This window comes from Ambystoma mexicanum, chromosome 4p, assembly GCF_040938575.1.
Source record: "Ambystoma mexicanum isolate Mex_15411 chromosome 4p, UKY_AmexF1_1, whole genome shotgun sequence".
Lineage (NCBI taxonomy): Eukaryota > Metazoa > Chordata > Amphibia > Caudata > Ambystomatidae > Ambystoma > Ambystoma mexicanum.
In genome coordinates, this window is record NC_090927.1 from 27,579,013 (window position 1) to 27,723,191 (window position 144,179).

Consider the following 144,179-nt stretch of genomic DNA (forward strand, 5'->3'; position numbering starts at 1 on the left):
CTTACTAATGATTTTGATTAGGAATGTTTTGCCAGAACCAGCTTCACCACTGACGTACAGTAGTATAGGTTTATAATTATGGCAGGAACATTTTTTATTTTCATGTTTTACACCATGTGCAATTTGTTTTGTTACTTCTTGAAAAATGCTACTTTGCTCATTGTTTAGTTTTGATTGTAGTATAGTTAAGTCTTCCTTATCTTCATACTGACACATGGTGTTTTCTACTTCTATCATAGCTAATTCTGCCTCATTTGTTATTAGTGGTTCTCCCAGTGGTTCTTGGCTTCCTGTTACAGAAGGTTGACTACTGTCAGGAGTATCCTTATCTAGTTGGGCTTGGAGTTCTTCATGTTGTTGTTCATTGTGCAACATTGTTTTGTACTGTGTAAAGTTTACATCAGTTATAGTGCTTTCATTTGCTTTGAAAACATCCTCATATGAGTCATAGTTATCTAGTAATTGTTCTTCTTTTCTCCATGGTTTAAAGAGTTGTAGCAGAGACATGTAATATACTTCTTTATGTTGAGGAGTCTTCAATGACAATTTGATATGATTAATTAAATTTGGTTTAGTGAGTTTAACTAAGCTGCCTTCACAGTCTGTCACTCTATATTTACCTTTTTTTTATTGGGTTTCATATTATTTTTGTATGTGTAGTTTTGGGCTATTTGGTATAGACACATGTTTTCCAAAGTATTACTTCTGTTTGGGTAGTATGTGTCCAATAAATTGTTTTTTAAAATGTCTTGGCTGTTGGGATCATGTTTGGCTATTGTTTCTATATCTTCATATGATTTTAGAACTCTTTTTCTAGATTTAGCTGGACCAAGACTTAGCCATACTATATTTTCAGATTTACCATACAATGAAGTTCCAGTTAAATCATCAGCTGCTTCATAAGATCCACATTCCCTATGGGTGAGCATTTTTATGCCCAAGCTGTATAATTTCTGAGATACTGTTTTATCTGATGACAGGTCATTCCGGAGGTCTTGGAGCTCTGTCTTTTTTGCTTTAGTTAAGTATGCTGTGACATATCGTGCAACTGCAGTAGAATTGTCTGCAATGTACTGCACATCTATGTTTGCATTCCATAAGTGGGCAATGATTGCATTATAATCATTGATATATTTTTCTTCTTCTTTTCTTTTTATGTAATATGTATTTTTAGGTGACTTACCTTTAACACTATGTCTAACTGAAGACATGAGGTTGTTTACTTGACCTGTATTTGTAACTGGTCTAGGGAAACCAAATCGGCATTTGGTGTAGTATTTGCCTTTGTTTTTGTATTTGCGACGACAATATTTTCCACATTTGTGTCTTTGAAATTGTAAAATGTGTGCACGAAAATCACTATTTGTGGCTTCTGATGGAATTTCACAAGTGACATATTTTTCAATAAACTGTAAAACAGTGGCATCACTGTCTTGACCAAATTTAGGAGCATCTTTAATCCATAAAAGCATGTGGATATGTGGTGCTCCTCTGGCTTGGTATTCTTTTCTTCTCCAAGGGGAGGAACAGTTTTATTACAAATAAAATGTAGCATAGCAATGAAGCGATGGTGAAAATATCTTGAAACATTAACAGGATCCAAAGAACAAAGTTCTCCAGGTGTTAGAATATCTATGTTTGTTTTGTTTTTATTTGATATGTGTAGGAAATCATGTAAATCTTCCCATCCATATTCTGCACAACTTAATGTAACAAACCAAGTGGGTGGGCCAAGGTTTCTGATCATACAACGTACATCTCCATGACGTCGAAACCAGTACTCTTTAGTACCACGCATATTTGCTAATAGATTTGTAATATTTGATTGTAAAACCTCATCGTTTTGTTGCACTTTCTCTAATAATTGTGTAGCTGTCATATTTTGAAAGTGTGATCCTGATTTTAATATGTGTGCAACTCCGTAACATAAAGTTGCTAGTTCACTTTCAAAGAGTAGGTGGAATATGTATTCCACATTTTGTCTAAATCTGGGATCTTCAGAATACATCCGTAATGAGCGGTATTCTGAAGCTAATATTTGAATAGGTCTATCATCATACCTTCCTCCTTTGCCAGTAGGAAAGAGTAGAGGAAAAGCATGTGCTTCTATACTTTTTTCCCATATACTGATTGGCGATCCTTTTGTTTGACGCATTCGGTAAGTTTCTAGTACATCTTGTACGGTGTCATTACAGTGCAAAGGATGAATTGTATAATGGTCTAAAGTATTTGATATTGTAGCAGGATCTAGTAGCTCAAATTGACCAGCTTCTTGTGTTTCTTGAATTATTTCAGTTGTATCTTTCAAGTTTTCTTCAATATTAATTTCTTTGTAATATTCATTATTCTCTTTAAGATATTGGAAGGCTTGTCTAACTTTATATAAATCTACCAGCTGTTGCCATATGTTTTTGTCTTTTGTAGGTACTCCATTTACTAATGTAATTAAAGATTGCTGCATTGGACGTTGCACTCCTAGAGTATGCACATTTTCTTTTAGATTTTATGGTAAATAAACTACTTTTCCACGAATGCCTTTTACCAATTCAGAGGGAGGTAATTTTGCTGTTTTTGGTTGAAGGCGTATTATTGCTTGAAATGGGTGTACTGTTTGAATTATGATGCTCTCATATAAATTAAGTTGTTGTAGAGGTTCTGGTACTGGGTATAATTCCAAATTATTTGTGATAGAACGTGAAGGAGTTTGGTTGTTGTCAAGTTTTGTAGTGCAATAACTGAAAAGTATTAAGGGCTCAGTTATTTCATATTTGTTTTCTGCTAGAAGGTAGAGAGCTAATTCAAACCATTTAGAATCTTCATTGTCTTCTATTTTGTATGATAGGTCCACAGTTTTTGTGTTACCTTTATAAACAAATCTACGGCAACATACACATACATGGTTTGGTACTTCAGCTGATGTACTTTTAAATTTTAGTATTTCTTTTTTGTATGTGTTTAGCAAAAGGTTGCCATGTGTAGAATTGTTGCTTAATTGGTTTAAAGCTATTTCATTCTGTAAATGGCTTTCACTTCCAAAATATTTTTTCTGGATATAGTGAATTTCTTCAAGTAGGTCTTTTGCTGTACCATGTAAAAGGATGTTATTTAACTTTGCTAGTGCTAAAGCAGGACTTTTAGCATAGTACCGTTTATAGACTAGATTTCTTATAGTTGAATGATGTGTTGATATCCTTTTGATATCATGGAAAGTGGTTTTACAAGTAGGTCCTGTAATGCAGGCCAATGAATGTCCTTGTAGTCCTGTGTACTTTCGCACTGGACAGGTATCTATATTTTGCAGTAATTTAATTTTGATTTTGTCTTTGCTTTTTACATATTTATTGAGGAATTGGTGTAAAGATGTAAAAACATTGTTTGGGAATGTTACACATTGACGTGCATGGCCATTTGTACACTAGACGTTATGATTCAGTTGAATGGAGGGGTAATTCTAAGTTTTCAGGGCATATTTTTGTAAGGAGTACTTCTTGTTCCATTATGGTATTATTCACTTTTTCATAACCTCGACCACTGCTATTTATGGCAATTGTATTTGTTTGCTTTTGTTTGTACGCTTCTTCATTAAGACTTCTCAATAAGCGAAATGTCAACAGAAAGAACTTCTTAAGTATCTGCGGAGGTGAATGGAATCACACTACGAGCACATATATATATATATTCAGTGAAAAAACTTTGTTAAAGGGACGTTATGGTTAAGTTGCGCTACTAAAAACCTATGAAATTCAGTGAAAAAACTTTGTTAAAGGGACGTTATGGTTCCAAGTAAAACCGAAAAACCCCTGAAATTCGCTAGTTATGGTAAGCTAAGCACCCATAACTCGTGCCACCACCCTGCACGGCTAAGACTAACACCCAGGACATCAAAAAAGACATCACAAATGTCATTGATGACATCACTGATGACATCACATGTCTGGCTCCCCCTTTTTTCCTTTCCTGACATATCTAGGCCACATGATTTTCTTCAGTAACAGTCAGGAACTAAAAATTGTAAATGTACTATATTTGTAGATTTATCCTTCAAGTATGTTCTTAGAATAATTCCTTTATGGTCCAGTCATATCATATGAAACATATACATAGGAGAAGTCACAACCTTGAAAGACATCAATCCTTTTTGTGCATTAAAATTATCAGTAGATTTATCAGCACTTTCTGATACTTTTGATGTTTTTTTTATTACTGTACTTTCCCTGTATATGCTCATATTTTTATATGTTGTACTCACACTATTTTCCTTAGGGTCCAGACACATCATGTGATATATATAGATAGGGTAAGCTTTGAAACAGAGCAATCATTTCTCTGCATAAAGGTAATCAGTTAGGTTATGAACACTTTCTGCTACTATTGCTGTTTCTTTTTCCTACTTCAATTCCCTTCTATATATTCATATTTGTATGTGGTGTTGTCTCTTTGTGATTTGTGTATAATAATGCAATTATGTAGTAAGTGGGTTTTATTACTTACTTATCACAGGTTTCACTGTACGCAAAACTCTAATATGAAAACAGTTATCATTTCACTATTCAACATGGCAAGCTTATGAATATTGCACCTCCATCATGTATGCTGCACACAATGCCTATGTTTCTACATGAGTACCTTAGTATACTGGATTGAAGTTAATAATAGAATGCTATTTATATCACTGCATAGCTTAATGCACTGATTAGCACTTGATATTTATTCCAATAATCTTTGACACTTTTTTTATTAACAGTACACTAAGAATCCCTTGTACAGACTTTTCATGAAAGGTAAATACACATGTGATGTCATCAGTGATGTCATCAATGACATTTGTGATGTCATCTTTGATGTCCTGGGTGTTAGGCTTAGCAGTGCACGGTGGTGGCGCGAGTTATGGTTGCTTAGCTTACCATAACTGGCGAATTTCAAGGGTTTTTCGGTTTTACTTGGAACCATAACGTTCCTTTAACAAAGTTTTTTCACTGAATTTCATAGGTTTTTAGTAGCGCAACTTAACCATAACGTCCCTTTAACAGCGTTTTTTCACTGAATTTCATAGGTTTTTAATAGCGCAACTTAACCATAACGTCCCTTTAACAAAGTTTTTTCACTGAATTTCATTGGTTTCTATTAGTGCAACTTTGCCATAACGTCCCTTTAACAAAGTTTTTTCATTGATTTTCATAGGTTTTTATTAGTGCAACTTAACTATAACGTCCCTTTAACAAAGTTTTTTCATTGAATTTAATAGTTTTTTATTAGTGCAATTTAACCATAACGTCCCTTTAACACATTTATTTAATTGAATGTCATAGTTTTTTATTAGTGCAACGTAACCATAACGTCCTTTTCAATGGATGAAGTGGGAACCCTGGGTGGTAAAAAAAAGATTTTTCTTCCTAAACCGGAACGTCCCGGTGTAGGAAGGAAAATCTTTTACCAAGATGGACACCATTTAAAGGGAAGGCGGGGTGTATAAAGAGAACACAACAGGGCATGGGTAGGGGGGACCAGGAGGGAGACATGGGGCATGAGAGGGGGATGGGGTGTAACAGGAGAGAGACACGGGGCATGAGCGGGGGGTGGGGGGTAACAGGAGGGAGTCACGGGGCATGAGCGGGGGGCAACAGCAGGGAGACACGGGGCATGTGCCGGGGGTGGGGGGCAACAGCAGGGAGACACGCGTCATTAGCGGGGGTGGGGGGTAACAGGAGAGAGACACGGGGCATGAGCGGGGGGTGGGGGGGCAACAGCAGGGAGATACGGGGCATGAGCGGGGGGTGGGGGGAACACGAGGTAGACACAGGGCATGAGAGGGGGTGGGGGGTAACAGAAGAGAGACACGGGGCATGAGCGGGAGGTGGGGGGCAACAGGAGGGAGACACGGGGCATGACCAGGGGGTGGGGGGAACAGGAGGGAGACACGGGGCATGACCGGGGGGTGGGGGGCAACAGGAGAGAGACACGGGGCATGACCAGGGGGTGGGGGGAACAGGAGGGAGACACGGGGCATGACCGGGGGGTGGGGGGCAACAGGAGAGAGACGGGGCATGAGACGGGGGTGGGGGGTAACAGGAGAGAGACACAGTGTATTAGCTGGGGGTGGGGGGCAACATGAGAGAGACACGGAGCATGAGCAGGGGGTGGGGGGGCAACAGCAGGGAGACACGAGGCATGAGCGGGGGGTGGGGGGAACACGAGGGAGACACGGGGCATGAGAGGGGGGTGGGGGGTAACAGGAGAGAGACACGGGGCATGAGCGGGGGGTGGGGGCAAACATCAGGGAGACACGGGGCATGACCAGGGGGTGGGGGGCAACAGGAGAGAGACATGGGGCATGATCGGGGGGTGGGGGGCAACAGGAGAGAGACAGGGGGCATGAGAGGGGGTGGGGGTAACAGGAGAGAGACACGGGGCATGAGCTGGGGGTTGGGGGAAACATGAGAGAGACATGGGGCATGACCGGGGGGTGGGGAGCAACAGGAGAGAGACACGGGGCATGAGAGGGGGGTAGGGGTAAAAAGAGAGAGACACGGGGCATGAGAGGGGGGTGGGGGGTAACAGGAGAGAGACACAGGGCATGACCGGGGGGTGGGGGGCAACATGAGAGAGACACGGGCCATGAGAGGGGGTGGGGGGTAACAGGAGAGAGACACGGGGCATGAGCGGGGGGTAACAGGAGAGAGACACGGGGCATGAGCGGGGGGTAGGGGGCAATAGCAGGGAGACACGGTGCATGAGCGGGGGTTGGGGGCAACAGCAGGGAGACATGGGGCATGAGCGGGGGGTGGGGGGAACACGAGGGAGACATGGGACATGAGAGGGGGTTGGGGGGTAACAGAAGAGAGACACGGGGCATGAGCAGGGGGTGGGGGGCAACAGGAGGGAGACACAGGGCATGACCAGGGGGTGGGGGGCAACAGGAGGGAGACACGGGGCATGACCGGGGGTTGGGGGGCAACAGGAGAGAGACACGGGACATGACCGGGGTGGGGGGCAACAGGAGAGAGACACGCGGCATGAGAGGGAGGTGGGGCGTAACAGGAGAGAGACACGGGGCATGAGCGGGGGGTGGGGGGCAACAGCAGGGAGACACGGGGCATGAGCGGGGGGTGGGGGGAACACGAGGGAGACACGGGGCATGAGAGGGGGGTGGGGGGTAACAGGAGAGAGACAGGGGGCATGAGCAGGGGGGTGGGGGGCAACAGCAGGGAGACACGGGGCATGACCGGGGGTGGGGGCAACAGAAGGGAGACACGGGGCATGACCGGGGAGTGGGGGGGAACAGGAGAGAGACACAGGGCATGAGAGGGGGTGGGGGGTAACAGGAGAGAGACACGGGGCATGAGCGGGGGGTGGGGGGTAACAGGAGAGAGACACGGGGCATGAGCGGGGGTTGGGGGGCAACAGCAGGGAGACAGGGGCATGAGCGGGGTTTGGGGGCAACAGCAGGGAGACATGGGGCATGAGCGGGGGGTGGGGGGAGCACGAGGGAGACACGGGGCATGGGAGGGGGGTGGGGGGTAACAGGAGAGAGACACGGGGCATGAGCAGGGGGTGGGGGGCAACAGGAGGGAGACACAGGGCATGAGAGGGGGTTGGGGGGTAACAGAAGAGAGACACAGGGCATGAGCAGGGGGTGGGGGGCAACAGGAGAGAGACACGGGGCATGACCGGGGGGTGGGGCGTAACAGGAGAGAGACACGGGGCATGAGCGGGTGGTGGGGGGCAACAGCAGGGAGACATGGGGCATGAGCGGGGGTGGGGGGCAAAAGCAGGGAGACACGGGGCATGAGCGGGGGGTGGGGGGAACATGAGGGAGACATGGGACATGACCGGGGGGTGGGGGGCAACAGGAGAGAGACACAGGGCATGAGATGGGGGTGGGGGGCAACAGCAGGGAGACACAGGGCATGAGCGGGGGGTGGGGGGTAACAGGAGAGAGACACAGGGCATGAGCGGGGGGTGGGGGGCAACAGCAGGGAGACACGGGGCATGAGCGGAGGGTGGGGGGCAACATCAGGGAGACACAGGGCATGAGAGGGGGTGGGGGAACATGAGGGAGACATGGGGCATGAGCAGCAGGTGGTGGGCAACAAGAGGGAGACACGGGGCATGAGCGGCGGGTGGGGGTAACAGGAGAGGGACACGGGGCATGAGTGGGGGGTGGGGGGTAACAGGAGAGAGACACAGGGCATGAGCGGGGGGTGGGGGGAAACAGGTGGGAGACACGGGGCATGAGAGGGGGGTGGGGGGTAACAGGAGAGAGACACGGTGCATGAGCGGGGGTGGGGGACAACAGCAGGGAGACACGGGGCATGACCGGGGGGTGGGGGGCAACAGCAGGGAGACACGGAGCATGAGCGGTGGGTGGGGGGTAACAGGAGAGAGACATGGGGCATGAGCGGGGGGTGGGGGCAAGAGCAGGGAAACATGGGACATGACCGGGGGGTGGGGGGCAACAGGAGAGAGACACAGGGCATGAGATGGGGGTGGGGGGCAACAGGAGGGAGACACAGGGCATGACCAGGGGGTGGGGGGCAACAGGAGGGAGACACGGGGCATGACCGGGGGGTGGGGGGCAACAGGAGAGAGACACGGGACATGACCGGGGTGGGGGACAACAGGAGAGAGACACGCGGCATGAGAGGGAGGTGGGGCGTAACAGGAGAGAGACACGGGGCATGAGCGGGGGGTGGGGGGCAACAGCAGGGAGACACGGGGCATGAGCGGGGGGTGGGGGGAACACGAGGGAGACACGGGGCATGAGAGGGGGGTGGGGGGTAACAGGAGAGAGACAGGGGGCATGAGCAGGGGGGTGGGGGGCAACAGCAGGGAGACACGGGGCATGACCGGGGGTGGGGGCAACAGAAGGGAGACACGGGGCATGACCGGGGAGTGGGGGGGAACAGGAGAGAGACACGGGGCATGAGAGGGGGTGGGGGGTAACAGGAGAGAGACACGGGGCATGAGCGGGGGGTGGGGGGTAACAGGAGAGAGACACGGGGCATGAGCGGGGGTTGGGGGGCAACAGCAGGGAGACAGGGGGCATGAGCGGGGTTTGGGGGCAACAGCAGGGAGACATGGGGCATGAGCGGGGGGTGGGGGGAGCACGAGGGAGACACGGGGCATGGGAGGGGGGTGGGGGGTAACAGGAGAGAGACACGGGGCATGAGCAGGGGGTGGGGGGCAACAGGAGGGAGACACGGGGCATGAGAGGGGGTTGGGGGTAACAGAAGAGAGACACAGGGCATGAGCAGGGGGTGGGGGGCAACAGGAGAGAGACACGGGGCATGACCGGGGGGTGGGGCGTAACAGGAGAGAGACACGGGGCATGAGCGGGTGGTGGGGGGCAACAGCAGGGAGACACGGGGCATGAGCGGGGGGTGGGGGGAACACGAGGGAGACACGGGGCATGGGAGGGGGGTGGGGGGTAACAGGAGAGAGACACGGGGCATGTGTGGGGGGGTGGGGGGCAACAGCAGGGAGACACGGGGCATGACTGGGGGGTGGGGGGCAACAGAAGGGAGACACGGGGCATGACCGGGGGGTGGGGGGCAACAGGAGAGACACGGGGCATGAGAGGGGGGGTGGGGGGTAACAGGAGAAAGACACGGGGCATGAGAGGGGGGTGGGGGGTAACAGGAGAGAGACATGGGGCATGAGCGGGGGGTGGGGAGAAACAGCAGGGAGACACGGGGCATGATCAGGGTGGGGGGCAACAGGAGAGAGACGGTGTAACAGGAGAGAGACACGGGGCATGAGAGGGGGGTGGGGGGTAACAGGAGAGAGACACGGGGCATGAGCGGGGCTGGGGGGCAACAGCAGGGAGACACAGGGCATGAGTGGGGGTGGGGGGCAACAGCAGGGAGACACGGGGCATGAGCGGGGGGTGGGGGGAACAGGAGGAAGACACGGGGCATGAGAGGGGGGTGGGGGGTAACAGGAGAGAGACACGGGGCATGAGCGTGGGGGTGGGGGGCAACAGCAGGGAGACACGGGGCATGACCGGGGGTGGGGGCAACAGAAGGGAGACACGGGGCATGACCGGGGGTGGGGGGGAACAGGAGAGAGACACGGGGCATGAGAGGGGGTGGGGGTAACAGGAGAGAGACACGGGGCATGAGCGGGGGGTGGGGGGTAACAGGAGAGAGACACGGGGCATGAGCGGGGGTTGGGGCAACAGCAGGGAGACACGGGGCATGAGCGGGGTTTGGGGGCAACAGCAGGGAGACATGGGGCATGAGCAGGGGGTGGGGGGAACACGAGGGAGACACGGGGCATGTGAGGGGGTTGGGGGTAACAGAAGAGAGACACGGGGCATGAGCAGGGGGTGGGGGGCAACAGGAGGGAGACACGGGACATGAGAGGGGGTTGGGGGGTAACAGAAGAGAGACACGGGGCATGAGCAGGGGGTGGGGGGCAACAGGAGAGAGACACGGGGCATGACCGGGGGTGGGGCGTAACAGGAGAGAGACACGGGGCATGAGCGGGGGGTGGGGGGCAACAGGAGAGACACGGGGCATGAGAGGGGGGGTGGGGGGTAACAGGAGAGAGACACGGGGCATGAGAGGGGGTGGGGGGTAACAGGAGAGAGACACGGGGCATGAGCGGGGCTGGGGGGCAACAGCAGGGAGACACGGGGCATGAATGGGGGTGGGGGGCAACAGCAGGGAGACACGGGGCATGAGCGGGGTGGGGGGCAAAAGCAGGGAGACACGGGGCATGAGCGGGGGGTGGGGGGAACATGAGGGAGACATGGGACATGACCGGGGGGTGGGGGGCAACAGGAGAGAGACACAGGGCATGAGATGGGGGTGGGGGGCAACAGCAGGGAGACACAGGGCATGAGCGGGGGGTGGGGGGTAACAGGAGAGAGACACAGGGCATGAGCGGGGGGTGGGGGGCAACAGCAGGGAGACACGGGGCATGAGCGGAGGGTGGGGGGCAACATCAGGGAGACACAGGGCATGAGAGGGGGTGGGGGAACATGAGGGAGACATGGGGCATGAGCAGCAGGTGGTGGGCAACAAGAGGGAGACACGGGGCATGAGCGGCGGGTGGGGGGCAACAGCAGGGAGACACAGGGCATGAGCGGGGGGTGGGGGGAACATGAGGGAGACACGGGGCATGAGCGGGGGGTGGGGGTAACAGGAGAGGGACACGGGGCATGAGCGGGGGGTGGGGGGTAACAGGAGAGAGACACAGGGCATGAGCGGGGGGTGGAGGGAAACAGGTGGGAGACACGGGGCATGAGAGGGGGGTGGGGGGTAACAGGAGAGAGACACGGTGCATGAGCGGGGGTGGGGGACAACAGCAGGGAGACACGGGGCATGACCGGGGGGTGGGGGGCAACAGCAGGGAGACACGGAGCATGAGCGGTGGGTGGGGGGTAACAGGAGAGAGACATGGGGCATGAGCGGGGGGTGGGGGCAAGAGCAGGGAAACATGGGACATGACCGGGGGGTGGGGGGCAACAGGAGAGAGACACAGGGCATGAGATGGGGGTGGGGGGCAACAGCAGGGAGACACATGGCATGAGCGGGGATTGGGGGGTAACAGGAGAGAGACACAGGGCATGAGCGGGGGGTGGGGGGCAACAGCAGGGAGACACGGGGCATGGGAGGGGGTGGGGGGTAACAGGAGAGAGACACGGGGCATGAGCAGGGGGTGGGGGGCAACAGGAGGGAGACACAGGGCATGAGAGGGGGTTGGGGGGTAACAGAAGAGAGACATAGGGCACGAGCAGGGGGTGGGGGGCAACAGGAGAGAGACACTGGGCATGACCGGGGGGTGGGGCGTAACAGGAGAGAGACACGGGGCATGAGCGGGGGGTGGGGGGAACACGAGGGAGACACGGGGCATGGGAGGGGGGTGGGGGGTAACAGGAGAGAGACACGGGGCATGTGTGGGGGGGTGGGGGGCAACAGCAGGGAGACACTGGGCATGACTGGGGGGTGGGGGGCAACAGAAGGGAGACACGGGGCATGACCGGGGGGTGGGGGGCAACAGGAGAGACACGGGGCATGAGAGGGGGGTGGGGGTAACAGGAGAGAGACACGGGGCATGAGAGGGGGGTGGGGGGTAACAGGAGAGAGACATGGGGCATGAGCGGGGGGTGGGGAGAAACAGCAGGGAGACACGGGGCATGATCGGGGTGGGGGGCAACAGGAGAGAGACGGTGTAACAGGAGAGAGACACGGGGCATGAGAGGGGGGTGGGGGGTAACAGGAGAGAGACACGGGGCATGAGCGGGGCTGGGGGGCAACAGCAGGGAGACACAGGGCATGAGTGGGGGTGGGGGGCAACAGCAGGGAGACACGGGGCATGAGCGGGGGGTGGGGGGAACAGGAGGAAGACACGGGGCATGAGAGGGGGGTGGGGGGTAACAGGAGAGAGACACGGGGCATGAGCGTGGGGGTGGGGGGCAACAGCAGGGAGACACAGGGCATGACCGGGGGTGGGGGCAACAGAAGGGAGACACGGGGAATGACCGGGGGGTGGGGGGGAACAGGAGAGAGACACGGGGCATGAGAGGGGGTGGGGGGTAACAGGAGAGAGACACGGGGCATGAGCGGGGGGTGGGGGGTAACAGGAGAGAGACACGGGGCATGAGCGGGGGTTGGGGGCAACAGCAGGGAGACACGGGGCATGAGCGGGGTTTGGGGGCAACAGCAGGGAGACATGGGGCATGAGCGGGGGGTGGGGGGAACACGAGGGAGACACGGGGCATGTGAGGGGGTTGGGGGTAACAGAAGAGAGACACGGGGCATGAGCAGGGGGTGGGGGGCAACAGGAGGGAGACACGGGACATGAGAGGGGGTTGGGGGGTAACAGAAGAGAGACACGGGGCATGAGCAGGGGGTGGGGGGCAACAGGAGAGAGACACGGGGCATGGCCGGGGGGTGGGGTGTAACAGGAGAGAGACACGGGGCATGAGCGGGGGGTGGAGGGCAACAGGAGAGACACGGGGCATGAGAGGGGGGGTGGGGGGTAACAGGAGAGAGACACGGGGCATGAGAGGGGGTGGGGGGTAACAGGAGAGAGACACGGGGCATGAGCGGGGCTGGGGGGCAACAGCAGCGAGACACGGGGCATGAGCGGGGGTGGGGGGCAAAAGCAGGGAGACACGGGGCATGAGCGGGGGGTGGGGGGAACATGAGGGAGACATGGGACATGACCGGGGGGTGGGGGGCAACAGGAGAGAGACACAGGGCATGAGATGGGGGTGGGGGGCAACAGCAGGGAGACACAGGGCATGAGCGGGGGGTGGGGGGTAACAGGAGAGAGACACAGGGCATGAGCGGGGGGTGGGGGGCAACAGCAGGGAGACACGGGGCATGAGCGGAGGGTGGGGGGCAACATCAGGGAGACACAGGGCATGAGAGGGGGTGGGGGAACATGAGGGAGACATGGGGCATGAGCAGCAGGTGGTGGGCAACAAGAGGGAGACACGGGGCATGAGCGGCGGGTGGGGGGCAACAGCAGGGAGACACAGGGCATGAGCGGGGGGCGGGGGGAACATGAGGGAGACACGGGGCATGAGCGGGGGGTGGGGGTAACAGGAGAGGGACACGGGGCATGAGCGGGGGGTGGGGGGTAACAGGAGAGAGACACAGGGCATGAGCGGGGGGTGGGGGGAAACAGGTGGGAGACACGGGGCATGAGAGGGGGGTGGGGGGTAACAGGAGAGAGACACGGTGCATGAGCGGGGGTGGGGGACAACAGCAGGGAGACACGGGGCATGACCGGGGGGTGGGGGGCAACAGCAGGGAGACACGGAGCATGAGCGGTGGGTGGGGGGTAACAGGAGAGAGACATGGGGCATGAGCGGGGGGTGGGGGCAAGAGCAGGGAAACATGGGACATGACCGGGGGGTGGGGGGCAACAGGAGAGAGACACAGGGCATGAGATGGGGGTGGGGGGCAACAGCAGGGAGACACAGGGCATGAGCGGGGAGTGGGGGGTAACAGGAGAGAGACACAGGGCATGAGCGGGCGGTGGGGGGCAACAGCAGGGAGACACGGGGCATGAGCGGAGGGTGGGGGGCAACATCAGGGAGACACAGGGCATGAGAGGGGGGTGGGGAAACACGAGGGAGACATGGGGCATGAGCAGCAGGTGGGGGGCAACAAGAGGGAGTCACGGGGCATGAGCGGCGGGTGGGGGCAACAGCAGGGAGACACAGGGCATGAGCGGGGGGTGGGGGGAACATGAGGGAGACATGGGGCATGAGCGGGGGGTGGGGGGTAACAGGAGAGGGACACGGGGCATGAGCGGGGGGTGGGGGGTAACAGGAGAGAGACACAGGGCATGAGTGGGGGGTGGGGGCAACAGGTGGGAGACACGGGGCATGAGAGGGGGGTGGGGGGCAACAGCAGGGAGACACAGGGCATAAGTGGGGGTGGGGGGAACACGAGGGAGACACGGGGCATGAGCAGGGGATGGGGGCAACAGCAGAGCGACACAGGGCATGAACGGGGGGTGGGGGCAAAAGCAGAGAGACACAGGCCATTAGCAGGGGGTGGGGGGAACACGAGGGAGACACGGGGCATGAGCGGGGGTAGGGGGCAACAGCAGGTAGACACGGGGCATGACGGGGGTGGGGGAAACAGCAGGGAGACATGGGGCATAAGCGGGGGGTGGGGGGAACATGAGGGAGACACGGGGCATGAGAGGGGGTGGGGGGTAACAGGAGAGAGACACGGGGCATGAGAGGGGGGTGGGGGCAACAGCAGGGAGACTCGGGGCATGACCGGGGGGTGGGGGGCAACAGAAGGGAGACACGGGGCATGACCGGGTGTAAGGGGCAACAGGAGAGAGACACGGGGCATGAGAGGGGGGGTGGTGGGTAACAGGAGAGAGACACGGGGCATGAGAGGGGTGGGGGGTAACAGGAGAGAGACACGGGGCATGCCCGGGGGTGGGGGCAACAGGAGAGAGACACGGGGCATGAGAGGCGGGTGGGGGGTAACAGGAGGAGACACGGGGCATGAGCGGGGGTGGGGGGCAACAGCAGGGAGACACGGGGCATGAGAGGGGGGTGGGGGAACACGAGGGAGACATGGGGCATGAGCGGCGGGTGGGGGGCAACAAGAGGGAGACACGGGGCATGAGTGGGGGGTGGGGGGAACATGAGGGAGACACGGGGCATGAGCGGGGGGTGGGGGGCAACAGGAGAGAGACACGGGGCATGAGCGGGGGATGGGGGGCAACAGCAGGGAGACACGGGGCATGAGCGGGGGATGGGGGGTAACAGGAGAGAGACACAGGGCATGAGCGGGGGGTGGGGGGCAACAGGAGGGAGACACGGGCATGAGAGGGGGGTGGGTGGCAACAGCAGGGAGACACGGGGCATAAGCGGGGGTGGGGGGAACACAAGGGAGACACGGGGCATGAGCGTGGGGTGGGGAGTAACAGGAGAGAGACACGAGGCATGAGCGGGGGTGGGGGCAACAGCAGAGAGACACAGGGCATGAACGGGGGGTGGGGGGCAAAAGCAGAGAGACACAGGACATTAGCAGGGGGTGGGGGGAACACGAGGGAGACACGGGGAATGAGCGGGGGGTAGGGGGCAACAGCAGGTAGACACGGGGCATGACCGGGGGGTGGGGGGTAACAGCAGGGAGACATGGGGCATGAGCGGGGGTGGGGGGAACATGAGGGAGACACGGGGCATGAGAGGGGCGTGGGGGGTAACAGGAGAGAGACACGGGGCATGAGAGGGGGGTGGGGGCAACAGCAGGGAGACTCGGGGCATGACCGGGGGGTGGGGGGCAACAGGAGAGAGACACGGGGCATGAGAGGGGGGTGGTGGGTAACAGGAGAGAGACACGGGGCATGAGAGGGGGGTGGGGGCAACAGCAGGGAGACACGGGGCATGACCGGGTGTAAGGGGCAACAGGAGAGAGACACGGGGCATGAGAGGGGGGTGGTGGGTAACAGGAGAGAGACACGGGGCATGAGAGGGGGTGGGGGGTAACAGGAGAGAGACACGGGGCATGACCGGGGGGTGGGGGGCAACAGGAGAGAGACACGGGGCATGAGAGGTGGGTGAGGGGTAACAGGAGAGAGACACAGGGCATGAGCGGGGGGTGGGGGTAACAGGAGAGAGACACGGTGCATGAGCGGGGGGTGGGGGCAACAGGAGAGAGACACGGGGCATGAGAGGGGGTGGGGGGTAACAGGAGAGAGACACAGGGCATGAGAGGGGGTGCGGGATAACAGGAGAGAGACACAGGGCATGAGCAGGGGTGGGGGCAACAGCAGGGAGACACGGGGCATGGCCGGGGGGTGGGGGGAACAAGAGGGAGACACGGGCATGAGCGGGGGGTGGGGGGACCACGAGGGAGACACGGGGCATGAGCGGGGGGTGGGGGTAACAGGAGAGAGACACAGGGCATGAGCAGGGGGTGGGGGGCAACAGGAGGGAGACACGGGGCATGAGCGGGGGGTGGGGGGAACACGAGGGAGACACGGGGCATGAGCGGGGGGCGGGGGGAACACGAGGGAGACACGGGGCATGAGCAGGGGGTGGGGGTAACAGGAGAGAGACACGGGGCATGAGCAGGGGGTGGGGGGCAACAGAAGGGAGACACGGGGCATGACCGGGTGTAAGGGGCAACAGGAGAGAGACACGGGGTATGAGAGGGGGGGTGGTGGGTAACAGGAGAGAGACACGGGGCATGAGAGGGGGTGGGGGGTAACAGGAGAGAGACACGGGGCATGCCCGGGGGTGGGGGCAACAGGAGGGAGACACGGGGCATGAGAGGCGGGTGGGGGGTAACAGGAGGAGACACGGGGCATGAGCGGGGTGGGGGCAACAGCAGGGAGACACGGGGCATGAGAGGGGGGTGGGGGAACACGAGGGAGACATGGGGCATGAGCGGCGGGTGGGGGGCAACAAGAGGGAGACACGGGGCATGAGTGGGGGGTGGGGGGAACATGAGGGAGACACGGGGCATGAGCGGGGGGTGGGGGGCAACAGGAGAGAGACACGGGGCATGAGCGGGGGATGGGGGCAACAGCAGGGAGACACGGGGCATGAGCGGGGGATGGGGGGTAACAGGAGAGAGACACAGGGCATGAGCGGGGGGTGGGGGGCAACAGGAGGGAGACACGGGCATGAGAGGGGGGTGGGTGGCAACAGCAGGGAGACACGGGGCATAAGCGGGGGTGGGGGGAACACAAGGGAGACACGGGGCATGAGCGTGGGGTGGGGAGTAACAGGAGAGAGACACGAGGCATGAGCGGGGGTGGGGGGCAACAGCAGAGAGACACAGGGCATGAACGGGGGGTGGGGGGCAAAAGCAGAGAGACACAGGACATTAGCAGGGGGTGGGGGGAACACGAGGGAGACACGGGGAATGAGCGGGGGGTAGGGGGCAACAGCAGGTAGACACGGGGCATGACCGGGGGGTGGGGGGCAACAGCAGGGAGACATGGGGCATGAGCGGGGGTGGGGGGAACATGAGGGAGACACGGGGCATGAGAGGGGCGTGGGGGGTAACAGGAGAGAGACACGGGGCATGAGAGGGGGGTGGGGGCAACAGCAGGGAGACTCTGGGCATGACCGGGGGGTGGGGGGCAACAGAAGGGAGACACGGGGCATGACCGGGTGTAAGGGGCAACAGGAGAGAGACACGGGGCATGAGAGGGGGGGTGGTGGGTAACAGGAGAGAGACACGGGGCATGAGAGGGGGTGGGGGGTAACAGGAGAGAGACACGGGGCATGACCGGGGGGTGGGGGGCAACAGGAGAGAGACACGGGGCATGAGAGGTGGGTGAGGGGTAACAGGAGAGAGACACAGGGCATGAGCGGGGGTTGGGGGTAACAGGAGAGAGACACGGTGCATGAGCGGGGGGTGGGGGCAACAGGAGAGAGACACGGGGCATGAGAGGGGGTGGGGGGTAACAGGAGAGAGACACAGGGCATGAGAGGGGGTGCGGGATAACAGGAGAGAGACACGGGGCATGAGCGGGGGTGGGGGGCAACAGCAGGGAGACACGGGGCATGGCCGGGGGGTGGGGGGAACAAGAGGGAGACACGGGCATGAGCGGGGGGTGGGGGGACCACGAGGGAGACACGGGGCATGAGCGGGGGGTGGGGGTAACAGGAGAGAGACACAGGGCATGAGCGGGGGTGGGGGGGCAACAGGAGGGAGACACGGGGCATGAGCGGGGGGTGGGGGGAACACGAGGGAGACACGGGGCATGAGCGGGGGGCAGGGGGAACACGAGGGAGACACGGGGCATGAGCAGGGGGTGGGGGGTAACAGGAGAGAGACATGGGGCATGAGCAGGGGGTGGGGGCAACAGGAGGGAGACACGGGGCATGATCGGGGGGTGGGGGGCAACAGCAGGGAGACACGGGGCCTGAGCGGGTGGTGGGGGGAACACGAGGGAGACACGGGGCATGAGAGGGGGGTGGGGAGTAACAGGAGAGAGACACGGGGCATGAGCAGGGGGAGGGGGCCAACAGCAGGGAGACACGGGGCATGACCGGGGGGTGGAGGGCAACAGCAGGGAGATGCGGGGCATGACCAGGGGGTGGGGGGCAACAGGAGAGAGACACGGGGCATGAGCGGGGGGTGGGGGGCAACAGCAGGGAGACACGGGGCATGAGCGGGGGGTGGGGGAAACACGAGGGAGACACAGGGCATGAGCGGGGATGGGGGGCAACAAGAGGGAGACACGGGGCATGAGCGGGGGGTGGGGGAACAGGAGGCAGACACGGGGCTGAGTGGGGTTTGGGGGGCAACAAGAGGGAGACACGGGGCATGAGCGGGGGTGGGGGGGTAACAGGAGAGAAACACGGGGCATGAGCGGGGGGTGGGGGGCAAAAGGACAGAGACACGGGGCATGAGCGGGGGTTGGGGGGAAACAAGAGGGAGACACGGGGCATGAGCGGGGGGTAGGGGGCAACAAGAGGGAGACACGGGGAATGAGCGGGGGTGGGGGGTAACAGGAGAGGGACACGGTGCATGAGCAGGGGGTGGGGGGCAACAGGAGGGAGACACGGGGCATGAGCGGGGGGTGGGGGGATGTTAAGCGGAATCCTGTGCAGTTCTCTCTGGGACCACTGCAAAAGATTTAGGCCTACAGGTGTTTGGCAGTAAACCCGCTTGGTAGCAGTCTGTACCACACAGATTCACTTGGTAGCTGTGGCTGAGCAGTCAGACTTCCCTCAAGAAGAGTTAGGCAGTATGTGGAGTATACAAAATAGGGCAATTTACACAGTATAATAAGCAGACACAGAACAGAGCTTGGGTGTAAAGATATTTATTTATAAAAACACATCTATGAAAAACACACTGGCACTAATACGGCAAACAACATCAATTACAATTACTATAAGTATCTCACTCCTCTAACAATATGTCGACACGTCTAGGTTCATCAGCACCACTTATTTGCAGACAGAGGTGAATGCTTTAACCTAGATGGCACTCTAGTATTCGTTAGAACGGGAGAGAAAAGGCAGGGTATGAAACCAACTCGGTACCAACACTTTTACGAAACAATGCAAGGCAAGTAAGGCAGGATCTACCGTAGATCACAAAGTTCAGAGGCCAGGCCCACTCGGAGAGAGGCAAGGCGCTATGTCCCAAAAGTATCACAGTGGAAATGCAATTCGAGTCCTTGTTGCAAATTGTCACAGAAAGATTGGACCAGTTCAGAACAGAAAGTTAAGAAGGCTTGGAGGCGACCCAATGGAGATGCAAGGATTAAGACACCTCACGCTAACCGTCACAAGGGAAGCTAGGCGGACACGGTACCTTGTATGTGGAGAGACAGCTCCGGCGGGGGCAGTTGTTCCTGGTGGTGGATGCAGGTCGGGGCTTTGCCAAGAGATGAGATGCTCTCGTCGTCGAAGGAAAGTTGAAGATTGTTGCACCACCAGGGAAGAGACCAGCCGCGGAGTGCTCCGTCACAAGGCACCACCTTTTGGTCACGGTACGGGCTAGTGGCTATCTGGTTGCCGGGGTGCTCAGCACGGGCAATTCGACCACTATGCCCTGGAAGCGAAGAAAAAGCAAAGGGGACTGGTTGTGCCCACCAGTCAGGGGAAGAAGGCTCTCTGGCGGGGAGATCTCCTCTGTCATTGGGAAGTGGTGAGTCGGATCAGCAGGGCTCAACCGGGGGTGTTGTCGTTGCAGGTCGGCTCAGCTTTACCCTCGTCGGATTCTTAGGTCCTGTGGCGACTTCTGAAGATCCAGTCCCAAAAGCCCTGCTTTTATGCAGGAAACCCCCATTCGTTCAGCCTAGCTGTCAATCAAAACACGCTAAGTGGTGAGCGGGGTGGCTCACCACTTGAGCCAATCACACCAGAGTGCGACTTGAGTTGGCAAGGCAACTCAGTACAGGGTGCCTAAACCCCTCCCACACCCCCTGTTGTACCCAGACAGAATGGCGCCACTTTGGAGGGATTCTGTGTAGAAGCCCGCCAAAAGTGGAACAAAGGGCTCAACCTTTGGTTCGGAGTTACAGAGACGAACACAGACGCCATTTTAAATTCCGAGTTCTGGCAGAAAATACCAACCGATAGATTTATTTAAGACAAATAAACCAGTGGTATGGTAGAGACTAACAGGAAAAAGTATTAGCCTCCAACAATGGGAAGAATCCCATAGAATTATATTCGGGGTCGAATATAATAAGTAGTTTCCACTGCCACCAGCCAAAACTCGACGAGGGGGGACGGGACAGTGCCCCCTCGAATAACAGACCCAGGGGCAATCAAATTACCCCTACTAGTACGTCCACATTAAGATGGTTTGTACTAGTTCTGTTAGTAAATTTAGGTTTAGTAAAGCCAATGGTGACTTTACATGCCCTGGGAGACAGTAGTCAGTCCCAGGGTATGGAGTCTATGGTGGGGATCCTCTAGGATGCCCCAGTGTTACGTAACGGAGGGTGCGGTGTAACACACATAGTAAAACATATGAGACCCTATGGAGTAAAAGACCCCATAGCCCATAGAACACATTGACATTCAAAGGAATTAACCACATTCATGTCCAAGAGTGGGAGAAAAAGAGTCTCTTGGCAGGATGGAAAAAAACAAACTCCAGAAATCCAGCAAAGCTGCTGGGGGACTCACTAGGTTAGGAAATTCAGCCTAAACAGAGAATTCTCCCTAACACTCGCCCCCCCCCCAGACTAAGGGACAGGAGGATTTAATCCACTCCTGGATGAATCTCATACCTCTAGTCAATGACATACATCCTAGAGAGACCATCAGCATTTTGGTGGTGACACCCTGACCTGTGCTCAATGGTGAAATCAAACCCTTGCAGGCAGATCGACCATCTCAGTAGTTCTGGGTTTTCCCCTTTCATTTGCATTAACCATCTCAAGGGTTGGTGGTCAGTCTGAATGACAAAAGTAGAACCATACAAGTATGGCCTAAACTTCTTCAGAGCCCACACGATAGCAAAGCATTCTCTTTCGATTGTTGCCCACCTTGTTTCAGGATCCTTCAGCTTGCGGCTGATGAAGCAAATGGGGTGCTCCCTACCTTTCCCATCCAGTTGACGGAGTACGGCACCTATTCCTACATTAGAAGCACCTGTCTGCACAATGAAAGTTTGGTGGTAATCAGGAGCTCTGAGTACTGGGGCTTGGCAAAGAGCCTTTTTCAGGTTTTCAAAAGCCTGATTGCACTCCTCGTTCCATCTAACCTTTTTAGGAAATTTGGGAGAGGAGAAGACATTCAGAGGAGAAGCTATGGTCCCATAGTTCTCAATGAAATTCCTGTAATATCCAGTGAGACCTAAGAAGGCTCTCACTTGGGTCTGAGTAGTAGGTTTTGTCCAATTTTGCACAGCTTCAATCTTACTGAGCAAAGGCCTTATTTCTCCACCTCGTACCTCATGTCCAAGATAGACTACCTTGCTCTGTCCAATTTGGCATTTACTCGCCTTTATGGTCAGATTGGCTCGTCCAAGAGTCTGCAAAACATCTCTTAGGTGGGTTACATGTTCTTCCCAGGAATTGCTGAACACTGCTATGTCATCCAAGTATGCCATGCAGAAGTCCTCCATTCCATTCAGAACCTGGTTTACCATCCGTTGAAATGTAGCAGGTGCATTTTTCAATCCGAAAGGCATTACCTTAAACTGGTATAAGCCAACGGGGGTAGAAAATGCAGTTTTCTCCTTGGCATGGTCTGTCAGGGCTATTTGCCAATAGCCTGACGTCAAGTCAAATGTGCTGAGGGACTTGGCTGAACCAAGTTTATCCACCAACTCATCTGTTCTTGGCAAAGGGTGGGCATCAGTCTTGGTGACTGCATTAAGAGCTCTATAATCCACGTAGAATCTAAGTTCTTTAGATCCGGCCTTTGGTACTAACACAACTGGGCTAGACCATGGACTAGTAGAGGGCTCAATTACCCCGAGATCAAGCATCTTGCTGACCTCACCTTTGATGTGGGTTCGTACGTTTTCTGACATTCGGTATCCTCTGCTTTTGACTGGCAGACAGTCACCAGTGAGTATGTCATGCTGGCCCCAAGGGGTCAAGCCTGGTGAAAGTGAGAACAGAGAGGCAAACTGATTTAACATAGATTTGCACTCTTCTTGTTGCTCAGGTGTCAGATTTGAAGAGAGATTGACTCCTTCAATTTTTTCGTCTAAAGGTAAGCCTCGGAGGAGATCAGGAAGAGCTTCACTCTCTTCTTCTTCCTCTGATGATGCTAGAAGCAGCGCTCCTACATCAGGTCTCGAGACATACGCTTTGAGTCGGTTGGTGTGGAAGACTGTCGGAGCCTCCTTGGGATTGCCCAAGTACACCAGATAGTTGACCTCTCCAAGTTTACTCACAACTCTGAAGGGTCCCATCCATTTGTCTTGCAAGGCCCTCTGCCTTGTTGGGATCATAACGAGAACTAGCTGGTCTTGAGTGAACTCAACCATGTTAGCCTTTTGATCATGCCAGTGCTTGACCAATGCTTGTCCAGCTTTCAAGTTATCACTTGCATCTGTCATCATGTGCGACATTCTCCTCCGGAGACCTATCACGTAGTCAGTCACTCTGACTGGCTTGGGGGAAGGAGCACTCTCCAACCCCTCCTTAATCAGGGCCAATGGACCTCTGACGGGATGACCATAGAGAAGCTCAAAGGGAGAATAACCTACTCCCTCCTGAGGGACTTCTCTATAAGCAAAGAGAAGGCATGGCAGTAGAAGGTTCCACTTTCATTTAAGGGGGTCTTCTAAAGCACCTATCATGCTCTTCATGGTTCGGTTGAACCTTTCTACCAACTCATTGGTTTGTGGGTGGTAAGCTGTTGAGAACTTGTAAGTAACTCCACAGGTTTTCCACATGGCTTTCATGTAGTGGGACATAAAGTTTGACCCCCTGTCAGAGATTACTTCCTTAGGAAACCCGACCCTGGTAAAAATACCAAGGAGGGCCTTAGCCACAGCCGTAGCTGTAACAGTCCTCATAGGAATTGCCTCAGGATACCTGGCAGCATGGTCTACTACAACAAGTATAAACCTGTTGCCTGAGGAAGTTGGAGGATCAAGGGGACCAACAATGTCAATCCCTACTCTCTCAAATGGGACTCCCACAACTGGGAGAGGCACTAAAGGTGCCACATTCTTGGAGCCCACCTTACCAGAGGTCTGGCAGGTGTGGCAGCTCCTGCAGTGTTTTTCTACTTCGGCCCCCATCTTCGGCCAATAAAAGTAGAGAGAGAGCCTTTCCTTAGTCTTCTTGAAACTCAAGTGACCAGCCAAAGGAATCTCGTGGGCTAACTGCAAGAACTGTGGTCTGTTCTCTTGGGGTACTACAAGTCGTTTGTAGTCTCCAGGTGCAGACTCGATCGGTTCACTGTAGAAGAGGCCATCTTCCCAGTGCAACCTGTATTTCCCAGGCTCTTGCCCTTCAGCCTGAGCTTCTGCCTGGTGGCGAAGACCTTCCAGAGTTGGACATTCTCTCTGTCCCTTACTGAAGTCTGCCCTGCTGGGTCCACTTTCTGCCAGTAAAGACTGCAGCTCAGGATGGTCAACAGGATCCAGATCTCCAATGAGTTCATGGCCTTCCATTAGCTCTTCTTCAGAGTCTAATTCTACCACACAGGGTTGTACCTCCCTCTCAGCCTCAGCTGGGGGGGGAGTTACGGTGTAACTTTGGACAACCGCGGGGAAGTCCTTGTTGGCTGCACTGAAATGCTGGCTGCTGGTTTCGGAATAGAAGTCTTAGGTTTCCCTTTCGCTTCTGATTTCTTTGAGACAGCAGCTGACAATTCCAGTGGAGCAGGAGTGATATCTTTCTTCATCATCTCCTGGAGAGTACCTCTCATGGTTCTCTCCCTTGCAGGTCTGGTTAGATCCTGTAACCGTTTACTAGGAGGTCTGGGGGTGTGCGACACAACTCTGAGAGTTTTCAAATCGTTACCCAACAGAACACGTCCTGGTACCTCACTCTGTATGCTGACAGGTATCTTCACAGTCATGTCGTTACACTGGATGAGAACTGGTAATTGGGGGAAGCATCTGCACAGGCCCTCCAGCTAACTTAGTGAGGTGTTTGGGTGCCTTAGCAACATCCTCAGCCTGAAAAAAAGATTAATCCACCACAGTTATGCTGGCCCCAGTGTCCCTAATGGCAGAAGTCTCCTGACCATTCACCTGGACACTGTCCTTATAATACTCTTTAGTATTATCGGGGAAGGAGTTATAGACATCTAAATTCTGTTGTTCCCACAAACCCAGAGACACTAAAGAAACACTGGCTGAGACTCCAATGGGTTCATCAGCCAGTATTAGAAAGTTTCCACTTGCCATTTGGACTTCCTCCTCTGCAAGGCTAAGGAGACAAGCTGGACCCCTGAAGGTTTACCCTTACATCTGGGATCTCCTTTCACATGGTCAGTCGAGCCACAAACAAAGCATTTACCAAATGCTTTCTGGAATGGTGGCTTGTTCTGACCCCCTTCCGGTTTGGCACCAGAAGGTACACTATTCTGCTGCGGTTTTCCTTGTGGCTTACCCTTCTGGTTTTGTTTGGGGCCCTCTTTGGAATTTGGGTTATTAGAATTCTCTTTTGAGTCTTGTTTAGGCTGTTTTCCCTCATCCTTTTTCTGAGTTGCCCCAGAATCCTTATGAGTAGCCCTGTTGGCAACCCACAAGTCAGCAGCCTTAGCTAGCCTCCTAGAATCCAATTCCTTCGAATCAGCCAAGTGCTGTCTGAGCTCCGGAGAACAGGCATCATAAATAGACTCCAACATAAAAAGATTCTTCATACCCTCATAAGTATTCACCTTGTAACCCTCAATCCATCCCTCTAAGTTTTTCAACCCTTCACTCACCCAGGTAGCCCAAGGGGTACCATCATGCTTTTTGAGGGTTCTAAACCTCTTCAGATACTGGGCAGGGGTCTTCCCGAATCTAGCTATCAAAGCTAGTTTCACACTTTCGTAATCCTTCTTATCCACCTCCCCCAACTCCATTACCACATCAGTCGCAACAGGGGGAAGCCTAGAGAACAACCAGGGAAGTAACTCATTCCCTGTGATGTCCTGGAGCCCATGATTATATTCAAACAGTTTTAACCAATCCAACACATCCAATCTCGGTTCATACATACCCACTAATTCCTTAGGCATCCGGGGTCTTTTGGGACTGGAACTTCTAGAGGAACCAGAGGAGAGAGAAGCATTTTCCACAAATAACCTTTTCATTTCTAACTCATGATTAAGTTCTATTTCTCTTAGCCTTAATTCAGCTTGCTTCTGCTCAGCCTGGGCATTCATCCGTCTGAACTCTAGCTCTTGGTTTCTTTCAGATTGGGCTAAAAACGCTTGTATTCTAATTCGAGCTTCATTTTTTCAAGTTCAAAATAAGCAGGGTTACATGTGGGACCTGGTATGGGCCCCGTAGGTACAGTAGGTAAGGCAGACAGAGGCTCAGAGTGGCTAACTTCATTAGGTTCACTTTCCCCTTCTGACTCATTATCAAGACTTTGATTCAGATCAATACCATCACTGTTTTCTACATTCGCTGGAGAAGTTGGTTCCTCTGAACCAGTACCCAGACTTTGGTTTTTCAGCAATCTCACTATCAGTTCTACTTTCTTGCCTCTTACAGAAAGATTCTCTTGTCTACAGAGAGCTCTCAAACTCTCAGTATTTTCACCTGACAAGTATTCCTGACTGTAAACTGCCATAGTATACATGTTTTTGAAAGTTGCTTTTTAGTGCTAAGCTTTGTGGTTAGTTATCCTAAAGTGTTGAAAAGCACTCTAAACTGTATACTCAATACAAATCCCACCGCTGTACACCAGTGTTAAGCGGAAACCTGTGCAGTTCCCTCTGGGACCACTGCAAAAGATTTAGGCCTACAGGTGTTTGGCAGCAAACCCACTTGGTAGCAGTCTGTACCACACAGATTCACTTGGTAGCTGTGGCTGAGCAGTCAGACTTCCCTCATGAAGAGTTAGGCAGTATGTGGAGTATACAAATTAGGGCAATTTACACAGTAGAACAAGCAGACATGGAACAGAGCTTGGTTGTAAAGATATATATTTATTTATAAAAACACATCTATGAAAAACACACTGGCGCTAATACGGCAAACAACTTCAATTACAATTACTATAAGTATCTCACTCCTCTAACAATATGTTGACAAGTCTAGGTTCATCAGCACCACTTATTTGCAGACAGAGGTGAATGCTTTAACCTAGATGGCACTCTAGTATTCGTTAGAACGGGAGAGAAAAGGCAGGGTATGAAACCAACTCGGTACCAACACTTTTACGAAACAATGCAAGGCAAGTAAGGCAGGATCTACCGTAGATCACAAAGTTCAGAGGCCAGGCCCACTCGGAGAGAGGCAAGGCGCTATGTCCCAAAAGTATCACAGCGGAAATGCAATTCGAGTCTTTGTTGCAAATTGTCACAGAAAGATTGGACCAGTTCAGAACAGAAAGTTAAGAAGGCTTGAAGGCGACCCAATGGAGATGCAAGGATTAAGACACCTCACGCTAACCGTCACAAGGGAAGCCAGGCGGACACGGTACCTTGTATGTGGAGAGACAGCTCCGGCGGGGGCAGTTGTTCCTGGTGGTGGATGCAGGTCGGGGCTTTGCCAAGAGATGAGATGCTCTCGTCGTCGAAGGGAAGTTGAAGATCGTTGCACCACCAGGGAAGAGACCAGCCGCGGAGTGCTCCGTCACAAGGCACCACCTTTTGGTCGCAGTACGGGCTAGTGGCTATCTGGTTGCCGGGGTGCTCAGCATGGGCAATTCGACCACTACGCCCTGGAAGCGAAGAAAAAGCAAAGGGGACTGGTTGTGCCCACCAGTCAGGGGAAGAAGACTCTCTGGCGGGGAGAGATCTCCTCTGTCGTTGGGAAGTGGTGAGTTGGTTCAGCAGGGCTCCACGGAGGTGTCGTCGTTGCAGGTCAGCTCAGCTTTACCCTTTTAAACAACAATGAGAAGAATCCCATAGAATTGTATTCGGGGTCGAATATAATAAGTAGTTTCCACTGCCACCAGCCAAAACTCGACGAGGGGGGACGGGACAGTGCCCCCTCGAATAACAGACCCAGGGGCAATCGAATTACCCCTACTAGTACGTTCATAATTGGATGGTTTGTACTAGTTCTGTTAGTAAATTTAGGTCTAGTAAAGCCAATGGTGACTTTACATGCCCTGGGAGACAGTAGTCAGTCCCAGGGTATGGAGTCTATGGTGGGGATCCTCTAGGACGCCCCAGTGTAACGGCATGGAGGGTGCGGTGTAACACACATAGTAAAACATATGAGATCCTATGGAGTAAAAGACCCCATAGCCCATAGAACGCATTGACATTCAAAGGAATTAACCACATTCATGTCCAAGAGTGGGAGAAAAAGAGTCTCACTCTTGGCAGGATGGAAAAAAACAAACTCCAGAAATCCAGCAAAGCTGCTGGGGGACTCACTAGGTTAGGAAATTCAGCCTAAACAGAGAATTCTCCCTAACAGGGGAACAGGAGGGAGACACGGGGCATGAGCGGGGGGTGGGGGGAACAGGAGGAAGACACGGGGCATGAGCGAGGGGTGGGGGGGAACAAGGGAACACAGGGGCATGAGCGGGGGTGGGGCGGAACACGAGGGAGACACGGGGCATGAGCGGGGGGTGGGGGGAACAGGGGAGACACAGGGCATGAGCGGGGGATGGGGGAGAACACGAGGGAGACATGGGGCATGAGCGGGGGTTGGGGGAACAGAGGAGACACGTAGCATGAGCGGGGGTGGCTGGAAACAAGAGAGAGACACGGGCATGAGCGGGGGGTGGAGGGTACAGGAGGGAGACATGGGTAATGAGTGGGGGGTGGGGGGTTACAGGAGGGAGACACCGGTAACAAGCGAGGGTGGGGGGAACGGGATATCCGCTCCTCGGTCCTCCGCAGGCCACCGTGTATCGATGGAGTGTCTCCTGCAAGTCTGCAGCAGCCTGGGATGTTCAGGAAGTGTAATCCACATGAACCTCACACAGCCCCATTGGAGGCCCCGCTGTCCTCTGATCTTATCGCACCGCTTGTTGCATTGTGATAATCACTTGTGAAGTCTGAAGTCACTGCAGAGCTTGCCACAGATGCCAATATACGAACAATAAACTAAGATGGCGGGCGTCTCTGAAAATAAGACGCACTGCACGCTTTACTGCAGCCAATGGGAGAGCACGTCAGATGTCCGCGGACATCACTCAAGTCGCTTGCCCAATCCCTGTCCTGTCCGTGGAGTGAACAGGGAAGTGTGTCTGCGAAGTGGACACAGATATCACTAATTTTTTTCACTTACATTTTTGTCTTTTTTAAAAAAAAACTACTGGACGGATTTACACCAAATAAAAAAAAGCATGCTTTTGGGACCAAGCTGCCGCTCCTGCTGCAAATTTGGTGTAAATCCGTCTAGCGGTTTGGGCTGTAGGCGTGAGCAAAATTTATTCTGATTATGTCTGGGGAAAAAAAAGTTTTGGGACCCCCCCTATAACTTTGTCCCCCCTTGAACAAATCTCACCAAACTTTGCAGAAGAATTCAGAGTGGGCCATATCCTTTTTTTGCAAAGTTTGGTGAGGATTCGTCCAGGGGGAGCGAAGTTTTAAGCCACCCAAAAAGTGCTCTTCCTATGAAAACAGCAACTTAACCATAACTACATGGCCACTAACGTGGCCATGTAATATATGCTTCACCTAGTACAGTGTGCGGCGTACCTCTGAAGCAACATGTTTGTGCATATTGCGCAAGCGTGGTAATCTAGGCCGGCCCAGAGTGTGGCGTTGACCTGTGATTTGTTGCTGAGATGGGGGGCCCTCAGCATGACATCCAGGGGGCTCCAAAATGTTGTTACGCCACTGCCCCTCAGCATGCCTTGAGCTAACCCATCCTCCTTGTACCTTCCTATTCTTTCTAGATGGGGTTTTCCCTCTATTTTCTTCTCAACTGTTAGTTCTTGCCATATCTTCACATCCTTCTCACTTGTTACCACCTCATTTGCTGGCATCACCAACTACCCTCCTGTTGTTGCAATCTCCTCTACTATTACAACCGCTGCTTCCTGTGTTGTTAGCACCTCCTCTTCTGTTGGTACCAGTTCCTCCTCTGTGGCTACTACCACTCTCTCCTCTGTTGTTACCCCCGTCACCTCTGATGCCTACCTCTGATACCACCTCATTCTTCTCAGTGGCCACCAATTCCTTCTCTCTGGCTAACAGCTCCTCCACTGTCTTCTCTGCCTCTCACACTAGCACTGTCTTGTTGCTCCTCATATCACACTCCAACACCCTTCCACCACCTGCCACATCCCTCTGAAACGACACACCCAAAGATCTGGGGCTGGAATCTTCCCATTCAGTGTGGGACATTAGTGGGTGTCTGCACCTGTGTCTTGTAAGTGGTAAACTGCTGTGATTGCTTTGCGTACCTGGGTGCACCTGGGGCTGCTTTGTGCTTGGGGGGCTGGACCAAATCTATTATTGGCCTATCTGCCACATTGAAAGTTAGTTTTCCCTCACTGACCCTCCCTGGTGCTAGATGTGCTGGAAAGAGGCCTCGTGTGCTTCCATGCACACCAGGCAAGCTCTGTAAATGCAGTTTCTGTTCATTTCACATTGTGGTACCAGTCAAATTGAAACATGTTATGCCCAGAATGAAAATTGCTTGATGGGGAACAATGATTCTGTAACTTGATTTCCCATTGTTCTGGAAATTGTATACTTGCAACATTGCTTATGAGTTCCCTGAGGGTCCCTCAAACCTTGTGAAATAACCTCATTGATGTATTATGTGGTCAAGTGAAAGGAAATGATATCCGGTACGTTGAAAGGTTTCTTATTTCATACTGGAGGAGCAATGGGACTGTTTGACAATTCTACAGTCTCTCCATCGGGGGAGGGGGGTACATTATTATTGGCCTCGATTGTGGTTCTGCGATTGCCCCCAGCCATGCAAACCAATGCTGGGTGACCAGGGGCTCATTTTAGTTCCTAGAGCCAGGTAGTGGACCTTGCCACATGCATCTCCTGGAAACCCCACCAACACCACATTGAACTCCTTTAAACCTGGGATCTCGAGGGACTTAGTTAAACATACCCAAAGCTTGGAGGACACAGTTGACAAAAACTAAAAGTGACCCGGCTATCCCGGAGAACTTGGCCTATCACAGATCTCCCTTCTGTTCTTGTGGAGTACCTCAGGACTCGGTCAATACCCCTGGGCTCTGTAATGTGTATGACACTCCTCTGGACTGAATTCTTCGCTGCTGAATCTCAGATTATATTCAATTTTCTCTTGATCAGCATGAACGCTGATGTAACTGAGGTCTTCTGCTTTGGAATCTGCACCCCTTGCATGTCCCATTTCAATACCCATCCTCCATGGACAATCCTCATCACCTGCCTGACTTTTGGGGTATGCTTGGTGTCCCCAAACCATGACGGCAAATCAACCTTAAAACCCAGAAGATCCACTTCTACCTCCATGCCCTAAAACAATAACACCTCTACCTGGTGATAGCGCAGACAATCAAACTGACACAGGAACTAGTCATGCCAAGACCAGACTATTGTTATGGGATTTACATGTGTCTACACAAGGACCACACTCACCAGCTGTTACATGGCAAAATACAAGACATCCAGATTGGTTTTCTCTATGAAATCACAGCCTACACTCTCCAGTGGCTCCCAATTTAACAATGCATTCTCTTCACATCTCTGTGAACACTTGACAAGAGCCTACACCCCTCGCGCCCATCCTATATCAAATCAAGATTTATCAAGCACTCCTCGATAAACTTCTACAATTGCTATTCTATACCTGCTGACATTGGAGGTCTTTGAATAGGAAAAATGAAAGGCCCTACCCTTGGATTAAAGGAATGGTTTGGTCAAAAATGTCTATTGTCCCTACGGGTCGTCCATGTGTTTTTAAACCTAAGTCGCTCAATTTTATAAAAATTTCCTATGGACCTTACCCGAGTTTTCGTCCATTAAACACACGCGAAAACAGGCAGTAGGGCGCCGCCATTTTGTGATAATCCTATAATTTCCCCCATCGCCCTGGCTGACCTGCTTTTGCGGCACTAAATCATATCCCCCGCCCCTGAGCCTGTCATCAGCAGATGCGTACCGCCCATTTCACAACGCCAAAGCACGTCTCGTGTCAACATTCGCTGCGCTTCAGCTAATTACGTGTCGCCATGGAAATGGCAGGACGCCTCTTTCCTCAATAAGTATAAACAGACCGTTTCACAACACACAGCAGCAGATTTTCGATTCCATTCCTCTCTCTGTGTTACTTTGAGTATTCTGTGACTCGTTTCTGTGTTCTTTACACACAATGGCTACAATAATGCCCTACATGTACGAGCCCAAGTATACCGAGGAGGAACTACTGGAAAGGGAAACACGCGAAAACGATGGGTCTTCGGACGGCAGTTGGGAGGATGATTCAACAGCTGAAGAGCCTGGACCTAGTCGCATGGACGGTGTTTCCACCTCGTGCACATTCAACCGGTGGGAGCTAATGCCAACCGAGGACGAGAACTGCTGCTGCTGTGAAAACTCGGGATGCGTGGCCTACATTTCGGAAGGCGAGCCACGGCCGCAATGCATCACCGAGCTGCCAGACTTCAGGGCAGCCTGCCTCACACGGTCCGTGTTGAGGATAATGATGATGCTTATGCACGAACTTCGCGCAACTGTTCGTCCTCGTAATCCGAGTAACGAGTAAGTATACTCTGCTTGTCATGCCACTCCTATTTCATGGTCTTCTACTATATCCAAAATTACATATACATATCATTGTAACGCACGAAAGTCGTTCAATAGTGTGCAGTGTCTAGATAGCATTTGTCCGAGCAGAATGCCATTAGTTACAAGAATTGTCATTGACAACAAACATTTATTAAACTTATCTTGGTCATTTAAAAACAGTTTGTTTCATTCCTTTTCACAGGTGGTACAGGTATCGTTCCTTTACATGGTGGCTTCACGGGAAGCTTGGACACCGTGTTCGAAGAGTGATACCCGCCTGTGCTGTTCGTGCCATAAGAGAAACGTTCCCGAGTGACAGCGGTCAGTACAGGGGATTTTCTCTCGCTGTGCTGCAACCTGAACTGTACAATGTGTAAAGTCTTGTATTTTTGTGTCATCAAAGTAAGATACAAAATAAAACACCACATATATTTTAACAACGGTTGTTTCGATTTTTTAAATGAATCAAGTGTGTCTCCATTCAAGGATGGACGTCAGACATCTGTGCTCGGAATGGGTGAAGGTCTGGCCGCTGTGAAGCAGGGTGGTCATTATCTAAGCTAACATAATATATTATCAATAATGAATGCACTAAATAACACTTGTTCAAAGTCTTTCAGTCGGTTATGTCTCTATAAAAGTCACACATATATCTATACTATCAATTAACATTGGATTATACAGGCCTTAGGTTGAGGGTCTTGACCACTATAATACACTGTTTGAAGTGTGGGTCTGTGCTCACAAGAATCTCCGGTATGTGGCATTTGTTATTGATAGGCAACGATATACTGCAGTAGGGGTCTAATGTTAGTTGGGGATCTGCTAGGTGGGCATCATGGCATGGTCAGTGGTCTGGCACATGAAGAGAATACCTTGCAGGGACCCAGGGTCAGAATGGCAGTAAGTATCCACTGGCGAGGGTGCGTGTGCAAGGATACGTTTGTGGAGATGAACAAGCTATGTGCTTAGTTCAGGCTGGTTCACATGCAGGACAGTGATCTCAGAGGAAGAGTGATGTGTTACATTTATTAGCTGTTGCAAATACCTCTGGAGTTTTCCAGTCAGAGTGGGAACGAGGGTGGGGGCCATGTGCTCTGCGCAGTGAGGCCTGGTCACCAAGATGGAGTGGAAAGGGGGTACAAAAATGGATGCCCCGTGTCCTGCTCAGTGGTCCCATCTACATGTATGTCAACCAAAGTTAACATCACATAAGGGCAAGGGGAGAACCCACTACTGGAGGCACTTGGTCCGAGTTTCTACTAAGAAGTAAAGGATGAGAGGGGCCTGATGGCCCCTCGCTCCCACACACTTGCCTGCACGCCCACCGGCCCATCCATCCCACCCCCCTCTATCAAAGGCGGTTCGCACCAGGGGGATGAGCGCTGGCATGGGGGGCTGTCACGGGCGCAAACAGCCAAGGTGCCAAACAGCATGTACACTTCAAAAGGTATCCCACGCCCAGGGGCCATCGCTCACATGGCCTCCTCAGACCCCGTGTCTCCAGGCAGGCCTGCCTCAGCCTGAAGCAGGCCGCCCCCCTGCAATCCACATAAGTGTGTCTCCATTTAGCAGTCTTCCTGTGCCTTATCTGCACGCCCCAGGCCCATCCATCCCACACCCCTCTATCAAAGGCGGTTTGCACCCGGGGATGAGCGCTGGCATGGGGGGTTGTCACGTGCGCAAACGGCCAAGGTGCCAAACAGCATGTACACTTCAAAAGGTATCCCACGCCCAGGGGCCATCGCTCACATGGCCTCCTCAGACCCTGTGTCTCCAGGCAGGCCTCCCCTGAGGCAGGCCGCCCCCCTGCAATCCACATAAGTGTGTCTCCATTCAGCAGTCTTCCTGTGCCTTATCTGCATGCCCCAGGCCCATCCATCTCACCCCCCTCTATCAAAGGCGGTTTGCACCCGGGGATGAGCGCTGGAATGGGGGGTCTGTCACATGCGCAAACGGCCAAGGTGCTAAACAGCATGTACACTTCAAAAGGTATCCCACGCCCAGGGGCCATCGCTCACATGGCCTCCTCAGACCCCATGTCTCCAGGCAGGCCTGCCTCAGCCTGAGGCAGGCCGCCCCCCTGCAATCCACATAAGTGTGTCTCCATTCAGCAGTCTTCCTGTGCCTTATCTGCACGCCCCAGGCCCATCCATCCCACCCCCCTCTATCAAAGGCGGGTCGCACCCGGGGATGAGCGCTGGCATGGGGGGCTGTCACAGGCGCAAACAGCCAAGGTGTCAAACAGCATGTACACTTCAAAAGGTATCCCACGCCCAGGGGCCATCGCTCACATGGCCTCCTCAGACCCCATGTCTCCAGGCAGGCCTGCCTCAGCCTGAGGCAGGCCGCCCCCCTGCAAACCACATAATACCACGACATACACACGTCATTCATTCACAAACACACCCCTGTTTCTAATACTTTATAAACCACTTGATATGTCTCATGAGAACATCTTTGTGCTTTGCAAGTCAACTCCTGAACCTTCGACCTGAGAAGCACTGAGATCGATGCTAATCTGCTCGTCGTCGTGCTATCTGTGACCGCTTCGAGCAAACTCGTCAGTGTGCTACCTGTGGCCATCTACCTGTTCTCCTGCAACATACTGCTCGGCCTGCTGAATCCATCTGTTTGTTGGTCAAGGTAAGGCCATGTATCCTAGTCATATTTCGGTCATTTTTAAATTTCTATCTATTTGCGATTAGAGTACCCAATAGTGCTATGGTCATTGGTCTCATTGCTATTGACTTGAGTTTCAATTGTTATGCTATCAATAGATCTATTTATTTTCATCTGTGTCAATTGTCATCGAATTGCATCCTTTGAGGGTCCAGTCTATAATGTAAGCATGTTTCCTTCTCATGCAAGACAGAACATCCAAGGGACGAGTCACATGTTCAGAGTTTAGTCACATCATTTACAAATTTTTGTAATTCATGCAAATACTAAGCCGCACATGATGAACTGGTATAGTTCCGGCGAGTAAAACAAACTTTGCATTGAACATTGTATGGTTCATTTACTTTTTATATCACATTTTTATTCATCAAGATTGTTTAATAATGTCGATATTTACTTTTCAGAATTTTCAACAATGCCTGCCTGTTCGATTAGCCGTTGCCCTTCGAAGACCCATGCTAAATCTGAAGGCACGACAATGCATGTATTTCTGAAAACTGTTGATCGAATAAGAGAATGGGTCAGACATTGCAGATATCCACTGGATGAGCTTGAAATTAGAGTTCAAGAAGTCTTAGAGGACAAGAGACACGAAAATTGCTCGCAAACGCTATTCCCACTCTATTCGTCCACAATCCGCCACTGGTGAGTCAAGTGTCAGTTTTTAGCTTTAGGCCTTGCGGTAGTATGTAGGTAGCCGAATGGATTAATTGATATTTTAGGTGTTGTTTCCAATTTGTAATACTTTCGACATTGATATAAGTGTATAGCTTTTTGAATAATAACATTTATCAATATATACTTTTTAGATTTCATAACCCACAAACAAAATCTATATATGGTCACAGGTAGCTGTGCTATATTGCCCATTTTCAATAGCATTACTCTCAAGTATTCTGTCTCCTTACATGGCAATTTTAAATATTGGCATTTCATTAACAAACAATAATTTACCTTTACAACTTCTTGACTATCCCTTGAATCTGAAGCAAGAACATTCTATTTCCGTGACATGTTTGCAGTTATCTTCCACTTCTAGCGCGTATCAGGTAATCATACTTGGCTATTCCGCTACAGACTTGTTTTATGCATGTCAAGTAATAGTTTTTGTGTATCGTGTGATTATTTTACCAATTGTTTGATGAGTGCTTTCCAATTGATAAACACCTTAGTTGTCGTCCCCTGGTGTTTGTTTTCAGTTATAATTAGTGTTATCCATACTAATGCAAGTACTGTCTTTCAGGGAGATGCTGAAGCGTCCACCACATTGACAACAGCCCTAGATGTTCTTCAGCAGCACGAGGTATGGATACTGACAGCTCCACCGACCGTAATCATCAGGACTGGAACACGTGTCGTTTGATTGTTCTACACCATGTTTCATTCGTGGTTAGCCATTGATATGTACCTGTGCGGTCGACCCCAAGTGTGTGTTGTGTTTTCAATATTGTAATCCTTACTAATGCAAGTACTATGTTTCAGGCAGTTGATGGAGCGTCAACCCCTGCACTTGATGTGGAGCCTGACATTCAAGTAATTCCTGGGGAAGTGGAAGCGGGACCTTGCGGATACGAATCGGCGCAACAGCTTTCGGAAGTGCGCACTACATTTGCAACATCCATAGATATTCTTCAGCAGCACGAGGCATGGATACTGACAGCTCCATCGAGCGTGATCATATAACGTGATTCCATTTGCTATACTTTCTTCCCTATTAACGCAAGTGCTGTGTTTCAGGGAGACGACGGAGCTTCCACTACAATCACAAGATCCCATTTAGATGATGCAGATGTAAAGAAATCGGAAAAATAAGTCGATTAAATCTGATCATATTTAAATATTCCTTGATTCTTTTAGACAATGCATCATTTGTGGTTATCTCTTTATATGTACCTTTGCCGTCGACCCCAAGTGTGTGTTATGTTTACAATATTGAAAACCATACTAACGCAAGTACTGTGTTTCAGGGAGTTGCTGATGCCTCCTCTCCAATACAATCATTCATGGCAGTCCATGCAGAGCCAGAGGTATGGATACTGACAGTTCCATGGAACTAGGTCATCAGAGCTCGAATACTTGTCGTTTGATTGTTCTACACAATGTTTAATTCGTGTTGAGCTATTGAGATGTACCTGTGTGTTCGTCCTCACATGTGTTTTATGTTATCAATATTGTGATACATAGTAATGAAAGTACTATGTTTCAGGGAGTCGATGGAGCCTCATTCCGTGCTGCCTATGCGGATACAGAAAATATAGTCGTTGCAGCGCAAGAGGAAGGGAAGAGATGCGGAAATGAATCGGAGCTACAGTGTGCAGATGTTGAAGGTCGAGTCAAGAAAGTTGCAAAGAAAAGAAACAAAAATAAGGTTAGTTACAAACAGTTCATAACTTTAGACTTTCTTTGTGCTGGGGACTATTTTATGTTTTTTCCAGTCAATTGTACTATACTTTATCTTGTGTTTAAACTGAACATCCCTTTTCCAATCTGTCCTCTAGTTACCCGTGGGTGTATGAACTATACATACACAGACAGTGAAGCGAATGAGAGATGTTGCTTGCCAGACCATTTACACTATGGAGGAACTATTAATTCAGACGCCGCGTGTTGAGACTAGAGATGCTCATATCCAATGGCCAGAACATGAATTAAATGTGTCCTCTGAATCCAGTAAAGTTGTAATGGACCATTGGCTACAGTGTGACTGCAACACCACAAGAAGATGATACTGAATGTATTGAGGATAGCTCAAAAGTAGTCGCAGATCAATTCACACAATCAACACCCGCCAAAAAATTGCCACCAAAAAAGCTGTCGACATTGTTGTGTTCCCCATCAATGTTGAAGTAACAGATGTTGAAATGACAGAGAATGAACCAGCAGCAGCACCCAACGACGCATCAGAACCTGATATCGGCGATATTTCTTTCAATGCTGCTGATATGTCCTCAACGATGCAGTCCGAAACAAGTGTGATGCCGGATGACAGTCTAATGAAAGAGGGCAAATACATAGTATTCGACAGTTGTTTGATGGATTTTATAAGTATGCTGAAATGTGGGCATTCCGTCAGAGGGAAAGTATGTGGGAAGCCATTGATTCATGTGACTAGTCAAAAACAAGGCAGTAACGTCACAATACATGCCGCCTGTAGATTAAATCATACGTTCTCATGGTCTGCACAACCGATGCTGGGGAAACTTCCAGCAGGCAATCTACTGTGTGCAGCTGCATCACTTTTTAGTGGCTCCAGTTTTAGAAAGTTAGAGTCTTTCTTTCAGTTTGAGGGACTTCATTTCATTTCTAAAACGCAGTACTAAAAAATACCAACATGATTATCTGTTTCTGGCCATTAGTGATGCTTGGAAAATTGAACAATTGTCTCTAGCAAGTACATTCGAAGGGAAACGATTCAGGCTAGCCGGCGATGGACAGTGCGACAGCCCTGGATTTTCTGCCAAGTACTGCACCTACGACTTTCAGGACATGGAAAGTAAGAAAATTGTGAGTTTGGTGGTCGTGCAGGTAACACAATGTACATCCTCAGTGGCCATGGAGAAACTAGGATTTATAAAATCAGTGGAATATCTACAATCGAGGGGAATGCACATCGGCCTCATAGCCACGGACAGACATGTTTCACTTGCCAAGACAATGATAGAGCAGTTCCCACATATTAAACATCAATTTGACGTATGGCATCTTGCTAAATCAATCAATAAGAAAATCTCGGCTGCAGGGAAAAACAAGTTTTGGAAAGTATTTCACAGTGGTCCCAGTCTATCAGCAACCATCTTTGGTGGAGCTCCAAAACTTGTGAAGGGTCAGTGGAAATACTACTTGAAAAATGGCGGTCACTGATGCACCACTGTACCAACGTTCACCGCTGGACAGATAACCAACATTTCCACCAATGTGAACATGGCCCTTTGTTTGGAGGTGTTCCACAATATGTGCCTAAAGTACAGGCCAAAGCGCTTGCATTTCAGCATACAGGGCATGAAACATAGGACTCTACTTGCGGTCTTGGCCCGTAACGAGAATGTGTGCCGTGAACAATCTAGGACTACGGGTAATGTAAGGATGCCTCGCTACAATAAGGTGTTTTCTAAAAGAAGTAAGCAATGGGTCATCAAACCAGTCTATGAGGAAATGGAGTTCGACTTTGTAAAAAGCGTTATTGTTGCTGGACTCGAGAAGCACAGATATGGAATTTTGAACGTTTCTGTGCAGAGCACTGATGCATTGCCACCAAACATTGCCACTGTGCCATGTCCACCCAAAGCAGAGCTGGTTGTGAAGTACAAATCCTGGTTTAAATAATTGTAATATGATTGTCTTTTTGGAAATAAATGTTATTGTACAGTGTACATACAAAGTATGCTAACCCTAACCCCTCCCTTCACCATCCTGGGTGGCGAACAACCTGGGTGTCATCTTTGACTTCTCTCTCTATTCACCTCATATCGCTGACCTTTGTTGCTGTAACTAAGTTTTGCAATCTCATGTAAATGCGGCGCACTGTTAACCGAGGGGATGCTTGCGTATTGCAAATAATAAAACAAACAAACAATACATCTCACTTTCAACTCAACTCCTCGGGTACGTTATACTTTCCCTGACCTTCCCCCAAAAAGTCAATGTCTCCATAGTTATGGTTCTCTAGGGCTGCAAAGCTCGCGGACAACGAGGACAAAATTGAGGGCCTCAGAACGCGCCAAGCGAGCCGTTGCAGATGGGAGAGAAGCCAGTTCGCATTTGCACATTGAGGCCTAGTACATAGATGGATTCGAAAATTCAAGTTCTCAAAGATGGCTTTACACGGGATGTTTTAAAGTAAGAATGTATGCTTATTTAGAGTGAAGGTCAGCGGCTTTGATTTTCAGCTGGCGTCCTAAAGAGGCCCACAACTCGCACTGGCAGTATAAGGTTCTATTGTTTTTTGACCTTGAGAGACAGGGACCATGCCGAAAGGACTTCATTTGAAGGAGGGGTGTAATAACGTAAAAGACGATAAGGCAGAAAATTCTGAAACTATACCGAGTTTCATGTTAGTTCAGTATATGAAAAATCGTTGTCAAGAGCACAGTGGGATTTACGGACTGCATTACGCAGAGACACAATGGAAATTGCAAATATAATGTAAGTAACTCTTTAGACGCTTTTATACCGGAATGAAGAATTAATGAATGGATGAATGAATGAATGAATGAATGAAGAGCAAGATAAACGTTTGTGGGATTGTCTTTGTACCAGGCACATGGGCATGCAGGTCCACATTCCACACGCATGTAGACAAACAGTCGTTTCTCATTGTGTGTTAACCTCGATTTATTTCGTTAGTTTTCGCATTGATTTTAGAGCCGAACATACTCCATTGCACTATCCTTGAAAGCAAATAGTTTCAGATCGGCCGTAATAAAAAAAAAGATTAATATTAATAAAGATCGGCTCGCGAGACTAATTATAATTTTTATGTTTTCAAAACAGGTATATCCTACCCTACTGCTACTGCCACCAGTTTCAGACCCCGGCATATGGTTTTTACAACCGCCAGCTGCAGCTTATCGTAAACAACTGCACCACTTTGGCGATCTTATGGGACGATCGCCAAGGGCCCATATGCCCTTACGCGGTACTAGCGGCTAGAAGCAACATATCAACCTTTACGCTGGCCTAGTGCCTAGTTGATGGAACAGCCTTGCGGTTCACCGTGCAACCAAAGTGCTTCTTTTAACGAAAAACCAACACCCTGTGTACCATAAAGGAACAGCGCATGACTCACGATAAAACGGAACATGATTTGCGGATAGAGAGAAAAGAAATAAAATCACATTCCGATTTAATATGCCAATTGCTGAATATTCTATAAACATTTAAAGTTAAATAAATGTACTTTACCAAATGTACCGTGTTGCTGTTTGATTTCAAAGTACAGTTTCATATTCCGAATTGTGGCGCGCTGTGTTGTGAGTTGATCTGTGTTGGTTTCCGGGTTCTGTGTGCAGTCGCGTAGAAGGCGACTGGGCGCGTTTGCCTACGCAGCACAGTAACGTCACGGAGAGAGGTGGGGAATATGAATGTTTTGATAATGACAGGCTCAGGGGCGGGGGATATGATTTAGTGCCGCAAAAGCAGGGCAGCCAGGGTGATGCGGCAAGTGATAGGATTATCACAAAATGGCAGCGCCCTACTGCCTGTTTTCGCGTGTGTTTAATGGACGAAAACTCGGGTACGGTCAATAGGAAATTTTTCTAAAATCGAGCGACTTAGGCTTAAAAACACATGGCCGACCCGTAGGGACAGTAACATTTTTTGACCAAACCATTCCTTTAACACTGGAACCTTCCATCTCCAGATTCAAAACAACCACAAAACAAGGCTTTTTACAAAGGCCTTTGCTGTATAATGTTTGTTGCACCTGACCTTTGGGCTATCCCCTACTCTGCTGGAAGCCCTCTTTCTAAGCTTTATGAGTCTGTTCCTACTCACCTGGTTATTAACAGATTCATACATGAATATGTATATCCTGGTAACTTGGAGTATGCATGGCTTGGGTTGCTCATGTTCTACTTGAATATGTTGTTTGGTTTCTCATTTTTTGCGGAAGGAGTAAAGCGAGGGGTGTGATCTGAGTGAGAATGGTAAGGCATTTCATTGTTTGGCAGCCACTACAGGGAATCTGCGGTCCCCTGCTTTACCTCATTTGAATTTGGGGGTGGTGAGGAGGTGGGAGGTAATGGCTTGGGTAGGTCTGTCGGAGTGAGGTTTATTCATTTTGTTGGTAAGATATTAAGGGGCTGTGTTTGTGATGCACTTATGTGTGAGAGAATCAGTTTTGAATTTGACGGAGTCTACGACAGGTAGTCAGTGGGCGGTGTGTCTAGCGGCAGAGATAGGTTCTTTTTTAGAGATGTTCAGTGCTGCCTTAGGGCGTTATTCTGTATGACTTGGCGTTTTTTGTTGTTGCTAATAGAGGATTCTGCGAATAGGGCTTTACAATAATCTAAATTGGACAGTATTAGGGTTCTGGCTAGTGTGATACAGTTGTCGGACTGAGTTTGGCTGTGTAGGCAGCTGCCGAGGCTGTTGTGTTGACTTGTCTGGTTAGGGAGAACTAGGAGTTTAGATAGACCCCCTAGAGTTTTGACTTCCTTCAAGGCGGTGTTGGAGTTCCCATCCATGGTAAAGTAATTACAGTTCAGTTTGTTTATTCGGGATTGGGTTTCAACTACTAGGAGTTCTGTTTTATCATCATTAAGACAGAATTCATGTTGAGCCATCCAGGCTTGGATGATTTGATAGATTTTGTTAAGGGCGTCAGCATCCTTGATATGGTTACCAGTGACAGGCACAAGATTCTGCGTGTCGTCTGCATAGTTGGTATAGGAGACGCCTTGTTTGTCATAATGTCGGCGAAACACATGATCCTTGGGGCACACCGCAAAGGACTGGGGCTGGTGTAGCTGCCCCTAGATTGGAGAAGACCCTCATTTTGCGATTGGAGGGAAGGATTCAAACAAGGCTTTAGTTTGGGGAGAGAAATGGGCTGCAGAGGAGAGGTGTTGGCAGAGGATTTGGTGACTTACTAGGTCAAACGTCATGGATAGGTCAAGTAGGAGCAGGATGGCTAGGTACCTATTGTCTATTGTCTGGTCCATTTGGATTTTGAGATCAAGTAGTGCTGTCTCAGTGCCATGTCTTGGGCGGAAGCCACGTTGGTGAAGACCAAGGATGTTATTTGACTCCAGGTGTTCCTGTATATGTGGGTAAGCTGCTCTATCTAGAATTTTGAGGAGGAACGGGATGGTGGTGATGGGTCAGTAGTTGCTAGTGATGTTAGGGTCTAGGGAGGGTCTTTCAGGAGTGGGAGAACCCATGAATCTTTCAAGTTATTTGGGACGATCCCTTGGGTGAAGAAATTGTTGATGAGAGAGGTGATGAAAGATGCTAGTTCTGCAACATATTTTTTGATAAAGGGTGCAGAGCAGATGTCACCTTGGTATCTCGAGGATTTGAGTTCAGTGATCATTTTGGTGACCTATTGTATCATAGCAGGTCTGAATTCAAATTGTTTGTTGGGATTGGGCAGGGGGTTGATGTCCACCGGTGTGTCTGGCAGGGATAACTTGTTTTTTTTGTCAGCAATGTTATTTTGTAGTTGGGCAATTTTGTCAAGAAGTGCCTTCTGTACACCAAGTGAAATCCTTGAGGCAATTGTTTGGTGGAGCGACAGGAGATTCAAGTTCACGCAGGATGGAGAAAAGTTATTTTGTGTCTGTGTTAGCTTTGTCTATGCTCTCATTATAGGTGAGGCTCTTTGCTTGGATGATGGCCTGTTTGTACATGTTCGCTGCCTTGAGGAACTGGGCTTTATTTCCTTTTGTGGCTGTGGTTTTCCAGGTGGCCTCTACATTTCGTTTGGTGGCTCGTAAGATTTTGAAGTCTGGTGTGTACTAGGAATTCAGGTGCGCTACAGTTTGTGGTTTGCAGGTGCTTAGATGGGCAACTTTGACTAAGGGTAGAAGGAGAGTTTGATTGTATATCTCAACCATTAGGTTAGGGTCGCAGTCTGAATGCTGATAATTGGTGCTGGGCCAAAGCATTGGCAGCATATTCTCTGGAGTGATATTGTGTGTATTTCTAGATTGCGAGGCAGGAGCAAGTTGCAGTTCTGCTTTAGGGGTGGTGTATTTTGCGATAGAGAAAGTGATGACAGGGACAGGGCAGGTTGGACATAATACTAGTGTTGCCGTTAATATCTGCCAACGAGTCTAGAGTTCTCTCATCATTATAGCTAGGCAGGGTGATGCGTTTGTATGAATCCTAGTGCTTCAATTGTGTTGGTCATAGTTTTCACATTAGCATCTGTGGGGTCGTTGAGGCCTAGATTGAAGTCTCACAAAATGGAGTAAGGTTTGGTGTTGTTGGACAATAACTGGGTGATGTTCTCTTCGAGGGATATTTGTCTAGGTGTTCTGTATATGATATGGAGGGTTAGTGAGGCAATATTAGCAAGAGAGAGCTTTAAAGATAGTGACTCTCCTGAGTGGAAGGTTAGGTTAGCAATTATTTTAATGTGAAGATCTTTTTTGCAATGAGTGCTACACCTCCTCCTTTGGCTAGTGGTCTGTCCTTTTGGTAGATAGTGTATCCTTCAGGGATAGCTAGTGAGAGGGCTGGGCCGGCAGCTGCATACAGCCAGGTTTCCATGATGGCTAGTAGGTCCAGTAGGTTAGAGGTGATGAGATCTGAGAGGTCGAGGACATGGGCTAAGAGCGATATAGCATCGATTAGTCCTCCATGGATGTTGTTTTGGGTGGTAGACCTGTTGTTTGCAGTCTGAGGGTAGGGGGACATAGGGTTGTGAGCTAGGGCTATTAGCTTGGGTTCGGGGAGTGGTTCTGGCTGAGGGATGCAGGGTATTCTTGCTGGGTGCATGAAATTGGCTGTGGGGTTAGCTGTGTCTGGCTCCCATGTAGTATCTGTGGCAGAATTCCCTAGGCATTGTAGTAACATTAGGATTTGCTGGGCGAGGTACACGTATTGTATCTACTGTGAAATTCCCTGGGAATAACATTGTAGTAACATTGGGGTTAACTTAGCATTGCTCACACCTTGTAGTAACATTATGGTTCACTGGGCTTGGTACAGGTATGGTTTCTACTGTCAAATCCCCTGGGCATTGCTCACATGTTGTAGTAACATTGGGGGTCGCAAGGCTGGGTAAACATGTGGTTTCTACTGTAGGATTCATCAAGCATGGTTTACAAGTGTTGTCTAGGGTACATTTCATCAAACAAAGCTCATGCAATGTAGCATCAGTAGGCTCTCGTAGGGAAGTCATATGTCAGTTGATGGAAATGGAGGTGTGGGTGTACTCGTGCAATGTGCTTTGTGCTTGGGCATTAGCAGTAAGTGTGCGGTTCCTCCTTGGGTCGGCAAGATTGCTTCAGCTAGTCTCGGTAAGGAATGGGGGGTCGGGGAACAGTATGTACCGGTTGAGGCAAGCAGGGGAGCGATATGCTGGCGTGATGGAGTTCTGTGTACCTTCCGTTGCTCAGCTATGTGAGCCCTCGCCTTGCGCGTGGTCGCCCTGAGGTCATTACTGTGGACTCCCTGTAGTGATAGGGGTACATCGCAGGGTATTGTGTTGTAGCTGTCTGTGCAGCCAGGCAGAGGTTGCGTTCCTAGAGTGTATGTCAGTTGAGTGGTGCAGCAATAGCCGCGACCGCATTACGTAGGGCTTCTCTCTGTAAGGCAATGGCATCTGGGAGAAAGTTAGAAGGCAGTGTTGGGATTTGGATATGAGGGAGGGTGGTCATGCGTAGAATTCGGATGAGAATTCGATTACCCGGCTGTTTGTTGTCTTGATACTGCATGGTCTCGGCCCTGCAGCCTTCTGTGGCCTGACAGGGCCAGACAGGAAGGAGCCTTAGTAGCGGGTCTCCGGAGGGGGCCGGCTTTGCCTACCGGCGCTCCCTCATTGGTGCGTAAGTACAATGTTGGGGCCAATCCTATATGATAAAGGAAGGGCTGGTGGCCTCACACAAGTATGCCATTACAGTGGCAGCCATCTTAGACTACCCTCCGCTCTCCCAGGCCAGGTATCAGTCATCTGCAGTGCGGGCCCACAGGGGCAGTTCGAGAGTCATCTGGACCATCTGGGTTGGTTGATGAGGAGTCACATGGAGTCTTACCTCCTGTTCCCATCTTTAGTGTGGATGTAGCATGGCAGGATGACATCTGCATCAGAGGGCAGTGCCTGATGTTGTGGTGGCCGACAGAATGCCTTGGCTTCATAGAAACCTAGCAAGTAAAATAAAATAAAATAAATAGATGATTTTGATTGGAATCGGCATGTAAATTCCAAGATGTCATTTGTACTGTGAATATTTAATAGGAAATGGTCTTATTGTAAAAGTTCTTCAAAGACACAATCACCTTCTTGTTCCTCAGTGTGTATATGAGAGGGTTGAAAGCTGGAACCACCTGGCCATAGAATAAAGCCAACGCTTTGTGCTTCTCTGACGAAACACGTGACTTGGGCCTTACATAAATCACCATGGCTGTCCCATAGAAGAGAGTCACAAGCACCAGGTGAGACCCACAGGTAGAGAATGTCCGGTGCCTGCTCTCCGTCATCGGCATTCTCAAGATGGTGGTGATGATCCGGACGTAGGTGAAGAGAATCAAGAGCAGGGGCATCAGAAGACTGAGAAGAGCCAAAGCAGGAGATGAAATGTAAGAGTAATGGACGTCCATGCAGGTCAATCGTGAAAGAGCTTCTGCTTCACAGACAATGTGGTCAATGATGTTATGTCCACAGAAATGTACCACTGGAAGTACAACCACTGACGACAGTGCCATGAGAAATCCTCCGGCCCAGGTAAGAATCGCAAGCTTGATACAGGCTCTGGTAGTCATAATCTGCTGGTAGTGTAAAGGTATACAGATAGCCACGTAGCGGTCCCACGCCATCACTGCCAGAAGGAAGCATTCTGTTTCACCCAACGAGAGGCCAATGTACATTTGAGTTATGCATTGAGCATAGATAATGGTGACCCTATCCCTCATTAGACCTTGCAGGATGGTGGGACCACTAATCGATGAATAGCAGAGATCCAGAAATGACAGGTTACAAAGAAAGAAGTACATGGGGGAGTGAAGGCGAGCATCAGTCACAGTCGCTAGGATGAAGAGGCTGTTTGCAGTGAGGGTGAAGAGATAAACTACCAGGAGCACCGCGAAGAGCACAAGCTTGGTATGTGGATAGTAGGAAAATCCTAACAGAATAAATTCTGTCACCTGAGTTTCATTTGGGTTTTCCATGACATCCCGCTCAATGATCTGCAGAGTGAAAAATACAATCATTAGAAATTCACCAAAAAAGGAAGAAATCATCAAAGACTCACAGGCAAAAATACAGTGTTATTATATGGAGCCTAAAATGTTACAATAACAGAAAGAAGAGATACAACCTTCGAGACCACAACTGGAGGAGGGTTGCGGTCTAAGTGATTGTATTCTGCTCTACTCTTTCTTTCCTTAAGGCAAATGCATTAGACTACTGGGTTGCTGCAAATTATGGCTTGACCTGAAGGTGGGTAATACAAAAGCTCAATGAGAACCCATCTTCTTCGTGAACCCCAAGTTGGTGTGTGAGATGTGTTAAATGTAGAAAACCCTTCTATAGACAGGCATGCCAGGCACTGCCCTAACAGCACATGGAAGGTGGATTTCACTTGGCCCACTTTGCATCCATAGTCCTTCACTGAAGATGCAGAGGGTGTCTCCCGATTGGACTCGTCAAGGGAAGACCAGTCAATGAAGTGGGTCTTCCATGTGCATCTCACCTGCGGTGACCCAGTATAGAAGAGCATGAAATCCCTTCTGTCTGTAGCCCCTGAAATCTGACTCTAACATAGCTTCACTCAGCCCCTTGCTCTACGTGCTCAGAATTGCATTTTGGACCACATGACATCTGCCAGGAATATATACTGAGCTTTTTCCAATGTGTGCAAACTCAAACAATATAGCTTGAATTAAATACCTATGTATCCATCAATAAATTAATCAAGACTGAGTTTGCCTTTCCATCCCTAACCTGTATCTGCTGTCTGTTATGCTCTTTATACACAGTCTCTGCATCGATTGTGTGCTCTAGAAGCACTTTGAAGCGTCTTCTATGTGCTAGGTTGAATTACCAGTAAACATCTTGGACCCAATAACTGGACAAATGCAAGGAACATGGTAAAATACTGCTTCAGTCTCAATAAAAGAAAGTAGGGAGATATAACAGCTATCAAAATAGATGCATGCATATTCACACTTTATCTTGCTTGTACAGAGTTTATGTACTTTTACGTACGTCATTTATGACGTCATCCTAGGTGGAATTTGCAAAACCTATTGACAGGAGGGATTGGATTAGGGGAACATATCTACTTATAGAATTATATATGGGTTAATATCTCATTGGCTGCCCCTTGTCTGTAGGACACGCCCTGAGCTACGTCTACATACGTAATATACTGATTATAGCAGAGAATATGGCAGCGAGTTGGCAAATGCAACATTGTATGTAAAAGTGCGTGGCAGGCTTTTTGATTGGTTAGCACCATCCAACCTTTGACTTTCGGCTTGTTTAGCAGCACATGAGCAAAAACTAAACCTAGGTGCTCGAGATGGTCAACTATTGTTCAATGGTCAATATGGTCAATATAGTTCTTTCCTTGTTTTCCCAATCAGTCCATCTTGTTTCATCAACCTGATCCTTAGCCAAAGTTTTCTGTTTGTAGTTGACCTCGTAGTCTGCTCACTGTTCTGGCACGTTCAAGGGTTTGTGAGCACACCACTATCTTAGCTTGAGGCTCTAATGAATAGTCTTTGTTGTTTACTTCTGAGTCACGTGTGAAGAGACCTAAAATGTGTCCATTTCAGCCTTCCATTTAGTGCCATTTGATTTTACTAAACAGGGTGCCATTATCCTGTATGGCCTTTAGAGACATGCTCACCCCACCTCACATAGGCTTTCACCGTCGTGGTTGTCCAACACTTGGCACCTGCATATGTCCTTGTCTCTCCTAATCTTAGCCGGTTTATGTCTTACGCACATGGTCTGTTCATTTGACTCCCTTTGTGCCTTGCACCCATCTCTGGAAATAGACGTCTTGATCCCAGGCCAAGGTACTCTCTTATTCTGCACACAAACATAGTGTCACCATCAGTTCTTCAATTTGCAATTATAGGCTCGTATTTTGAGGTAGCAGGGTTGATTCTTAACACAGGCCATTGTGCATTTTCTTCCAACTGCCGTCCTAAATGTTATGTATATACCTCTTTTCAGCAAACCTCTATATGCCTCTTCTACCTTGCGTTACGGTGTATTTACAGTTATTGGTCAGCAAGTTACTTCATCTTCTTACATTCACGATTATTTAGTCTTTAGGTACTCTTTAACCATGTGCCTGCTGCCTCCCTATCCTTCTGAGTGTGTGTATCCCTGATATTCTATCCTTCTGTAACCGTCTGCATCTGCTGCATCCATATCCTCACAAGTGAATTCTCGACATTCTTTCCTTCTGACTGTAATTATATGAATGTACCCTATGAGATTCCATCCCTTACCAGGTTCTGTGTGGACAGTTGGAATGGTGCCCTGGAAGCCGAGTGCTTTCCCAAGTGGATGGGTGGCCTGGGCAGTGGCATGGAGAAGATCCTCAGGGAACTCTCCCTTTGTCCAAGTTGTTTGGCAGGGGTCAGTCACAGTAGCATCCCCATACACCCGCCCCAGCTTATGCTAACTACTCTCAGTCCCCTTCCCCAGTAGTAATTAAAGCATGGAAAGATAATGATACAACTTTAGTTTTCCAACTGAAATTTTATTTTTAAAAAGAACGACAAAACCTGATGTAATGGTGGATTATGGATCCAATACCAGCCTTGGGCCGACCCTATCATAAAAGGCTCAGGAAAGGCTGCTGTATCCAGTCGCGCACTTTACCAAGCACTTAAATCCGGCTGAATGCAACCACTTACTATAGGGCAAGGAGCTACTGGCCATTACAGAAGAACTCACACATTATCTGGAGGGCTTGTGACATCCAGTCGAAGTATTAAGCCATCTGACCTTTCTGGGAGAAGCCCTGTGTCTTATTCTCTGCCATGAATAGCGGATGTAATTTTCTTTGCTCAATTCATCTTATTGGCCTGGTAAATGACATGATAAAGCTGATGACTTATCCAGGTAGGAATTCAACACAAATACTCAAGTAGAATGATTAGTGATTCTCCCGCCACAGGTTACGCTAGTACTAAGGAATAAAGGCACCTTGTAACAACAGCTTAAACCTTCCTGGCTATCACTGTTGATTGTACATTCATCCAAAATGGCATGGAGAGAACTGCTGTGGGGGTGCCACAACTCTTCATAAAGTGGGCACCCTGGTATAAAAGAGACATGCAAAATGATTCAGCAGTGGTTCTGGGGGCTTCAGATGTGCAAGGACAAAAAAGAACAAGTCCATGACTGTACCTCCTGCACTCAACAGAAGAACAACATGTGCCCGTGCGTCTCTTGCTATCTCTATTATAAGCTTCCCGACCCTGAGAAAGATCACTATTTATTTTGATAAATGGTATCGCCCCTCCAAGTAGAAGATGGGCCTTTAGTCTATGTTCGACACTTACACCAAGATGGGTCACTTTGTTGTGTTTAACACACTTCCCTCAGCAGACACTCTAGCGTTCCACTTCATTTAACGTGTAGTTCTGCTGCATGACCTGCCTGAGATATAGTTTCCCACTGAGCATTACAGTTTACAGCCAATTCCTGGCATGTGTTAGCAAGACTGTTAGGCTTTTAAGTACTGCATGTCATTGCATTTCATCCACAGTCTGCTAGATAGACTAAAAGGGTTAATCAGGTCTTGAACAATATTGAAAACTGTTAGATCAGTCATACACAAGACAATGGGAGTAATCCACTCCCTTTGGCAAATTTGTGTACAATAACCACTATCATGCTTCCATCAATATTACCTGCACATGCACTAAGTGCTAGTTATGTGCCAGAGGTTGCAAAATAAAAACTAGATGGTGTAACATAGCTAAAATCGATCTGCAGAAAATGAAGGAACTTAACAAGAAATATGCAGATATGGGGAGGAAAGATAACTCAGTGCAACGATTGGGTCTTGGAAGAAAAACTGCACGGCCAACACAGGTTTGAATCCCGATCCCACGCTAAGAAACCACTGCCCGGTATAAAGAGTGTTATAAAAGAACAGTTACAATGGAGACTGGCCTCATGGTTTGCTGTCAAACTCATCCAAAAACATAATTTCCTAAAACATTTTTTTATTTTATTAAGTGTTTGTTTGTTTGTTTGTTTGTTTATTTGGTAATGCACACCAAACCCGAGGGTAGCTGGGCGCAGCAGATAAGAATTCTTAAGGCTTGGTTACAACATGGAATCAATACAGTGCAAGCAGAGAAGATACACGTGGAATATGGCGAGGGATGGTACAGTAGATTACATACATTCATAGTCAGGTATATAGGTATGTATTACATGGTGTCCAGGAGTCATATATCCTTGGAATGCAGCCAGTTTAAGGTGTTACGTCTGATGCTGAGATAGGACTGATCATTTCTGAGGGTCAGAGGTAGTGCATTCCAGTTTTGTGAGGCTTTCACTGTGAAACTACATCCTCCCAATTTGGTTAACTTGAATCTAGGTATCTCTAGACAGTGGGAGTTGGCCGCTCTGGACGGGAGAGTCGAGGTTCTTCTGATCATTTTCTCTGTGAGGTATGGGGGGACTGCATTATTGAGGCATTTGAAGATGAGTGATATGCTTTTAAATAAGATCCTGTCGCTTATCTTTAACCATTGGGGGTCTCTTCTGAAATTGGAGATGTGTTCTCTATTGGTCAGATTCAGGGCAGTTCTCAAGGCATTATTTTGAAGTATTTGTAAATTGTTGAGGATATGTTTGTTAGCTTCTAGATATAGCATTGCAGTCATCTAGTTTTGACAATATTGAAGCATTGGCGATGGTGATACAGCTAACTTCAGATAGAAATGGACGGCAGGCTCTGAAGAGTTTGCCTGTGTAGGCAGTGGAGGAGGCCAGGGAATTAGTTGGAGTTTAGTTTTTTTAGGTTGGCTTTGGAGCCAAGGATCAAGATCTCGGTTTTGTCGTCATTCAGGCAGAGGCCATGGGATGCCAGCCATTCCTGAATGAGGAGGTATATATAATTTACCAAGGCTGTATCCTCGTGAAAATTGCACAAAAGGGGAATGAGAATCTGGGTGTCATCTGCATAGTTAGTGTAGGTGACACCCAGGCTGTCCAATTTGTCGAATAGGGGCTTGGTAAATCTATTGTACATAGTAGGCGATATGCCGAGGGGGAGAAGACTCTCATTGTTCTGTTTGCTAAAAAGTGTCTATGGTCAAAAGACTTTTACACTAAACACAGCACATCAGATAAGAAACATTACTGTAAGAACGTATGTCCACTCCAAAAGAATACTTTTCATGCGGTTTATTTTAGGCTAAACGCAGACCCCCAGCTCTGCCTTCCTCATGCTAGGACAGCAACGACTGGGAACAGAACAGTATTCAAGTCTAAACATTCCACACTGCATCACATAACATCACGCAGGAACATTCTGCACATTGCATGACATTATGCAGAGAATACTAACTACATAATAAACTACCTCATCTATCTACTATTTACACCAGCTACATTACAATTCAACAACAATTCATCAACATTAGATAGAACACAAAAAGACAAAAATTGTTTAAAATACATCACCAATTAAAACAGTTACGGAATGACATCCATTAACTTAACAAAACAAAACCAATGATTTACCCATAAGGATTCAAGCAATTTGCCTCAAGACCATTATTCCAGAGGATATGTCTTATATTTTGCAGAATGACATTTTGAGGCTTTGCAAAGAAGGAGGGACTCACAAGGTAGCTACAGTTTTTTCTCTTTTTGCCAAATATGAAATGCTGCAGCAGTTGTTACCATGGATCCTGCACAATGGATGGCGCTCCAGAACTGATTGGATGTGTGACCTCTACATTCTGAATATCCCTTTTCATACAGGAGGTGGAGCCTGCTACATTACGTGAGCAGTTGCCGTGCTGATTCCACCACCACCCGGCTAGGGGCAACATAAAAGGTCATTTGTTGCCAGGCCAGACTGGGTCCCAATATTCTCCCAAACAGGAAGCGCAGCTAAACATAGAGACAGAAAAAGAGAACCAATTGAGGGCAGTAAGTATTGACCAAATAGTCACAAGGTGTGTTTAAATACAATCCTTGGGTGGAATAAAGAAGGTATTCGCTCTTACTTGCAAGATAATCAATGGACTTAGAACGGTCATAGTCCCTAGACATTATATCAAAATCCATAGCATGGACTTCTCCCAATGAACTGGGCAAGGCTTTCATGCCTATATTCCTGCAATAGTTTAGAACACGTTTTTACATTTCAGAAAACCAAATGCTGCACCCAAAGTAACGTGAGTGATCATTGGCTCGATGTAAGAGTCTACCATTTTCGCTGAAACAGATGTTACCCCACAATTTACAGACAGACATTACCAGAGTACGTCCAGAGAAGGCAGCCTCAGTTCTAAAGGCAGGGCTTCAACTGAAACAGAGTTGGGAAGGCCAAGCAATGATCTAAGAAGTTTGGCCTCCAGTTTCTTAAGCAAGTTATGGATCCCAGTGGCAACGTTTCCAAAGCATACAGGATACCAGGAACCATGGATAGCCTGAATGCAGACAACTCTGCCTCCATAGATGGCCCTCCCTGTCTGTGTATCACCTCTCCTTCCTGACTACAACCATTAAAATTGTGTGAGATGTACATGCCAAGATATTTATAGGTCTCGACTTGTTCCAAGCTACAACTTCCCAATTGCCAGGTAAACTTCTTCCCCCGATAGGCACCCTTGCCAATGGTCATGATTTTAGTTTTGCCTGTATTCACACAGAGACCGTTAAGATCGGCCTATTCCACCAGCGTGTTCAGTGGACACTGAAGGCCCAATGGAGTGCGGTCAAATATAACGGTACCATCTGAATAAGTCAGAGAGCGTAACTTCTTGCCCCCATTAAGTAGGTGGAAAACTTTGTACAGCCTCTAGGGCTGAAACAAAGTCAGCCACATAGAGATTGTATAGTGATGGGGTGAGAACCCAACCCAGTTTGAGGGGAACAGTTGTGGGAATGAATCTTGTAAACTCGCCATCCTGTGTCAGCCTCACCCTCACAGTAGTATCCTTATGCAACAGCCTAATAAAATATAGCAGAGAAGGATCCAGGCCCCATGCAGATAATTTTTCCCACAATCTTCCCCTATCTACTGTACGAGACGCAGAGCTATAGTCCACAAAGCACAAATAAAGGTTGGCGCCTGGATCATGTAGGGTGTCTGAAATGAGCGTGAGGAGTGCCCATATAGCATAGCGGGTGCCGTGCCCTTTCCTAAAACCCATTTGGGTGCAGTTTAATATGGACTTTGTTTGAGAGAATATGTTTGAACTACTCTCCAACATGGCCAGTAACTGGTAATTACAGGGGTCTGTTTGGGGCTCTTTCCTATAAACAGGAATCAATATTGATTCTAGCCACATTGAAGGATATACACAAGTCCCACATACATGTAAAAACAAGGCCCGTAACAAGCCAGCCCAATAGCAGGGATCATTCATAAGGAGAGCGTTACATAGGCCATCTGGGCCCAGGGCTCTTGATGATTTTAACTTCACAATTAGTGTAACAATGTCTGCCTCTTTAACATAATGAAAGACTTTTGTGCGGATCTTGTAGTTCTTACCACAGGAGGTTTAAGCTCAGAGGTCGAGAAACAGGTTTTGGCAATATGCGTGGCCCAAGTCTTTTCAGAGATGCCACACACCAAACGGTCAGAGTTGACAGTGCTAAGGTTTCTTAATAGGTCTTAGAGTCTTAAGTATTCTATCAATGGTTGTGCAGATGCGAGCATTTTCATGATGATGAGGATGACATCAATATGTCATCATCATCATCATCTCAGAAGAAACTAAAACCTCACTTTCTGGGTCCATTTCATATCATGAAACTCATATTTGCACTGACCGTGAAGTTACCATTGCCCGATACACCCTGTGTATTACTTATGAAAAAAGCCTGGATGTCACACAAGCACCCCCACCTATTCATGATTCAGGAAACAGGGTCGTCCAACACATCCTAGACTCCAGACATGTGAGTTAGAGAATCTTGTTCATCGGAACTGTTGGTGCTCTGAGTAAAGGACCTCTAAGCCTAGCATGTCCATCACAGCCAACAGGCTGCTGTGTTTGCTTCATGTTGAATCCCAGACCTTCCGGGATGGGGGGGGGTGGCTGGTTAGTGTCAGAGTTCACGAGCAGCAGCACAGCTAGGAGATCCAGATGCACACAGCGTACGGCCATTTAGAGGACACAGGAGCAATTGCAGGCGCCTTGCATCAAGCGTCTTCCCATTGGCTAGCCCCAACACGCTGCCATGCAGTTCAGCTCCTCTTCCTACTTCACCTGAATCCCAGAGGGTTTTTAAGGAATACACAGATGCTGAATGATCCTCCCAGCCTTCGGCATACTGCCTGCTCCTGCTCTGTACTCGAACATCAGCCACTAGCCCAGGAGGTTTTTGCGACCACCATTCCGCCTCTACCATTTGTTTTTTTTGGCCTCATACACCAATACATGCAGTCACTTCTGGCATGCGCGGCTGCCATTAACTGGGGTTCCTCTGCACTTGTGCTACTGTTTTACTTGCTGGAAGCTGTTCCTAGCATAAACTTTCTGACTCACTCAAACTCCTTCTCCCGCTGTGGCTAGGCTACTCATGAGCGCCCCTGAGCTCTACACCTGCTTTGGAGCCATTTACTGAGCTCTATAAACCTCCTAGGCCCAATCCATCTGTATGAGTACCAGTGGACAAGTTCATTGGCCAAGCCTGTTACCCACCCACAGCATTATTTGTGTTTCTTTCCTGCTGCTTTCCCCTGCTCTATGGTTACCCTGTACTCAGCCATTGAAGAGATTTCTCCCAAGGCCTAAAAAGCTTGTCAGCCCAGAAACCTATTTCGCTTTCCCGGTTAGTGTTGTAGGTTGCTGGGACTGCCCATCCAGTTATGTGTTGGGGTGTCGAGATTCCTCTAGGCCTTGGGAGATAGGATGAGTTGTGATACTATATAGCACCCAGTTCTAATAGTGTCTCATTGTCTACACAGCCCCTTTAATTTCTGACACTGCTCCAGCCCCCCTCCAGCTACTGTCCGCTCAGCCTATTCCTGATCAAAAGGGTTCTGGCAGGAAAGGCTGTTCATAAAATGCTATCTGGCAGAGCAAGTTGGTCGACGTACAGCTCACATTCTCAGCTGCACACAGGTGCATGCAGCGACACAGCAGCAGGGGCAGGAAGGATGCCGGAGATAATTATGCAGAGGGGGCAGTAAAGGGTTGAGGGTGTTCATATGGGAAGCTGACAGGGAGTTTGGTGGGGCCCGGAAAGGACAAGTGGGGCCGACACAACAAGTCATTAGGCCCCTCGGCACCTCCAAAAAATGAGAAGAATCTGCAGCCTGCGATTGAGGAGACCCAGAGAATGGTTAAAGGCAACACCAAAGAGGGGCCGCTGTAGTGAGGCATTCTCAGTGCAGGATTGCAGACATGCAACTTTATCAAGGCAAAAGAAAGACAAAGAACCAAACAGTTCCATGGATGATCCTATTGGTGGTTGTGGTTCTTGATTCAACCTCACCCCTTGGTTCAGCCGGGTGCAGACCTTAGTGTTCATCCCCATGCAATTTCTGGTGAGTCTTTTTCTCAGAACTATGTCACTTCTGATTTCTGCGTGAAAGATATTTTATTTGATAGGTTTAAATTATAGATGCACATTAGGAAACATACTAATTTAATATCCCCTGTAAACAGTGCCACTCCACCGTTCTGGCCAATAAACAGACAGTGGTTTCTCAAAACTGGAATTGTAGTTAAAATAATTAAGCCAATTCAAACAAAGATGGTCTCCAGCTTTAAAACCAAGGAAATCACTACAATGTTATTAACACATAAAGAAAATAAGCCAATAAAACTAAATTCTCCACACCCACATGGATCTTGCTAACATCAGTTCACACAAGCAACCATTTCCATGATCAATTCTACATATATATTATACTCTAAAAGATACTAGGCATTTTAAATACACCCCTTCTATGATTGCTTCTATCTTAGCAAAACAGTATACTTCGACGATAGCATTGTTGCTTATCGGCAAGTGAATGTACATGTTAATATAGAAACATTTCAAAACTCTTCAAAAACACTTGATTTTCTCCAGTATTAAAACAAGTACAGTATCAGAGTAACAGATAACATTTATAAACACATATTAATTCTAATTGCCACCCCTACAGACATGTGGGGTTGTGAATGTATAGGCTATGTGCAGGCCATTTAAATGTAGACAGGAATCCATTGCATCAAACTCCTACAGGTTTAGGATTAGGAAAAGAATGCTCTCTCCGGGATTGTTCCTCTTCTACGCATGTGTGTGCAGCTTTATCTGAACATGTGTATGTAACTTTCATCCTATATATGTGTGCAACTTTCAAACTCTGCATGTATATTTGTGCATGGCTTTCACTGTACATGTTTGTAGTTCTCCATCTGTTCATATTTGTTTGCCTTCTCATCTGCAGGTTTTTAGTTGGAGATGTAATAGTATCCAATGAAATGTACCATGTTAAAAGCACCATTTCACTGTGACATTACACATAGCTCTACCTGTGTATTTCAAGATAGGGGACTACAGGGGTTCCAATTTCCTATGAATAGGATGAATTCTCTGTGCTAATTTCTGTTGCAAAAACATATAATACATGGGTAGACTTTCACCAGCCACAAATGTTCATGATATCTCATTAGATGATTCTGTGTAATAAATACAGTATAGACCGGATGAGCCTAGTCTGGCATGAGCAAAGGACTCTATTTTAACTTAGTATAATTCTACAAAAACCCTATACATTCAGGTTTTACAAAACACTGTCAGTTTCCAACTTTGCATCTCAATAAAAAAATGCATTTGGTTTTAAGGTAATGACATCTCAATTTGCATGTAATTTAAATGGGAGATTTTGAGCATCATATTTAACACTGTCCCTGTATATATGTCACAAGAGCATTCCCCTTGATTCCCAGCCCATTTGATTCCCAGGATATTACTATGGCTAACACTATGGACAATTTGGAGTTATATTGGGGGTTTTATACTTACATTTTAAATGTGGTTTCTTATTTTTGGAGAAACAGCTTAGACCATAAATCTGGAATTGCTGCATTAGCAAGGTCCTTTTTAGCTGGCTGTTTGCTACCCAGTTTCCAATGTGGGCTGATCAGCTCTCTCTCTGAAAGGATGTCTGTTCCTTTTATCCAGCCTGCCTGGAAACCAGTCATCCAGGGAAATGCAGACATGTTCCCCAGCCACCTCCTTCTAGCTTCATCCAGAAACATGCATTAATATTCATCACCCAATCTTTCCATATAATTCTGTGTGCAATATATGATAGAATCCTCAGCTCCTCCCACATCTTGTGCCTTTGGAAGGAGTGGATCTTCCCTCCAAGTCCCATGACTGCAAAGGTGGGAGGAAATTGCGCTCCTCATGTTATGGAGAGGCAATTTGTTTAATTGCAATAAAAGTTGATTAATATTTACTAGTTTACTGAAATATACATCTATTCAAATTGTAGATCACAAGGAACAATTCAAATGTTAAATACTCCTAAATTGAGTTATTTCCACTGATAATAATGTTTCCCATTTATCTTCATTTTTTCCAATAGGCCCCAGGCAAAGTTTATGTTGGGTGAAAGACACATTTTGTATCTATGATTTACAATTAGCCTCATATTTCCAAAAGCTTCCCTTATAAAGTTGATATGTGTTGATGATTAAACTTTGGGGTTGAAATGCACACATTTGTAAATTTCCTGTTCAGTTTATGAGAAAACAAATGCGGACTTCGGTCAACAGAGGTCACTGGTGATACACCCCACGCACAATTTCCTCCATTAAGGCACTTCACTTCCAGGCTAGTTTCTGTGGCTTTTCCATAAAGATCAGATAATCTGTCTCATGACCTTAGCTAAATGGACTTCATGCCGGGACTGCATTTAATATATGTACTTTGTACTTCATGGGTCGAGGTCAATTTGCCAGCACTCTGTCAGGGTTTTATGAGGCCTGGGCTTAGAACTAGTTTAAAAATCAAGAAGCAGGTCCTCACTCTGGCCTCATATATTGTGATGTGGCTGGGGCTGTAGGAGTAGGAGAATTCTAGGTCAACTCAAGTCAACACCAAGGTTTATGTTTGGGTATTACTCATTTCAAGCTAAATAAAATAGAGTATTACTCAAAGTAGCGTGAAATGCATGGAAGAATACAATGGGACTTCGATTAATGCTGCTTTTCTACATTGCACTTTGCATTATTTTAGTTAAAAGCAAAACATTTACAAAATACAATAATTGAAAACAAATGACAGGTTATTGCAATATACACGTGGATTTTTCTGCTATAAAGTGGATCCAGGTACATAACACTTTGATGAAATCCAGGCCTTGTTCATTTATAACTCCAATAAGCAGGCCAGGGATTTGCCTTTTTACATGTGACACAGTTCCCAATTTAATGTGTATTGTTTGTGTCATAATGATTAGGCAATAGTTGAGAAAATGTGCAATTTACATTTGTGTCTTTAATGGATGGAAACAGACCTTTTTGAACTTTTACATGAAGAAAGTTCTGAATAAATAATCACAGTTCTCAGCATTTCCTTAGCACCTGTCTGTCTGCTATCCAGGAGTGGTGTGTCGCCAATGATTTCTGCCTTAATGCCAGTAAGACTGAGATTCACCTCTTTGGCACACCTGCTCCCTCCTTTCCTGTCACTCTGTGGCTGGCCTCTCTTGACCCTCTCCATGCTCCCACCTGTGAGGCTAAAACCTTCGGGGTCATCTTTGACTCCACACTCTCCTTCTCTCCTCACATCTCTGACGTCTCCAAGAAGTCACACTACCAGCTGCACCTCCTCAGAGGTAGTCTTCCTTTACTCTCCTTTCCCAAAGCTCACTGTCTCCAGAGCTATTGTTCTTTCTAGGCTAGACTATTGCAACAGCCTCTTTCTAATTCTGCCTGCTTCTACTCTCCGCCCCCTGCAATTCATCCAGAACAGGACTGCAAGACTTGTCCTTGGCCTCAAGCCCAGGGGTTCGTATCTCTCCAGGACTGAAATCTCTGCATTGGCTCCCTGTGGCTGTGAAGATTAAGTTCAAACCCCTCTGCATTGTCCACAAGGCCTTATGGGGCCTGGGGGCTTCAATACCTTCAACTCTCTCTTAATAAATATCTTCCTTCTCAAGCTCTTCGCTCATCCGCCTCCAGCTCCCTCAGGGTCAGTTGCTTCACCAAGCAACTAGTTGCTGGTAGATCACTTTCTTCGGGTGGGACCTCCCTTTGGAACAGCCTCCCTGCCTCTCTGAAACTTGAGGAGAACCATCTCAGTTCCGGAAGCACCCCAAGACCTTCCTCTTTGCTTTTGCTTCCTCTCCTCCTCTCCCCTGCTGACCTCCTGGCTGAACCTGAAACTTAACTGGCTACCTGGCTACCCTCTGATCTCGGGCTCAGGTCCCTTTCCCACCAGTTGCACACCTGCACTGCACCCCTGGAACCCCTTGCAATCGGGGACTGTTTCTGTATCCCTACAGCCCCCTACCAGCACTTGACACCTGATGTCCGCACTTACCCTTGCGCTTGCCACTGGCTGCCCGCACTTTTTATTCATTTAGTGTCTTATTTATTTTACTGTTCATCCTATGCACTGCACTGCTCCCTTCCCCTTTCTCCAGCACTTCTCCCCTTCCCCCTCCTATGCACTTGCACGATCTACATGTAACCTGGCATAGTAGGATCGTTGTGTCTGTCTTCCCTTTGTTCCCCCTCCCTTGCCTCATCACGCCTTGAAACACTTGTATATAGGGACGTTATAAATGCCATATCATATATCATACCAACCAGCTAGTCGCTTGGTTCAATTAAAAGGCCTTAAAATTGCTGCAGTTTGTGGGATTTGCTTTTACTTTGTTAAAAAATGTTCTCGGTGCACGCAGTTACTTGCATTTTGCTTTTTACAGGAACACACTTTTCACCATGGCAGCGAGCATGGCGCAAGATGTGAAATCCAACAAAAATGGTGCGAATGGTGCATTTTTCACTCTTTCAGAAAGGTGTTTTATTAGTTAGTGCACTTTAAGAAAACGATCTGCTCTGCATTTTCTCTCTCTCCTGCATCTGATGCTATGCTCCAGCCCAAGCCCTGCCCCAGCCCACACGGCTGCCGGCTGAACATGGATCTATTCAAGCATGAGTTCATTTCTGAGTCATCATGATGTCAAGAGGTGGTGACGGATATATACTTCCGTACCCTGTACATTTGACTGGCCATCACCTCATCTTAAAGTGATCATATACATACACCCCTAGTCTCTAATGCTGGCTAGCAATGACATCAGGTCAAAATGACTGAAACCATATCCCCCTAGTCTGTAATACTGACTGGTGATAATGTCAGAGTGTAATGACTGGAGACATACACCCCTAGTCTCTAATGCTGGCTAGCAATGACATCAGGTCAAAATGACTGAAACCATATCCCCCTAGTCTGTAATACTGACTGGTGATAATCTCAGAGTGTAATGACTGGATACAGACATCACTATTCTGTGATGCTGACTGGGAATGATGTAAGAGTGTAGTGACTAATAGATACAGCCCACGTCTGTGCTGTTGACTGTTTAAGATGCCAGAGTGCACTGGCCAAATACATACACCCATACTCTCTGATGCTGACTGGTGATGATGTCAGAGTGCAATCAATCTACCTATTACTTTTGAGTGTCTTACAAACAACAAAAGGAACACATACTGTGTGAAAACAATCCATTAATACTTTCTCCATACATGATCCATAACATTGTGAATATAATGTCGAACATACCTTTTATTGGACTAATGGAAAATATTCTGCTGGGATGGGAGAGGCATAAGGTTTCGATGCCCCAGAGACTTCTTGGGCACATCTCTTTCAGAGGAAGTCCAATGGCTGCAGGCAAGAGTATGAAAGAGAGGCAACCCTGCATAGCACCGCGTCTACATAATCATACATTTGGAAAGAAACAAACATATACTTAAACTTTGGGAATCAGTTATCTTCACCAGTGCAGGGAAATTAGCTGTCAGGCAGGGATATATTATTAACCCAGGGCTCTGCATGTAATGTGTCCAAACATGCCGGGGAATTAGATTTCAGGCAGGGAGATATTATTCACCCAGGGCTGTGCATGTAATGTGTCCAAACATGCAGGGAATTAGATTTCAGGCAGGGAGTTAATATTCACCCAGGGCTTTGCATGTAATGTGTCCAAACATGCAGGGAATTAGATTTCAGGCAGGGAGTTAATATTCACCCTGATATTTGCATGTAATGTGTCCAAACATGCAGGGAATTAGATTTCAGGCAGGGAGATATTATTCACACAGGGCTTTGCATGTAATGTGTCCAAACATGCAGGGAAATTAGCTGTCAGGCGGGGGATATTATTAACCCAGGGCTTTGCATGTAATGTGTCCAAACATGCCGGGGAATTAGATTTCAGGCAGGGAGATAATATTCACCCTGATATTTGCATGTAATGTGTCCAAACATGCAGGGAATTAGCTGTCAGGCGGGGAGATATTATTCACCCAGGGCTGTGCATGTAATGTGTCCAAACCTGCAGAGAAATTAGCTGTCAGGCGGGGAGATATTATTCACCCAGGGCTGTGCATGTAATATGTCCAAACATGCCGGGGAATTAGATTTCAGGCAGGGAGATAATATTCACCCTGATATTTGCATGTAAAGTGTCCAAACATGCAGGGAATTAGATTTCAGGCAGGGGGATATTATTCACCCAGGGCTTTGCATGTAATGTGTCCAAACATGCCGGGGAATTAGATTTCAGGCAGGGAGATATTATTCACCCAGGGCTGTGCATGTAATATGTCCAAACATGCCGGGGAATTAGATTTCAGGCAGGGAGATAATATTCACCCTGATATTTGCATGTAATGTGTCCAAACATGCAGGGAATTAGATTTCAGGCAGGGAGATATTATTCACCCAGGGCTTTGCATGTAATGTGTCCAAACATGCCGGGGAATTAGATTTCAGGCAGGGAGATATTATTCACCCAGGGCTTTGCATGTAATGTGTCCAAACATGCAGGGAATTAGATTTCAGGCAGGGAGATATTATTCACCCAGGGCTGTGCATATAATGTGTCCAAACATGCCGGGGAATTAGATTTCAGGCAGGGAGATATTATTCACCCAGGGCTGTGCATGTAATGTGTCCAAACATGCATGGAAATTAGATTTCAGGCAGGGAGTTAATATTCACCCTGATATTTGCATGTAATGTGTCCAAACATGCCGGGGAATTAGATTTCAGGCAGGGAGATATTATTCACCCAGGGCTTTGCATGTAATGTGTCCAAACATGCCGGGGAATTAGATTTCAGGCAGGGAGATATTATTCACCCAGGGCTTTGCATGTAATGTGTCCAAAAATGCCGGGGAATTAGATTTCAGGCAGGGAGATAATATTCACCCTGATATTTGCATGTAATGTGTCCAAACATGCAGGGAATTAGATTTCAGGCAGGGAGATATTATTCACACAGGGCTTTGCATGTAATGTGTCCAAACATGCCGGGGAATTAGATTTCAGGCAGGGAGATATTATTCACACAGGGCTGTGCATGTAATGTGTCCAAACATGCCGGGGAATTAGATTTCAGGCAGGGAGATAATATTCACCCTGATATTTGCATGTAATGTGTCCAAACATGCAGGGAATTAGATTTCAGGCAGGGAGATATTATTCACCCAGGGCTTTGCATGTAATGTGTCCAAACATGCCGGGGAATTAGATTTCAGGCAGGGAGATATTATTCACCCAGGGCTTTGCATGTAATGTGTCCAAACATGCCGGGGAATTAGATTTCAGGCAGGGAGATAATATTCACCCTGATATTTGCATGTAATGTGTCCAAACATGCAGGGAATTAGATTTCAGGCAGGGAGATATTATTCACACAGGGCTTTGCATGTAATGTGTCCAAACATGCCGGGGAATTAGATTTCAGGCAGGGAGATATTATTCACACAGGGCTGTGCATGTAATGTGTCCAAACATGCTCGGGAATTAGATTTCAGGCAGGGAGATAATATTCACCCTGATATTTGCATGTAATGTGTCCAAACATGCAGGGAATTAGATTTCAGGCAGGGAGATATTATTCACACAGGGCTTTGCATGTAATGTGTCCAAACATGCAGAGAAATTAGCTGTCAGGCGGGGAGATATTATTCACCCAGGGCTGTGCATGTAATGTGTCCAAACATGCAGGGAAATTAGATTTCAGGCAGGGAGATATTATTCACACAGGGCTTTGCATGTAATGTGTCCAAACATGCAGGGAAATTAGATTTCAGGCAGGGAGATATTATTCACCCAGGGCTGTGCATGTAATGTGTCCAAACATGCAGAGAAATCAGATTTCAGGCAGGAAGATATTATTCACCCAGAGCTGCGCATGTAATGTGTCCAAACATGCAGTGAATTAGATTTCAGGCAGGGAGATATTATTCACCCAGGGCTGTGCATGTAATGTGTCCAAACATGCCGGGGAATTAGATTTCAGGCAGGGAGGTAATATTCACCCTGATATTTGCATGTAATGTGTCCAAACATGCAGGGAATTAGATTTCAGGCAGGGAGATATTATTCACCCAGGGCTGTGCATGTAATGTGTCCAAACATGCCGGGGCATTAGATTTCAGGCAGGGAGATAATATTCACCCTGATATTTGCATGTAATGTGTCCAAACATGCAGGGAATTAGATTTCAGGCAGGGAGATATTATTCACACAGGGCTTTGCATGTAATGTGTCCAAACATGGCGGGGAATTAGATTTCAGGCAGGGAGATATTATTCACACAGGGCTTTGCATGTAATGTGTCCAAACATGCAGGGAAATTAGATTTCAGGCAGGGAGATATTATTCACCCAGGGCTGTGCATGTAATGTGTCCAAACATGCAGAGAAATTAGCTGTCAGGCGGGGAGATATTATTCACCCAGGGCTGTGCATGTAATGTGTCCAAACATGCATGGAAATTAGATTTCAGGCAGGGAGATAATATTCACCCTAATCTTTGCATGTAATGTGTCCAAACATGCATGGAAATTAGATTTCAGGCAGGGAGATAATATTCACCCTAATATTTGCATGTAATGTGTCCAAACATGCATGGAAATTAGATTTCAGGCGGGTAGATATTATTCACCCAGGGCTGTGCATGTAATGTGTCCAAACATGCATGGAAATTAGATTTCAGGCAGGGAGTTAATATTCACCCTGATATTTGCATGTAATGTGTCCAAACATGCATGGAAATTAGATTTCAGGCAGGGAGATAATATTCACCCTGATATTTGCATGTAATGTGTCCAAACATGCAGGGAATTAGATTTCAGGCAGGGAGATATTATTCACACAGGGCTTTGCATGTAATGTGTCCAAACATGCAGAGAAATTAGCTGTCAGGCGGGGAGATATTATTCACCCAGGGCTGTGCATGTAATGTGTCCAAACATGCAGGGAAATTAGATTTCAGGCAGGGAGATATTATTCACACAGGGCTTTGCATGTAATGTGTCCAAACATGCAGGGAAATTAGATTTCAGGCAGGGAGATATTATTCACCCAGGGCTGTGCACGTAATGTGTCCAAACATGCAGTGAATTAGATTTCAGGCAGGGAGATATTATTCACCCAGGGCTTTGCATGTAATGTGTCCAAAAATGCCGGGGAATTAGATTTCAGGCAGGGAGATATTATTCACCCAGGGCTGTGCATGTAATGTGTCCAAACATGCAGAGAAATTAGATTTCAGGCAGGGAGATATTATTCACCCAGGGCTGTGCATGTAATGTGTCCAAACATGCCGGGGAATTAGATTTCAGGCAGGGAGATAATATTCACCCTGATATTTGCATGTAATGTGTCCAAACATGCAGGGAATTAGATTTCAGGCAGGGAGATATTATTCACACAGGGCTTTGCATGTAATGTGTCCAAACATGCCAGGGAATTAGATTTCAGGCAGGGAGATATTATTCACACAGGGCTTTGCATGTAATGTGTCCAAACATGCAGGGAATTAGATTTCAGGCAGGGAGATAATATTCACCCTAATATTTGCATGTAATGTGTCCAAACATGCATGGAAATTAGATTTCAGGCAGGGAGATAATATTCACCCTAATATTTGCATGTAATGTGTCCAAACATGCAGGGAATTAGATTTCAGGCAGGGAGATATTCACCCAGGGCTGTGCATGTAATGTGTCCAAACATGCATTGAAATTAGATTTCAGGCAGGGAGATAATATTCACCCTGATATTTGCATGTAATGTGTCCAAACATGCCGGGAATTAGATTTCAGGCAGGGAGATATTATTCACCCAGGGCTTTGCATGTAATGTGTCCAAACATGCAGGGAAATTAGATTTCCGGCGGGGAGATATTATTCACCCAGGGCTGTGCATGTAATGTGTCCAAACATGCCGGGGAATTAGATTTCAGGCAGGGATATAATATTCACCCTGATATTTGCATGTAATGTGTCCAAACATGCATGGAAATTAGATTTCAGGCAGGGAGTTAATATTCACCCTGATATTTGCATGTAATGTGTCCAAACATGCCGGGGATTAGATTTCAGGCAGGGAGATATTATTCACCCAGGGCTGTGCATGTAATGTGTCCAAACATGCCGAGGAATTAGATTTAAGGCGGGGAGATATTATTCACCCAGGGCTTTGCATGTAATGTGTCCAAACATGCAGGGAAATTAGATTTAAGGCGGGGAGATATTATTCACCCAGGGCTGTGCATGTAATGTGTCCAAACATGCATGGACATTAGATTTCAGGCAGGGAGATATTATTCACCCTGATATTTGCATGTAATGTGTCCAAACATGCATGGACATTAGATTTCAGGCAGGGAGTTAATATTCACCCTGATATTTGCATGTAATGTGTCCAAACATGCAGGGAATTAGATTTCAGGCAGGGAGATATTATTCACCCTGATATTTGCATGTAATGTGTCCAAACATGCAGGGAATTAGATTTCAGGCAGGGAGATATTATTCACCCAGGGCTGTGCATGTAATGTGTCCAAACATGCAGGGGATTAGATTTCAGGCAGGGAGATATTATTCACCCAGGGCTTTGCATGTAATGTGTCCAAACATGCAGGGAAATTAGCTGTCAGGCAGGGAGATATTATTCACCAGGGCTTTGCATGTAATGTGTCCAAACATGCAGGGAAATTAGCTGTCAGGCAGGGAGATATTGAAACAATCAGGATGAAGAGATCCTACAAGCAACAAAATGGTTCTGTGTACGTTTATTTATTTCACATTAACACAGAAAGTTTTTTGGTGAATTGACAATTTACTTTACAGAACTTTCGATAAGCACGAAAGTTAGAGAGAACAAACAGACACGGCTGGTTGTAGATAGTGGTAACACAGATGAGTGTCGACTTCAGGGGTATTGAGGTCAAAACTCCACAAGGGTGCACATTTCCTGAAATGAATGAGGTAGAAAACCCCTACTGTGCAGGAAAAAGGCGCCTGAGACTTGAACTGGTCCAAGGCATAGTTCACACAAGGTGCACACAACAGTCTTTACCAAAAACATACACGAGGGGGATGGTACAGTTGTGTCATGGGGAAATTAGATTTTAGGCAGGGAGATATTATTCACACAGGGCTGTGCATGTAATGTGTCCAAACATGCAGTGAAATCAGATGTCAGGCAGGGAGATATGATATCCTGAGGGCTTTGCATGTAATGTTTCCAGACTCTTGAGCACAAAGGGTCTAATAAGTCGAAAAAAACAATGATGCTATTGAAAAGAAATTTAAAAAATGTAAGTTTCAAAGGCACACATTTTCAGAAAGAAAGGATATGCATTGTCACACCTTCTCAACACATCGAAGGTTTTTCATATGTACAGTGGGCTTATAGTTCCAATATGGTAACCAGCCTCCACATTGCCCAACTATAACGCACGCCAGCATCTTCCTCATAGCCACATTTAAATAATTGCATGCAGTGATTGTAATGCCAAACCAGACTAAGAATAGCACCCTGGGCCAGTGTGTTTGGATTAACACATTCTCACATGCTAGTGCATGTTTCTCCAGCCTCCATGCTGTGCCAGGGTCGTAGAGTAGGCCTGCTTGTATGCATGTGCTGGAACCAAAATAGAAATATCCCCTAATATGACAGACAGTGCTGGCTAATAATCAGCGTAGCCTGTGCAGTTGAGCTGTGGTGACGTCAGAGTAGAGTGACCACTTTTATTCACCCCCAGTCAGTGATGTTGGATAGTGATGACCTCAGAGCATAGTGACCATATACATTACACCTATTCTGTGATGGTGACTGGTCATAACATCAGAGTATAGTGACCGGAAGCATAACACCTACTCTGTGAAGTTGAGCACTGATGATGTCAATTAAATCAAAGCATAGTGACCAGATGCATACTCGCCTACTCTATGATCCTGACCGATGATGATATTAGTGTAGAGTGATCCGATGCTTACAATCATATATGGTAAGGCTGAGCAGTAATGATGTCAGAGTATAGTGACTAGATGTGCACTCCCCTACTCTATGATTCTGACTGATGATGATATTAGTGTAGAGTGATCAGATACAAACAGTCATATATGGTAAGGCTGAGTAGTAATGATGTCACAGCATAGTGACTAGATGTGCACTACCCTACTCTATGATTCTTACTGATGATGATATTAGTGTAGAGTGATCAGATGCATACAGTCATATATGGTAAGGCTGAGCAGTAATGATGTCACAGTATAGTGACTAGATGTCCACTCCCCTACTCTATGATACTGACTGATGATGATATGAGTGTAGAGTGATCAGATGCATACAGTCATATACGGTAAGGGTGAGCAGTAATGATGTCAGAGTATAGTGACTAGATGCGCACTCCCCTACTCTATGATTCTTACTGATGATGATATTAGTGTAGAGTGATCAGATGCATACAGTCATATATGGTAAGGCTGAGCAGTAAGGATGTCAGAGTATAGTTACTAGATTTGCACTACCCTACTCTATGATTCTGACTGATGATGACATTAGTGTAGAGTGATCAGATGCATACAGTCATATATGGTAAGGCTGAGCAGTAATGATGTCAGAGTATAGTTACTAGATTTGCACTCCCCTACTCTATGATTCTGACTGATGATGATATTAGTGTAGAGTGATCAGATGCATACAGTCATGTATGGTAAGGCTGAGCAATAATGATGTCAGAGTATAGTTACTAGATTTGCACTCCCCTAATCTATGATTCTGACTGATGATGATATTAGTGTAGAGTGATCAGACGCATACAGTCATATATGGTAGGGCTGAGCAGTAATGATGTCACAGTATAGTGACTAGATGTCCACTCCCCTACTCTATGATACTGACTGATGATGATATGAGTGTAGAGTGATCAGATGCATGCAGTCATATACGGTAAGGGTGAGCAGTAATGATGTCAGAGTATAGTGACTAGATGCGCACTCCCCTACACTATGATTCTTACTGATGATGATATTAGTGTAGAGTGATCAGATGCATACAGTCATATATGGTAAGGCTGAGCAGTAATGATGTCAGAGTATAGTTACTAGATTTGCACTCCCCTACTCTATGATTCTGACTGATGATGATATTAGTGTAGAGTGATCAGATGCATACAGTCATATATGGTAAGGCTGAGCAGTAATGATGTCAGAGTATAGTTACTAGATTTGCACTACCCTACTCTATGATTCTGACTGATGATGATATTAGTGTAGAGTGATCAGATGCATACAGTCATATATGGTAAGGCTGAGCAGTAATGATGTCAGCGTATAGTTACTAGATTTGCACTCCCCTACTCTATGATTCTGACTGATGATGATATTAGTGTAGAGTGATCAGACGCATGCAGTCATATATGGTAGGGCTGAGCAGTAATGATGTCAGAGTATGGTGACAAGATGTGCACTCCCCTACTCTATGATTCTGACTGATGATAATATTATTGTAGAGTAATCAGATGCATACAGTCATATAAGTAAGGCTGAGCAGCAATGATGCCATAGTATAGTGACTAGATGCATGAACCCATACTCTATGATTCTGACTGATGATGATATTAGTGTAGAGTAATCAGATGCATACAGTCATATATAGTAAGGCTGAGCAGCAATGATGTCATAGTATAGTGACTAGATGCATGAACCCGTACTCTATGATTCTGACTGATGATGATATTAGTGTAGAGTAATCAGATGCATACAGTCATATATAGTAAGGTTGAGCAGTAATGATGTCAGAGTATAGTGACTAGATGTGCACTCCCCTACTCTATGATTCTGACTGATAATGATATTAGTGTGGAGTGATCAGATGCATACAGTCATATACGGTAAGGGTGAGCAGTAATGATGTCAGAGTATAGTGACTAGATGTGCACTCCTCTACTCTATGATTCTGACTGATGATGATATTAGTGTAGAGTGATCAGACGCATACAGTCATGTATCGTAAGGCTGAGCAGTAATGATGTCAGAGTGTAGTGACTCGATGCATGCGCCCCTAGTCTGTGATTCTGACTGATGATGATATTAGTGTAGAGTGATCAGACGCATACAGTCATATATAGTAAGGCTGAGCAGTAATGATGTCAGAATGCAGTGACTAGATGCGCACTCCCCTACTCTATGATTCTGACTGATGATGATATTAGTGTAGAGTGATCAGGTGCATACTGTCATATATGGTAAGGCTGAGCAGTAATGATGTCAGAGTATAGTGACTAGATGCGCACTCCCCTACTCTATGATTCTTACTGATGATGATATTAGTGTAGAGTGATCAGATGCATACAGTCATATATGGTAAGGCTGAGCAGTAATGATGTCAGAGTATAGTTACTAGATTTGCACTCCCCTACTCTATGATTCTGATTGATGATGATATTAGTGTAGAGTGATCAGATGCATACAGTCATATATGGTAAGGCTGAGCAGTAATGATGTCAGAGTATAGTTACTAGATTTGCACTACCCTACTCTATGATTCTGACTGATGATGATATTAGTGTAGAGTGATCAGACGCATACAGTCATATATGGTAGGGCTGAGCAGTAATGATGTCAGAGTATGGTGACTAGATTTGCACTCCCCTACTCTATGATTCTGACTGATGATGATATTAGTGTAGAGTAATCAGATGCATACAGTCATATATAGTAAGGCTGAGCAGCAATGATGTCATAGTATAGTGACTAGATGCATGAACCCGTACTCTATGATTCTGACTGATGATGATATTAGTGTAGGGTAATCAGATGCATACAGTCATATATTGTAAGGCTGAGCAGTAATGATGTCAGAGTATAGTTACTAGATTTGCACTCCCCTACTCTATGATTCTGACTGATGATGATATTAGTGTAGAGTGATCAGATGCATACAGTCATATATGGTAAGGCTGAGCAGTAATGATGTCAGAGTATAGTTACTAGATTTGCACTCCCCTACTCTATGATTCTGATTGATGATGATATTAGTGTAGAGTGATCAGATGCATACAGTCATATATGGTAAGGCTGAGCAGTAATGATGTCAGAGTATAGTTACTAGATTTGCACTCCCCTACTCTATGATTCTGACTGATGATGATATTAGTGTAGAGTGATCAGACGCATACAGTCATATATGGTAGGGCTGAGCAGTAATGATGTCAGAGTATGGTGACTAGATTTGCACTCCCCTACTCTATGATTCTGACTGATGATGATATTAGTGTAGAGTAATCAGATGCATACAGTCATATATAGTAAGGCTGAGCAGCAATGATGTCATAGTATAGTGACTAGATGCATGAACCCGTACTCTATGATTCTGACTGATGATGATATTAGTGTAGAGTAATCAGATGCATACAGTCATATATGGTAAGGCTGAGCAGTAATGATGTCAGAGTATAGTTACTAGATTTGCACTCCCCTACTCTATGATTCTGACTGATGATGATATTAGTGTAGAGTGATCAGATGCATACAGTCATATATGGTAAGGCTGAGCAGTAATGATGTCAGAGTATAGTTACTAGATTTGCACTACCCTACTCTATGATTCTGACTGATGATGATATTAGTGTAGAGTGATCAGATGCATACAGTCATATATGGTAAGGCTGAGCAGTAATGATGTCAGAGTATAGTTACTAGATTTGCACTCCCCTACTCTATGATTCTGACTGATGATGATATTAGTGTAGAGTGATCAGACGCATACAGTCATATATGGTAGGGCTGAGCAGTAATGATGTCAGAGTATGGTGACTAGATTTGCACTCCCCTACTCTATGATTCTGACTGATGATGATATTATTGTAGAGTAATCAGATGCATACAGTCAAATATAGTAAGGCTGAGCAGCAACGATGTCATAGTATAGTGACTAGATGCACGAACCCGTACTCTATGATTCTGACTGATGATGATATTAGTGTAGAGTAATCAGATGCATACAGTCATATATAGTAAGGCTGAGCAACAATGATGTCATAGTATAGTGACTAGATGCATGAACCCGTACTCTATGATTCTGACTGATGATGATATTAGTGTAGAGTAATCAGATGCATACAGTCATATATAGTAAGGTTGAGCAGTAATGATGTCAGAGTATAGTGACTAGATGTGCACTCCTCTACTCTATGATTCTGACTGATAATGATATTAGTGTGGAGTGATCAGATGCGTACAGTCATATACGGTAAGGGTGAGCAGTAATTATGTCAGAGTATAGTGACTAGATGTGAACTCCTCTAGTCTATGATTCTGACTGATGATGATATTAGTGTAGAGTGATCAGATGCATGCAATCATATACGGTAAGGCTGAGCAGTAATAATGTCAGAGTATAGTGACTAGATGTGAACTCCTCTAGTCTATGATTCTGACTGATGATGATATTAGTGTAGAGTGATCAGATGCTTGCAGTCATATATGGTAAGGCTGAGCAGTAATGATGTCAGAGTATAGTGACTAGATGTGAACTCCTCTAGTCTATGATTCTGACTGATGATGATATTAGTGTAGAGTGATCAGGTGCATTCTGTCATATATGGTAAGGCTGAGCAGTAATGATGTCAGAGTATAGTGACTAGATGCGCACTCCCCTACTCTATGATTCTTACTGATGATGATATTAGTGTAGAGTGATCAGATGCATACAGTCATATATGGTAAGGCTGAGCAGTAATGATGTCAGAGTATAGTTACTAGATTTGCACTCCCCTACTCTATGATTCTGATTGATGATGATATTAGTGTAGAGTGATCAGATGCATACAGTCATATATGGTAAGGCTGAGCAGTAATGATGTCAGAGTATAGTTACTAGATTTGCACTACCCTACTCTATGATTCTGACTGATGATGATATTAGTGTAGAGTGATCAGACGCATACAGTCATATAAGGTAGGGCTGAGCAGTAATGATGTCAGAGTATGGTGACTAGATTTGCACTCCCCTACTCTATGATTCTGACTGATGATGATATTAGTGTAGAGTAATCAGATGCATACAGTCATATATAGTAAGGCTGAGCAGCAATGATGTCATAGTATAGTGACTAGATGCATGAACCCGTACTCTTTGATTCTGACTGATGATGATATTAGTGTAGGGTAATCAGATGCATACAGTCATATATGGTAAGGCTGAGCAGTAATGATGTCAGAGTATAGTTACTAGATTTGCACTCCCCTACTCTATGATTCTGACTGATGATGATATTAGTGTAGAGTGATCAGATGCATACAGTCATATATGGTAAGGCTGAGCAGTAATGATGTCAGAGTATAGTTACTAGATTTGCACTCCCCTACTCTATGATTCTGATTGATGATGATATTAGTGTAGAGTGATCAGATGCATACAGTCATATATGGTAAGGCTGAGCAGTAATGATGTCAGAGTATAGTTACTAGATTTGCACTCCCCTACTCTATGATTCTGACTGATGATGATATTAGTGTAGAGTGATCAGACGCATACAGTCATATATGGTAGGGCTGAGCAGTAATGATGTCAGAGTATGGTGACTAGATTTGCACTCCCCTACTCTATGATTCTGACTGATGATGATATTAGTGTAGAGTAATCAGATGCATACAGTCATATATAGTAAGGCTGAGCAGCAATGATGTCATAGTATAGTGACTAGATGCATGAACCCGTACTCTATGATTCTGACTGATGATGATATTAGTGTAGAGTAATCAGATGCATACAGTCATATATGGTAAGGCTGAGCAGTAATGATGTCAGAGTATAGTTACTAGATTTGCACTCCCCTACTCTATGATTCTGACTGATGACGATATTAGTGTAGAGTGATCAGATGCATACAGTCATATATGGTAAGGCTGAGCAGTAATGATGTCAGAGTATAGTTACTAGATTTGCACTCCCCTACTCTATGATTCTGACTGATGATGATATTAGTGTAGAGTGATCAGATGCATACAGTCATATATGGTAGGGCTGAGCAGTAATGATGTCAGAGTATGGTGACTAGATTTGCACTCCCCTACTCTATGATTCTGACTGATGATGATATTATTGTAGAGTAATCAGATGCATACAGTCATATATAGTAAGGCTGAGCAGCAATGATGTCATAGTATAGTGACTAGATGCATGAACCCGTACTCTATGATTCTGACTGATGATGATATTAATGTAGAGTAATCAGATGCATACAGTCATATATAGTAAGGCTGAGCAACAATGATGTCATAGTATAGTGACTAGATGCATGAACCCGTACTCTATGATTCTGACTGATGATGATATTAGTGTAGAGTAATCAGATGCATACAGTCATATATAGTAAGGTTGAGCAGTAATGATGTCAGAGTATAGTGACTAGATGTGCACTCCTCTACTCTATGATTCTGACTGATAATAATATTAGTGTGGAGTGATCAGATGCATACAGTCATATACGGTAAGGGTGAGCAGTAATTATGTCAGAGTATAGTGACTAGATGTGAACTCCTCTAGTCTATGATTCTGACTGATGATGATATTAGTGTAGAGTGATCAGATGCATGCAATCATATACGGTAAGGCTGAGCAGTAATGATGTCAGAGTATAGTGACTAGATGTGAACTCCTCTAGTCTATGATTCTGACTGATGATGATATTAGTGTAGAGTGATCAGATGCATGCAGTCATATATGGTAAGGCTGAGCAGTAATGATGTCAGAGTATAGTGACTAGATGTGAACTCCTCTAGTCTATGATTCTGACTGATGATGATATTAGTGTAGAGTGATCAGATGCATGCAGTCATATATGGTAAGGATGAGCAGTAATGATGTCAGAGTATAGTGACTAGATGTGAACTCCTCTAGTCTATGATTCTGACTGATGATGATATTAGTGTAGAGTGATCAGATGCATGCAATCATATATGGTAAGGATGAGCAGTAATGATGTCAGAGTACAGTGACTAGATGTGAACTCCTCTAGTCTATGATTCTGACTGATGATGATATTAGTGTAGAGTGATCAGATGCATGCAGTCATATATGGTAAGGCTGAGCAGTAATGATGTCCGAGTATAATGACTAGATGTGAACTCCTCTAGTCTATGATTCTGACTGATGATGATATTAGTGTAGAGTGATCAGATGCATGCAGTCATATATGGTAAGGATGAGCAGTAATGATGTCAGAGTATAGTGACTAGATGTGAACTTCTCTAGTCTATGATTCTGACTGATGATGATATTAGTGTAGAGTGATCAGATGCATGCAGTCATATATGGTAAGGCTGAGCAGTAATGATGTCAGAGTATAGTGACTAGATGTGAACTCCTCTAGTCTATGATTCTGACTGATGATGATATTAGTGTAGAGCGATCAGATGCATACAGTCATATATGGTAAGGCTGAGCAGTAATCATGTCAGAGTTTAGTGACTAGATGCATGCACTCATAGTCTGTGATTCTGATTGATGATATTAGTGAAGAGCGATCAGATGCATACAGTCATATATGGTAAGGATGAGCAGTAATGATGTCAGAGTATAGTGACTAGATGCATGCACTCATAGTCTGTGATTCTGATTGATGATAATATTAGTGTAGAGTGATCAGATGCATGCAGTCATATATGGTAAGGATGAGCAGTAATGATGTCAGAGTATAGTGACTAGATGCATGCACTCATAGTCTGTGATTCTGATTGATGATAATATTAGTGTAGAGTGATCAGATGCATGCAGTCATATATGGTAAGGATGAGCAGTAATGATGTCTGAGTATAGTGACTAGATGCATGCACCCCTAGTCTCTGACCCTGACTGGTCATGGCATCAAAGTTTAATGACTTGGTACATTCATAGTGAAGCTGAGCAGTGATGATGTCGGCCTGGATAGCAAGAAACTTGTGTTTACATCCTATGCCGAAGGCTCTCCTCAGTTTAGCCATATATTTCAGTCTCAACACATCGGGCCAGATTCTTAAAAATAAAAAAGACTGCAAATCAGAGATGCACCACAAATGCTTCATATGTTACTCCCTCCCTTTACTACCTCCTCTCCCTTCCTCGCCACCCTTCCCTCTCCTCCTCCATCTATGTAAATTGTTCTTAATATTGTCTCACTGGTTCGTTTCATGATTGTAAATATGCTTCTTTCATTATTGTACATTGTTGTTATATTGTAAAGAGCTTTGGATTAAAGCGCTATATAAACCTATATAAACCTAATAAACATAAACATAAATAGTTGTGCCACATTCACAGAAGTTCACAAAAGGAGTGCATAATGTGGGCAAAAGATGTGCAAAATGGATGGAAGGCATGCGGATGCACCAATGCAAAGCGGAGTGACCGCAGAAAGTGAGCAAAGATGCACCAGAATCCAGATTCACAAAACCGGACCACAGAATTTGCTCCAAATAAATTCCTTCAAAATGTGCTCCGTTTAAAAGTGCAAGTGACCTGTCCAATCACAAGCAACAGCACAGTATAACATGGCAACACAGAGAGACAGGGATGCATTCCCAAAAGGGCCAATCCAGAAGGCATCCTGCTGCTGCCCGACTGACTAGGAGGGACATGATATGGAGGAAGAATCCCCCCAGAGGTGCCGCTTCCCACCCTAGATCATACTGGAGATGGGAAGGCAGCGGGAAATACTGTCAGCCCTGTATTACTTTCCTTCCATATCACCAATGGCTTCATGGTGGTGAGTTCATAATCCTCACAGTCACAGACCCTACAGGTCTTCAACATGATCATTACATCTGTCAGGGAATATATTTATAATTGCTATTTTATAACGCGGTTAATACCGGGTAAGGTTTCTAAGTGTGAGACCGGGATTCAAACCTGTGTTGCTATGCGTTGTTTTGCTTCCAAGACGAATGTGCTGCCCATGAGCTATCTTCCCGGCCTGTAGGCATGCCTCATTCTACAGGTACCAGGGTGGGATTAGTGAGGGCATTTTACACATTGCTGTGTACTGTGTGTTTGTGCTGCCACTGATTGCACCCATGTAGCCCCCACAACCCTACTGCTATAGAAAACGTGTACAGGAGTGAGAGGACATTAGGAAGTAGAACACTTTCCATGCAGCTGTCTAGCAATCACACTGCCAGTTTTTACACAATTATAGGAATTAAGAACATAATCCTTCACTACATCATCATAATCATAGATATCGCTGAGCGACATCGCTGAATGACATGGTACGACTTCTACCGGAGACATTTAAACGGTATACACTTACTCCCGGGGAAGTGATCCACCTTACAAAGTAAACTCCCCACACGGCTGAAGTTATTCTCAGACTCACAACGCACAGAAAACAAAAAAGAGAATGAACATTAAAGAAATTGTTCGAAATACTTTGCCTGTGTGTAGATGCACTTTTGTTGGGGCATCTGATTAGATGCACATATTTTTGGCATAAAGTGATACTCATCAGATGCGCTATTAAATGTCCACTTATTTGGGCCTCTTTTACGCTACTATTTGCACACCTTTGCACACTGGGCATGTTTCGTATTTTCTTTGTGAATTTGCCATCTCCAGCAAGATGCACCGTGGTCCGCAGGCCCCATTAGCAGGACATATAGACGGTGGCTACTAGGTACGCCCCTTGGGTCTTGACAGCGGGAGGGATCAGGATTTGTATGTTCTCGATCAGGAATGAGGAGTATTGGTTGGTGAGTTTTTTTAATGTCGCCAAGGGTTCAATTAGCAGGATTTCAGTTGTGTCCCAGTTGAGACATAGGCCATTTTCTGCCATCAAAGTCTGGATGTTGGAGTAGGCTATGCTGATGGCCTTGGAGTCTTCTTGGTAGATACCTGTTAGGGGAGGAGGACCTGGGTGTCATCAGCGTAGTTGGTATAGGTTATGCCACTGGAGACTAGGATATTAAAGAGTGGTCTGGTGAAGATGTTGTATGACGTGGGAGAGATGTAGGAGCCCTGTGGAACTCTGCATATAATGGGAGCGGGGGAGCATCCACGTTTTCTGCAAACTCTCATGTTTCTACCCTCTAGGAATGAGCCGATCCAGGTTGTTGCCTAGTACGAGAAGTGGGCCGATGTGGTGAGGTGGTGGCAGAGTATTTCGTGATCCACCAGGTCACAGGCGGCTGATAAGTCGGGAAGGGGGAGCACGCAGGTTTGCCTTTGTCCCGAATTTCGTCCATCTGGTTTTTTGGATCTAGTAGCGCCGATTCGATGCCATGGCCAGGACGGAAGCCAGATTGGCGTTGGCCTAGTATGTGGTGTTGAATCTGGAGGTAGGCTGCTCTGGCCAGGATTTTCTAGAAGAAAGGGGACTGTCGTGATGGGTCCGTAGTTGTTGGGGCGGAGGGGTCTACTTAGCACATTCCTTAATGATTATGGCAGGGCATACATGGCCTTTGCATTTAGAAGGCTTCAGATTTTTTAGAATGGTGTGCCTTTCCAATTCTGAGATGTCCTAGAAGGAGAAAGGAGGTATATTTGAGGAGGGTGTGTTGGAGGTAGGGGCTGTTGTTGTGAGGTGGGGTGAACCCAGTCTGTTTTGGCTGGTGCGTGTTTCATTATTGAGCAAGTCTATTTTGCTCCTCATGGCGGTTTCAATATTGGAGCGTTGGTGCACCATGTTTCATCTTTGATGATGGATTGGGGTGTAAGGACTGGGGTCTCAAGTTTCCTGAATATAGAGAAGATTTCCCTGACGTCTGATTTGGCATTTGTGATCTTAGTATTGAAGTTTGTTTGTTTGTTTGTTTATTGATTTGTAAGGTGCACCAAACCCGGAGGTAACTGGGCGCAACGAGTACAAGAATACTTTAAGTTTAGGTTACACAGTGAGACAGGTAAGAAGCAGGATTATACAGGAAAGCGTGCAAAGGGATTATACAGTAGCTGAAACATAGTAGGTAGGTAGAACATACACAGAGCAATAGGTACAGAAAAAATCATATGTCATTGGATCGCAACCAGTTCAAGGTATTGCGTCTAAAACTGAGGAAGGATTGGTCCCCTCTGAGTGACAGAGGTAGTGCATTCCAGGACTGAGCGGCTTTAACTGGGAAACTGCTACCTCCAGATTTTTTTAGCTTCAATCTAGGTATATTCAGGCAAAAAGAGTTAGCCGCTCTAGAGGGGCGGGTGGAAGATTTTCTAACTATTCTTTCAGTTTGGTAGGGGGGTGCCTCATTGTTGAGGCACTTGAAAGTAAGGGAGACTGTTTTGAGCAAACTTCTGTCATTTATCTTCAACCAACGGTGTTCTCTTCTAAATTCTGATACATGTTCTCTATTGGGTATATTCAGCGCAGTTCTTAACGCATTATTCTGTGAGATATGGATTTTGTCTAGGATATATTTATTAGCGCCCAATTATAGGGCATTACAATAATCCATTTCTGAAAGTATCAGGGTTTTAGCAAGAATCATACAGCTGGCTTTGGATAAAAATGGCTTACAGCCCCTGAATAGCTTACACGTGTAGGCGGGGGCTGATGCCATGGAGTTTATCTGTTTACTTATGGTTAGTGTGGAGTCGAGCTAGAAGCCTAAAGTTTTCACTTCTTTTACTACCTTAATTGTGTTTCTGTCGATGTTGAAGGCAGAGTAGTTGGGATTCTGTTTTTTTAGGTTGGCAGTTGTACTAAGAATCAGGAGCTCCTTTTTGTCGTCATTCAGGCAAAGGCCATGGGCTGCCATCCATGCCTGAATGAGAAGGTAGATTTTATTTACCAAAGCCGTGTCCTTACAATAATCGCCCGAAAGGGGTATGAGGATTTGGGTGTCATATGCATAGTTAGTGTAGGTGACACCCAGCCTGTCCAATTTGTCAAACAGAGGCTTTGTAAATATACAATACATGGTTGGCGATACACAAGATCCTTGTGGAATGCTGCATGTAGTCTGGATAGGGTCTGCTGATGCTGATGGGGAGAAAACTCTCATGGTTCTGTTATTTAAAAAGGATTGGACCATGCTATTGCGTCCTTAAAGAAGTGAACTGCAGAGGCCAGGTGTTTGCACAGAACTTTGTTGTCCACCAGGTCAAAGGCAGCCGCCAGGTTGAGGAGGAGTGGCATGGCAGTTTTCCCTTTGTCCTTGAGCTCATCAATTGAGTTTTTAAATCGATTAGTGCCATTTCCGTGCCATGTTGTGGCCTCAAGCCGGATTGGCGGGAACCTAGGAGATGGTTAGTTTCAAGGTATTTCTGTATTTGAAGTAAGTGGATTTGGCTGACATGGTGGGCTGGTTGTAGACTCTGAATGCTTTGGCGAAATCCCTTTTTAGCGGGGTCAGCGTTTTTTTTAAAATTCAAGCTGTTCGCTTTTTGTTTCATAGTTTGAGTAGCTCTGGGGTGTGTACCAAGGGTTGGCGTGCCTGATGGGTTTCACTTTCCTTGCTACAAGGGGGACAATGGTATCGACAGCCTGCTTCAACATGGTGTTGTATAGGACTGCAAGTGTGTTAGGATCCTTGGAGAATGGCGGTTTGAATTCCGGAATGTCTAGGATGGGGATGAGGTTGTCTTTTGTCAGCTTTCTAGAGCTGCATGCTACTGCTGGTGGTAGTCCGCTGGTAGCAGGCTTGTGTTCCCTGGGTTGCGGAATGGAAAAGTGGAAGTTATGGTGGTCTGACCATGAGCATGGGGAGTTGCAGGTAATGGATGACTGACAGTTGAGATCCAGTAGGGTCATCACGCTAAACACTATCTATGCACCGTTTTGGCTCAGTTTTAATCATCACGACGGTTTTACCACGTCATTCACTTGACAATCTTTTTACCAGCCACTATGTGTTTAAGCACTTTGGCTACTAGCCACTTACCTGATTTATCTCCTCTCATTACTCAGCTCCTGGCTTCTGACATTTGCAGACAGCCTCCCAGTTTAAATCATTCACTGGACTACCAAGACCTGAACCAAGGCTCCTACTTACCTTAACATGGTAGGTCCACTCTTTTGCAGCAATTGTAAATACTCCGACACCACTTTCACCTAACTAACCCAGTACCCTGCTATTTATAGCTGGATGTACCTTTCTTTTAACATCGACCCAACCACAACAAACTGTCCTGAAGACCGTTCGGTAAAACTCAGCAGCGCTGTTGAACTCTATACAGCCACTGCCACCTGCCATCAAAACCGAACCAGAAACACCAAATCGTGTGTCGACAATGTTAATGTATTGTCATGTTAAGCAATACATGAAATAAATATCTCTGTCACTCTGCCTACTAACTCACAAATACGCAGACCATGATGTGCTCAATAATGCATATCTTCAGCACTACGGCGCAGTTTGTAAAAATGTTTCTTTTCCGGTTAGTGTAAATTAAAACCCCTTCTGTGTTATTCCTGCATCTTCAGGTGTTTTTGTCTCTTGAGCTAGTAGCTACCTAGCTCCGCTGCAAACCTGGTGACCCTATGTCACGCCTTAGGTTAGGGTAGCTTTGACTCACTTTTGCTTCTACTGTACTTCCTACCCTCTTGAGTCAAGCCCCCTTCAAAAAAGAGGGTCCTGCCCACTTATCTCTCAACTGCATCCTCCTACATCCTGCCTCTTTCCCTGACCCACTGCCTTCATTGGGTCCCGTTTACGGCTCAGTTCCTTATCTGTTTTTCCATATTGTCTTTAAGGGCACCTATAGCCTGTCCGCACCCTCCCACTCCCTTCTCATCTCTATTTTCCACAGCAGCACATTTACTCCTCTCCCACCTCCCTTCAAACTCAGGTATTTGATTTTTCTTCAGGACTTTTATCTGCATGGTTCTCTGCACTGATTTGATCTCTCGCTACTTTATAGTCATTACACCGGTTTATAAACCCTTTTCTGAGTACTTATGCTCTATAAATGCAATAATATAAATCATCTTAATCCCATATGTCAGAGGCCAATTAAATCTCTTTGTTGGTTGACTGTTCACTCATTGATCTTTCCAGTCGGTATAGTCTGCACATCGCTGCCCACATGCACCCCCGCTCTCCAGATCCGGCGCATGGGTCCATCATCACACATTCCATCATCAGACCATGGACTGTGTTTGAAGACAGTCCTTACCTTTAACCTCAGGTAGCCCCTCTTCCTGTCATCACTGCTCCACAATTGTTTTTTGAATGAACCACATCGTCATCATCCCCAGAGCACACACATCTCCACATGAAGCTTTCCCATCTCTGCCTGAAGGCTGACACACATCTGGGTTTAAGAGATCTGCCGGGTCACCAGGGAAGAGGCCTGAGCTGCGGAGCTGCTCCCTCTGACCCCGGCCTGTGAAGGCCCCAAGAGAGACCCAAAGACAAGCACTGCACGGGGGCGCGTGTGCCCTCAGCTGATCTCAAGGAGAAGGTGTGAGTCTCTAGAAGACATGGCCTTAAACTCCCAAGGCACAGCAGGCCCACACATTCAGTACAATTCAACCTGATGCTCTTTGACAAGGCTGTACAATTAGACAATTTCCAAGCTTTTGCAAGTTACAAAACCCTGCTGTCTGGAGTCTCCGTATCCACCGGTACATCATAGCAGAATGTCAGTGATAGGTGTACTGTCTCTGACAGGGGCATTAAGTGAAATGCTCCTGGGTGAATACGTCTACTAGCCACATGTTAGAAGCACAGAAAGTCTGACTCAGCATTGTGATGTGAAGTTATTTAAGTTTTCTTCATGATTTAATGTAGTATTTGGTTTAGTTTAGTTTATTTCTTATATAGCGCAACAAGCCCGTAGGCCTCAGTGTGCTGACAAGACAGAAAGACAGTAATGCAAAAGCATTGCATAGAGATACATAACATAATCAGTCAAAAAGGAACAGCAGGCCAGGAGAAAGTACAAAACTTACAGACCAAATAAGAAGTCAGTTCACAATCATTCTTAGCTTGGTATGTGGGAACATGTTCTGCAAGTTTATATTTTTGTTCAGAAACACGGGTAAACTCCTTAATCTACATCCAATAATGATACAGTCTGTGTTTTCTAGGGAGCACCAATTATCAATCTGTAACTGCCGAAGGACTGTCAAATCTTGGGTTCTAACGCAATTACGGCCCACTCTTTGATTAAGCCAAGCTAGGATTTTGTTTTTGGTGCCTCCTTGCACTCATATTCCCTAGGCTTATCAACATTGGTAAGAATGATGTTTCTGGCGTCCATGGCAAAGCTCCTTAAGGTAGGATCAGTTATTCTTGCCACACAGAACTTATTTAGGCAGATGTCCTTTGAAAGTGAGGGATCAGATAAAGTAACCGATTTAGTAGGTATAAAAGTACTGCCCAAAAGGATTCAGCCACCGAACCAAGAACATGCTTGGCTACAAGTTCCTGAGGATTTGTTCCTCTGCAAGAAGGCTCTTCTGAGTTTGTTTGGCAACCTTGATGAACCCGATTCTGGGTATGGGGGGTTTACCAGGACTTTTCCTCGCCGATAGGAGCAGGTTGACAGGACTTGGCCATGCTCGGCAGGTGTACCGTAGGAGTTTTAGAAGCAACCAAATCAGCCCAAGCATGAAAAATCTTCAATATTGGAACAAGCATCAAGATCCCACATAATATGCTGCTTGAAAAGCAAACAGTTTCCTAAAGTATTTGGGTCACCATGCACCTTTACAGGACCTTCAGAGGTAACTTCCCCTGACACCTGCCCTGGTTTACCAAACAGGAGTGAGGTTATCGGAACCTGCACGGGAACATAACCTTCGGGACTGCCAATTCCCTTACCCTCTGACAGGTCCCTTGTAACCATCACATAAGCAGCATGTGGAGGGGTAGCCAGATTTAAAAGCTGCATATGCATCGAGGGATAAACCCTACTGAGTCACCATCTCCTTTAACCGCATCTCCCTCAGTGGCTTTGTTGGTGGAATGGGAAGAGTTTTTCTGAAGTCTTACTCTCCTTTTTGCACTTAGTGCCAGGACTTCAGAGAATCGACTGCTGCTCCCACAAGGGGCCGGGGATGTGAAATGTATGGAGGATGCCCCCTTACCCATTGAAGCAGGGGGATTGGGATGAAAAAACATACCATGAGCATCCCCAGTTAGAAGATTCATGTTATTAGTCATATTGGCCCCATTATTCATAAAATTTGCCCTTGTGAGTGCCATTATTTTGAACAAAAAAATGGTCAGGTGAGGGCGGGAAGGAGCACCGTGGCTGAAGAAACAAGAAGCTTACCAGGTATGCAGCAGACCGCAAAACAGCCACGGTAATCTCAGCAATCCGCCGCACAGGCTCCCGTGGGCATAAAGGCTACAAAAGGTCACCAATGGTCTCCGACACCTTCCCTTCCCTGAAGCCATCACACAAGGTGCGAGGAGAAGCGACACGGTGATGCCAAAAGTCTCCAAAGACTCTCCAGCACTCTTTACTGTTGCATCCCCGACAGCAGTCAAAATAAATCTATTGTTCCACTGGCTCTTGCTGTCTTGAGAACTACATTTCTTTATAACCTAGAATGCTATTTCACTGACAACCACTGACACTATTTTGGCCCCAAAATATGCCCAATACATCAATGATTAAGTTGTGTGAGATGCTATCTATTGGCCACTAATGGGTGTCTTCTTCTCATTCCTAGGGACAGCTTACACAGGTCTACACCTATAAAGCACATAAGTGCTCGTTTGCAGCTCATATCGCGAGCAATAGTGAACAAATGGTGCGAACACTCACTCAGGGGGAAGGGAGCAGCAAGAATGGTGGGTTCGAGCCTCATCATTGGTGATCTCCTTTTATTGTTGTCAATTCAGCCATTTTACAACAACAAGTTCTACTCCATTTGCTCATTATCAATAATATATTTTAATATGAGGTCAATCAAAATGTTCTCATGCAAGACAAAGTTTGGCTTCACTGATTCTGATCAATTAGCTGGTTCTGCGTGCATGAAGTGATTATGAGTATTCCGGCACTGGACAGTATGGGCTGAAAACTAATCCGCATATCCAGGGAGAGTAGAGTTGCCTACTGGCACTAGTTGAATGACATCATTAGTTGGAATTCAAAGATGTTCCCAACAGGATCTCTTCTTAATGAGAAGGTGCATCATGAATGTGACTATATTGCCTTAGTTTGGTCCCCTTTTGGCAACCAATGCTCATTTACCAGATGTTTATTCTGGGAAGTGATCAGCTAAAAACAGAGTGTTAAGTTGAGCACACAATACTTTATATTTGCCCATACTTCTCAAGCAGACACTCATCAGTCATTATTTTGGCAAAACGCCGGACACAACACATAAGAACACTACAAATAGTGATAATTGACTTCCTCAATGAAATCATACACTTCGAATAACCAAAGAAATAATGCATTAAAAAACAAACATATATTATTAAGGACCATGGAGATAGAATAACAAAATGATTAAAACATCCAAATGCAATCCTTTGTTGCCTTTGGTTCTTTGTGCTCGAGCCACCTCCTGGGGTTCATCACACATGCATCACAGCTAACCTGCACGGAGTAGATCCACCTGACATCAAGAGTGCAATTAAAGTGTAACAGTGGACTTGCAAATATTTGGGGCATAGTAGTGTAAAATAAGTTAATGTTTCCTCCTAGGTAGGACAAAAGCATGTACAACACATAGCCCCAACAGAGGGCTTTGATCAATTATGGCCAATCGGTAAATGGTTAAGTCTAAACCGAACAAATGTTTTCCTAACAGCCCCATCGCGTCGTGAAAGATTGTGGGTTGGGTTTGCCCCAGTGCCTTTAGGGCATGGGATGGGGAGATAGCGCAGGCGTCATGTAAGTTGTGCATAAAGTGTCATTTGGATTTAAAATCTGGTTTAAGACTACAAAAGCGACCTTAAGTAGAAAGGCGCACCTAAGTTTGTCAGTACTTTGAGGTCCAACAAAAGAGATGATGGCTGGAAGGTTTAGAATGAATCTTAATCTTTGACACTGCTCTGGGCAACCCTCCAGAGAATTGTTCTTCACCTGCCAAGCCATTAAAAAAGGGGAAAGACCATGTGGAAATCAGGGTTGGTCCCAACCGAAAAGGGGCAGTGCAGCCCAAACTTCTTGGTCACATCCCTTCCGCAGGAAACCACAAGCATCCCAAAACATGTTTCGGTCTTATTCTGAACATTCCAGCCATCGCCTCTTTTGTTTTGGTATGGTTACCTTGTGTGGTACGGGTATGCCCAGACGTGGGTCTCGTGCCTGCTGGGCCTAGACATCCAAGCTACTCCTCACTGATGATGCCCAATAAGGCCAAAATATATCTGGGGATTCTTGTGGCTTTGTGCAGAAGTGATGTGACCCAGCAGTTCGGGCTAGATTGCCCCTTTTGGGGTGAGACCAAGGTGGAGGTGCACATGGTCTTTCCTATCTTTGTAATTGCTTGGTAGGCTAGAGAACGATGTTTTGGAGAGTTGCCCCAAGCTGCACCAGAGGTTCAGATTAATTCTGAATGTTTCAGCCATCACCTTTTGTTTTGCATCACTTTGCAGTCCTACACCATTCGTTGGGCCATATTACAAGTTTGCTGGTGCAGTAAAAAAGTGATTATAGTTCCCTTACCAACACTTTTTGGGGTGGAAACAGAATTGCCAGCATTTTTCCTGCACCATTGAAGTCTGAGTTTGAAGGGAAAGTGGAGCATTTATCTCCAGCAAAGACCTGATGAGGTAAATCCTTGATTTTTCTCCAAGAATTGGTGGAATTACTACATAAGAATTAGAGCTTGAGGTAATTTCACTGTAAAACCCCAGGAATGGGAATTAACACCGCCCTACCACCAGTTGTAATCCTATGGTAAACACACAGCTCAAGTGGCAGTAATAGTAACCAATTCTGGAAGTAATTGAGAAGAATTAGCAACAAACTACCGAACAAACTCAGAATGAGGCTCATAGCCAAATCTCCGGGAACCGACTTGTTTAGCTCAAGCGCACAGAGAAGGGGCTCTGCTGCCACATGCAGAACACAGCTGCCTCAGCAGCTGTGCGTTCTGTAAAAGGAGATAAGATGTGCAAAGCTGTTTGAGTTAATTTCAAGTCATATATGTACAAAGGGTTCTTATTTATAGAAAAGAAAAAGGTTGGAATTTGCACTTATGAAAGCTGTTATAATGGAAAAATCTTCTGTATTGCAAATTTATCTTGCACTGTATACGTGCAGTTCTACCCACTCAGTACCCAGTACACTCTACCTACTACTGTTTTGTGCAAATCTCTCACTAAACTTTGTTTTGATTCCTATTAAAGTGCCATGCTTGTTATTTCTCGCCAATATCCATTTTTGCCTTCACTTTTATTTGCGTGGTCAAGTACTCAGGTAGGGTATCCCAGGTAACCCATTTATCGATTTCCCCAGCACTAGGTTTATGAAGGTATTGTAAGGATGCAGAAGTAGACGCCGGACACAAAGGTGGCATGTTTGTTGTGATCAACTTTTATTGAATAGAAATTAAGGAAATCCCCTATCTGTCCTTATAACTAAGAGGGGTTTCCCTGCCTCAAGCACAACTAAGGATAGTGTCAGTATGTCCACCAGAAGAAAGATAGTCCACTGTCCTGTGTCCCAAAACATATTTCAGTCCCTTACACTTCAAAAGAAAACTATATAACTTGCTCCACCCTGACTCCAGAAAGGTGTCCCTTCTCTTCTTGGCAGTTTTGGGCAGTTTGTGATTGTTGGGGAATATCCCTCTTCCCTGGCAGTCACTAGGCCTTTTGATATAGTTCAGGCCTTCTTAGGCAACTCTTTAAAGATGGGGGAAAATATCTCCCTTCCCCAAGGGTTTCTTAGGCTCTTTTCCAATATTCCCAATGATGTCTATATCCGTCTTCCCCCTGGTCTCCGCTTGACTTCTGCCAGAGGTTTTCTCTCACTTCCCCTGGTCTTGTCTTCCAGTTAGCTGGGTCCCAGACCCTTTCCCAGATTTAGGCCTGATTCCCTATCCTGCCAGGCACAGTTTCTCATACAACGTCCTCTTGGATTCTTCCAAGTACTGGTACGAGGAAGATGATGATTATTGTACTCTGATTGATTGTTTTCAACAATTGGTTTTGCCCTGGCGATTTCTCGTTTGCCCCAACTAGGTTCACCTCCACCCCTAAGGGTCTCAACAGGGTCTTTACTCTGCCCCTGTTTTGTAGATAAATTCCCAGTTCATTAGCACATTTCTTTTTATGGATTCTCTCAACTCCAGGGGCGTGCTCCTCACTCCTGTTCCGCAGGTTCCTTCTCTCGCCGGCTTCCAGGTTCTCTGGGCTTCTCTCCCCCTTGGAAGACAAGTCGTGCAGCGGTCACAATGTGCAGAGTTCCCTCACAGATACAGCAGTTCCTCTTTCCGCTCTCCAGCTCGTCGCTGGATACCCATTTCTCCCGCTGTGGTTCTTGTGTCTCAGTGGTGTGCTCTGTTGGGATGCGTCTTCTGTCTGGTCAGCGTCCAGGTCTCCTTCGGTCCCCGTTCTCTGAACGACAGCTCTCTCCAGCTTGCGGTTCCTCCAGGGAGGATCAGACAACGAGAGGAGTCCTTCCTCTCTGTTTATATTTGGCTAGCTCATGTGTGGTTGAGAGCTAGTACGTTTGTCTTGGTTCCACGATAGGCTCTTCACTCCTCTTTTTTTACTTCATACCACTATCTACAGAGCCATAGATTTCCAAGTTTTCGTTACTCTTCCTCATAACAGGATGATTTCTCTCATACTCATAGACAGGTCGCCTCTGCATAAAGTAACCATGAGTAGAAAGAGCGGGTAAGAGAATGGCGGTGTTTTGGCCCTAACAGTGTGGGGGGATGTGTTTTTGGGTTGAGTGTGGTAGACATTATACCGCGTTCTCCCTTCCTCCACACAGGGGTGTCACCTTCTATAGGATCCTGCCACTGAGTACAACCCACCCTCAGGGGAACAATCAGGTAGCAGCCTCACCTCCCTGGCCCTATGGGAAGGGCCCCCCCTAAGGAGGAAGTGACAACACCAAGGGATTCTTCACAGTATTTCATTGTCATAAACTCTCTGCCGGCCAGAAGCAATATGGCAGTGACTCGGCTGCAGCTATCCCCTGATCATATGTTCATGTAGTGCAGCAGTCTGTGTTTTGTTCTCTCGACCAAATGCATTATGGGGCATGTACTCTTAGGTTACTTCAGTTGAATACAGTGAGTAAAAGTGCCCCCAAATGTGCTCTGGTTAATATTATTTAAGGTTTATAGATCTAGCCTGAAGCCCGTACCAGGAGTTATGGTGTGGTGAGTATTGAGTGAGGAATCTGGGGTGGAGCCATGGGGATGAGTTGTCTATACCAGTAGCGACCTAGCTTTCAGGTAACGAGCAGGGGTTGGTGGGAGGTTTTGGAGTGTCAGGACCACTTATGTCCAAAGGGGACTGAGTGGCAAAACCCCTTATGTCAGATGCTTGTCTGCATTCTGTCAACCGGAAGCCCATTTTGTTCAAATTGAGATAATGGAAACTCATCAAGGCTGACATGGCAGGGAGAGGAGGGAAGTGGTGCTGGCAGCGAGGATCCCAGTAGTGCTTCCGTGATGAGTGGGAGTGTCACACCGAGAGCCCTGGCCACAGTGTATGCTGAGAGGGAGTGTCACACTGAGAGCCCCGCCCACAGTGTACGTTGAGAGGGAGTGTCACAGTGAGAGCCCTTGCCACAGTGTACACAGAGGGACTGACACAACATTCTGAAACTTTCTGATTGCAGTGCTAAAGAGATTTCCAAGCGATAGCGGCTCATATAGCCCAGAAATTATTGAATGGGGAGAGGCCAGGTCACTCAAATGAAACTTAATATTTGCTTACTCTATTTATTTTAATAATACAACTTAATATAGGGTATTCAATTTGTACTTTCACAAGTTAAACCTCTTCATTACTGATGCTCTCCCTAAATAATGTTTTTCACAGACTTCTCCAACCGATAGTGGTTTTATTTTATGGTTCCGTCAGCCACAGGAATTTTCTGAAGTATAAATACTCTCCCTAAATATGTCACTATTGGGCCGGGAGGATAGCTCATGGGCAATGCAAGAAGAGGCAGAGCAACACAGGTACGATCCCCGGGTCTGCTCTTAGAAACCTCTACGTATTAAGCGCGTTATAAATAACCAATTACAATTGACTAGCTTTTGTTCATCTGTCCAGAACTGGACTACCCCCCTCTGTGACACCAGGACTTTTCCGAGTAGGCCTCGGGGGTCATAGGACTCTTTTGTTGGGGGAAGGATACATAAACAACAATGTGATCCAGTCTGATGCAGCCTGGGTGGCACACGGGCTCCTGGCTGCTAGGCTGTCTGATTTTTGCCCATGGTAGGGTGGCTCGCCTCGTGACTGATCATTGCGGGGGGCACCACCCTGCACGTGACCTAGTGTGTTTGTCGCATGCACATGTGCTGAGTGCAGCCCACCACCGTGCAGACGACCTGTTGTGCAATGCTCCATCACACAGATGAAGTGTGAGCTCAGTTCACACTCAGTCAGTTGCCGCCTGCCTGCTGCATGATCAGTATTTAAGAGTGAAGCTGGTTGTTGCTATCCATTGCAAAATGCAGGCCAGTCCCAAAACACTTTTTTTTCTGACTTAAGGCCAAGTGACATGGAAAGAAATGGGCCTAGTTACACTCTATTAAAATGGGCAAGTGCACAAGTGGAGAGAGGCCTACTGGAAGCATTGGGATACTCATTTTATTTTAACTGTTATATTAAAGAAAGACATTACACATGGACAGATTAAAACTGTGGTGGTAAACATGGGAGGGAAATAAATAGTTGTGCATTTGGAAGCTAAAAAGGAGAAATTATGCCTGACATTTAAGAAATAAAATGAAGGACAGAGTGAATTCATCAGGAAGAAATAGACATTACTTCCACCATTTGAAATGACAGCATGAACAGAGAAGCGCTTATTTCATTTGGTGTAAATAAGAATACAGCTTCCTTATGTAATTATGGACTATCTGTGTGGAGAGAGTGAACTCATTATTGTCAATATTATATAAAGAAAAGACTGTATGTATGAACAACAGGCCCTGGTGGAGCATTGAAAGTTGCAGGTACACAGTGGTTAAATGTAATATGCTAGCCTTTCAGAATGGCAAGCTGCCTCTTGTTTTTCCCTCCAAGCTGAAATCCCCCTTTGAACTGGGAATCAGATGAGTGTGTCTGGATCCTGACCTCACCGCCCTTTGGTTTGATGAATGCTAGGGGTGAAGGACTGATTTCAAAGATATGCTTAAATATATAAAGAAAGAAATCGAATTTGTGGTGAATTGCTGATAACACAACCAAAAGACACAACCTTTAAGGTCAGGTGCTCCATAAAATGTGCATTTAGTTCTGAACAAAGGCCCTTTGAATCTGAACGCGTGGCCTGTTGGGGCTGGCCCCACTAAGAATAATGTCTGGTTGTCAATTAGTTGCTGATAACATGTCCAGTAGAAGTAACCTTGAGGTCAACCTTCCCATAAACTGCACATTGAGCACTGAGCAAGGCTTTAAAGCCCAGCAGAAGGACATGTTAATATAGACAGAGATAAGCCAGATGGCTGGTCACATGCTTTCAGGGAAATAGAACCCTACCTACTGAGGACATACTATGCCCTGCCATTGACTGAACATTGAATACAGATTTTCCTTAATAAAAGGAGCAGCGTATGTAGAAAGCCCACCCGGGGTTCAAATTAAACAGGAGAGAAAGCTCATTGAGACCCTGTAAAAGTGAAATGTTTGTGATGTACATAATTTAAGTTATGTGGAAGGGTATGATGTTTGCCATTTACACAGACCTAGGAAATGGGAAAGTTGGCACAGGAGTAGATTATGAACATAAGGTTTAAATTGGAAATGGACCCAATTTTAGCTATTTCGGCGTAGCAGAAAACCGTGAAAAAACAGTAACTCCGCTCAGGAAGGGTGTGAAAAATAAAATGAATATGGCTTGATTCGCCATAAAATATAGAACCCACATATATATATCATCATGGGGGTATTTGAAAGACCAAGGGAGTTATCACAGTATGAGATTTGTCAGAACAAAAGATGCACAAATCCTTGTCAATTTGAAATGATGTCTCTATTCTCCTCCCTCAGCCTGTATAATACATGTCTCCCGACCTCTGGTCCTATCAGCAACCAATGGGCATCTTGGTGGGAAGTGAACGGAGCAAGTGAGCCAATCCTGACTGCGGGAATTATGACCATATTGTAGTATCATCCACGCTATAAAAGATCAGGTTTGCATCACAACTGGGCTTTTTGTGCATTATTCTGGGAGAGAGCTGCTGCTGTACTCTTGCAAGGAACAACTGGCAGAGAGGCCTCAATCCTTGCATTGGAGACAGTGACTGGGAAATAGAGAAGCTAGCTGGGACCCAAACCAGAGGCACAGAAGAAGTCTGGGTGCAGGAGAAAATCCTTTACTGAAAGCCCTTGACCAGCCCTGTGCTGTCCTCAGCCATGTCATGTAAGTAGATAGCCCAAAGCCATCAATTGTTTGGGGAGCCACCTACCTTTATTCTGTCCATTAGTTGGTAGAGGGGTGTGAAACTGGGTAGGCCCTTTGCACAATTTATTAAATCTTACTCAAACTTATTTCCCCACAGAAAACCACCCCTCTGTTGAAATTGCATTATGTTGGGAGCAGCTAGCCTTAATCCTTTCCATTAAAGTGTGGGGAGGGGCAATATCTGTAGATCCTTAGCGCATTTGATGAAAGTAAATCAATTAATTCCCATATAGAAAATCATGGGATGAGTGTTGTTAGAATTCAAAACTAACAAAAGCTCATGTCCAGTGTGTTAGAGCCGGTATAGACCCTAAAGACTTGGTTGACTATTTCTGAAATCCTTGGCTTCCACATAGAAAGGGGGTGTCCATAATCTCAAAAAGAAGTAATGCACAAAACACCACCTTTCGAGTCAGCGTGGAGGGTGAAAAAACAAAATTCGGCATTTATGTTAAATCAGAATGACAAAGTATTGTTCTCATCTGTATGCATGTTGAAACACGAAATGCCCCATTAATTTTAAATCAGAATTACAAAGTGATGTTCTCATCTGTATGTTTTTACTAAACGAAATTTCCCCTGTGTTTCCATTTTTCTCTGACCCCAAATTACCAGGCCCTGCCTTTTATTTTCATGTGTGCTGAAAAACAATTTCCATTTGAGTGCCCTTTTCCCAACCTTGCCCTTTAAATAAAAGCTGAAAAACGACTTTTCCCATTGTATTCCTTTCACTAATATTGAATTTCCAGTAACAAGCACAAACGATTGTTACAATTGAATTCCCTTCCCAAGCAGCGCCTTTTTAAATCAATAACTAAAATGATTTTTCGATTGTGCTCACACTCTTTGAACCTTACCTTTCAATCAAAGGGGTCAGATTTAATTGATGCCTGGAGGGTAGGGGTGGATGCGAGAAAGGTATGGCTTCAAATTAGGTTATTTCTGTGGATTTTGAATTGTATTTGGAATGTTTTCTATTGGTTAAATACAAATTAAATCTGTGTAAATTATTTTCGCATGTTTCAAAATTTCACTTGTGTTGTTTTATAAAACTGCGTTATTGTTGTGATCTTGGCTGCTGCCATAGCAATGGTGGCTGATGTTAGTCTGTTTGTCAAACCATAAATACATATTCTTACTAAACACCCGCCTGGCTCCTAGCCAATTGGTGACACACAGTTTTTGTTGGTGTGGGTGCGAGACGGGTTGGAGGCCTCACCAAAGCTAACATAAATAAAAAGTGCTTTATTGAGCGCTACCTTGCTTGTGGGGAAAGGAACTCCCTGAGCTGAGTGTGAACGCATAATAAACTGCGACAACAGGGTCATCATTTTAGTGATATAATGGATGCAACAAGGAAGTTCATAATTTGGGCAAATGACAATCTGGACGAAAGGGAATGTGAACTTGTAGTCGAAGAAGACTTCCCAGTGCCTCGAGTACATCGAAAGAAGGTGATGCCTGGTGAAGCTGCAGCTGATGGACCTATCGAGTTACCCAATGATAAATCCAGGGTGGAAGGGTACAATATTGCAACAGACCAGATCATGACATGTCAGTAGAGCCGATTCACTACCCATGATCATCTCTTGGCAGATGTGGCATGTTTGACCCCCAGAAACTTTCAGGAGATCCTTTAGAACCTTCCAAGTAATGCCGTGGCTCAACTAAGCAGCTTGCTGACCCGATTTGATTCAGAAGCATCCAGTGAAACATTACAGACAGAACTGCTTAAATTTGCATCAAAGTGGAACAGAGTCAAAATATCTCTTGATAAATAATATCAAATGTACGCCCAAGAAGATGAATCCCATTTTCATCTCGTCATTGAAACTGAAAAAGGTGACCCTTCTGAGGACAGAGTCAAAGGTATACCATGTAAGATGTGCACTAATTGTATAGCATGCGGCTATAATATGCTACGGAGATTCAAAATGTACAGTCGGGCCTATAGATCGATTTCTAATGCCTACAAGCTGCTCCCAGGTGGCGTGTGAAAGGTCCCTTTCAAAGCTCAAGCACATCTTCAGCAGACTTTGCAGCTCTCTTACTCAGCCTCATTTGGAAGCCTTTCTGCTAATGCCGGCTGCAAAAGATGGTTTGAGGAGAATAATCAATGATGAAATCATTGATCATTTGGCCTCCAAAAGTAGCTGGTTGCAAAGATTGTTAACTATTTAATATAAGCTTCTAGATAGTTCCACAGTTTTCAAGGGTTTACATTATGTAAAACTGTGACCCTAAAATGCTAAATGCAATTTCCTACTATACCTCAGTTGGAAGACTATGTGCACATTGCCTAAGTAAAATGATGCTTGATGTTTTTTCCTACAAAAGGCAGCTTGGTTAGAAGGGATGTTAATTATTTCACAATATTATCTGTTTCACAATCCTACAGTTTTCATGGATCACCTCCTACCTGGAAGGGCAATCCTTTAAAACCTCTTGGACGTTGCAAACCAATGATCCCATCCCTCTCCCTATTGTCATCCCCCAAAGATCAGTCCTTGGACCTCTGCTGCTTTAGGAAGGCTTATTGCATTCTTTGACTTTCACTACCACCTTTTCTATGATGACACTCAAATATTTTTCTCCTTCCCTCATTCGACTCAGACATCTCAGAATGGATTACGAACAATCGCATTGCAATTCAACAGTAGATGGCTCCCCGCTGCTTCATGGTGAACTCTTCAAAAATGGAAGCCATCTTCCTACCACTTCCAATGTGATCCTTACTCTACCCTCTCCTATCTCTATCCCGTCTGACCTTATTGCTCCTTCACCCAAAGGACAGCAATCTTCGGGTCCTCTTTGACAGTGACCAACCAATGCAGCAATGCATCACTATTGCTGTCTCTGCTGCTCGTATTAACCTCCTCAACATGTGGTAAATGTGCCCTTTTCTTACTCCACTCTCATGACTACTGCTCAAGCCTATTCCTTGGCCTTCCTCCTTCCTCCCTCTAGATAAAATCCTCAGCTTTGCTACTGGCAATCTCTATAACCTACCCAGACCCCCCTCCGCTTCTACCTACTGAAAACATGCTGGTTGGCTCTCCAAGCACAACCTCTCACTTTTCAAGTTTGTTCTCCTAGTCTGCAAAGCTATCAGTGGTTTCACCTCCCTGTACCTGTCTGATAGTATCTCAATTTTCTCACCATCTTGTTCACTACAAAAATCATGTGCACTCAACATCACCATCCATTTGCCACCCTGTTCCTCCTCTCACTTTCACTTTCTCCCCACTCACCCCACTCCACTAGAACCCACTGACCATAACAATCAAAGTCAGCCCAACTGTGGATGTCTTCAAAGCTCGGCTTAAACTTCACTTGCTTGCTATAAAGGGAGCTCTCCCAGCTCTCTCCTGCATACTCACTCACCACTCCTCTAGTGACACTTAATAATGTAATGTTGTGTATTTATTTAGTTCTCCTCTTTAGTTTGAGGCTCTTGCCCTTTAAGTTAATGTTAACTGTATAAGTCTATATTCAATGTAACAACATTGTTAAAGGGACGTTATGGTTACAGGTAAAACCGAAAACCCCCAGAAATTCACCAGTTATGGTAAGATAAGAAACCATAACCGGCGCCACCACTGTGCACTGCTAAGACTAACACCCAGGACATCAAAGATGACATCACTGTGATGGGTTATTCAATAAGAAACTGTTGTCGTAATTAAGCAGTTTTCAAAACCATTCTTGATGCTATATTTAAGCAATATGACCCGAGCGTCGGGGGCATTACCAAATCAGGTAATGCCCCGGGCCCATACGTACCTTTGTCCCTGCCAGGGGACGATGGAAGCCTACAGCTGTGTGGAGGCACAGCGTCTCCACACTGCTGGAGGCTGCCATCGTCCCCCACCAGGGACAAAGGAGCAAGAAGGTAAGTGGGGTGGGGTAGGGAGGAGGGAGGGAGGGGAAAAAAAAAAGCTTACCCGAGTCCCCAGCGGGGGGCGGAGGCAGCCTCTCAGCCGTGGGGAGGTTCGGAGTGGGGATGGCCCCGCTTCGAGCCTCTTCATTGGCTGAGGGGCTGCCATGCCCACCCGCCGAGGACAAGGCAGCTGGAGTCCCGGCAAGAGCCAATCAGAATGTGTGTTGCATTCTGCTTGACTCTTGCCGGGTACTAATTATGGTTAGAACTCAGCTGACACGTAATGCGACTCTCTAGAGAATTTCTCAAGGCATATGAATTCTGAGCCAGTCATTGCTGTGAGGTTGTGGAAATGAGTCCATCATCCAATCCCAATATCTTGTCCCACTAGGGTCGCAAATAAGGGTGGGTAATGATTTAAAGTGGTGGCCTGGTGACCACGTGGGCACCTGGTTCGGCATTCTTGATAATTATCTGCTGATTAGCATTGGCTCAGAGTCTATGCAGCGATAGCACAGTGATTGTTGATGCTATCCTGTGCAGCACTTCGAGCTGTAGCCACGGACAGAATTTTAGCCACTAGCAGAATTTATTTTCGCATTGTCCGGCAGATAACTCATTCTCGGGAGGATAGCTCAGGGGCAACACGCTCACCTCGGAAGCAAGACGACGCAAAGCAATGTAGGTTTGATCCCTGGGTCCGCGCTTAGAAACCTCTCGGTATTAAGCGCATTATAAATAACCAATTACATTCAAACCTATCCTGATTTTCAAAATGCTCACCACATAGCCAGACCCTTGTGGCCATGCCCACTTTAACCCCATTGCCAGTTTCTTGTGGTCATGGCAAGTAGCCAGATTACCCGAGTTATGGCCTTTGGCAATCTGGCCACTACACATGACTCGGACAATCTGGCCACTGCCCATAGCCACCGGCTATACATCAGTCACCAATGGAATATCACTATTTTTTGTACCTACATTATGACACTTTTCAAAATATGATATATGATATTATCGTTTATTTATATAACGACTATACAAAATGTGTTTCAAAGCGCTTCAAGGCAAGGGAGGGAACAAGGGAAAATACAACCACATTCTTACAGGCCATGAACAGTAAAGATGTGAAATTAACTATCGTACTCGGCCTGACGACATTTCAGATAGTGCAAGAGCTAGGACATAGATAAGGATGGGAGGGGGAGAGTGGGAAGGAAATGGAACCAGACAGGCGACTACCGTACTAGGCCTGACGACATTTCTGGTAGAGCCTGAGAAAAACAAAAGGTGAGGTAGAGGGGTGCAGAAAGGGGGGGGAGGAACAAAACAAGCGACTATCATACTAGGCCTGATGACATTTCAGACAGTGCTGGAGAGGTGGTGGGGAGGAAAAAAACAGTAATGGGAGTGTGGAGGAAACAGACGAGGTTGCTATCATATTAGGTCCAGGGACAATTATGATAGAGTAAGTGCATAGAAGAAAGTAAGGGGAGTAGATAGGAAGACACAGACACATTTGCAAAACCATGTTTTCCAGTCTTGCCGAAGCTCTTTGCACAACTTTCCGGCAAATCCATCAATGTTTTATTTATTAAAAAGTGTCAAAATGTAAATACATAAAATAGTCATATAACTTAGGACCCAGTTGACAAAATCCATTCAGAATTTGCAGAGAAATTCAGAGATTCTAAAATCTTTTGTGCACCTTTGTCTCACAGCAACAAAAAACCCCACTATAATTATGCCCCCTCTTGACAAAATCCCACCAAACTTTGCAAGAACATTAAAATCTGGGTCTTAAATCTTTTTGCTAACTTTTGCACAGATTTGTGAAACGGCACCAAATGTATAAGGCTTTCAAATATTTTGGGACCCCCCTCTAATTTTGTTCCCACTTGACGAAACAGCACCAACCTATGTAGAACCATTCAAGTTCACATCTAGAATAATATCACAAATTAAGTAGCGCCAACGTTATACACTATCCAAAGACTGCTTTTCACCCGCCCTGTAATGCAAAAATGTATATGGATGCCCGCCAACATCTCAGATGTTCGCGAACATTACAGGGCTGTCACCATATGAAAAGGCACTCGTTCTCTAGCTTTTTATGGCCATATGCCATCCCCATCACCCCTGACCTCCCCGGAGATTGTTTCATTAGTTTGACAAGTGCAATGTTGTGTTTTAAAATAGGTGTCCATCGCCATGTTCGCGGACAATGGGCGCTGTCCGTGAATCCAAAATGGTGGTCATTTCCAAAAAATATTACTCACTTCATGCTTTTCCCCATCCGATCAGCGGGTGCATCCAATGTCCGCAGACATCACGCCGCCCTCTGCACCAATCGGCGGTCTGTCCGCAGACCGAACAGGGAAGTGAGTCCGCGGACCGGACGCAGATATCACAAAAAAAAGGTTTACCTACTTTATGGCCATTTTAAAAAGAACTACTGGATGGATTCACACCGAATTTACAAAAGCACACTTTCGGGACCAAGCCAACGCTCCTGCCCCAAATTTGGTTAAAATCTGTCTAGCAGTTTGGCTGTAGGCATGAGCAACATTTCTTTTCCATTGGGTCTATTCGAAAAAACACACATTTGGGGACTCCCCCTATAACTTAACACCCCCAAAACAAAACCTCACCAGAATCAATCTGACAGGCCATATACTTTTTTTGCAAAGTTTCGTGAGGATTCGCCAAGGAGGGCAAAGTTATAAGCCACCCAAAAAGTGCTCTTCCTATGTGTTGAGCAACTTAACCATACCTACAAGGTCCCCACTGCAGGGCGTGTTTTTATATATATATATATATATATATATATATATATATATATATATATATATATATATATATATATATATATATATATTCACTGAAAAGACTTTGTTAAAGAGACATTATGGTTAAGTTGCACTAATAAAAACCTTTGAAATACAATGAAAAAACTTTGTTAAAGTGATGTTATGGTTACAAGTAAAACTGAAAAACCTCCGAAATTCACCAGTTATGGTAAGCAAAGCAACCATAACTCACGCCAGCACCCTGCACTGCTAAGACTAACACCCAGGACATCACAGATCACATCACAAATGTCATTGATGACATCACTGATGACATCACGTGTGAAATTAATTTTGATGAAAAGTCCCCACAAGGGGTTGTGTTTATAATCTTGGTAACATGATGTCAGCGGTGATCGAGAGACTTATCTTGAACTACTTAATCTATTAAAGAATGTACTCATCTAAACAACATTTTATTGGAGTGTTGTTATTACAGAAACCTAATCAAATATAAACATAGGCAATGACTGCAGCATGCACCATAGAAGTACATTAGATATAATCTTGTAATTTTGCATAGTAAAATAATGAATGCTACCTTATCAGAGTTTTGAGTAATGTTAAACATGTAGTAACTAGCTAACAATTCAAGACTTACAACACTTGTGCTGGTACAAACAATACATCTGAAGACCCACAATGCATACAAATCAGAGGCACTTACAGGGAAACTAAAGTAAGGAAGAAAGAAACAGCATCATCAGAAAATGTTAATAACATTAACGTTTATCTTTATGTATACAAATGAATTATGCGTTTGAGGCCTGCTTATTGCCCCATGTATGTGCACCCTGAGCTGAGACCGATCCCTAAGGGATGTACTTTAAGAACATATGCCAAGGTTAACGTGTAGATATATAGCACCTTTGAAATTTAATATTCTGAATGTCAGTGATCAAACCACCTGGCCTAGATATGCCAGTGAACAAAACAGGCAGGCCAGATCTGTGATGTCACCAGTGAAGTCATCAATGACATTTGTGATGTTCTCTTTGATTCCATGGGTGTTAGTCTTAGCAGTGCACAGTGGCAGCACAAGTTATGGTTGCTTAGCTTACCATAATTGCCGAATTTCTGGGGTTTTTCGGTTTTACTTGTAACCATAACTTCCCTTTAACAAAGTTTTTTCAATCAATTTCATAGGCTTTTATTAGTGCAACTTAACCATAATGTCCCTTTAACAATGTTTTTAACAGTGCCGGTGATTCATTCAGGCATTTGTTTGCCAGTAGGGGCTGGAAACTCTTGGCAAGTCAGGCCTCCCCGTAGATCCATGGCCCACGCTGGCAAACTTGAAGTGTGCCGGTCCGGAAAAAATGCCAGAGAGGAATCACCAGCATTTCTTCTGCCATTTGTTCCGGACCAGCACACCTATAATGAGGCACATATGTTTCCTTCTTGCCTTTTGCTTGTTACCTATTTGGGTATTTGTTTTCAAACAGCATCTTTTAATGCAGTGCAATGGGGATACATTTGTATCACCCTAAACATTTAACAAAGGGATTTCTGGTTGTTTTGGTTGTTTTTTAACATGCCTAAAAACAAGCTGGTGGCAGCAGACACCTTTTTTTACCATTTGTACTATATTTTTAGTTAACACATTCATGTATACCGCATTTGGCTACTAACAGTGGCTAGTGGCCAAAGATGGCCATGCCACAAGATGTTTCTCTTGTTCTTTGGCCATATTGTTTCTTGGCCTTTTTCCTGCCTTCTCAGGTCAGGAAATCCCTAATATGTTCATGCATTTGCCTAGGAAAGCCGTGGTTTTCACAGGCTAGCAGCTAGCAGGCCATGTGTGTAGGGACCCAGGAAGTGGGCTGGGACTGTCTGGTCCCAATCCACAAACTGATGTCAGTGAGTCTTGGGTGCATGCATCAGCCCCACAGTAGTCCCTGATTGGGCCACTGCTGGTGTGCATGAGTGGGGTAGATCCTTTCTATTGGAGGGCTGAGTTTGATCGCTCACCTGAATTTAGAATGAGAAGAGTAGTCCTACAGCTATTCCACGAGATTAGAAAAAGAGCCAAGTACCCTGGATAGCTGTGCAGCTGATGGAAAACCCATGGATGACCTCTGAAGAGGCCTAGTGACTATTCCTGCAACTGTCCCGGTGAAACCCTGCTGGACTATCTGATCTCATCTCAGAAGACCCTTGTTGGGGATTCAACCCTTTGGACTGGTGGAACCAACTAGTCTCTACGCTTTCTTGCATTCCTGCATCCTGGAGCCTTCAGACATGTTCCTGGACCACCTGGTGGACTGACCAGCTCCTTTTTGGGCTACCACGCCAGCAGCATTGTTGTTCCGCCTTTTCACCTGGAACTTCAGTGGTCGCCAGCTAGTCATACAAGTCATCTTTCTGCCAAGTCTCCACCTCCCAGTATCCAGGGATCCTGTTCTGGAGGGCTTGATCTGTTCATGTCTGGAGGGATTCCTGCTGTCACCTGTGTGCGGTGATTGTAGCTGGAACCAACTTTCCTCTGTCTGGTACAGTGTCCCGAAGAGGCCTGCATCAGTGCCTGCTAAATTTCTTCATCGGAAGGGTTGCACTCAGATCCTGGACCTCACCGGAATCTTCCTTTCACCCTCAGCCACTGGGCATTTTCTACTGGATCCAATGGTGGGAAAACCTACCTCCAGTGACTCCCCTTTGACCTGCCAAGTTCTTTTGGAAACTAGGAGTAAGGGCTGTTAGTAGACGCAATACTTGTCAGTGCCCCTATCTGCACTATTTTAAAAGTTTGGGAACAACTTTAATTAACTCATTCTCTCACGTTTCAAATGTTTATTTAAAAAGCTGCTTTAAAAGATTTTACTGACCTTTAAACTCCTTTTTGATTGCCAGGCGCTTATGACTCATGGTCAACATTTCTTTGGTCCCTTGTTAAATTATTTAAGCTTCTGTCTAGTGAAATAGTATGGCATAACATTTTAGCTGATGGACCAAATGCCTGGCCATCTGCAGCATTGCGCTTTGTAGTGGAATTGTTTCTTTCATCTCATTAACTACCTGATGCTAATATTATACTGAATTGTTGTGTTAGACTGTTTTAGTGTATGATATTTTTTCTACTCTTGCTTTTAATTCCTTATTTTCTCAGGATAAACTATGTGACAATAAATACAATAAACAAAATGCCAGTAGAAGGTACACTAGTTGAAATTAAAAGATAACAAGATTGATAAAGTATTTTACTGACCTGTAAACTGTTTTGGAAGTCTTTTGGAAGGCTTCTCACCACCGCAATATCTCTTCATGTCTTTGTCCTGTCTCCTAAAGGAACTTAGTAAACTTTTGGGGGTATGAAGTCCTTTCATCGCGGGATGTTTTTTAACAGGTTTTTTACTGCGATTCCTTTGCCGAAAAAACTCATAGAATTTTTTGGGGGGGGTTTAGAAAAATATATATATTGGGTGTGGGTGTTCGGGAATATATAAAAAAATAAATGGGATGGGAGGTTTGGGCAGGGTCCCCCCCAAAAATAAAACAAAATAATAATTTGATTAGTTTTGTTGTTTAAAAAATCTGCTGTAAAAAGCCCCACGAATAAACATCCCACGATTAAATGACATGGAACTCTTTTGGGACACAACTCCCCATTCAATTTAGGGATTGGACTCATAAAGTTAGGGCTTCTATTTTGTGAACTGGTTTAATCCCTGCATGTCTACTTACCTTCCGTGTCAGGTGTTTAGGTGAATTGTATGCATTTTTAACATAAGTTGACTTTATATATGTTTTATATTTAGAGTGTTGTGTGATAACATTACCTGCTTGTTTCATTTTCTTAGTGTGTTTTGGGGCCTTTAAAAAATTGAGTATTTCTGTATTCACCTGTCTAAGTAGAACCATTGTGTATTTCACTGTGTGTACTCATTGTAGAACCCTGACCCCACTCACCTCTTCTGAGACTTAGCCTTGACCACTCTCCACGCTTACCTCGATTGGGTTCTGACTAAACTCCCAAAGTTTCCCTGATGACTATAACTAGAGTGGACTCCAGAAAACTCTCCACGCCCTCTAGCCCCACCCACAGACACTCTTTATTTAACCGCCCACCCTACCCCACCTATCCAACCTACCCTCGCTTTTCCCCATCCGGCTTCCCTTGCCCCGCACCCTATCCTATCTCATCCTTCCACTCACTCTCTCACTGAATTTTTTACCCTCTCACTCTCGCCCTTTCTCACTCATATTTGCTCTTGCTGATCATCAATGGCAACTCCAATCAATGGATTCCTCCCTCGCTCTATTCCCCTTCTCATTCTCTTGCTCAATATCGATGGTGCCCTCTACAATGGTTTGCTCCCTTGTTCTATTCCCCTTCTCATTTTCTTGTTCATCATCGATGGCCCCCTCTCTCAATGGCGTCCTCCCTTGCTCTGTTCCCCTTCTCATTCTATTGCTCATCATTAATGGCCCCTCTATCAATGGCTTCCTCCCTTGCTCTATTCCCCTTCTCATTCTATTGCTCATCATCGATGGCTCCCTCTCTCAATGACTTCCTCCCTGGTTCTATTCCCCTTCTCATTCTCTTGCTCATCATCAATGACACTATGATGAATCAAATTCTGGGGAACCAGTGGTCTATTTTATTTATTTATTTATTTATTTATATTTATATAGCGCGCAAGTAACCCACAGGCATTGAGGCGCTGTTACTTGCAAAAATCTTAGTTACAGGCATATAGTCATTCATAGGTACAGTATGAGTTCGACAAAGCATAGAGCTGACATTTTGGTTGGTACAGTATGTCATTACAGTACAGTTTATGCATTAGGAATATATGAGATGTATTCGACTAGTGCAACGCATCTTATGTGAATAAGATTGTTTTCAAGGTTTTGCGGAAGGTGCTGAGGGAGGACTCGCCTCTGATTGTGGGAGGTAGGGCGTTCCAGTGCGTGGGTGCGAGATATGGGAAGGCTATGGATGAACATCGGTTTCTAAACCATCAATCAGCCCCACACCGCTAGTACACCAGAAGGGATCTGAACGGATTGGAAACACAAGTAAATTATAAACCTCCTTGTCCAATTTTGGTAATGTGGATAGAACGGCAGGCTTATCTCAGCAAGTTTGTGGATCGTTGGTTAGTTGCCACACAGCGAAAATACAATTATTACCCAATGATAAAAGGGACTGTCCAGTCAAGGTTGTATACAAATATCTATTTTATTATTATTACAACAGACAGTTCAAGCACACTACAAAATACAACCCACCCTGTAAAGGAACACAGAGGATAGACAGTTTCACAAAGGAAAGGGATGCACTCTGGATACTGACAGGAGGGTAGTCGGTAAAGCAGTCTTAACTGTTCCAGGTTATTTGGTTTCAGCACCAAGGAAGCAAGAGGTCATAAATGTCACTAGGGCCTTTTGGAGAAGGAGCAGGGGGACAGAACCACAATGTACCTGGTGCTTGAGAAGATCTTGATGCTCGACAGCGCTGAGTCGGTTACACGGTAACCTCCTACGACAGAGTTGAAGATGGTAGACGGCTGCGGGTATCAGTCAACAGGAAGTTTGACAAGCGAGGCTGGATGGACAGATGCAGGCTGGCCTACACGGTTGCTCGGATTCAAGAATCGTTGTCTCTGTGCTGGTTGTCATATCTGAAACTCTGGTCCAGGCGTCTTGGGCGTCTTTAGTGACTGCAGCGGTTCGAGGGCTTGACTGCATCTAAAATGCCCTTAATGCTGGTTGATGCTTGTTGTGGCACTCCTCCTAGCTTCTTCGGAGGGCTTGTGTCCTCCTTTAAGGTGGATGGGCCAAAGCAGAGGAGAGTGTTTGCAGGCAATGGCTGTGTCCTTTGTTCAGAGACTCACATGCACTATCCACCTAGGAAGCTTGCTGGCAGAACCTAGCAGGGCACACTGTGCGCTGGCTGGGTAACATTCCTGGAGCTCCTGGAGGGTCCTCTGAGTCTGGTATCTCCCTCTGTTCCCTGGGAGATGTTTAGGGGAGAATATTGCTTCCATCTTGGAAATCCTGCCCTCCCCTTACTGGCGGAAGCTGTAAAACAGACTGTACCTTCAGCCAGGGTCCAAATGAGTTCTTCTTCTTACTCCTTCCAAAGTCGTCAGATGATCTGTTAAGTGAGGGGCTCAGCCCTCTTTTAAAGCCAAATGGGTACCAGTGATTGGTGCAGACTAGCCCTACCTTAATGAGACCCGCCTGGGTCCACACCAACAATCTTCTGTTATGCATGAGGTCATAACCATAGTGCTTTGCAACGGGAAAGGTAAGTAGTGACAAAATGTACTACTAAGTCTCACCCATCTTCCTATCTGATGTGGATCAAAGTGTCTCTCTGGTTAATTGGGCTCTTTGTGAATCTTGATCAAAGCGCAGGTATCCCTTGAAGTTCTGTCTCCATCAAATCACATGCTTCTTCCCTCTGAAAGGGGGTTCCTTGCAGTAAACAGTTGTCCCATACATATCATGCACTGCCCTTCATAGAAAGGGGTAGGAGCTAGCTTCAAGTTGACACATTGCATATCAGAAAGGTGTTAGGGTCCTGTCCCTTGTTGTCAGTTCTGTGCTCAGGCCTATTGCAGGCCTGTTTCAATTAACTCTCTTCAGTATGTGTATCCACCAGCAGAGCTTAGACAATAGAGAGGGCAGATCCATGAGGCCTTTCATATTTTAATTAGGCTGGCCATGGCCGGAGGAAGGTTTTGCCTTTCCCCTTCCTGAGATGCTTTGATGTACCCGTGGCTTTCACATTCCAGCTAAATGCGACAGGACTGCGCCTGTAGGCTGTGTTCCCCCAGAGTACACATGGCTATGAGTTTGATGTCCCATCATTCATTTTAATTACAAAACATCAAAAAAGACCAGGCGGGCGCACCCTCCCCGTCCAGATGGTTTAATTCCTCACATGCCTCCCTCCCCAGCTTCAACATGTAAATCACCACCCTACTGAGGATCTGGTTCATCATCGAGGTGAAAGTACCAGCTGATGCCATCTGCATTTCCATGCTGGGAGCCTGACTGAATGCCCATATCACATCCCTGTAGGGCCATCTGCATTTCCATGCTGGGAGCCTGATTGAATGCCCATATCTCATCCCTGTAGCGATATGGCCCAATGCAAAAGCTTAGGGTTCTCTCCTTGCATGGCCATTAACCATTGCAGAGGCCTGTGGTTTGTCTGGATCGTGAGGTGAGGCCCAGAAATGTAGGGTTTCAGCTTCCTTATGGCCCACATGACTGCGTACGCCTCTTTTTCTATGACAGCCCAATTCCTTTCCCTTTTAGTCAACCGCCTGCTAATTTAGGCGACAGGTTGATCTATCCCTTCAGAGTTCAGCTGCACTAACACTGCTCCAATCCCAAAATCACAGTCGTCTGTCTGAGAAATTAACTCCTGACCATAGTCTGGCACTTTCAGAACTGGGGCCCTGCACAATCCATCCTTTAAATCCTAAAAGGAGATTTGACAGGCAGGGTTCCAAGTTACCTTCTTCGGCAAATTCTTGGAAGTTACATCATTCAGGGGCATGGCAATGGTCCCATAACCTATGATGAATGACCGGTAGTACCCGGTGAGACCTAGAAAGGCTCTCACCTGCGTCTGTGTGGTGGGAATGTCCCACTTCTTCACAGCCAGTACCTTTGTTTTTAGAGATGGTTTCTTACCTCCACCGACCAGGTGTCTTAGGTAAGACACTGTGCCCTGCGCTATCTGGCACTCTGTGGCCTTGATAGTCAGGCTTGCATTCTGCAGTGCCTGAAGCACTTGTTTCATGGGATAAGTGATTAAGTGATCCTCCCAGGTGTGGCTGAAACCAGAAATGCTGTCTAAATACACAACACTGAAGTTTTCAAGACCCATAAAAGCCTTGTTAACCAACCCCTGAAATGTGGCAGTGGCATTCTTCAATCCAAAGGGCACCACAGTGAACTGATAATGTCCTTCCGTTGTTGGGAATGCTGACTTCTCGCTCACTCCATCTATCAAGCCGACCTGCCAATACCCTGCTGTGAGGTCAACTTTGCAGCAGCAAACTTGTCAATGAGCTCATCTGCCCGAGGAATGGGGTGAGCATCTGTCTTTGTGACAGAATTGAGCCCCCTGTAGTTCACACAAAATCAAACTTCAGTCTTCCCACCATTGGTCTTTTTAGGGACCAGTACCACTGAGCTAGCCTAGGGGCTGTGGCATGGCTCTATCACTCCAAGGGACTGCATCTTGGAAACTTCTTCCTTGATGGTGTCCCTGAAAGTATCAAACATCTGGCGAATTCTACTCTTTACCAGCTTACTGTCTCCAGTGTCCACATCATGAGTGCACCAAACTGCAGGACCGGGAGCCAGAGAAAACAGACAGGCAAACTGTCCCAGTGAATGGCAACATTCTGTCAGTTGCTTTTCTGACAGTTCTTTTGCAAGGTTGACACCTCCAACTGACCCATCTGTGGCTTCAGTATGCAAGAGGTCTGGAAGAGGATCTGTCTCCTCCTCAGTCTCTCTGTCAGTCACTAATGCCATGACCAAGTCATCCCAGCTGCTATGGGGTTTTAGCCGGTTGACGTGAAAGACCCTGCACATCTGTTTAGGTCCTTTCACGTCAATGAGATCATTAACCTCACTGACCTTTTCAAGCACACAGTAAGTCCCAGTCCACTTGTCCTGAAGGGTACTGGCTTTTACAGGCTTCATAACCCACACCCGATGGCCTGGAGAATAGGCTGTCAGTGTGGCCTTCTGGTCATGCCAGTGCTTCATCTGCTCCTGACTGGCCTATAGCTTCTTTGTCGACTGTTCCATGTACTTTGCCATTCTAGACCAAAGGCCAAGTACATAGTCCACTACATCTTGTGTAGGGGATGAGGATTTGATTTCCCATCCCTCTTTCACTAGATTAAGAGGACCTCATATAGGGTGTCCAACAGAAGCTCAAAGGGGCTAAACCCTACTCCGTTCAGTGGCGCCTCCCTGTAGGCGAACAGAAGGCATGGCAGGAGAATATCCCATGTTCTCCTCAGATGCTCTTCCAAGCCATCTATCATGCCTTTCCGGGTCTTGTTGAACCGCTCAACAAGCCCACTGGTTTGTGGATGGAAGGATGTAGAGAACCGGTAGGTGACTCCACACTCTTCCAAAATAGCCTTCATATACACTGATATGAAGCGTGATCCCCTGTCAGAAATGACTTCTTTGGAGAATCCAACACAAGAGAATATACCATTGTGGCGTGGTCTACCACCACCAAGATGTATATGTTCCCTGAGCTGGTTTGAGGATCCAAAGGAGCCACAATATCCATGCCTATTCTCTCGGAAGGCCCCACAACCACGGGTGGTGGAATTAAGGCAGCCTTTGTGGCATCACCTGACTTGCCAGAAGCTTTACAAGTCGGGCATGACAGGACAAATTCCTTAACCTTTATGCTGAACTGCGGCCAGTAAATGTGCACAGACAACCGGTCTAATGTCTTAGTCACTCCCAAGTAACAGCTAAAGGAATTTGATGAGCCAAATCCAAAAGTAACTTTCTGTGGCATTAGGGAACCACCAACCTTCTGGTGCCCAGGCCCTCGGAATCCTTTGGCTCACTGTACAGGAGTCCATCCTCCCAGTACACTTTGAACAGTCCAGGGGCCTCACCCTTAGCCTGCTCCTCCGCCTGTTCCCGTAGACCCACCAGAGTGAAAACTCTTTCTGGGCTGTGAAGAAGTCAATCTGACCTGGGCCCACAGCTGATGCAAACTTCACCAGCTTGGGCAGGCCTTTCAGATCAGCACCCACCTGGTCCTCCACCACAAGTTCCTGCGCTGCGCCAGGCAACTGTGAAGTCACTGAGTCACCTGCTACCAAAATAGGGTGCTCAGTGGCTACTAGCCCCTCTCCCGCAGGAGTAGACGACTCAGTAGTCTGTGGAACTGGACTAGGGGCTACCAGCCACGGCCCTTCCAACAAGCCCTCTGGAAGCACTCCAGGCCCTAAGGCTCGCAGAGCATTCAATCTGGTGATCTCTTTGGCCCTCGATCGGGTATCCGCTGGGACTATCTCGGGATCAGGAAGATCATTACCCAACAGACATGGGACAGGGATGGAGTCTTTCACCGCTACACAGCGCTGGCTCATTTAACCTCGCCAGCTGGACTTTACTGTCTCCAAGGGGCACTTACTCTTGCTGTCAGACCCACTGATGCTACAATCAGGCCCATCAATATACTGCCGTGGCTATACCCACTGCTTGGTGGCAGTAGTGATGCTAGCTGCGGTGTCTCAGACTGCAGGTGTTTAGTGTCCATTAATATACACATGTTCTAGATAGAGTTGAGTATTATTGCCAAATGCGGTCTCTTCTGGAGATTGGGTACCGTTCCCACTCAGTGTAAACAATCCACATTCGGCCACTCCCTGGCCTAGTGGGATTTGTAGAGATATTTGGGTGCTAATTCATGCAAATAACAGCATATGTATCCAGATTCCAAGGGAAGCAAAATGGGTGTTTTATTGGCAATGTTTAAAAGCAGCCATTTTGAAATAGGTGCAAATGGCAGCTGATTGCAGTAGCAGCCAGTAAAATGGATGTTCATTTTTAGAAATACTAAATGAAACAGGCAGTCATTTTAAAGTGGGTGCAAATTAAGAGTACAGTTCAGCATGGTAATGGGATTAGTCTGAAGAAAGAAGACATGTGAAATGACATTGGGCCTGCAGTGACAAAGCAGAGTGTTGGCCAATCTGTGTAAATTGCATTGTAAATTAACATATATAATGAAACTAATTTCCATTAACAAATCCCCACTAATTAAAATCCCATGCTGACCTGGCAATGCAATTAAAGCAGAATTGAATAGACTCTGCTCAGGAAAAAAAAATGCACAGGAAAGAAAGACTTTTGTACAACGAAAGCTTCCATTGTTCCGGCAGGAAATAAGTTGTTATATGGGCATGGGGTATGGTCGTCGGACAATGCTATACAATGGCACGACCGTATTAGTGGGGAAGTGCAGTAGGAACCACTGGACAGCATTTTTGAAGAGGGCAGCATAATTCAGGTTTGTCTTCTGAGATTATTTAGAGCTGTTGACAAAGATTCTGAGAAAGACTGCTTGATATGGCTTTGTGCCAAGATATGGTTCATTCTGAATAGATCTCTGCGAATTCCGGAGAATGATGCTCAATTGGTTAGCAGACTAAAAATCGAATTGGATGGGGTTAATGAACAGGAGAAGTTAAAATTAGAACTAGAGTTATGTTAAAAAGAAATGCAGTCAAAAAACAATGAATTTGTTACCCATCTGTCTCAGAGAAGAAACCAATTCGAAGACAGTGAACAAGAACTGAAACACCTGAAAGGGTTAGTAAGCGACATTAGACACTCTACAGAAAGATAATATAGAGAAAGATAGTAAGCTCCAAGCTGTTGAAAAAGAAATAGCTAAAAGGTTCCAAGAGAGGGACAAAAGGGACAAAGAATTTGATCAATGCCAAATGAAAATGAGTCAGATGCAGGATGTGATTAATACAATGGGCAATGAGAATACTTACCTATGTCAGGAAGCAGACCGGCTCCATAAAAAGTGCAAAGATTTGGAACAGCAAATATGTCAATTTAAATCTCAGGAAAAACAACAAGGCACCACATTCAATGGAATTGAGGTCAACCCCCTTTCTATGAGAGGGAATAATGAATGCCCCTATGGCTAAACAGGTTACTGGGCCTGGTTGTAACGCAATTAGGGGATTTGAGTTACCCACTAGTGGTTGCCACCAATCCCACCCACCTGAAAAGAGGAATGAACAACAGAATAATGCCACTCCAAAGATAGCGCCAAATAATCCTATCAAAATAATGAAATCAATCAAGGCCCTAATTAGACCCTTCAAGAAGGGGGATTATTGCTGTATAGAGGACCACCTGGAAGCATTGCATGATATATTTAAAGCCTTCGACATGCCCAAGGAACAATATAGACAATACTTTCATTTTACTCTTGATGCGGCAACAGCGAGCATCATTGGGGGCTTGAATGAACAGGAGAACATGTCATGGGCAGAATTTGAAAAGGAAGTTAGGTACCATTTTCTCCATATCAATCATTGCACGATGCAACGAAAGCTGCATATACAATGAAAGCTTGGCCAAATGTGGCACCTCGACAATTTCTCCAAGAATTGAAGAGAGCATTCTCTTGTTTTGATGTATCCATTAGTCCCAACTCCACTGAGTTTAAGACTGCTTATTTCTATGGCTTACAAAAAGATGTGATCTCACAGTTAATTAGCGAGTTTGATTGCAAGATGTTTCTTGAATGGATTTTAGATCAAGGAACTAAACTATGTGAGGTGCTCTATTGCCAGAGTGGCGAGGGAGATCAAATAAAAGAAACAAGGTAAAAATCTAAAGAATCCTCAGCAACAGTAATGGAGATAAGATCTGCTAAGATGTCACTTGAGTCAGCACAAACTACAGGCAGAAATAATATGACATCCGATCAGAGAGGCACACCTCAGAGACTGCCATCCCAAACGCTGATGTTTCAGTCACATGATCCGAGCTATAGAGAGAGTTACATTAGCCCTAAGAACATGGGAGATAGACGCAGAGTGGGATACCGGCCCGATATGTCAGGCATGAATAACAAGAGACAACATCAGGATCAAAGAAATAATAGTCCCTACCAGACATTGGGTGCACAGAGCAGATTTGACCCCAATACTATGGTGTATGGCAACCAAAAACAGACCACGATATGTGGATAGATTCATTGAAAATGGAAACCAGCATAGGGAACAGGACTCACAAATCAGAGGCAGAACATGAGGCAGAATATGAATTATGCCCTGCGCCATTATAATGAATCACCATCACCAATGGATCACAACCAAAGAATGAGCAAACCACGTTCCCCACCCTCCATGAATCCCAAATAAATCTCCTGAGAGTTACCAGAACAGTTTAACCACAGTGAAAATACCCAATACCGGTCTAAGCCACAAAGAGAAGATTCTAGAGAAATGGACAGGTTTCAATGTCTTGAGGCCCAAGTAGAAATGTTGTCTGAACAGAGAGGGAAACTCTGTGCAGTTCAAAAACAGTCATCAAATGAAAGGGCAGAAAGACGCAGAAGCGATCTGGTGTCTTCTGATAATACGTGACTAAATGCTAATGGTACCTGCAATGATAAAAATGTAGAATCCCATAAACCAATGTTGTGTAACGGCCCTGAGTTGATTGCTGATTTAAACATTAAGATGCCCACAAATGAGAATGAGGCAGGGATTGCAACCACACATAAAAAAGAGGTTTTGTCGGAATTGAAACAATATTATGCCTCCTATCGCAGCAATTGTATGTGCATTGGCCTACGCCAAGTTGTCTAAACATCATATGCGAACAAACTCTGCGGCAAGGTCTTGACTTTAGAGAAAGTAATGTAAGTCGCCATCTTGGATTAAGCCGCCATTTTAGGTTCTCTTGTAAAATGGAAGTCAACCTGAACATCAAAATGGAGGCCGAATGACATTCTGAGTAAGATTCTGGCCATTGTGACCTCCGTACACATGAATAATTAATATGCCTGCAGGCCACTTGTCGGGGTCGCGAACTGAGACCTTGTCCTATTGCTGGCCTATGTGTAAATGTACAACTATATCAGTGAAACTAATCAAAATGCATATATTATAGGATTGACCTGGCTAGGAACCCATAGGCCCGATCCCTAGAATGGTTAACCTGTGAGGGGGTTGGCCAAGGGCTGGACAAATCATATAAAAGACCCAAGTATTCCAATGTACGGTCTCTCTTACTAATGCATCGAACCTTCGTTGAAGTTCGTTACGTTACTCTGAGAGCCGAATAGCTATCCGTTTGTCAATTGACTTTGGTAACTGTTGTAGCTTTTAAATAAAGCACTTGTATGTTCTTTGTAACCTGTGTTGGTGTGTTTCTTTTGGGCTTCCCGGCCTCATATTATTTTTTATGTTTTCACAGTTTGGTTTAACCTACCGTTGAATCAGACTATGGAAGTCTGTGCAAATAGAAAAGAGAAAGGAGAAAATAAACATGAAGTTCCAAAGAGCAAAGAGACAGATTCAGGAAGACATCACATGGACTGATAAACTAACTGATGGAGGAGTAAGTGTGACAGCTAAAACATCCTCCTTGGACAATCAAAATGCCTATATAATGCAGATAGGAAAAATAAGTACTCAAAAGGAGGGTACAGTCCAGTCACCTGAAGAGTTCGTTGAGCTACATATTTTTGAAGAAATCAAAAAGGCAGACTGTGCCAGACACCAATAGGTGCTTGGAATTAGAAAGTGACAATTTACCATGTGATGTTTATGAGCATGTTCAGTTGAAGAACTGCAGTGTAAACGCTAATGGTCCCCGAGCAGAGGGGCACACAGTGGCTACACTCCAGATGAATACTGAACACGACAAGACAAACCAAGATTCCCGAGATGAGATGGGCAAAAAGGAGGGAAAGATATCTTTTCATTTACCCCTGTGTTTGACAAAAAGTGAGAAGGGCCTGAGAAAAGTGAGTCCTGAAATCAGCATACATTCCCACTTCCTGTGTGTATTGGAGGCAGTTGAGGACAGATATTATGCTCCCATTACTGTGGAAGAAAAGTGCAATACATTTGTAATGATTGACACAGGTGCACAGGCCACAATTATGTCCAAAGAGTTGGTAAAAAGTATCAATGAAGGGAGATCCCCACAAAACCAGATCAGAGTGAAACAAAATGAAGGCCCAGTACATAATTTTAACGGTGAGGGGGTACCTATCGAAGGTGTCACTTAGGTTGACATAAATATAGGAAAACACAGAATATGACAGGAGGTATTACATCTATCAGTGAAATTGCATTCCTGATGGGAACAGATTGCCTGAAAAGATTGTCACCCCTCATTGATGGAGTGAATGGTGTCCTGTGGTCTCTGACAAAGAAACCATTAAGGCCTAAGAAAATAAAGTCACAAAACAGCAGTGTAAACGAATGTCACACTGTTGCCAAATCAAATGGTGCAGTCGAGATATATCTTCAAAATGGCTGTGTATCTAGTGTCACTGTCATCCTGATGTGTCAGGGCGAAAAGCAAAGTGAAATGGAAAAACAATCCATGCAGATTTATTTGGATCCTAGGAACAAATTGCAGACTGAAATAGATGAAAATACATTTCGCTTTTACCTAAAGGGGGAGAAGTGCAAGCAGAATACTATTCCTGAGGCAAGCACAGAAAATCATATCACAACCCTTTTCTGAAATACACATGGAAGATGGGCAGCCATGGATCCATATTGGTGTAAATGGCCATTCTGAAATGATAAAAGCCACGTTAGCGCGTGAACAAGAAAGGAGTTTTATTAATGAGAAACTACTGCAGAGAATAATGGAAAGGGAGTAGATCCCAAAATTCAGAATTAAAAACCAACACATCGCTGGATTGTACAATCCAGATTTTGAAAATAGAATTGCAGGATGTTAGGCAGAAACCTGTGCAGTTCCCTTAGGGAACACTGCAAAAGATTTAAGACTACAGGTATAGCAGTAAACCCACTTGGTAGCAGTCCGCACCACCCAGATTTACCTGGTAGCTGTGGCTGAGCAGTCAGACTTCCCTCAAGAAGAGTTAGGCAGTATGTAAAGTATACACCATAGGTACTCAAATACAATAGCACAAGCAAACACTGACCAGAGCTTGGTTTCAAAAGTATATAGTTATTTATTTATTAAACACACATAAGTTGAAATCACTCTAGCAGAAATATAGTAAAAACTCTTCAAACACAGTTATAATGAAAGCAGTTTCAACCCTTACTCCTATCTAGACAACTCTAGGTTAACACCACATAATTCGAACAGAGGTGAGTGCTTAACGTTAGATGACACTCTAGTAGGTTCAAGAAAGGGATAAAAGAAACAGAAATAGGTTAAACACACCACTTTAAGGTCCAGAACACTTGCAATAGGCTCAAAGAAGTACAAAGTCACAGGTGAGCAAAAGTCACTAGGCAGGGCCCACTCTTAGAGTAGCCGGAGCGAAAATGTGCCCAAGATCACACTGTTAGTAGGGATTCAAAGTCTTGCAAAGAGTTAGAAAGAGTTTAGAGTGGCTTAGAAAGTTTAGCCAGGGTGTCCCAGGCACTCTCAGGTTCAAAAGCCGGGGGCTAAAACTACCCCGTACAGTCGGTGGCAAGGGAAGCCAGGCGGAACACGGTACCTTAAGCGGAAAGGATCCTCCGGCGGTGGCAGTTGTTCCAGGCAGTGGCAGCAAGGCTCGACGTCGGTCAGGGGAGAAGAAGTTCTCGCTGAAGAGCAGAAGAAGAAGGTCGTTGCACTGCCCGGGAAGAAACCAGCCGCGGAGTCCTCCGGTTAAAGGGTTGTACCGACTTTCGCGGTTAGGGGTAAAAGTGTGGTATTCCGGTTGCCGGGGTGCTTGGCACGGGCAAGGCGGCCACGAGATACCTCGAGAAGCGGAAAGAAGGTGGAAACTGGTTGTCCCCACCAGTCAAGGGAAGGAGCCACTCCGTTAAGAGTTCTCCTCGGTCGTCGGGAAAAGTGGTGAGACGGTTCAGCAGGGCTCCACCGGGTGGTGTCGTCGAAGCAGGTCGGCTCAGCTCTTCCCTCGTCGGATTCTTGGTCCTGTGGCGACTTCTGAAGTTCCAGTCCCCAAAGCCCTGCTTTTATGCAGCAAACCCCCATTCACCCAGCCTAGCTGTCACTCAAACATGCTAAGTGGTGAGCCGGCCGGCTCACCACTTGGGCCAATCAGGACGGAGTGCGACTTGAGTTACCAAGGTAACTCAGTCCAGGGTGCCTAAATCCCCCTCCACCCCTCCTAAGTACCCCAGACAGAGTGGCACCACTTTGGAGGGCTTCTGTGGAGAAGCCCGCCAAAAGTGGAACAAAGGGCTCCACTTTGGGTCAGAGTTACAGAGGCGAACGCCAACGCCATTTTAGAATCAAGTTTTGGCAAAAAGTCCCAACCGGAGTTATAATAATAAATATATAAACCGGCGGTATGTTTAAGGCTACCGTAAATAAATAATTAAATGTGTTAGCCTAAAACAATGGGAAATCCCATAGGGAAATATTCGCGGTCGAATATAAAAAGTAGTTTCCACTGCCACCAGCCAAAACTCGATCAGGGGGGACGGAGACGTGCCCCCTCGACTAACAGACCCTGGGGCAATCGAATTGCCCCAGCCAGTACGTCCACAATATGATGGTTTGTACTGGTTCTGTTCAGGATTCAAGACTAGCAAAGTCTTTGGTGACTTTACATGCCCTAGGAGACAGTAGTCAGTCCCAGGGTATGGAGTCTATGTTGGGGAGTCCCTAGGACACCCCTGGGTCACGGCACAGAGGGTGCTGTGTAACCCACATCACAAAAATACATGAGGCCCTATGGAGTAAAAGACCCCATAGCCCATTCAACACAAGGTTTAACCAAGAAAACACACTTCAACAGGTCCAAGAGTGAGGGTAAAGGAGTCTCACTCTTGGCAGGAGAAAAAAAAGAAACCCCAGAAATCCAGCAAAGCTGCTGGGGGACTCACTAGGTAAGGAAATTCAGCCTAAACAGAGAATTCTCCCTAACACTCGCCCCCCCCAGACTAAGGGACAGGAGGATTTAATCCACTCCTGGATGAACCTCATACCTCTAGTCGATGACATACATCCTAGAGAGTCCATCAGCATTTTGATGGTGACACCTTGACCTATGTTCAATGGAGAACTCAAAGGTTTTCTTCTGCAAGCTAACGGACCTACAGACCCTTTGAGGAACATCAGTCTTTTTGTTATAGGGGATCTGGTTGACCAGTCCCTCAGAAGTTGGTACAACTTCTGAACCTAGGTTAGGCTTTTTGAAGGGGTCCTTATAAAGGATTCCCTTAGATCTAGAGGGGCCTCCAAGGTTCCTCACCACCTCTCTTGTGGGAGCAGGTTGGGTCTTAGGCCTCTTGGTTGGAGGGGTTGGGGTTAGGCAATGTACCTGCTTCCCTTTCCTCTTAGATCTACCCTTACCTATTTTAGGAGTTTCCCCCCTAATATTAGGATTTGAGTGGGGGCCTTCAGTAGAAGGTCCAACAGTCTGAAGGTTTTTGGCCTTAGACTTTTCTTTTCTGGTTTTCCACCAGCACTGAGAATTACCAGTTCTCTCAGGTCCAGATAGGGGCCTAGTTGGTCTATCCACCTCTTCCTCAGAAGCAGGGGGAGTCAGAGACTCTGAGACTAGGGGAACAATGATGGAGCTTGGTTGGGGCTCCCATGTTCCTAGCATACTATCCTGAAAGGTGCCTGGGTCAGAGGTCAACTTACTAAACCCAAGGCTTGTAGTGGGGTTCTCAGTAGAGGGTCCCACAGGCTTAGAAGGGTCCTTCAAGGTAGCCTTTCTAGCCAATTTGGTTGAGTTCTGCTTCTCCATACTGGGAGGCCTGGGGGTATGTGACACTACTCCTAGAGTTCTTAGGTCATTCCCCAACAGGACCTTCCCAGGTACCTCAGTCTGAACACTGACAGGGATCCTCACTGTCATGTTGTTACACTGAATGAGGGCTGGTAGAATAGGAACCATTTGGACAGGGCCTCCAGACATCTTAGTGGGACCTTTGGGTGCTTTGGCCACATCCTCAGGTTGAAAGAAGCTTTCATCCACTACTGTTCTGCTGGCCCCAGTGTCTCTCCTGGCAGGAGTATCCTGGCCATTGACAAGAACACTGTCCACATAATACACCTTAGAGTTAACAGGTAGGGAGTTATACACAACCCTATTCTGGGGACTAACCAGACCCATAGGCTCTAAGTTTACATTTGCTTGAAGACCCAAGGGTTCTTCAGCAAAGAGTTCAAAGTGGGCACTAGCCATCTGTACTTCATCCTCAGGAGTGAAGGCTAAGGAGACTGTGCTGATCCCTGCAGGTTTACCCTTGCACTTGGGATCTCCTTTGATATGGTCAGTACCCTGACAGATATAGCATTGTCCAAATGCTCTCTGGAAGGGTGGCTTGTTCTGACCTCCTTCTGGCTTGTGGCCAGAAGGTATACTAGCCTGACTGGGTTTCCCATGTGGCTTACCCTGGTTATTCTGTGGTTTGGGGCCCTCTTTGGAATAGGAATTATCAGAATTCTCTTTGGAGTCTTTCTTAGGCTGTCTCTCCCCATCCTTCTTCTGAGTGACCCCAGAATCCTTGTGAGTGGCCCTGTTGGCAACCCACAAGTCAGCAGCCTTAGCTAGTTTCCGGGAATCTAATTCCCTGGAATCAGCCAAGTGTTGTCTGAGCTCAGGAGAGCAGGCATCATAAATAGTCTCCAACATAAACAAATTCTTCATACCTTCATAAGTGTTCACCTTGTAACCCTTAATCCATCCCTCTAAGTTTTTCAAACATTCGCTCACCCAGGTAGCCCAAGGGGTACCATCATGCTTTTTGAGGCTCCTAAACCTCTTAAGATACTGGGAAGGGGTCTTCCCAAACCTAGCTATCAAAGCTAGTTTTACACATTCATAGTCCTTCCTATCCTCCTCCCCCATCTCCATCACCACATCAGTTGCAACAGGGGGAAGCCTAGAGAACAACCAGGTGAGTAAGTCATTTCCTGTGATGTTCTGGAGCCCATGATTATATTCAAACAGAGACAACTAATCCAACGCATCCAACTTAGGCTCATACATACCAATCAATTCTTTAGGCATCCGGGGTCTTTTAGGACTGGAACTTCTAGAGGAGCCAGAGAGAGAAACATTCTCAACAGATAATTTCTTCATTTCTAAATCATACTTGAGCTCCATTTCCCTTAGCCTTAGTTCTTTGTCAGTTTGAGCATTAAGTTTCTTATACTCCAATTCTAGTTTCATTTTCTCTAGTTCAAAGTACTGAGGACTAAAGGTGGGACCTGGTAAAGGTCCAGTAGGTACAGCAGGTAGAGCAGGCAGAGGCCTAGGGGGGACAGTCACAACAGCCTCACCCTCCTCTTCTGACTCTTCCTCAGAATCATCAACATTTTGCTCCATGTTAACTTCAATACTGTCATCTACAGTTGCTGGAGTGGTAGGTTCCTCTGAACCATCACCCAGACTTTGGTTAGCTAACAATCTTTCAATCAGCTCCATTTTCTTGCCCTTAGTCAGGAGATCCTTATGTTTACAGAGCACTCTTAAACAATCAGCAGTTTTGGCTGCAAGGGACTCTTGACTATAGCTTTCTATAACTGACATGTTAGAGGTTTACTTTTATAGTGCTAAGCTTTGTGGTTAGTTGCACTAAGGTATTCAAAGCACAATAAAATGTATACTCAATACAAATCCCACCGCTGTACACCAGTGTTAGGCAGAAACCTGTGCAGTTCCCTTAGGGAACACTGCAAAAGATTTAAGACTACAGGTATAGCAGTAAACCCACTTGGTAGCAGTCCGCACCACCCAGATTTACCTGGTAGCTGTGGCTGAGCAGTCAGACTTCCCTCAAGAAGAGTTAGGCAGTATGTAAAGTATACACCATAGGTACTCAAATACAATAGCACAAGCAAACACTGACCAGAGCTTGGTTTCAAAAGTATATAGTTATTTATTTATTAAACACACATAAGTTGAAATCACTCTAGCAAAAATATAGTAAAAACTCTTCAAACACAGTTATAATGAAAGCAGTTTCAACCCTTACTCCTATCTAGACAACTCTAGGTTAACACCACATAATTCGAACAGAGGTGAGTGCTTAACGTTAGATGACACTCTAGTAGGTTCAAGAAAGGGATAAAAGAAACAGAAATAGGTGAAACACACCACTCTAAGGTCCAGAACACTTGCAATAGGCTCAAAGAAGTACAAAGTCACAGGTGAGCAAAAGTCACTAGGCAGGGCCCACTCTTAGAGTAGCCGGAGCGAAAATGTGCCCAAGATCACACTGTTAGTAGGGATTCAAAGTCTTGCAAAGAGTTAGAAAGAGTTTAGAGTGGCTTAGAAAGTTTAGCCAGGGTGTCCCAGGCACTCCCAGGTTCGAAAGCCGGGGGCTAAAACTACCCCGTACAGTCGGTGGCAAGGGAAGCCAGGCGGAACACGGTACCTTAAGCGGAAAGGATCCTCCGGCGGTGGCAGTTGTTCCAGGCAGTGGCAGCAAGGCTCGACGTCGGTCAGGGGAGAAGAAGTTCTCGCTGAAGAGCAGAAGAAGAAGGTCGTTGCACTGCCCGGGAAGAAACCAGCCGCGGAGTCCTCCGGTTAAAGGGTTGTACCGACTTTCGCGGTTAGGGGTAAAAGTGTGGTATTCCGGTTGCCGGGGTGCTTGGCACGGGCAAGGCGGCCACGAGATACCTCGAGAAGCGGAAAGAAGGTGGAAACTGGTTGTCCCCACCAGTCAAGGGAAGGAGCCACTCCGTTAAGAGTTCTCCTCGGTCGTCGGGAAAAGTGGTGAGACGGTTCAGCAGGGCTCCACCGGGTGGTGTCGTCGAAGCAGGTCGGCTCAGCTCTTCCCTCGTCGGATTCTTGGTCCTGTGGCGACTTCTGAAGTTCCAGTCCCCAAAGCCCTGCTTTTATGCAGCAAATCCCCATTCACCCAGCCTAGCTGTCACTCAAACATGCTAAGTGGTGAGCCGGCCGGCTCACCACTTGGGCCAATCAGGACGGAGTGCGACTTGAGTTACCAAGGTAACTCAGTCCAGTGTGCCTAAATCCCCCTCCACCCCTCCTAAGTACCCCAGACAGAGTGGCACCACTTTGGAGGGCTTCTGTGGAGAAGCCCGCCAAAAGTGGAACAAAGGGCTCCACTTTGGGTCAGAGTTACAGAGGCGAATGCCAACGCCATTTTAGAATCAAGTTTTGGCAAAAAGTCCCAACCGGAGTTATAATAATAAATATATAAACCGGCGGTATGTTTAAGGCTACCGTAAATAAATAATTAAATGTGTTAGCCTAAAACAATGGGAAATCCCATAGGGAAATATTCGCGGTCGAATATAAAAAGTAGTTTCCACTGCCACCAGCCAAAACTCGATCAGGGGGGACGGAGACGTGCCCCCTCGACTAACAGACCCTGGGGCAATCGAATTGCCCCAGCCAGTACGTCCACAATATGATGGTTTGTACTGGTTCTGTTCAGGATTCAAGACTAGCAAAGTCTTTGGTGACTTTACATGCCCTAGGAGACAGTAGTCAGTCCCAGGGTATGGAGTCTATGTTGGGGAGTCCCTAGGACACCCCTGGGTCACGGCACAGAGGGTGCTGTGTAACCCACATCACAAAAATACATGAGGCCCTATGGAGTAAAAGACCCCCTAGCCCATTCAACACAAGGTTTAACCAAGAAAACACACTTCAACAGGTCCAAGAGTGAGGGTAAAGGAGTCTCACTCTTGGCAGGAGAAAAAAAAGAAACCCCAGAAATCCAGCAAAGCTGCTGGGGGACTCACTAGGTAAGGAAATTCAGCCTAAACAGAGAATTCTCCCTAACACAGGAAGGTGTATGTTAAAAATCCCTGTTGGACAAAAAAACATCTACCACAATGGGTGGATAGTGAGTGGTAAATAAAACATTTTTTACCTGGGAAATGACATTATGCACAGGATGTGTATGGTGTTAGATTTCCTTAACCAAAAAGTATGGTCCGGCTAGGCGGGCCTGCGCCCGAATTTGAAGACAAAAGAAATGCATATCATTGCGCACAGCTAGTGCCATTTGCAATTGAGCTGCAGGTGAAGAAGGATATTACCATTCCTGCATTCACTAGAGAGGTTGCTATTACATTACAGTGCAAAAGTGGACAACAGATGAAGGATGCTAATGCCTTTGTATGCATAAGTGAATGCATGAAGCAGCAAGGGCTGGACTGTGAATATACCCCATTGGTAGATATTGGGCAAAGACCATTCAAAATCGTGGTGGATAATAAAGGGTGTGAAGACATTTATTTAGAGGACAATTCTGTGTTAGGAATGGCAATACAAAAATCACATTACACTGCAGATTTCAGAAATACAATAATTGGGAACATCCCTGAGAGGTATGTAGATGCACAGGGCGGGCGTGTTGCCAGAGTCAGTGGACTCCCAACCTAAAGGGATGTTCAAAGTTCAGTCTGTGTATCCCTATAATTCTAATGAGACAGTGTGCCGTCACCAGGAGAATTGCATATTGTTTGATTTAAATGAAGGTGAAACAGAAAATCAGCCTATTGAAGTGGAGGCTGATGTTCCAAAATATTAAAAAGTGGCAACTCTGCAGAGAGATACAGCCACACAGTTAGAAGAGAGCACAGAGATTCCTCCATTGGAGGATTTCTCCGAATTTTCAAAAATGGTAGACGAGCAAATTCTGTTAGCAGATGCCTGTGATAGTGAAGAGGACAGGAATGAGCTGAGGAAAATATTTATGGAATTTAAGGAGGTGTTTGCCAAGGACGCATATGATTGCGGCCTAACTGATCTACATGTTGCCACATTACCAGAGGGATGTGGTACAAATACGGTATTTGTGCGGCAATATCGGTTGCCACTGACATGCTTGGAGTCACTAGCAGAGATAATTAAGAATTTAGAATCCAGAGGAATTATCAGACCCATTCATAGCATCTCCAAAACTCCAATTTTGGGTGTATTAAAGCCAAATGGTCAATGGTGTCTGTGTGCAGACCTGAGGGAGCTAAATGAAAGGGTGCCAGTGTCCAGATGGCCACTCTCATTTATTGATCAAGGCCTCGCTCAGGTGCATGGGTCAAAGGTGTTTACCACATTAGATCTTATCTGAGTACTGGTGTGTGCCATTGGCAGAAGACATTCAGAATTTGTTTGCATTTTCATTTGATAAAACGCAATACACTTGGTCCAGAACACCATTTGGATATGTCAATGGTGGGAGTGAGTTTGGCATATTTTTGAGAAAGCGCTGCTAGATGCAGCAGAAAGAGGGACTATGGTTTATGTGGATGATGTCCTAATTAAAAGTGAGAGCCTAAAAAGTAATTTTGGTGAGGTTAGACATGTGCTTGGTCAATTACAGAAAGCAGGAGGAGCTAAAGTATCCTTGCAGAAGGCTCAATGGTGCAAAAAGAGAGTGAATTTCATAGGCCATGAAGTAACTGAACACGAGTTAAATCCACAAAAGAAAAAGGTGGAAGTGATACAAAAATTGAAAAATCCTAAAAATATGAAAGGTTTAAAAAGTCTATAAGGGATGACAGGATATACCAGGAAATGTATTGAAAATTATGCTGAAATCACTCAACCTTGACTAAATTGTTGAAGCAGAATGTACCCTGAAAATGGGAAAAAGAGCAATCTGAGGCAGTTGATAAATTTAAAGAATGTCTGATGAAGACGCCATACCTGGCCTATCCCATAAAGAATCAAGACTTCTTTGTAGAAATAGGATTCACTGAACAGTGTATGTCAGCTGTGTTATCTCAAAAGCATGATTCAAATTATAAAACTATCGCCTATGCGAGCAAGGCGTTATCTCAGGTTGAAACTAAATTCAGTGAATGTGAAAAGGCTCTCCTGACCATTGTCTGGGCGTTGCAACACTATTGTCCCATTATTCAGAGAGAGAAGATGATAATTGAAATGAATCATCAACCATTACAATGTTTACAAAGTAAAAGGATTAGATCAGGCAACCTAGCACAGTCCAGAATTACTTCCTGGACATTGGCATTGCAGGGATTCCCTGTGGAGGTAAGATACGGACAGAACAAAAAGAGTCCATTTGCTCAAGGGATAGAAGATCTACATGACTGTGCAGCTGAGTGTGTCTCAGATGAGATGGAAGTGGAGCCCAGTTTGCAGGAATTTAAACAATCACCATACAAAGCCTTTAATGAAAATGTGTGCAAAGATTTGCCAACTGTGTATGTAGATGGATGTGCTTATCATATTGCAAATGAGAGCAATAAACAAAGAAAATGTCCTGGTAATTGATTCTTATTATGCACAAAATAGCTTTGTAGAATATTTGCCTGGCTGGAAAGCAAGAGGCATGCTCACATATAACAAAAAGGCTCTTAAACATGGGGAAATGATTCAAGCTATAGACAAGTTAGTGTCATAGAATGATTTAACAATACACTGGAGGAGAATTTGTGGACATTAAAAAGTAATAGGTGAGGTTAAGGAGGGAAATGATAAAGCAGATCAATTGGCCAAGATTGGGGCTGCTATGGGAGAATTATTGCCCATTGAAGACCTAATTGGTGAAATACAGGTATATGCAGTTACACACTCCAAATCTCCAAAAGAAGTTGAACCACCTGTAGTGCAATGGAGTTATGATACGCCAGACCAGGATCTGGTTAAGGCACAACAAGAAGACCCTGTATTGGGGGTTTATTATAATAATTTGACAGACCCCGAACAAAATCCCTTAACTGAAAACGATTGCACAGGAAAAGAAGAGCTGAGAGTGTGATTAAAGAACAAGAAGAGAATTAGACTACAGGATGGTCTGATGATTAGGGAGTCTCTGACAGGGCATATACAGTGGGTAGTACCTCTTTCATTCAGAGGGCTAATGTTACACCCTGCGCATAATGCAATAACTGCAGGACACAGGGGTTCACAAAAAACTTTAGAAATATTAAAAGACTATGCTTACTGGCCACATATGTCCCAGTATGCAGATTATATACCAGGGGGTGTCTGGTATGTGCACAATTTAAACCTGATTCACCAATGCATAGAGCTCCATTAATAAAAAGAGGTTAAGCTCTTCCATGGTCAGATTTGCAAATCGACTATGTAGGGCCTGTGAAAAGATCAGCAAGAGGAAATAGGTATTTATTGACGTTGGTATGTTTAATGTCAAAATGGGTGGAATGCATTCCTGTGCCAGATTGTAGTGCACAAACAGCAGCCACCTTGTTGGTAAATCATATATTTTCAAGGTTCGGGTTACCCCAAACGATAGAATCAGACAGAGGAAGTCATTTCATGAGTGTTTTGATGAGCACGGTGTGGCAGATATTGGGGGTAAAAAGGAAATTGCACATCTCCTACCGGCCCGCCTCTTCTGGAAATGTTGAACGAAGCAATATATCTTTTGTGGAGATACTAAAGAAATTTGTAGCAGTGGCAGGTTCCAGTTGGGATCTACGCTTACCTTTAGTGTTAATGGCCATTAGGTCGACTCCTGCTAAAGCAACAGGCATTAGTCCTCATGAGGAATTGACAGGAAGAAAAATGGTACTGACACAACATTTATTGTACAGGACACATGAACAGACAATTGTGAGTGCATCCACAGTTCACGAATATGTGGAAGAATTGAGGCAGCACTTACAACCTGCATTTGCATTTGCACAGCGAAATATGGAAAGAGCTGCTGAAAGTGCAAAGACTTATTATGATAAAAAGACATCTGGGAAAGAGTACAAAATAGGTGATCAGGTGTATAAATATAATTTTGGAAAGAATAGACATAATAATTCAGAATTTCTCGCAGCATGGCAATGGCCATTTGAGATTATAGATAAAATAACTCTGGTGTCATATGAAATATTGAGGACAGAGGGTGAGATGGTGACAGAGCAATTTGTCCATATCAACCAAATTAAGCCCTGCCACCCAAAGCATGAGATCAAGAGACTGGAACAGGTGGAGTCGGGTTAAATGAACTGAGTGCATGCTAAAGAAAATTGACAGTAAAGAATAATAATAGAAGCATAGTATCTTTGTATGTTGGCAGATACATTGAAGAACTGTTGGATATTTCATAATGCATAAGGGTAGGTACAAGGTGGTGTAGGGTCACTTCATGAATTAGTAAAAATATAGTCAGATGAGTCAGCAGAATTAATCAAAATACCAGATCTAGTATTTGATAAGAGAAATATGATGCCATTTTTAAAAAAGACACTGAATTGGATTAGGTTATTGTAGTACAATGTGGGAAGATTATTCTGCATGGAAGTTACTGTAATGGTTAATGAGGCAAGGTATAAAATGTTGTTTGTTTTTCTATAATGTGTGTTTAATTGCAGGTGTCCAAAAGTGGTAAATCCCGGAAGCTATAATATTTTGAGCTACGTTTTAACCAAGTAGTGAAAAAGATATAGACAATTGTTCTATGCTATGTACTTAACCTGTTTCTTTTCTATTCAATTTAGATGCCATTAACATATTGTCCTGGCAGGGCCAGTTCCTGGAGATGATGGAGTCCACAGGATTGGAGTCCATGGGATTGGAATCCATGTGATTGGAGTCCACAGGAGAAAACCCAAGAAAGCCTCTGGATACAAAGTATAAAGAAGAAAAGGCAATGATAATCAAGTCTGAGACATGGATACTTGTTGCGCTACTTGTTGTGGGTTCGGTGGGAATTGAAGTCACAGGTGCGCAAGTCATTGTTGAACCCAGACTGGTATCTGGAATTGCAGTGGAGGAGGCACCTGGATTTATTCTGGGAAATAGACGATTGATCTACCAGAATATGTATATCACCATAAACCCTGACAGTTTAGTTGAAAAATGTGTTAATAAGACTGTGTTTGCATCTGACCAAACCAAGGAATGGTTGGAGCTGAGGAAGAAGGATGCTAAGCAAGCGATCAGAGTCATTGCCATGCAGCTCGGGAAAACTTTTGTAAATTCATCTGATATAAAGAAAAGAAGGGGGAAAAGGAGGGCAGTATTACTTGTGGCCTCTGTGGTGATAGCTATTATTTGGGCTGTAGTAGGCACTACAGCCAATGCGATTTCAGTGGGAACACTAAGTGCTAAAGCGCAGCAACTGACACACGACCTGGATATAATCCAAAGGACCTTGGATGGAATTAGAGGCGGACTGGGTGAACAAGTCAGGTTCATAAATGAGACTGCTGTGCTATTAAATGAGCAGACTGAGGTTATGTAACACAGCGCAAATGTTGTAGTTAAACATGATCGGATGTTAAGTGACATTGTAAACATAATTAATCATCTTGATAGGTTATTAGTGAAATATATGGGAGAGGTTCAAACTGCAATTTCACAACTAATTTTGAGCACATTCCATTGTATTTTGTATCATCTGAAATTATTAATGAAATGATGGCAATGATTACCCAAAGGGAAGTAGAGGTGAGGCAAGTCAAGAATGCATTTGAAATGCGGAGCGCAATGCCCCTGTATGTGAACCGGAGAGGATGGAAATTGGGTTCTGGTTATGTGTTTCATATATTGTTCCTGAACTCATATACCAGACAAAATTGGTACACAATGTGGGATTTTGGCAAAAAGATAAATATGTTAAGATAAAAACTTCAGAGGTGGTGGCATTTCAGTCTTGGGAACCTGATGTTTACTTGATCCCAAATTTGGACACATGTATAAGGTTTAATGAACAAAACTACATCTGTCCAGGTAAACCGTTTGCTCCTGATGCTACAGATGCCATTTGTGGGTTGAAACCTGATCCAGGGGTGTCGGGAGGATGTTAAGTGGTTATTAGCAATTTGGGTAGTGAGGAACTGTCACAGGCTAAGCTGATTAAGAACAGGTGGTTGGGCAGTACTTCTTTGAAAAACTACACAGTCACCCATTTAAATCATGGAACATTTGTTGTTAAGCAGTTGGAATACAATGTATTTTACATATATGTTCCAAAGGACACAATTGTTTCAATTGGGGGTTTAGCTCTGTACCATGATGCTAATGATATATGGGAAAGCCAGGTGGAGAATATTTAATTTATCCTAAGGGACTGGCTCCTGATTGACCCAGATGTGGAATTTGTGTTTAGTCGTAAGAAAAGGCACACCATTAAGATGAACTTGAGAAAAAATAACATCACCGTGAGTAGCTTGGGCGTAATGGAGATAAATACCTTCAAGTGGGGAACCTGGGTGGATTGGAGTATGGCGTGTCTGGCAATTTTGGTAATGTTGTTGGGTCATGCTATTAGCGACAATAGGGAAGGAGAGATATCCTGTGACAAATGCATTTTAAATATTGATATGTGTTTCCTCCAATTATGACTTTGCTAGCAGTCATATTTGTCCGAAAAGGGGGGTATATGTAGGGATGTTTGGGTGATAATTCATGCAAATAACAGCATATGTATACAGATTCTAAGGGAAGCAAAATGGGTGTTTTATTGGCAGTGTTTAAAAGCTGCCATTTTAAAATAGGTGCAAATGACAGCTGTTCTTAGATGCAGCCAGTAAAATAGATGTTTAGTTTTAAAACACTCAGCAAGCTTTTTCAGTAGCAGCCAGTAAAATGGATGTTCATTTTTAGGAATACTAAATAAAAAAGGCAGTCATTTTAAAGTGGGTGCAAATTAGGGGTACAGTTCAGCATGGTAATGGGATTAGTCTGACATTGGGCCTGCAGTAACAAAGCAGAGTGTTGGCCGATCTGTGTAATAAATTGCATTTTAAATTAACCTATATAATGAAACTAATTTCCATTAACAAATCCCCACTAATTAAAATCCCATGCTAACCTGGCAATGCAATTAAAGCAGAATTGAATAGACTCTGCTCATGAAAAGAAATCATGCACAGGAAAGTAGAAAAAAACAGATGAATAGCTGATTTTTGTACAACGAAAGCTTCCATTATTCTGGCAGGAAATAAGTTGTTACATGAAGGCTCTTGTAAGGTGATTGGTAGAAGTCTGGGGGTGTCAGAACCACATCAGGGAAGGCTGAGTTAATTTGTGATGGACAGGCAGAAGGAATTTAAGCAACTGAGCTGGGGGGTGTAGTCAGTGCTTCCTGAGATTCGATTCCTATCGGTGCCTCCCTGGGATGCTGGGCTCCAGGGCTGCAGTGTTGAAGACAGTTTGAAGGCAGTGAAAATTGGGTGTTGTGATTCTGGCATCAGAGTGACTGAAATTCCAAGGGCTTTGCCCGTGGGCTGTGTGAGGCTTGCACAAATAAGATCCGGCAGCAAGAGATCCAGACATCACAAGCTCTTGTAAGTTAGGTCATAAATTAGGAGCGTGTAAGAATGTATTGAATGCATTGAATTTACTGGCAGACAGTGTAGTGAGTTAGGTTTGAAAACAAAAGTGTCATATTTTTCTTTCTGCATCTCTGCACTGGGTAAAAGAGCTGCACACCACGTTCAAAATATCTCCCATTTTGCGATGTGTTTATTTTCTCTTATCTTTTAAATGCTTGAAGCTGTATCCACTATTGGTAAGAGCATGTAATTGTAATATCATGTAATGTAACATTATTATTTTTGGTTGTGTAATACAGGATGTAAGGCAAATAATAACAGCATCTGAAATTACCGAAATAAGACTGGGGTTTGATTTGTGTGCCTCATTTAATGCGTCTGTTGGTCACTGTTTGAAGGGGAAGGAATAACTGGGAGTTACTGATGTTTACACCATGGTAATAAAATCATTACCGCTTTTGCTACCGCCCAAGGTAAAGTTAGAAAACAAGGAAGAATGTACATATGCAAGATAGAAAGTTGTGCGTGTGTGTGGATGGGTTTTTCTCTGCATGCTGAAGAGAAAGCAGTGCTCTCCAGGGCACATAGGTTACTAATGTAAATAAATCAGTAACATGAGCTGCATGCAATAAGTGGCATTCTGTATAATCTTACTGGGCTCCCTAAAAGTGTACCAAGTCCAAAGGTTATCTATAGCCGGCCAAAGGTGGAGCATAATTATAAAGAGGAAAGGTTTGTCTTATCATAGGGCTGTACGATGGAAGGAATGCTCACCACTAAAATTACCACTATACCGCAAAATAAGATACCACAAACAATTACCACCAAAGTAAGCTAACACTAAATTACCACCAGAATAAGATAGTTCTGAACTATTAGCAAAATAGGGTAATACTGAACTATCACCAATGGTAAGGCCAATTTACCACCAAAATACCACCAAAATACTGTGATACTACAATACTGCCAAATCAGGAATTAGCCCCAAAGACAAAATCTCCAACAGATTCCTCCTGTAAGAGGTCCACACTAATGATGCCTTCTCCACAAGTCCAACATTCACTATGGTTTTCTTGGGTAAGCCCTTGCAAGTAGGATCCCCTTTCCTATGGCCCAGCTCCTTACAGACGAAACAAACTTTGGGTGGTGAGAATGCAGGTGTCCCAGTGTTAGGGGGGCCTGTGCTCTTCTTTTTGGTGTGTATAGCTGAACTAAAGTTTTAAAATTTTGAACCCTCCCCATGGCACCCTGGTCCCTATAAATGCAAGATGCAAAGAAGGGCAGAAAATGCCAAAACTATTGGTAATGCCAATGCTTATCTGGTATTGAAATGCCTTTCAGGGACTTATCGTCTGTCTTTCACTCTTTCCCTGGAACTCAGTCCCCTATTATTAATTAATGGTGTGGTATGTTGGGCTGCAAACACTTTGCCACGGTTCAGTCATGGATGGAGCAGCTTTTTGCCACTGTCTCTGACTGTAAACTCTTTCTAATAGGAATACATGCCTGTGCTGGTGTTAATCACTAGGCGTTCAAATCCAGCTGTTTCCAAGGCAGGCTGAATTCCTTCTCTGGGAAACAGAAGGTTAAACCTTCACAGGCAGAATACCCAAGACACATCACTGGGGGCAGCACAAGTGCAAGGCAAGGTGAGGCCGGAGACTCCTCTTAACCTGCCCCTCAATATGGACAAATCAGGCTCTATATTGTTATACCCTGGAAAGTATTATTTCGCAAACCCGTTCATGACTCTCAGAACCTCTACCGTTAAGGGAAATGAAAGGAGCTCCAAGGTGGCCATCCCTCGTAACCAGGGCTCCGGAACAATGCAGCCATTATTATTATTAATATTATTATTCATGTCTTATAATGCGCAACATGCTCTGGGGCATCAGTGGAAAGAAAGAGAGACAGCGCTGCAGTGAAAGAGACAGCAAGCATGGGAGTTGTCTGCAGATGCCGGGGACTGGGGTCGTCACGTGAAAAGTTCGGTTGTGAATTAGGGGTATCAAAGCATGGAAAAAGGAGGAAACGTTTGAAGCATTGCAGGAGAATTCAGGTCTATGAGAACAGGGTCCAGAAGAATATATTGAAGGAAATTGAAGCTTGGGAGCAAAAGAGAAAACCCAAAGCAAGGAGAGTGTGTTTTTCTCTTTTTCTCGCTGCCATGCTCCTCTTCATAGGTGGCAGTGTTATCCAGTGGCTCTGAATCCTCAGAGGAGGGTGGCGACCCCAGGCTCAATTACCCAATGAGAGACACTGGCGAAGCTGCTGCAGCAAGTGGTTGATTTTGCTCTCAAGAAGTGCCAAGGGGCGTCAGGATGGTTTATAATTTCAAGAAGTCCCCCCAACCCAGTTGCCTCTGATCCCTGATATGAAGGACAATGTGTTTACCAGAACAGAGGACGCTGAGCAGATTTGTCTACTCTGCTTCATGGCCAGACGATACATCCACTGAGAGCGGAGGAGGCATCCTCACCGGACATTGTGGAGGTGATAAAGTGTTGGTCAGCGCATGGGTAGATGGTCCAGTGTAGCCAAGCAACCTGCCATGCATGATTCGGATGCTGCATTTCAGAAATCCTATGCAGGGCACATTTTTGCTCTGAGGGCCTATAGTTTGATTGCGCTCCTATCCTGGGAAAATGAGCCTTTGCGTAAAATTCATATTGAACCTGGCTTTGATGGCGTTACGGGGGCTTAGGCACAAGTGAGCCCAAAGGGTCGCTGGCATAATGGGGGGGGGGCACTAGCACATGTCCTGAGAGGGGGCCCTACTTGGAGAAAAAAAAATGTAACAGAAATAATGTTTTATGAAGGCAGAGTAACTACAAAAAGAAACTTTCTTTTTGAAGTCCGGGGACTTCTGCCACCCCATGACACGGAGACCATAGGCTGAAGGTCTCCATGTCATAGGGTGTGGGGGGGTGGACCCTATGACTTCAAAAAGAAACAGTTTATTCTGCCTTCATAAAAAAAAGTATTTCCATTATGGTTCGGTCCTTAGCAGAAATAATTTCTTTTTGAAGTAATAGGGCTCCCCTCAACCCCATGATGTGTGCGGGTGTGTTTGTATGGTGACAGGGCATACACTTAAATGTATAGGTGGCTTGCTGTGTGAGTGTATGGTGAAAGGGTGCACACTAATGTATGGCTAGCTAGGTGTGCGTGTGTGGGTGTACGGTGAAAGGGTGCACACTTAAATGTATTGGTGTCTGCCTGAGAGTGCCTGCATGGTGAAAGGTTGCACACTTAAATGTACGGGTGGCTGCTTGGGGGTGCCTGTATGGTGAAAGGGTGCACACTTAAATGTACGGGTGGCTGCTTGGGGGTGCTTGTATGGTGAAAGGGCACACACTTAAATGTATTGGTGTCTGCCTGAGTGTGCCTGCATGGTGAAAGGGTGCACACTTAAATGTACAGGTGGCTGCTTGGGGGTAACTGTATGGCGAAAGGGTGCACACGTAAATGTATGGATGGCTGGGTGTGCATGTGTGTATATGGTGAATGGTGTGTGTGCTTGTGTTCAGGGGTGCAACAAAACCAACATTTCGGGGGGCTAATCCTTCAAATGTTGGGAGAGGCGCTAACTTCACGGGCAGTGGTGGAGGGGCAAACCTATTTGTGTGGGGTCATCTAACTTCTTCATGCATTTTACTGAGACTATTCTAGTGCAGCTTCAATGTTACACACAGATAACTCTCTTCTTTAAGTCTGAAAGCACCCAAATATGGAGTGCTGTGAGATTGAGCAGTCTCCTGTCCCCGCTATACCCTTCCAATCACTCACCTGGCATGCAAGTACTAAACCCACATCACGATTTAAATTGCCTAAAAAATGTGGCATTTGAATACAAGTACTAACAGTGAAATGCTTCATGTTAGTAATTGCTGGGCCCTTGTTAACAGCGAAACCCAGGTGCTGTTTAACATCTGTGTACTGTGCTGTCCGGCAACTGCTCTGAAGGTCAGCCAGGTTGAGTCAACATAGCCCACAATTTCAGGGGGGAGTGCTAAAGCCCAGTCAACTCAATGGTGTTACGCTACTACTTGTGTTTAATGCCTTGATTACTGGCACTCTGCCTCATACACAAGTACTGGGATGAGGTAGAGGCACATGGAGGTAATGCCTGACTTAGCTACCTGTATTTGTCATTACTCCTAGTCCCCCTCTTCCTCATCCCAGTACTTACCTATGAGTCAAGGAGCCTCATATGTAAGCTCTGGGACAAGGAAGAGAGTTGTGAAGGTAATTCTGGGTCAATGAGCAGATTTTGGAGGTTGGGGTAGAGGGTGGGAGGGAGAGGGGATGTGTGTGGGTGGGATTGTGCAATAAATCATAATGGTTGTCCATGTCCAGACTAAGCAGGCATGATAGGTGGGATTAGTGGCTAGAGAGGCATTTTGATGCAGCCAGTCTAGTCATTCCTCAGTTTGGTATGACTTTTTTTTAACTGTGCATTTCTGATAAAGCCGTCCTGCTAAGTGCAATTACCTGGCTAGACTGGCATTTAGGTGCTGCCAGTCTAGCCGTTTCTTACTGCAGCATTGTATATTTTTGTGGGCATCTGTGATAAAATGATATGATATGATATGATGTAAGTCATTTATAACACGCCTGTACATGAGTGTTTCTTGGTGCGACAAGACAAGGGAGGGAAGATAGAGGCAGGACAAGACCAACAATCTTACTAGGCCTTGTGTCATTCAGATGGTGCAAGTGCGAGAACCATAAAGGCAAGGGGAAAGGGAGGGGGGAGTCCAAAGAAGTGGAGAGGGGAAAACAGGGCAGTAATGCTCTCAGTAAGTGCAGCCAGGGAAGCAAATCCGGAGAGTGCATGGAGAACAAGGGACTGTAGGGTTGCAGTTACAGCCCCTAAGTGTGTGGTAGGCCCAGAGGCAGTGCAAGGGTGACTGATCAAAAAAGAGCCTGGACTCAGTGAGACTCTGAGGGTATCCAAGCAACCAGTCGTTACAGCAGACAGGTAGGCCACATAGGTAAGCAGGGGAGAGAAAGCACAGAAGAAGAAGAAAGTTTTGAGCTGCTTCCAGGACTCCAGGTGGTCTGCTGATGTTTGGGAGGGTCAGAAAGGCCATTCCAGAAGGAGGGACCTGCAGAGGAGAGAGATCTACCCCCACTCTCTTCCTGGAGAAGCATCTAACCCGTAGAGAGTTGGAGGTAGCTGGAGAAGGGCTCACGAAGGAAGGTATTTTGGAAGAGAGCATTGTATGTAGTGTGGGCCCCGACCCCAGAAAGCCTTGCCGACAATGCAAAGGGTCTTGAACTTGATCCTTGAAGCCACCGGGAGCAAGTGGATAGATGTCAGGGCTGGAGAGATACGATCCTTGGGCTTGAGACCAAGGATAAGTCTCGCAATCCTGTTCTGGATTAGTTGCAGAGGGTGGAGAGTAGAGGAAGGCAAATTGAGAAAGAGGCTGTTGCAGTAGTCCAGCCTAAAGAGAAACAGGGCTCTGGAGACAGTGAGCTTCTGGGAGAATGTGAGAAAGGGGAGAGTCCCTTTGAGGAGGAGCAGTTGGTAGTTGGACTTCTTGGCGAAGGTGAGGAGAGAAAGAGAGAGTCAAGTCGAAGATGACACCAAGGTTTATTGCCTCGCAGAAAGGCGAAGGAAGAGGGCCCAATGTGGGCAGCCAGAGTGAGAGAGAGAAAGCAGGGGCAGGGGTCCCAAGGAGAAGGATCTCTGTCTTAATGGCATTAAAGCAGAGATTGTTGAAGGTGCACCAATCCTGAATCGGGGATAGACAGTCAGGAATAAGTGAGAGAGGAGAGGAGCCTAAAGAAAAGCTGAGTGTCATCCGCATAACACTAAAAGTTAGAGGGGAAGGTAGAGATCAAGTAGAGGTGGAAGAACCAGGGTGAGAGGATAGAGCCCTGGAGAATGGCACAGGTAGAGAGAGTTGGTGGAGAGAAAGGTACCAAGTTGGACCTAGGAGGGACAGTCCATGAGGAAGGAGGTCAGCCACTCCAGGGCCTGATCCGTGATGGCATGGTTGACTGTGTCGAAAGTAGCAGAAAGATCAAGGAGGATTAGAACAGAAGGAATGCTGGACTCAAGGTTAGAGAGCAGATCTTCACAGATGTTCAGGAGAGCAGTGTCTGTGCCTCTGGCAGCTCTGAAGTCAGACTGTTATTCATTGAGACAATCGACAGATTCAGTGTGAAGAGTAAGCTGGGAGATGGCCAGCCTTTCCAAGAGTTTGCCTAGGAAAGGGGTGATGGAGATTGGCAGATAGTTCCAGTGGCGAAAGAGTATTTACAGAAATCGGTCGAGACTGGAGAGAGGGTGTCAATATGGTCCTTGATGGTTCTGGAGGAGCAGGGAGCACCTGTTTGGATGACACTTTCATAGATTGGACTTGTCTAGAAACCTTGTCATGTGTTGTCAGAGAGAAAGAGGAGGAAGGAGGAGGAGAGGTAGAGATGACCAAAGGGGGGCCGAGAGAGGACGAGGGAGAGGAAGAGGAGATAGAGGACAGGATATCCCGAGTTTTAGCAGAGAAGTGAGAGGCCAGAGCCATACAGAGTGCCTGGGAGGAAACAGGAGATAGAGACCGCAACAGGATTGACCAGTTCCTTTCAGATTTTAAAGAGTTTGGCCATGTTGTTAGAGGCTGCAGAGACCAAGGCTTGAATGTGTGCTCTCTTCTTGATGACTGTTATTGCTTCGACTTGCATTTTTGTGCAACCAGTCTAGGTATGTATAAATATGGTCTGGAATGCTTTACTGTAATGTTATTACGTGTCTACACTGGTCTACATTGGGCAGCCAATGGGACATGTTTTCAATGTGGCATGACATTTTTAATAGCAAAGCATTAATGTTCCTGTTCACTGATGGTGACTTGCATGTATTGGATTGGTGTTAACCTACAAAACAATTGCAATCACTCTGGCTTTTTAGCCAATTTTTCTCAGAAAGTTTTCTGTATATTGCATTAAAACACATATGTATATCTTTCTCCTAGTACAGTGTGCGGCATACCCCTTCAGCAGCACATTTGTTCGTATTGTTCAAACATGATAATCTAGGCCGGACCAGAGTGTGGCATTACCCGTGATTTGTTGCCAAGTTGGGGATGGCCCCCTCAACATGGCTCGCAGGGAGGCCCCCACATTTTGTGTTACGCCAATGGTTATCCTATCCATTGGGACTCAAGGCAGGCTCTAGAGGGGTGCAAAAGGCAGCTGAATGCAGCCCCCATGAGCAAACAAGCCCCAGCCGAGTACCAGGGGATGGGACAGTACCTTAGCAAAGAAGGCAGCAATGCACTAGGATGGTCCCCAAGGTGAGGAGGCAGCAAACTCGGATGCAGGTTTCTTGGACCTTTGTGGCTGATGAAGGAACTTTGGCAGGTGCAGACAGTTGCAATCAGTCACTGGGATGCCCCACAGCGTATCGTCATGTACATGCGTGTTGCAGCCCTTCATAGGCTTTGTGGCAGCTCTTCTCTCCTTTTCGCAGTCCGCAACTCGGTGTGGGGTCGTCTCAGAGTGGGAGAGTGTCCCTGCAGGCCCAGGAGGATGCCCACAAGGTTCCAGCTGAAACCAGACTTCTGGAAATGGTGCTTCACACAATGAGGTATTGAGAAATTGCAGCCCTGGAAGGTCGCAGCTCCTCTTGGGATGGTCTTGAGTCTGGTTGGGCCCACCAGTCCAAGAGAGGAAGATGGCTTCAGCAGCTCTTCCCTGTCGCTCTGAATTTGGTTTTTGGTCAACAGCAGTCGCTCAATGGCTCTTGCATTTTCTGGAAGTTGCTCGGGTCGTTCTTTTGCGAATTCCTGTTTGGATCTTGAGGTCCAGTGGTTGACACTGAGTTTCAGCTCCAGGACCCTTGCCTTTTATGCAGGAAACCGGCTGAGTCCAGTCATCACCAGGCATTCATTCATTCGCACTTTGGGGGGTGGCTGTCCAATGGGGACAGCCAGCCACCATGTCTGGACTGGTTCCAGGCAGGCACACGGCAGGACAAAGACCAGAGGGGTTTCAGGCACCCCCTGCTTCCTGTCCTTTCAAGCATTCAGAGAGTCTTCGCAGGCTTCCCATGGGAACCCCGGCAAAGACAAAAGACCCATCAAGACCATCCCCTCCAGGCCGGTAGGAGAAGACCCAAGAAGTGCCAAGTCACTGTGAAAAGGGCTTAAAAAAGTATATCCGCCATTTTAGGTCAATGGTGTCCCTTGTGTCCACTACCACAGCTGCGATGGCAGACGGTGACAAAACTCCACAACATATTAGGCAGAAAGTTATACCAACCTGTCAGATGAACCTGGATCAGTAACTAAAAGTTACTGGAAAAGTGAGAAAAGGAAGACAATGTTTCTCCTCAGCACTCTGCATAAGGTGGGGTGTGATGGTCTCACAGAATAAAAATCAGAGAGGATAACAAGTATGCCCCTTCCCTGATAACAGTGGTATCACAGGGAAAAGAAAAGGGGCAGCCCAAGGAGCTCCCAGCAGCACTGCACAGAAAGTGCTGTGGGCTGCAATAATAAAATGTTGATGACAGAAAAAGTTGGAGGAAAGCATAACTCATTAAACAGTGCCAAGAAGTAGTAATAATAGTTCCCAGGGACAGAGCAAATGTGTGGAAAAAGGTTCCCATTCATTAAGAGGAATCAGACCAAAAATCCAATCGCCCAGCAAAAATGCTGGGGGACTCACAAAGTGGGGAGAATTACCCACAAGATTGAAATTCTACCTAACACAAGTCAACCAGTAGGCAAAGCGTGTGGTCCCCTCTGAAGGGCCACTCTCAAGGGCCCATGAATTAACATCTAGGTGGATTCAGCAACATATGCACACCGTGGGCCCCGCCGTGCATCTACTCTGGGAAAGCGATATCCAGAGCACAAAAGAAGGTAGGGAGTGCGAGCTCACCTCTAAGATGGTTGCTGCCATTACGCTGTGTTCATCAAGCTCTTCACGGCCTGGGCTGCAGTCCAGCAACGTTTGTGCTAGACCAGTGGTCTCTAAGGCACTCCTCCACTGCCTGCAGTCCAACAGGCGAAGCTGGTGGCCCCCTTGGAAGGCCACTTTCAAGGGCTTTACCTGTCTGGGCCTGTCCAACCGATTGGGCCATGTACCCCTATTATCAACAAGTTATGTGATCCCTCAACATGAAAAGTATATTTGCACACCCTTCTTGCCAATTCTCTTCCCCCATCACACAGCCATCATGCCCACGGTACTATCGATGGATGTCCCACTCAACATCCAATGGCTGGCACCAGCATCCATGCATACCAGCTCACGCTCCCTTTGCCCACCAACCCCCCATGCGCCCCTCCCACTTGCACACTTGCCTCACTCGCCGTAATGCCAGCTCACACCCCTTACCACCCACCACCCACTATCCACCTCATCACGCAATGCACGCCTCAGCTGCTGTACCCATCTATCAAACATCAGGAGTGCTGCGCCAACCTCCATGAGCCGCATAGACATCACTCTAACTCCTTGACAAGAAATACGACCCCAACCCAAGAGCTTCACAGTCAGACTGCCCTTTCTGGACCGCTGCCTGCCCACCAGGCCTGCACCTCTCCCATCATAGGTGTGCTCCTCCTCGGTCCACAGGACATCTCACAATGCCACTCTGGTCCCTAATGAACACACAACCACTCTCCCAGCTCGCCAGAAACAAAGATCCAGCCCAAATCCAACTCCAAAATACTGCAAAATTATAGCCATCTTCCACAAACCCAATTCCAGTGCTGCCATATGCAAGAAGAGATGCTCTAACCAACAATCCTTACCCTACCAAACCATTGTCAGGAAACTCCTACCCCCAGCTGCCTAGCCCTGGCACAGAATCCCCCATCTCTCCATAGCAAACCTAACAACAGTAAGAGACCTTTCCACCATCGCACCCCACTAACTCCCTTTCAAAACCCCACCTCCACATTTGATCCCAGGCCACCTCCTCCTGATTCAGAGCTGAACCCTACAAATAACACTACCAACTCTCTGCCTTGGCCTGCTACTGCAGCCATCACCAGTGCACCTAGCAGCTTCATTGCTACTCTGCACTGCCCTGCCAACAAAACCGCCACCAGTGCACTTAGCAGCCCCACTGTTACTCTGTCCTGTCCTGCCACCGGAGCCACCATCAGTGCACCTAGCAGCCCCACTGCTACTCTGTCTTGCTCTGCCACCGCAGCCACCACCAGTGTATCCAACGGCTCCACTGCTACTCTGCCCTACCATGCCACCGCAGCCACCACCAGTGCACCTAGCAGCCCCACTGATACTCTGCCCTGTCCTGCCACTGGAGCTACTACCAGTGCACTTTGGAGCCCCACTGCTACTCTGCCTTGCCCTACCACCGTAGCCACCACCAATGCATCTAGCATCTCCACTGCCACTCTGACCTACCCTGCCATCACAGCCACCACCAGTGCACCTAGCAGCTCCACTGATACTCTGACCTGCCCTGCCACTGCAGCCACCACCAGTGTATCCAGCAGCTCCTCTGCTACTCTGCCCTACCATGCCACTGCAGCCACTGCCAGCACACCAAGCAGCCCCACTGCTGCTCTGCCTTGCCCTGCCACCGCAGCCACCACCAGTGCATCCAGCATCTCCACTGCTAATCTGACCTGCCCTGCCATCACAGCCACCACCAGTGCACTTTGCAGCCCCGCTGCTACTCCGCCTTGCCCTACCACTGTAGCCACCACCAGTGCATCCAGCATCTCCACTGCTACTCTGACCTGCCCTGCCATCACAGCCACCACCAGTGCACCTAGCAGCTCCACTGATACTCTGACCTGCCCTGCCACTGCAGCCACCACCAGTGTATCCAGCAACTCCACTGCTACTCTGCCCTACCATGCCACCGCAGCCACTACCAGAGCACCTAGCAGCCCCACTGCTACTCTGCCTTGCCCTGCCACCGCAGCCACCACCAGTGTATCCAGCAGCTCCACTGCTACTCTGCCCTACCATGCCACCGCAGCCACTACCAGAGCACCTAGCAGCCCTACTGCTACTCTGCCCTGTCCGGCCACTGGAGCCACTACCAGTGCACTTTGCAGCCCCACTGCTACTCTGCCTTGCCCTGCCACCACAGCCACCACCAGTGCATCCAGCTGCTCCACTGCTACTCTGACCTGCCCTGCTATCACAGCCACCACCAGTGCACCTAGCAGCTCCACTGATACTCTGACCTGCCCTGCCACCGGAGCCACTACCAGTGCACCTAGCAGCTCCACAGCTACTCTGAACTGCCCTGCCATCACAGCCACCACCTGCCACTGCAGCTGTCACGAGTGTATCCAGCAGCTCCTCTGCTGTTCTGCCCTATCGTGCCATCGCAGCCACTACCAGTGCACCTAGCAGCTCCGCTGCTACCTCAGCTTCCAATCTACCAGCATCTATAGTAAGTTGTGCACTAGTAAACACCTGTTCTATTTAAGTCTGCCCCATGGACATTGACAATCTCATCTTGTCCAATGACTTAGACCTGTTAGCAGTTATGGAAACCTGATTACAAGCCACATCAGGTCCCTCCCTCTCTATCAACATCCCCAGAGGCTACTTCATAGCACACAGTGATAGACTAGACGGTGGTCAGTCAAAAGACCGAAAATAAAATCTCGAATTACAATAATCTCGAAAAAAAAATATCGAAAAAAAGTCGAATTTTTTATTTATTTAATTATATGCTTTTTTGGGGTCAGTTAAGTAAAAAAAAGGGGTAAAATAAAAAAAAATGAAAAAAAGGGGGGTGGGGGGAAACCCCCCCATTCCGAACAAAAAACGTCATTAAAAAAAATGCGACTTTTTTTTTTCGACCTTTTCATTTCGAGATTTTTTTTTTCGGGATTTTTTTTTCGGTTTTATGACTATAAACCAGACTAGACGCAAGAGGTGGAGGAGTCGCCCTGATAACCAGAGACTCCCTCACCATCAGGAAACTTTATACCTTACACCCACAAAACTGCAACCTCCTGTCAATCAAACTACATATCTCCCACACACCTCATCTATCGCCCCCCTGGTCCACTCTTCTCATTCGAGGAAGACATCCTACACCTGATCCCCACTAACATCAAACCGACCGCAAGAAGCATCCTCCGAGGAGACCTTAACCTAGGTCTTAACCACCCAAACCACAACAAGGCAACCTCCATTTCTGATGCCCTCAACACCCTAGGCTTCCACCAGCGTGTCACATCCCCCACCCACTCCAAGGGGCACATATTGGACTGGTTAGTCAACGTCAACTGCTAGGTATCAATCCACTCCAACCTTTCCTACCCTTGGAGGGACCATCACATGATCTCATTCTCAGTCCTGCTCAGCAGACCTCATGCCTAGCTCACCGCCCTCCCACCCACCCTTGTACACAGATTGTATAAACTCACGAAAGACTGCATCTTGCCCTTGCTCGACCCTTCACATACCGACCCACACACACTTGCCAATCTCTACTTCAAAACGGGCGATTGATACCATTGCGTCCCTCGCAAAACCAAGCCCTCCATGCACCAGAACTCATGGTTTATGCTGGATTTCCCGCCTACCCACACTGTAAAACACACTGATGAGACTGCTTGGAGAAAGACACCCTCCCCATCCCTCAATGCCCAATTTGCCAATGCCGCAATAACCTACAAGCAGGCGATCCTTCAAGCGAAATCCACCACATATAACACCAGAATTGCCAACGCTAACTCCAACATTCGTGAGATCTTCACCATTCTCTGAGAACTCGAAACCCTCTCCTCTCCCACACTTGACTTCACCAAAGATAAGTCCAGGTGCAATGAGATCCAAAATGCCCTCCTAGGCAAAAAGGTCACTCTGCAATCGAAATGTCAGCTGAAAAAAATCGCCCCTAGCACCATCAACCTAGCCGCCAAACCTCCCACCCCCAACTGGCTTGCCAGACCTCCTCACCTTTGACTCCAAAATGGTCACTGAAGATGAGGTCAGCACCATACTAAAAGGCCTAAAGCCTATCACATATATAGGGGACACCTGCCCTGCCTCCGTCATCAAGGACTGCGCCGAAGCATTGATCCCCTTCATGGCCACATTCATTAACTCCTCCTTCTCATCATGCCGGGTCCCCTCTAGCCTTCAGGAAGCATGGGTTCTTCCACTGCTAAAAAGCCATCATTGGACCCCACGCCCCCACCACCAATCCACCCATCACAACAGTCCCATTGCTCCTCAAAATTTTGGATTGGGCCGCCTACATCCAAATCTAGCCATATCTTGAAACCAACAGCATCCTGGGCATTAGCCAATCCAGCTTCCGACCCACTCACAGCAACGCAACCAGCCCTGCTACATCTGAAAAATAACCTACATGAAATTGAAGACTCTGGCAAATCAGCCCTCTTGCTTATCCTTAACCTCTCAGCAACGTTCAACCTAGTCAACAAAACACACTTTGCCAACATTTTTCCGCTGCTGCCAAATTTTCTCCAGAAGCCTCTAGCTGGATCGACGTTTTCTTGTTGGACAGAACTTTCCCAAGTCTTCAAGAAATTATAAATGCTCTACCAGCACCCATTACATGCAGCGCTCCCCAAATCTCCTGTGTCTCCACCATAATATACAAAATCCTACAAAACTTCTGATCAACCTCCTTGACTCCATCGGCATATCACACACTGATGACACCAAAATTCTCCTCCACCTATCTATCAATTACACCCAAGACTCAGACAAACTGAACTCTTTCTACCAAGTCATTTAAGCATGCATGGCAATGAACTTCCTTTGTGTAAATGACAAAAAGACTGAGCTATTCATAGTTGGCCTGCCCTCTGTGCTAAAACACCTTGATCAACAAAATACCTCCTTCTCAATAGATGGAATAACCATCTTGGTCTCCCAGTCTGTAAAGACATTGGGGGTCCACCTAGATGCCTCGCTCTCACTCACACGCCAAGTCAACGCCATCTCCTCCTCTGCCGCCTACACCATCAAACTCATCAATGCTTGCAGCAGCTACCTGTCCGGCTGATAGTCCCCTGACCATTACCTGGGCAGTCATAGGCACCAGACTGGACTACTGCAACACCATGCTAGCCGACACTTACCAGCGCAAACTGGAAGTGATACAGAACAATGCCCTTCGCTTGGCCCCAAACATTCCCAAAAACAGATGCCCATCTCATTGGTTGTCCATTCAAGAACGGATCAAATTCAAAACGCTAGTCATCACCCACAAATGCCTCTCCAAGACTGTCCCTCTACCCCGTTCAAATGCTCACCAAGGCTCAATCATCAAGACCGACCAGAACTGCCTGTGCAAACCAAATCATTCGACCAAAATTCAGACCGACACAAGCAGAAGGCTCCAGTTTCCTTGTTACAGCAGCAAAACAGTGGAACGCATTACCCCCTCCCTCAGAGAGGATAAATCCTGCTGGCACAAAAGGCTGAGCACCTAGAGGAACTATGCATAATGTCCATACTACTTGTGCCAAGTATTCCTATGCTCCTGTAAAAGCGCCTTGCTGCCCTCGGGTTTAGTGCGCTATATAAATATAAAAAATAAAACTAAAAATAGCAGTGACAGCTTTAAGCTGCTTTTTTAGGTTGCCAAGCTGTTTCCGGACTTGCTAGGCAACAAGGCATAAAGGGCTTTTAAAGTGGACAAGCATGCGGGTAAGTTCAGACATAATACCAAGGCATCTTATCATTCTCAGTGGCCTGTTTTTGCAAAACTGACATGCCTCTATCTTGTTCTGAACCAAGGCACAGGAAAAAAGTGAGGGAGATGGTTGATCATAATTCCTCCAGATTCCATCCTCTT

General features: G+C 46.3%; 1 protein-coding gene across 1 annotated transcript; it reads right to left on the reverse strand.

Annotated features, from left to right (window-relative positions):
* Nucleotides 1–45,826: 45,826 nt before the first annotated feature.
* LOC138452703 (olfactory receptor 2D2-like) lies at nucleotides 45,827–107,375 on the reverse strand. The gene is made up of 2 exons (XM_069605051.1): nucleotides 107,001–107,375; nucleotides 45,827–46,780 (listed from the first exon to the last, which is right to left on the reverse strand). The coding sequence occupies exons 1-2, from the start codon at nucleotides 107,373–107,375 to the stop codon at nucleotides 45,827–45,829; spliced, it is 1,329 nt and encodes a 442-aa protein (XP_069461152.1).
* Nucleotides 107,376–144,179: the final 36,804 nt, after the last annotated feature.

Coding starts and splice junctions, on each gene's coding strand:
- LOC138452703 (XM_069605051.1), bottom strand. CDS start 107,375: ATGGGTCTTGAAAACTTCAGTGTTGTGTATTTAGACAGCATTTCTGGT. Junction 46,781..107,000: donor CCAAGAATTTGCCGAAGAAG/GTAACTTGGAAC, acceptor TTCACTCTGCAG/ATCATTGAGCGGGATGTCAT.